At 37.7% G+C, this 144,179-nt stretch overlaps 13 protein-coding genes and 2 pseudogenes across 20 annotated transcripts in view; 5 read left to right on the forward strand and 10 right to left on the reverse strand.

Annotated features, from left to right (window-relative positions):
- Positions 1-1,786: 1,786 nt before the first annotated feature.
- Positions 1,787-2,767, reverse strand: LOC306863792 (olfactory receptor 1468-like; the record flags this gene model as incomplete). The annotated part of the gene is made up of 1 exon (XM_079407344.1): positions 1,787-2,767. One exon carries the CDS (start codon positions 2,765-2,767, stop codon positions 1,787-1,789), a length of 981 nt encoding a protein of 326 aa, XP_079263470.1.
- A 4,121-nt stretch (positions 2,768-6,888) lies between these two features.
- Positions 6,889-7,887, reverse strand: LOC306863940 (olfactory receptor-like protein DTMT; the record flags this gene model as incomplete). Its single annotated transcript, XM_079407550.1, has 1 exon — positions 6,889-7,887. The coding sequence occupies one exon, from the start codon at positions 7,885-7,887 to the stop codon at positions 6,889-6,891; it is 999 nt and encodes a 332-aa protein (XP_079263676.1).
- Positions 7,888-19,359: 11,472 nt separating this feature from the next.
- Positions 19,360-20,358, reverse strand: LOC306863793 (olfactory receptor 6N1-like; the record flags this gene model as incomplete). The annotated part of the gene is made up of 1 exon (XM_079407345.1): positions 19,360-20,358. The coding sequence occupies one exon, from the start codon at positions 20,356-20,358 to the stop codon at positions 19,360-19,362; it is 999 nt and encodes a 332-aa protein (XP_079263471.1).
- Positions 20,359-30,419: 10,061 nt separating this feature from the next.
- Positions 30,420-31,033, reverse strand: LOC306863794 (olfactory receptor 5K1-like; annotated as a pseudogene). The gene is made up of 2 exons: positions 31,010-31,033; positions 30,420-30,922 (listed from the first exon to the last, which is right to left on the reverse strand). The product of its transcript is annotated as an olfactory receptor 5K1-like (transcript).
- Positions 31,034-31,329: 296 nt separating this feature from the next.
- LOC306863939 (olfactory receptor 1M1-like) lies at positions 31,330-32,328 on the reverse strand (the record flags this gene model as incomplete). Its single annotated transcript, XM_079407549.1, has 1 exon — positions 31,330-32,328. The coding sequence occupies one exon, from the start codon at positions 32,326-32,328 to the stop codon at positions 31,330-31,332; it is 999 nt and encodes a 332-aa protein (XP_079263675.1).
- A 6,401-nt stretch (positions 32,329-38,729) lies between these two features.
- Positions 38,730-39,689, reverse strand: LOC306863941 (olfactory receptor 13C2-like; the record flags this gene model as incomplete). The annotated part of the gene is made up of 1 exon (XM_079407551.1): positions 38,730-39,689. The coding sequence occupies one exon, from the start codon at positions 39,687-39,689 to the stop codon at positions 38,730-38,732; it is 960 nt and encodes a 319-aa protein (XP_079263677.1).
- A 7,832-nt stretch (positions 39,690-47,521) lies between these two features.
- LOC306863795 (olfactory receptor 8B8-like) lies at positions 47,522-48,511 on the reverse strand (the record flags this gene model as incomplete). Its single annotated transcript, XM_079407346.1, has 1 exon — positions 47,522-48,511. The coding sequence occupies one exon, from the start codon at positions 48,509-48,511 to the stop codon at positions 47,522-47,524; it is 990 nt and encodes a 329-aa protein (XP_079263472.1).
- A 2,413-nt stretch (positions 48,512-50,924) lies between these two features.
- On the forward strand, positions 50,925-51,899 carry LOC306863756 (olfactory receptor 6N1-like; the record flags this gene model as incomplete). Its single annotated transcript, XM_079407297.1, has 1 exon — positions 50,925-51,899. One exon carries the CDS (start codon positions 50,925-50,927, stop codon positions 51,897-51,899), a length of 975 nt encoding a protein of 324 aa, XP_079263423.1.
- Positions 51,900-56,957: 5,058 nt separating this feature from the next.
- On the forward strand, positions 56,958-57,923 carry LOC306863796 (olfactory receptor 10G4-like; the record flags this gene model as incomplete). Its single annotated transcript, XM_079407347.1, has 1 exon — positions 56,958-57,923. The coding sequence occupies one exon, from the start codon at positions 56,958-56,960 to the stop codon at positions 57,921-57,923; it is 966 nt and encodes a 321-aa protein (XP_079263473.1).
- An 11,179-nt stretch (positions 57,924-69,102) lies between these two features.
- Positions 69,103-70,233, forward strand: LOC306864091 (olfactory receptor 1E16-like; annotated as a pseudogene). The gene is made up of 2 exons: positions 69,103-69,236; positions 69,365-70,233. The product of its transcript is annotated as an olfactory receptor 1E16-like (transcript).
- Positions 70,234-72,465: 2,232 nt separating this feature from the next.
- Positions 72,466-83,335, forward strand: LOC306863797 (olfactory receptor 2AT4-like; the record flags this gene model as incomplete). Its single annotated transcript, XM_079407348.1, has 3 exons — positions 72,466-72,653; positions 79,849-80,630; positions 83,277-83,335. 3 exons carry the CDS (start codon positions 72,466-72,468, stop codon positions 83,333-83,335), a joined length of 1,029 nt encoding a protein of 342 aa, XP_079263474.1.
- Positions 81,818-106,835, reverse strand: LOC306864144 (ubiquitin-like protein 3). Of its 4 annotated transcripts, none has more exons than XM_079407879.1 (6): positions 106,591-106,825; positions 106,132-106,497; positions 88,442-88,550; positions 86,687-86,773; positions 85,262-85,339; positions 81,818-83,894 (listed from the first exon to the last, which is right to left on the reverse strand). In XM_079407879.1, exons 2-6 carry the CDS (start codon positions 106,156-106,158, stop codon positions 83,842-83,844), a joined length of 354 nt encoding a protein of 117 aa, XP_079264005.1. In that variant the 5' UTR covers positions 106,159-106,497; positions 106,591-106,825; the 3' UTR covers positions 81,818-83,841. The 4 variants fall into 4 exon arrangements, with proteins under 4 accessions (XP_079264005.1, XP_079264007.1, XP_079264006.1 ...); XM_079407881.1 differs by having other exon boundaries at positions 106,132-106,433; positions 106,591-106,821; XM_079407880.1 differs by having other exon boundaries at positions 106,602-106,803.
- A 15,034-nt stretch (positions 106,836-121,869) lies between these two features.
- On the reverse strand, positions 121,870-134,296 carry LOC306864057 (katanin p60 ATPase-containing subunit A-like 1). Its single transcript, XM_079407759.1, has 11 exons — positions 134,229-134,296; positions 131,553-131,811; positions 131,245-131,405; positions 129,738-129,900; positions 129,454-129,581; positions 128,529-128,634; positions 128,003-128,161; positions 126,360-126,486; positions 126,137-126,271; positions 124,153-124,279; positions 121,870-122,538 (listed from the first exon to the last, which is right to left on the reverse strand). Exons 2-11 carry the CDS (start codon positions 131,712-131,714, stop codon positions 122,340-122,342), a joined length of 1,467 nt encoding a protein of 488 aa, XP_079263885.1. The 5' UTR covers positions 131,715-131,811; positions 134,229-134,296; the 3' UTR covers positions 121,870-122,339.
- A 1,161-nt stretch (positions 134,297-135,457) lies between these two features.
- Positions 135,458-138,674, reverse strand: LOC306864455 (high mobility group protein B1-like). Of its 2 annotated transcripts, none has more exons than XM_079408475.1 (5): positions 138,536-138,674; positions 136,790-136,951; positions 136,561-136,706; positions 136,297-136,471; positions 135,458-136,167 (listed from the first exon to the last, which is right to left on the reverse strand). In XM_079408475.1, exons 2-5 carry the CDS (start codon positions 136,934-136,936, stop codon positions 136,027-136,029), a joined length of 609 nt encoding a protein of 202 aa, XP_079264601.1. In that variant the 5' UTR covers positions 136,937-136,951; positions 138,536-138,674; the 3' UTR covers positions 135,458-136,026. The 2 variants fall into 2 exon arrangements, with proteins under 2 accessions (XP_079264601.1, XP_079264602.1); XM_079408476.1 differs by lacking the exon at positions 138,536-138,674 and adding an exon at positions 137,430-137,736.
- A 2,069-nt stretch (positions 138,675-140,743) lies between these two features.
- LOC306864172 (SUMO-specific isopeptidase USPL1-like) overlaps positions 140,744-144,179 on the forward strand; it is an 8,110-nt gene continuing 4,674 nt past the window's right edge. Inside the window, exons 1-4 of one of the 2 annotated variants that reach the window (XM_079407931.1) lie at positions 140,744-140,876; positions 141,576-141,721; positions 141,942-142,064; positions 143,388-144,018. In XM_079407931.1, coding sequence (XP_079264057.1) covers positions 141,608-141,721; positions 141,942-142,064; positions 143,388-144,018 — 868 coding nt within the window. In that variant the 5' untranslated portion in view covers positions 140,744-140,876; positions 141,576-141,607. Of the gene's footprint in view, positions 141,722-141,941; positions 142,065-143,387; positions 144,019-144,179 lie in introns of both variants that reach the window. The other variant, XM_079407930.1, reaches the window with a different exon arrangement.

Genomic DNA, 144,179 nt, shown 5'->3' on the forward strand with positions numbered 1-144,179 from the left:
CTGGTCCATGCTCTCCCTGTCAACCACCACTAGAGGTCACCCGTTCACCACAGTGACTTTTACACTCACAGCACATTGGACTCCATTTCCCACAATCCATTGCACAGATCACAGCTGTCACCATTCACACATCACACACACCTGATCACCATTTTCCAATCACCACCACACACCATATAAGCCTGGGACTTGCTCTTGCTCAGGGCTGAGTATTGTTAGCGTATATCACTCATCTAGAGATAGCAACTTTACAGAGCCATTCTTATAGTCTTAGTCTTGCCTTGTTTTCCTGCCGTGTTTGACCCTGCTCTTGTTTCCTGGATTTACCCTTTGCCTCTGCCGTTTGGACTCTGTTCGCTCCCTGTTTGGATTATTGCTCTCGTCTCTGGATTATCTCTCTGCCTTGCCCCTTTGGATACTGTTTGCCGATCGTTGACCCACGCTTGCTCCACGGATTGCTGTGTCTTGCCCTTGCCATACCTGTTTGCCACTGTCTGACCCTACCTGTTTCTGACCATGTTTAATAATAAAGCTTTGCATATGGATCCGCATGTCTCACGTTTCGCCAGCCCCGTAACACTTGCCTTCAGCACCCAATGAATATGCAGAAGGCAAAACGTATTGAGTGGCTTCAGAATTTACAATAAGAGTCATATGGACTTCTTTTAAGACACTCTTAGTGCTTTTCTCTCCTTTTCTCTCCTATTCTATCTTGGCAGGCCTAGTTACAATGCCTTTGTTGTTATTATGGGTTAGAAATGTCAAAAATATGACTTTATTAATTTAAAGAGTGTAACTACACCATGTACAGCCATTAAAAATGTATATCAATTTTTTTTTTTAAATGTTATATGATATGGTTGCCACATCAATCGACTGGCAAAACATATAATTGTATAATTGTCACAAACAATTAAACTCAATCGATCATCCAGCACAACACTTCCTTTTGCCACTAGAGGGCAAACTAGAATCATTTTTTCCACAAACTGCTTGTCCTTTTTTAACAGCTTCTGTGGAAGTTCCTTTATGTTTGACTTCACATACTATACTGTTGTCTGAGATCTTTGGCATTGTGGGTTATACTCTGTCACAAATGATAGTGAAATTCCTTCATCAGATACATATATGCATATTTAAATGTTGTTGTTAACAAATATACAAAATGTATGATGTTTACATCTTTTTACACAAAGATGTGAAATGAAAATAGTGCCACCATTTACTCACCTTCATGTCATTTGTACATTGAATGAATGATTTTTTTTCTATTCAACAATTAATTGTGTGGCTAATTGTGAGCTTTTTTGTGTTCTACAGCATGAAAAAGTCAAATTGCTCTGGCACAATATGAGGATGAGTAAATATATATATTTTTTTATATGAATTATCCTTATGTAGCCATAATCAAATCAGCACACATGGAAAGCCTTGTTGCACTTCAAACAAATATTTCAGTTATTTTAAAGAAAACAAAATGAATTTATTTATTACTTTAGTTCATTACTGCCCATTCATTACAATACAATACAACACAACATTACAATGCAAATTCTAAATTCTGTGACCTTATAAATATTTTGACTAATTTATCTTTATCACATATGAGAAGGCTGTAAGATTATTTTCTACAACATCTGCACACACAGGTCAGTCAATTCTGTTAAATTAAATATTTGTTGAATGCAGATATGAATTGGATATTCATACTCAACACACAAGTACAGATTGCTTAATATAGTTCAACAAAATCAATCTTATTTTTTTAATAACCCTTTGCATTTAATCATTTTCTCTGTAGTAGCCTAGTGTTCACCTTGTTGCATTTGTACAGTTTTTTTATGGATTGCATGACCTCCTCTGTCTTTAGAGTGTATATGATGGGATTCAGCATAGGTGGTATTGTCTGTGTCAGGGAATTGTTAACTATCCGGGCATTTGGATGGATAAATGTTGCTAAAGCTGCAATATTAATACCTAAAATTGGCACATAAAAAATTGCCACCAACATTAAATGTGAGGTGCAGGTTTTCATGGCTGTGATCCTGTCAACTCCATGAGCAATCTTAAGCAAAACTAAAGCAATGCAGAAATATGATATGATTATCAATATCAGTGGCATACATACGAGGAGACCAAAACAAATATTTGCCATGATAATATTTATGGTATTATCATTACAAGCTAGTCTATAAATAGGGCCATGATCACAAAAATAACTATTGACTTTGTTAGATCTACAAATAGAGAGTCTTGTGATCAAACTCACCATTGAAGCAATAAAAGTGACAGAAAAAATCCACATCACCCCTATGATCAGAAACATGGCTGGTTTGGTTACAATGGCATGATACCGTAGAGGAAAACAAATAGCAACCAGTCTGTCATAAGCCAAAGTGAGCAGTGTCAAAGACTGCAGATTCATGAAATGAAAAACAAAAAACATATTTGCCAAACATGCTTCATATGAAATGTCCTGGTGCTCGAATAAAAACATGTCTATGAGTTTTGGAATCAAAGCCGAGCTTCCACACAAATCAGAAAGCGCCAGATGAAAAACAGCAATGTATTTGGCTGTGTGGAGTCTGCGGGCCAAATAAATGATACACATGATAAATGAATTCCCTAAAACAGTCACAACATACACTAAAGACAAGAATACATAGTAGTATTTTGCATGTGGGACATTAAAAAAACCATTGATGAAAAAAGTTGCAGGACGAGCAAATGTCACATTTGCAGATGAGTTTGATTGCATGGTGCTCATGATGCCTGTTATGGCACCTGTCACTAAGAACTGTAGAATTAAGTAGAAATACACATAACAACAGAAAATATTCATATTACAATTTTTCATTTCCAGTCACAGTGCATTAATGTTTGGATGTTCATTAATATAGTCATATTGCACTAATAATAAGACTAATTTGCAGTAAAATCAGTAGCAAAAAAACAGAGGAAAGAGATATATATATATTTATACTCAACCTTCTCTCAAGCTGCCACCATCTCATTAATTTACCAGCAATCAGACAAATTTATAGTAGATCATTCTCCTGCGCTTTGGACTTTAGTCCATAGATCATCCCATCTCCCTACAGACTTGAGGAAAAATGGGCAGGAGGAAATTTAGCATGTGACATCATGAATTTATTGCTAAACAGGAGTACTGTACAATCTTATGAGAGCAGTAGAGACTAATCCAAAGTTTTGGTATGAAACTCTAGATGGCACAGTCAGATAGGCCAACTCAATCTGACATAACAGCATGGCTCAGCTGATTGGTTATTTTTGTATCAGCAGCCAATGAGCTTGCTGCTCAACATTCAAATGCTTGACTAGTGATGCTGTAGCAGTTGATATTGTCATTTACATTACCATGCCAATCCCTTCAAGAGTTGCTATGACAGAAATAATATTTACACTAAAGAAGTATGAAGAGAAATTATTATACCCCAAAATAATTTACTTCCCAATTGTATTCAGAGGCTGTTCAATATAAGAGAAAGTCAATATAATTTAAGAGGATTGTATATGTTCAAAAAAGTAAGGGCAAGAACTAATGCAAAAAGCAGGTGCTTATCTGTTAAAGGGGTAAATCTATGGAATAAATGTGATAAGGAACTAAAAGTATGTAATTCACTTTGCCAATTTAAGAAAATGTATAAAAATAAGGTGATAAGCAATTATATGATTCAGTATTAATAAATTGTGGTTGTATTGTTAAAAAAATGAAGTAATAGCTGGAGTGTGTATTTTTATGTTTGTTTTGAATTATGTTTGTACATTTTGGGAAATGTTTTTGTAATATTATTTATTTTGTGTTATTTAACTTCGTGAATAGTGTCGCCCATTCAGTTAATTATTATGATTGATTGATTGATGTACATATTCAAATGTACGCAGATGACACTGTGATTAATGTATATGACAAAACAAAAGAAAAGGTGGCACAAAAATGATCTATCACAATGACAAAAATTCTAAAAATTCTAGATTGGTTTACTCAGTGCTGCTTATCATTAAATGTTCGTAAAAGTGCATGTATGTATTTTAAAATTAAAAAGAAGGTCCAACCAGATATATTAGTTAATGGTGAAAAATTACAAATTGTACCAGATTTTAAGTATCTTGGAGTTATTTTAGATTCTCATCTAACATTTGAAAAGCATGTTTGAAAAATAGTGTGCAGTGACACCTCAACTTAGAAATTTTACATTTCTACGGCGTCAACTTTCAATAGAAGCTTCAAGAGTCTTTTTGAATTCTTTGATTTTTTCTAATTTCTCTTATTGTATTACTTCATGGTTGCAAGCAGGAAAATCTACTCTTAGACCTTAATATACTTTGTATATAAAGCCTGTGGACCCAGCTCATCCTCCTCCTCCTGTGAGAGCACTTCAACTGCTGCCACAACGCCAGGGCCCAAATCCTCCTCCATCTGGTGTAGATGAACCAAAAACAACTGATAGCTACTCTCAGTGATGTGTGTCGGGTCCCCGCTATGATAGCAGCATCTTTCACAATTGTTTACAGAACAAGCGGGAACCCAGTGTGCCTGTAGCTTTCTCTATCTCTGTTCTATCACGTGATAGAAAGTCTAAGGCCTTCTCAAGCCGTACGGCTGACCCATCTAATCTGCGGCCTATTATGGATCAAACTAAGATTGCTGAGACACAAAATAATGCCATCAAGTTAGCATTTTTAAACATTCGCTCACTAAAAATAAATAATTTCTGATCAATGACTTAATAACCACAAACAACCTGGATTTTATGTTTCTAACCGAAACATGGCTAGAAGACAGCTGCAGTGCAACAGTCCTAAATGAAACAGCCCCTCCTAACTTTCATTTTATAAGTGTCTGCAAGACTATTAGGAGAGGTGGAGGTGTAGCTGCTCTTTTTAAACATGTCTATCAATGCAAGCAAGTGTCATTTGGTCAGTACTTGTCTTTTGAATATCTAGGTATTGTACTGAAAGGTGCTCCGTGTATTCTGTTTATGATTATTTACAGACCTCCAAAATACTTGCCAGCCTTTGTTGAAGAGTTCACAATTCAGCTTTTAATGTGGTGTCTTCTTTTCTAAAATCTTTGTAAAAATTATTTTATTGTTATTTGTTTATCTATTAATATTAATTAATATTTTTTTTTTTTTTTTTTTTTTTTTTTAAGTCTGCCAAGGGGTGGGTTCTAAATTTGTACAGCTGCTTTTTGTTTTATACTACTGTTCCACAGAATAAAATTCAATATACAGTTGTTAACAAACAAAAAAAAAGTTAAGAATGCTATTGATGATATTGCTCCTGTGAAAGTCTGCAAGAAGAATGGCAGACAAAAATCAATATTTATTGTTGAGTCCTCAGTCTGTTTCTCTCTCTCTGCTACGTTCTGTCTCTCTGTGGCTTTTATGGTCTCTCCACGCCAATCACTGAAATGAGAAGCAGGTGAATGTCATCTTGCACTTGACTCCAGCCTCTCTCTCCTGCTGCAGACTCCGCTAACCACGCCCCCCTTACCACAATTATTTTTAATTCCTTGTTTTTCTTGCTGTGATTATTATTTTTAATGACTATTTCACTTCCTTTTATGTAAAGCACTTTGAATTACCACTGTGTATGAAATGTGCTATATAAATAAACTTGCCTTGCCTTGCCTTGTATAAACGTGCTCTAAAAGTATTTGACGAGAAACCTTACAGGTGTCATCATTGTTTGATTATTATTATTAAGTACATTTTTTTTTTACTTTTGACAATTTTATTGGGTTTTACAATTGTTGTTTAATGTACAAAATTGTTAAAAATCTTGCACCTTCACCCTTGAAGGAATTTGTTTTCTCTTGTACTGAAACTAGACAAACTAGAGCTTTGTCTAGAGGTGATTGTGCAGTGAATTTTAGACTTACTGATTTTGGTCATTCAGCTTTCTCTGTAAGGGATGTTAATAACTGGAATAATTTACCAATTAATATAAGACAGTGTTCTACCTTAGCACAATTTAAGCTAAATTTGAAAATATGGTTAAAGACGAGTCAGGTGTGTGACCTGTATTTCTGTATTTTGAATGAAACTTTGGTGAGTTGTAAAATTTTTATAATTGTTTGTAGGATGATGCTTTGTCGTATTTATAGGGGATATTTTGTAGAAATTTGGATTGTAGTTTCTATGTGGGGGGTTATATTTTTTATCTGTTACATTTTGGGGGGATTTTACTGTACATGGTATTATACTGATGTTTTTGTCACATAATTTGTTTTGTATTTTCCTGCCCAGGGACAGCAGATGAAATTTAGCTCTGTAGCTAATTCTGGGGCAGTTTTTTGACTGTCTATTGTACCTGTCAAATAATGAATTAAATAGATAAAATAAAATAAAACGAGAGAGCAGTGTGATGTAAATGTTCTTTGTTCTTTTACAAAAGCAAGTAGGAAAAGTTGAATGTTTTTTATGTAAAATATGTTTATTGTGTAGATTAAACATAAATTTGTTGTCTGACATATTGAGCACTTGTGTACTAGTGTTGTTTAATTTTTTGTCACTTTGACTGCATTAATTTTATTGAATCAACACTTTAAATTTTAAATTTAGATCATCATACAATACATCACAATGTGTCAAATAGCACAGAATAGTGGGGATAAGTCACTGCATAGTCATAATTAAAGAAACAGTAAACATTAGACAAACAAAATCCATAGAGGATCAACCTGGTAAAAGAAATTGTTTAATTTTAAGTCAGAGATCTTCTTTTACAAGATTTGCAGATCAAGTAAAAATATCATTTAAATGTTTGTTAAATGTTCATAACAGAAACAGTTTCATTCAAGCAAATGATGAAGGTCAGCAAACAGTAATATTGATAAGAACCAAATCTTTTTAAATCATTTTAAATTCTCCCACTGCATTTTACATTTATTTCTATAGTAGCACACACCCTACTGCGTTTGTACAGTTCTTTTATGGATTGCATGACCTCCTCTGTCTTTAGAGTGTATATGATGGGATTCAGCATAGGTGGTATTGTCTGCGTCAATGAATTGTTAATTAACCGGATGTCTGGATGGATAGGTGTTGTGGCAGCAGCAATGTTATTACTTAACACTGGGAGATACAAAACTGCTACCAACATGAGATGTGAGGTGCAGGTTTTTATGGCTTTGATCCGGTCAGCACCATGAGCAATCTTAAGCAGAGCCAGAGAAATGCAGAAGTATGTGATGATGATCAGTATAAGTGGTGTGCACATGAGGAGACCAAAGCTAATTTTTCCCATTAATACATTTAAAGAATTTCCATTACAAGCTAGTCTATAGATCAGTCCTTGATCACAAAAGTAACTATTAATCACAACAGATCTACAAAAAGAGAGCGTATTCACGAAACCTACAAGTACAGAAAAATATGTTACAGAAAAAATCCACATCAGCCCTATGATCAGAAACATAGCTGGTTTGGTTACAATGGCATGATAATGTAGAGGAAAACAAATAGCAACCAGTCTGTCATAAGCCAAAACAAGTAGTGTCAAAGACTGCAGATTCATGAAATTATATACCAAAAACATATTTGCCAAACATGCTTCATATGAAACAACATGGTGGTCAAATAAAAATGTGTCAATGACTTTTGGAATCAAAGCTGAGCTTCCACACAGATCAGAAAGTGCCAGATGAAAAACAGCAATGTATTTGGCTGTGTGGAGTCTGCGGGCCAAATAAATGATACACATGATAAATGAATTCCCTAAAACAGTCACAACATACACTAAAGACAAGAATACATAGTAGTATTTTGCATATGACATATTAAAAAAACCATTGATGAAAAATGCTGCAGGACGAACAAAGGTCACATTTGCAGAGGAGTCTGCCTGCATGGAGCTCATGATACCTGTTGTCTGGCTTTTGCTTCACCTGTGATGAGGAACTGTTATAAAAATACAGAATATTAAAACAATAATTTCATTTCTAGCCACAGTGCATTAATTAACAAAAATGTTTAGATGTTCTAGAGAGAAACAGAGGAAACTCCTGATTTATAATCTACCTTGTTCAGAGCTGCGACAATATCATTGTTCTACCAGCCATCGACATGTTTATATTAGATCATTCTTGAGCTTGGGACTTTCGCTGATGGATCAGCTCTTCTCCCTGTAGACTTGATGAAGCAGGGGCAGGATTAAATATGTTAAAAGTAAGCAAACACTTACCTTAAAGCTAGAGAAAATGACTTATGAGCATGAGGCCTACTCTATTTAATAATATCAATCATACCAGTTAAGTTTTCAAAGTTTTTGATAGTGTAACAATATTATGGTAACATCAATAGTCATTTTCAGTACAATCATTAAATGTGAGGTATAACGCTGTGTTTACTACTTTTTCACTACATTTCCATGGAAAACGAGCTTCACACTCACATGGTGGTTTGTGGAATTGACAGCAACCTAGAACATCAGAAACCTGACAGATTCTCTGGCTGGGTTTGCAAAAATTAAATTGATGCTATATCCAAGTTTGCATCTTTCCAATTGTTATCGTGTGTATAATATGATGATAGTATTGGGCTTGTAGTGGAGAAAACAGAGGCTTTGCAAGATTGTCGCTGCAGTGTAAGCATACCATAGTGGCACCTTGATGCTAGACACTTCGGTCTTTAGAGCTTCAACTCTGGGTTATTGTTGTTCTAAACCCTGTTTTTTTTTAACGCTTTTGAGGTGTGTAATGCATGAAACACTACGGTGTGAAATGATTCTGTGTTAGAATTTTACTCCTAGATGCTTGACAACAGACACCCAAAAGCGTACCTTGTATTCACGTGTTTTAGACAGTCACAGAAACACTTGATGTTGAAATAGTAGTTTCAGAATTTGAGGAGAAAGTTCTGATTGACATGTTTAGTCCAAAAAGAACATTTATGAAAAACTTGGTTGTACAGTCGGCATATATGCACAATTGTAGATAGTAGAACACAGTATCTACAAACATTAACATAAGACATGAAACTGAGGAAACAGAGGTTTTAAATACACTGGGAGTGCTAATCAATAGAACAAACCGGTGTGTAACTCAGTTGGGAGTCATGGAGACAAACTAGTGGCAGGAAAAAAGGGAACAAAAGAAGCTAGTGCATATTAAACACAGGAACTAACCCAAAACAGAAGAAAAAAATGATATTAGTCCCCCTTCACAGAAAGCTGTACAGTAGTGCTAAGTAAGCACTGGGGATGTAACAATATCAGAATCTCACAATACAATAATATCTCGATATGAAATCCATGATGCAATATTTATTGTGATATATAAAAAAGGACAAATGAAGACTTGGAAAAAAGTTTTTACATTTTGTACAATTTAAAGTTAAATTATTCTATCTAATGCACTTTGAGAGTTCAAAATTAAGAGCTCCAACCCCTGTTCTTAACTAAGAAAACTCAGAAAAGAAAGTCAGAAAAAAGTCAGTGAATTGACTTGTACCTGAACTTTAAAGGGTACTCAACCCTCTTTTTATTGTGGTCTAAATTACATTCACACTGGTGTTTTAGGAAGTCAAACAAATGAGAATATAATAATAATAACAACAAGTTTATATTATTGTTATTCCTATGACAGTAATAGCCATATACTGTAAAAAAATAAAAATAAAAAAATAATAATAATAATAATAAATAAATTGCACTGTAAAATAAATTCAAATCAATATTTCTGCAGTAGTAAAATTATAATATTTCTTTCCTAAATTCTGCACTTGAAAGAGATATTTTGAATTTGGAGTGCAGTAACGTTACCCATTTAAACCGCTAGCTGTCAGCAATTCATACTGCACTTTTAAGCTTTTATTTTGATGGAAACGGCAGTATAGCTTTTATTTTGAAGGAAAACTCCAGCTTCAGCTTCGTACATTGCAAGTCACCATTGGATTATTAGTGGAGTACGAGTGCACGTCTCTGAAATATCAATATACTGATCCCCTATTTCACCTGTCTCTGTTGACTCCTCCTAGCCCTTTGTCTCTAAAACCTCTGCTGATTCCACCCAGTCCTGAATCCCCTGAGTCTCCTCTGGTTCTGCCCAGCCCTGAATCTTCAGCCTAACCTCCACCATGGCTCCTCCTCCATCAGCTCCGTCCCCGTCAGTTGGCCCCCTGGTGTTGTCAGCATTACCTCAAACATGGCCAAAAGCACGTGATCTATGTCGTCCGAAGCTTCATCCGCCTGAAAATCACGTGATTGCGTCAGTATCTGGTTCGAACAAAGCGAACATCAGTGCTGTTTCCTTTACATTATATTACATTATAATGAGTTAGCATTGCTTTCTTTTTATCCTAATTTATATGTTAAGGTCAAATGAACTTTGCCCATGAAATAACAGTCTAAGGAGTTAACATTGACTACGTTTACGTGCGCACGAATAATGCAATTATTTCCAATCATCAGAGTAAGGACTTAATCGCAATACTGTGATTAAGGTGTATACATGCCTGTATATTTCAATTAAAATCGGCGTATATATTAATATCAGAATCATAATCAGAATGAGCTTTATTGGCCAAGTATGTTTACACATACAAGGAATTTGTTGTAGTGACGGAAGCTCCACAGTGCAACAGAAAGACAGTAACAGGACAGGACACAGGTAATAAAAACAAAATAACAAGAAATAGCCAATAACCAATGTACAAAGCAGCAAAAAAACAAAAACAAAAAAAAAACACAATATATAATATATGATATAGACAACTATGTATGTACAGGTCAAGTATGTGCAAATTAGAAATTATAAAAATAAAATAAGTGAGTGTGGTGAATGGATAATATATTAGTTGTGTGTTTCACGTTTATTATTGAGTGTTCATGAGATGTATTGACTGAGGGAAGAAACTGTTCCTGTGTCGTTCTGGTGCACAGAGCTCTGTAGCGTCGACCAGACGGTAACAGTTCAAAGAGGTTGTGTGCTGGATGTGAGGGGTCTAGAGCGATTTTGCCAGCCCTTTTGCTCACTCTGGATAAGTACAGTTCTTGGAGAGTGGGGAGGGTTGTATCAATCATTCGCTCAGCAGTCCGGACTACCCTCCGTAGTCTTCTGAGGTCAGATTTGGTAGCTGAGCTGAACCAGACAGTTATTGAGGTGCAGAGGATGGATTCGATGATGGCGGAGTAGAACTGTTTCAGTAAGTCCTGTGGCAGGTTGAACTTCCTCAGCTGGCGAAGAAAGTACAGCCTCTGCTGGGCCTTCCTGACAATAGAGTCAGTGTGAATGTCCCACTTCAGGTCCTGAGAGATGGTGGTGCCCAGGAACCTGAATGACTCCACTGCAGTCACATTGCTGTTCATGATGGTGAGAGGGGGGAGTGCAGGGGGGTTTCTCCTGAAGTCCACAATCATCTCCACAGTTTTGAGCGTGTTAAGCTCCAGGTTGTTGAGACTGCACCATACAGCCAGCTCCTTAACCTCCTGTCTGTAAGCAGACTCGTCACCATCCTGAATGAGGCCGATCAGTGTGGTGTCGTCTGTAAACTTCAGGAGCTTAACAGAGTGGTCTTTAGATGTGCAGTTGTTGATGTAGAAGGAGAAGAGCAGTGGGGAGAGAACGCAGCCCTGAGGAGCTCCAGTGCTGATGGTTCGAGTGCTGTATGTGAATTTACCAAGCTTTACTAGCTGCTGTCTGTCTGTCAGGAAGCTGTTGATCCACTGGCAGACGGAGGTGGGGACGGAGAGCTGAGTTAGTTTATTTTGAAGGGTTTCCGTGATAATGGTGTTAAAAGTGGAGCTGAAGTCCACAAACAGGATCCTCACATAAGTCCCTGGTCTGTCCAGATGCTGCAGGATGAAGTGCAGTCCCATGTTGACTGCATCATCCACAGACCTGTTTGCTCTGTAGGCAAACTGCAGGGGGTCCAGTAAGGGTCCAGTGATTTCCTTCAGATAAGCCAAAACCAGTCTTTCAAATGATTTCATGGCTACAGACGTTAGGGCCACAGGTCTGTAGTCATTAAGTCCAGTAATTTTGGGTTTCTTTGGGACGGGGATGATGGTGGAGCGTTTGAAGCATGAGGGGACTTTGCACAGCTCCAGTGATCTATTGAAGATCTGTGTGAAGATAGGGGCCAGCTGAATAGCACAGATTTTTAGGCAGGCTGGTGACACACCGTCTGGACCAGGTGCTTTCCTTCTTTTGTTCTTCCTGAAGACCTGGCACACATCATCTTCACTGATTTGAATTGTAGGTGTGGGGGAGAGAGGGGTTGCTGGAGGTGTGAAAGGTTGTGTGAAGAGGTGATCTGGACGGGTGTGGGGTGATTGTTCAAAACGACAAAAGAACTCGTTTAAGTCGTCTGCCAGGTGTTGATTCTCCAGAGTGCTGGGGGATGGTGTCTTGTAGCTGGTGATGTCCTTCATTCCTGTCCACACTGAAGCAGGATCACTGGAAGAGAATTTGTACCTGAGCTTGTCAGAATAATTCCTCTTTGCCACTCTGATCTCCTTTTCCAGTGTCTATTTGGCCTGTTTGTACAAGACTTTATCCCCCTTTCTGTGAGCATCTTCTTTGGCCTGACGGAGCTGTCTGAGTTTGGCAGTGAACCATGGTTTGTCAATATTGTAGAATAGATGAGTCCTGGTAGGAATGCACATATCCTCAAAGAAACTTTTTGTTTTTTTTCGGCACGGAGTGATCACACTATTCAAATGAACCGGGCTTTGGGGGTCAAACGCATTCAGGCCACTGGCAGATCTAGGGGTGGGGCCAGAGGGGCACTGGGTTAGGGTAGGTGTCGGGAGGGCTTTATTTTCCCAATAGGGTGGCATCCATTTAATAATTTGAATTAAAATTATTCAAATTATTAAATGGATGCCACCCTATTGGGACAATAAAGCCCTCCCGACACCTACCCTAACCCTACCCGATACTTTATTTTCAACTTTTTGGTTATTTCTTTAATTTTTATTGAGTGTTTCAATTGAAGTGTTTCAAAAACCTTTGGATAAAGGGAAAAAGTAAAGGATTTTTCATACTAGCATGACTATTTTACACGAGATTTAATATTTTTTTAGTTTCTTATACAGAATTTTATATTTCTTTCTCTTGTTGTAGTCACCTTGCGGCGTTTGTACAGTTATTTTATGGATTGCATGACCTCTTCTGTCTTTAGATTGTATATGATGGGATTCAGCATAGGTGGTATTAGCTGAGTCAAAGAATTGTTAATTATCCGGGCGTTTGGATGGATCGGTGTTGTGGCAGCTGCAATATTATTGCTTAAAAGTGGAAGATAAAAAACTGCCACCAACAAGAGATGTGGGGTGCAGGTTTTTAGAGCTTTGATCCGATCAACACCAAGAGCAATTTTAAGCAGAGCCAGAGAAATACAGAAATATGAGATGATGATCAGTACTGGAGGCAAGCAAATCAGGAAACCAAAGCAAATTTTTTCCATCAGTAAATTTAGGGAATTATCATTACAAGCTAATCTACAGACAGCACCATAATCACAAAAATAACTATTAACCACATTAGAACTACAAATAGAGAGTCTATTCAGCAAACCTACATGTACAGAAAAATATATCGCAGATGCAATCCACATCAGCCCTATGATTGTTGTGGCCCGCCGCGGTTGTTGCTGGTCTGGATCGCAGTCAGTGCAGTCAGAAAGGCTCAAACAGCAGAGTTTCAGGTGTCAAAGGAAGACTTTATTACAAAGTAACAAAGCCGAGAGAGAAGCCGCCACATCCACTGTCTCTCTGGTCTTTGTTTGTTCAGATGCTCCATTTTATACACTCTGACAATGTATTGACAATGTATTGACCTTGGTTTTTTCTATTTTTACTTGCCATATCTTTTTTGGCTCGCCACCGTTATTTTGCCACCTCCTCCATCTTTTACCTAATGGTGGAATGTTGCGGAAACTCCCTTTTTATATATAGGGCCTCCCCTTGTCTGGAGACCATTTTATCCTCTTTGATGTCTGGTGGCCTTCCCTGCACCTGGCATCATGTAAACTCACAATGAACTACCATGTGAACTCACAATGACCCACAGTCTATGCTACTTTAACATATTATTCAATACTTTGATATTACATTCTCTTTTCAGTAATATTAATAAGATAATAACATTTCTGTATTTTACTACTGAATTACACAATATGATCAGAAACATGGCTGATTTGGTTACAATGGCATGTTACTGTAGAGGAAAACAAATAGCAACCAGTCTGTCATAAGCCAAGACAAGTATTGTTAAGGACTGCAGATTCATGAAATGATATACAAAAACCATACTTACAAAGCACAATTCATATGAAATGTCATAGTGCCCGAACAAAAATGTGCCAATTATATTTGGAATCAAAATCGAGCTTCCACACAGATCAGAAAGGGCCAGATTAAAGACTGCAATGTATTTGGCTGTGTGAAGTCTGTGGGCCAAATATATGATACACATGATAAATGAATTTCCTAAAACAGTTACAACATAAACTAAAGACAAGAACGTATAGTAATATTTCACATTTGCAGAGGAGTTTGACTGCATGGAGCTCATGATACCTGTTGTCTGGCTTTTTATCTCACCTATTAAAAAAAAAGGCCCATATATTACCCTCAAAGCTCACAATCAGGGGGTGCAGTTGAGATGAGGGAAAATAAATTAAAACCAACTGCATCTTTAGTGGGACATTTTAAAAATAAAAGCCATGTTCGACATGATTAAATCATTTGGGTGCTAAAATAGGTCAAATAAAACAAAATCAATGATGAAATAAATTCATAAATAAAACCAGTGATTTGAAGCATGCCTTTATCATTCGTCATTCGACTGTTCCTTCAAAATTCAGCAATATTCATAAGAGCTTTATTATGAATATTGATATTTTGAAAAGCAACACTAATATATGATGTTACATCAAAAAGGTTTGGGAGGAGCACAATCAGATAATCAGTCTGGCCCAGGTGGAGCTCGTCAGCTAATCACCTTAACAAGCACAACACAGCCAACTCACCTCTGTTCTATGACAGTTTTCTAGCATTACTCGTCTGCTACTAGGTCCGAAGTAGTATCGTCTCCTTCCGACCATGAGCTAGCCGCTCCAACTCGAGCCACCAGCTCGAAGACGCCATCTTCTCAAGCCATTGGCTCTAAGGCACTTGGCTCACAAGCCACCGAAAAAAAAAACGCCTCCTTCTCGGCCAAGTGACGCCGCCGCGCCTCGGCGCACGGACACCGGCCTGCAAGATCAACAGCTCACACACAGAGCCATCGAATACTTCATTTACCTCCACCATCAAGACAACCAGCACCATTCTCAGCTTCATCTTACGCCTCCGCTTCACCGTCCATTCCTCCCATAGCAAAATGGACCATAGCAGGTTTGAGACAAGTTCTGACTAATTCAGACATCCAGTTTCCCTGACGGAGGAGTAAAGCCGAGCTCTACAGTCTTTACGTCTCGTTGGAACTCACTAACACTCTTTCAAAGACAAATAGAGCCCGTAAGAATAAAACCTCTCATGTTACTGGCACTTCATCTTCATCCAGCTCCAGCTCCAGCTCCAGCTCCCCACGATCGAAGAGAAACAGCAAGCCAACAGCAAGCCGGGGCCGCACCCCAGACTCCGCCCTTCCAGATCCTGTTCCGCCTCACTCCTCGGCTCAACCAGATGCAGCTCCTTCAGGCACCACGCTGCACGCTGCATCGCATGCTAACATACCCCATCACCCCTTTTCTTCCTTTCCTGCTTTTACTGCTTTTTCTGGCCGCAGACGCTAGCGTGAGAATGCCTCCACTAGCCGCTCAAGCCCAGCCACCCCACCACTTCTCTTCTACAACCTCTGTCCCCTTTTTCTCTCCAGACGCCGGCTCAGGACAATACCAGCCAGCGATGCAAACTAACTGGCCTCCTTCCTCTTTTCCTTTGACTTCTTCTTACTCCCTACCTCAAGCTCCAGGGGCTAGTCAGTCACAGCCCCCATTTCCCTCCCTTCCAGCTCTGCTCTCCATTCTAAAACTCAGTTCACTTTACTATCTTCTATATCGCTTCCCTCCCCACCGAATGTCGTTGCTTCAGAACCACCCCCGGTGACCCACAACATCGGGTCTCAGATCCTCGCAGGTGCAGATATTGATGTCTCATCTCTGCTTTCTATCCTCCCCGTCGCCAAATCTAATCGGCATTTCTCCGTTACTCTAAAAAACCCCGCTCCCAACTCATCTCACATTCTCTCTTTTTCCGAATTCACCATCGCTTTCAGCCGCTACACGGACGTAGTTTGCTCAGTTTTTCCCCATAGACGACGCAAACTTAACGATTATCTTGGCCATAGTCACAGAACTCGCGCTGTCCTACAGAGGTGGTCATTTCTATAAATACCACAATTTATTCTCTGCCAAATGCACAGTTCACGTGGCTCAGTAGAATCAGTGCCCCTACTGGGGCGCACTGAACCCTGATCTCCACAACAGAGTGTTTTTAGGATGCCACAACATTACATGCGCACTCTGCAGGTCGTTAGCCCACATCAAAACTTCCTGCCCTCAAGTTAATCCTGCTATCCCTGCCTGCCCAGACACGGCCCAACCCAAATCCACAAGCTACGTCCCACGTTCTGCAACTACAAATGCAGATCCAGAGTCTAAGGGTAGTTCAAGGCCTCCCCTCTCGGTTGCTGGACAGGTTTGTCAGAATTTTAACGGGGGGAAATGCAGTAGACAACGTTGCAAGTTTCTTCATGCCTGTAATTATTGCGTCGTTTCGGGTCTCATTGCTGTTCAGCATCAGACAGGGCTCTCCCTTCCGGTGCAGCAGAGCCGCAGCTCCCTTCGGTCGCAGTGAGCCCTCCATCTGACGCTTTAAACCACGCCACGCATTCAGCTGCAAGAGGGACTCTACCTTCCGGTGCAGCAGAGCCGCAGCTCCCTTTGGACGCAGCGAGAGTACCTCACCTGGCCTTCCATCGTGCTCCTTATTCGGCGGCAGGTAGGGCTTGCCATCCGATGCGGAGAGCCTTCAGCTCCCGTCAAGCACCGCATGACCCCACCCACTCGCCCGGCCGCCTCCTAACCCTACTTTTTTCTTCACAGTATGCATATTTTGGGGGGTTACTAACAATTTTCTCTCCGGCTGCAGTCTCATACCATTAGCTTCTTTTGGGGAGTTCTCTGGGTTCGGGCTCTATCCCGAGCTCAGAACCCTCCCTCTGGACAGCATGCCAAATATGCTTACTAATTGCTCAATCATTTTATATGTTAGTGCGAACTCGGGAAATTATGTTTCATTAACAAAGTTCGGGAGGAGCACGATCAGATAATCAGTCTGGCCCAGGTCGTCAGCTAATCACCTTAACAAGCACAACACGTGTATATATATACAGCCAACTCACCTCTGTTCTATGACAGTTTTCCAGCATCCCGCCTCCACCCCAACTCCTCACTCTTAATCTAATTTCATCCCATTCTTGGGATGGGGGGGGGGGGGGGGGGGTTATCTGGGTTCGGGCTCTATCCCGAGCTCAGAGCCCTCCCTCTGGACAGCACGCCAAATATGCTTACTAATTTCTCAATCATATTATATGTTAGTGCAAACTCGTGAAATATTATTAGAGTATGAGAAATATATGAGGCTGGGGCTCGCTGGTTAATCTGAATCCATAAACTGGTAATCAGTGAGCAGAACAAAATACATAGATTTCTGTGAGGCCTAATCAATGGCCGCTAACGATGCTATCCCTCATGTACATGAAGCCATATTCATATGTTGGTTTTGTGTATCTGTTGTGTCTCATTTCAAAGGCTGTACCCTTCGGAGGTCATATTTGTCAGTTGCATACAGTACGTCATTGAGGATGTCTTATTTAATAAAAGTCAACATTATAAAAATGACTGTAATTCCTCGTAAAGCCGAATTACTGTAATTTCTTTCTAACTTTTGAATGTAATGGATGCTTTTCTGAAAATAGACAACCTCTACGACATATGCATATGGGGTGGTGATGGCGCAGTGGATAAGACACATGCCTTTGGTGTGAGAGACCCGGGTTCGAATCCACTGTGAGACACCAATGTGTCCCTGAGCAAGACACTTAACCCCTAGTTGCTCCAGAGGCGTGCGACCTCTGACATATATAGCAATTGTAAGTCGCTTTGGATAAAAGCGTCAGCTAAATGAATAAATGTAAATGTATATGCAGCCATCGCAGCCTTCAAAATCAGACACAGGCCATGTGTGGAACTGTTTAAAATTGCAGCCCTACCTAACCAAATAGTGTTGCTAATACGACTGACTAGTTCTAGTTTCAGGTTCTAGTTTCAGAACCATTTGGACTAGAAATGGAAAAACACTTAATTCACATGAGAAGATGAGTTTGAGATTTATTTTTTTTATATTATCTTGAACAGTTACTGCTCTTCTTGGCTTAAATCCTATGTTACAAGGCATGATGTAACCAGGTACAACATTTACAATGTTTAAGAGACATTTTCGTCAAGAGAAAACACTCGTACCAAAGCTAAAAACTACATGCACATGCACATTCACATTGGATGCAGTAGGTTGAAAAAGTAAAAGTGTACGTTACGCAGCATTTTTGTTTAAAAATATACACTCAAAATACATTAGATTATGCATAGAAGTTGTAACATATAGGCCTGTGTGCTGTGTCCTGCATTTTTGACATAATGTCTGGTATGTCATTGTGTTATTTAACAGAATATGTAAAAGCTTTTGTAAGACACTGTATTGAGTACTGTGTGCAGGGTTTACACAGCTGTTTATTATATTTGTATATTGCATTAATTTTGATAAATGAACAAGGTATAATTTAATCATTACTTTTAATTAATTTAGTTCACTGAGGCACATGCTTATGTGGTCGGTGATCATCATAAAACACCTATGTGACCTTTAGCACAGAATGGTGAGAATTAGTGACTGCACAAAATAATAAAGATATTACACATACAGTATATATAAGAACAGAAAACAGTGTCCACTATCCAATAGCTGTGCAGTTCTCTCACAAATACAGCTAATCATTATTCAGAAAAGCATTTATAAATGATGTTATATTGAAAGCAAATATAATTCAAATGTTGTTGTTTTTTTCTTTTCTTTTGATTTACTGTTAACCTAAAATAATGAAATGGAAAGGTGAACGCTGAATTCAAAATGTCTATTTAGAATCTTTACTGAAATTGTTATTCTTAAAAGGGTAAGGAATCACAAATCAGCTCTACTAGGTTTCGGCCCAAAGGTTTTAAACGTATTTGGCCTGTTTTTCAATTCAATTTCTCGTACAAGTACAGACAAAATCAGACTTGCTCACAGCTTATACAGTGAGAATAAAGCTATACTTTTTATTTTTTAAATTCTCCTGCTACATTTCACTCTTCTTTCTGTGGTTGTGTTCACCTTGCTGCGTTTGTACAGTTCTTTTATTGATTGCATGATCTCCTCTGTCTTTAGAGTGTATATGATGGGATTCAGCATAGGTGGTATTGTCTGCGTCAGGGAATTGTTAATTATCCGGGTGTTTGGATGCAAAGGTGTTATTATCGATGCAATATTATTACTCAAAATCGGGATATAAAAAATTGCCACCAACATGAGATGTGAGGTACAGGTTTTTATGGCCTTGATACGGTCAACACCATGGGGAATCTTAAACAAAACCAGAGCAATGCAGAAATATGAAATGAAGATCAATATCAGTGGTGTAAAAATCAGAAGACTATAGCAAATTTTACCCAACAAAATATTTAGAGAATTATCATTACAAGCTATTCTGTAGATAGGGCCATAATCACAAAAAAAACTATCGAGGACATTAGATCCACAAAAAGAAAGTCTATTCACAGAACCTACAAGTACAGAAAAAAATGTCACAGAAAAAATCCATATCACCCCTATGATCAGAAACATGGCTGGTTTGGTCACAATGGCATGATACCGTAGAGGAAAACAAATAGCAACCAGTCTGTCATAAGCCAAGACAAGTAGTGTCAAAGATTGCGTGTTCATGAAATGATATACAAAAAACATATATATCAAGCATGCTTCATATGAAATGTCCTGGTGCTCAAATAAAAATGTGTCAATGACTTTTGGAATTAAAGCTGAGCTCCCACACAGATCAGAAAAGGCCAAATGAAAAACAGCAATGTATTTGGCTGTGTGAAGTTTGTGGACTAAATATATAAGACACATGATAAATGAATTCCCTAGAACAGTCACAACATACACTAAAGACAGGAATACATAGTAGTATTTCACATGTGGGATATTAAAAAAGCCATTGATGAAAAATGTTGTAGGACGAACAAAGGTCACTTTTGCAGAGGAGTTTGAGTGCATGGAGCTCATGATACCTGTTGTCTGATATTTTATGTCACCTGTGATTAAAAGACGTTACAGAAAAGCATTCAATAGCAGAGAATATTCAAGTAATTATTTCATTACCAGTCACAGTGCTTTTATGGACAAACATGTTTGAATGTTATTTGATATAATCTTATTGAACTAATAATAAAATAATCTTTCAGTAAAATCATTAGAGAGAATCAGAAGGAACACATGGTCTATACTCTACCTTCTCCAAACTGGAACCATCTCATTAATTTACCATCCATCAGACAAATTTATAGTTAGATTACTCTTGAGTTTAGGACCCTCTCTATAGACCTGAATAGATACTCCTGCCCCTTTATCCTCAAGCTTGGAAAATTCAGAGTGCTACTGTACACAGAGAATCACTGTTAGCCATCAAGCTAATGATACATGTTAATTATGGGTGAATTGAAGATAGCCCATTGTATGTTGTCAGAATTTATTATGGTAAAGAATAAATTGTCATAGGGTGCTTTGCTCAGATAAAGAGCACGACACTGAGGAGATCCAATACACAGTCTTTAGTATATCCACAGGGAAACGAACATAGAAAATCCATAAAAAGTTCAAAACAGCAAAGCAAATGTATCCAACAATAATAACCGAGAAACTCAAACGGAACGGACAGAAACTTAAATACACAGACCATACGAGGATAATTAAAAAGACACAGGTGAACTAACATAATCAAAGGGGAGACAGAAACTAGGTCAAAGAACAAAACTAGACAGGCAACCAAAGTCAAAACAGGTTGATAGTGTGACAGATCACCTCCTCTTCCGGAAGGTGCAACCTCGAGCTGCAAAGAAGAAAGGGTCAGGAGATGGTCGAGGGATGGCGAAGGGCTGGCAGAAAGACGGGCAGGCAGACAACCAGAGCGGCGATGATGGAGGTAGGAGCCAGGGCGGCGAAAATGGTGTGAGGAGTCAGGATGGAACAGATGGAGGGAGGAACCAAGGAGAAGCCCGGAGCAGGAAGAGACGAGAGATGCTCCAGAGCCCATCCAGGAGGACGACCCACGGTGGAGCCGACGGAGGGAGGAGACATGGTGGAGGAAGGGCTGACAACACCAGGGGGCCAAATGACGGCGGCGGAGCAGGTGGGAGAGGAGCCCATGGTGAGGACGGTGAGCCGCAGAGCCAGGGAGACGGGGAGGATCCGGAGCACCAAGGCAGAGCAGATGGCTCAGGAGACCGAGGCGCAGGCGGGGTTCTGGAAGGCCGCAGTGGAGCCAGAGCGACAGAGGACCAAGGTGGAGCTGGAGGGAGGGAGGAGCCCAACGGAGCCAGAGGGATGGAGGGATGAGGTGAAGCTGGAGGAGTGTAGTCCTAAGGTGAGGGCAGGTTGATGACCGAACAAGGCGGAGCCGGAAGCATGAGGGAGTCCGGCAGAGCTGGTGGACTGATGGGCCACGGTTGAGTCGATGGGTCGACAGGCCAAGGCGGAGTCCGGGTCTTGGAGGTTGGATGCGGAGACAGGGGATCCTCCGACCTTGATGGAGCTGGAGACTGACAGGCCCACAGCGACTCCAATCCACAGATGGAAGGCTGAGGATAAGCTGAGGGTCTGGCAGGATGCAGAGGGACAGAGGATGACAGAGGACACAGGAGAGGTAGTGGGAGAGAGAGGCTGGGTGGGAGGTCATGACAGACGGAGTCCTCCAGGAAGGTGTATGTCGTCTGCACACACCAAATCATAACTCCCAACACCGGGAGCACGGCAGACAGTGGAATAACCTCTGTGTTCATGGCAGGGTTGACAGACAGTGCGACAGTTCAGGGTGGACAAACAGTCCAACACCAAACTCCATGGTCGTGATGGGATAGACAGGTAATCCAAGACACACAGACAGTTCTGGACAGACTGACAGTTCGGGGCAGACAGACAGTTCAGACGGGAGGAAAACAGGCATGTCTGCATCTAAATCCTCTGAGGTCAACCTCAGCTCACCCTCAGCGGTGGAATAGTGGGTGGGGCTTTCCTCCACGCCCTAGCTCTCCACTGTGTCATCCTCAATAGCATGCTTCGTGCTGGCTCACGCACCTGGTCAGACATTTAATGAGGCTCTGGCTCCGGGGCGATCCTCAGCTCTGTCTCTCCTTTTAGCGATGGCTCGTCGACTGCGGCAGGCTCTGACTCTTTGACTGTGGTGGGCTCTGGATGATGCTGATGCGGGATGATGCTTGGCTGGGCTTTGGAGCAGGGCCGGTGTCATCGGTCAGGGGTCAGGGGTCAGGGGTGATCCACAGGACACCAGCATCCACTCCACGTAGTCCACGAAGCTCCCTCAATGGCCCTTCCAAGACAACTGCTCTCGTGTAGCGGTGTTGAGGCCAGTGTGCAGGAATGTGCATAAGCAGATGTCCGGGAAGGTGGTACAGTGTGCGAGACTCAGGAGCTCCTCCAAATGTCCCTCGAGGGAGCGGTTCACCTGCTCCATGTTGATGGCGGCAAGGTGATCCATAACAACAAAACAAAAGACTGGCATAAACGGAAATAAAAAATCGGGTAAAACTCGACAGATCATTTTTCTTTGTTTGGTCAGGTATTCTGTTACGATACTGCATTGGAGAACAGGCACGAAGATGGAGGTTTACAGTCTTTAATATATCCACATATCGGTAAATCTGTATACAGGAAGGCTGGTTAAACATGTAAGATGTGTAAAAGCATACTTTGGCCTGTAGACTGGGCTTGAAATAACACATTTCCCAACCAGGACACAGCACAATGTGTTCAGCAGGTGAGCCATGCTGGCTACTGCTGCTTGCTATTGCTAACTCCCTCTACCACATGGCTTTATTTAAGGAAACCTAAAACACCCTAGTACCCCTAGTGGTAAGGAAGAAAGCTGCCTACAAAATTCTTATTAACAGGCTCATGTCTGTTACACCTCAAATATGGCTCATGAGATCCACTTTCCTGCTGAATTTAGCTGCAACTTTGATCAAACTAACCCACCTGTGATTTTGTTATGATCCTGAAGACAAGCTCAGGTGTGTTTGATTAAGAATAGAACTAAACTCGAAAGTTAATCTCGTGAGCCAGATTTGAGGATCCCTGGCCTATATAAAACAAGAGGTTCTGAAAAGGTCTCTTTTGGTTTGAGCCATTCCAGTTCAATTGAGTGGCTAAAGAATAGCGAGTCAATGTTGTTTGTATTTTCCTAGTTGCATTACAGGGCTTCCTACATAAAACCTGCATGGGCCCAAAGGATACAAAAGTTGCTCTGGGCCCGAATGAGCTGGCCCACAATGGGCCATCATGTGATTAATGTAGTCCTCTAATGTGGCCGTTTAGTTAATGTAGGCTCATGTCACAGACTGATAGGTCTTATGGTAGCAGCGTTCTTCGACTTGATCAGTCTGTTGATCAAGACTGTCAGTCAGTCTTGATCAGTCAGCCCTCCTTGGGAGGTTCCCCTCAGGCCCAACCTATTAACTCAGGCCGAGGGTATGATTTGGAACCCTCGCCCAGACTTATGGAGGCTGTGGGTGTGTCCCCTGAGCAGAGTGCATTGATGTGTTCTGGTCTCTCAGCTGAGATTACTGAAACTAGCTTGAGCTCCAGAGGCCCTACTACGAGGTGCCTATACACCCTTAATTGAAAGGTTTTCACTTCTTGGTGCATGCTGTGCAACTTAGACCCAAATCATTGGCCTGTATCTCCAATATTGGAGTTCTCTTTCAAACAATCGCTCTGTATCTCACTATGGGAAACGCCCCAGGCATGATAGACTATGGAAACACCAATTACACCACATCTGTCCGAAGGATGGACCAATTACAGCTCTTGACAAGGAGCCCACCCCCTCCCAATATATACAGCTGTGATCCCCGAAACATTCTTGTTCTCTTTCCCGTAAAGACTTTCCTTCAGCACCTAGGCTGCGCTGCGTCAAGGTTGACGTTGCCGAACGCAGTACATTCAAAAGAAATAATCTGTTGTGGATTCCCTGCTCGTCGCTGAGCTTCTTTGCTTCACTCTTAATAGCGGTGTGTCACTAGCTAATGCGTTAAGGCGAGCAAATTGAGTTTATCTGACTTACCATGTTGGTGTCCAAGGTTGCTGCGGAGAAAGGGAAGGAGGCCCCGTCGCGTTCATGTCTGGCAGCGTGTGAATTCATGATCTCGGGCCAGGATTCGTATTCGATGTGTATCGCATGCATGGGTGTCATGCATGCCCAGGCCGTGCTGGTGGATGCAGAAAGTTGCACGCACTGTTGTATAATGCCGGCCAGAAACGAAGGCTTCAGGTGGCTGCATCTTCCAAAGATGACCCGGTTCTCTCTCCCTTCTTCGGCTAAGGGGGCCCATCCCTCTCCTCCGCAGGATCTTCCTTCGTGGGGGGATATTATGGATTCGGAGTCCCATGAGTTTATACCGTTTTTCGACCAGAAGCTGCTGGTGGAGGGCGATGAGGTTGAGGGAGATGAAGAAGAAGATGAGATGTTAGATCGCCTCCTCCGAGATGATCTGGAAATTTATAAGTCTTCGGCACTAGCGGTGAGGGCACCAAAAATATAATAAAATACCTAACTACATAATACTATTATTGTTAGAAATCGCAACAATATTAAACAGAAATAAATACATTTATACATTTAAAATTTTAATTAAAACAATAAGTAAACAATAAATAAACAATTATCTCCAGGCCAGAGGAGAACTGGCCCCCCAACTGAGCCTGGTTTCTCACAAGGTTTTTTTTTTCTCCATTCTGTCACAGAGGGAGTTTTGGTTCCTTACCGCTGTCGCCTCTGACTTGCTCAGTTGGGGACACTTAATTTCTAGTGATTATCGTCAATTTGATTCAGCAGATACTATTTAAACTAAACTGATCTAGACAATGACATCTCTGAACTCAATAATGAAATGCCTCAACTGAAAATTGAGTGTTTAATCTTATTTTAATGCATTACTGACACTCTATCCTCCAATTTGATACTGTTAAGTGCTTTGACACAATCTGTATTGTTAAAAGCGCTATATAAATAAAGGTGACTTCACTCAACGTCACCTCAATGTTGATGGCGTACCAAGCCTGATTACTTGAGGAGCTGGGTATGTAGCTGGATGCCGGTAATCCAAACCCGGTGGTCTGGGAGGAGATCTGCAACATAACAGATCTCAATCTATACAACTCATGTGGTGCGATGCAAAGCTGCGGCTGTACCATGGCCCTCGCCGTCGCGGGCAAGAGATCGCTGTGGCTAAATCTCTCGAGCACTGGAGACAGGGATACATTTTCTTGACACTCCTGTAGATTCGCGTAGGCTGTTCGGCCCAGCAGTTGCGGCATTGAGACAGAGGTGCAACCTCCAGAAGAAGGAAGGCGAGGTGTTTCACATCTGTCTGCCCCGTAAAAGAGCATCCCGTCCTCCTGTTCTCCTCTGGTTTTTGAATGTGTCCAGAACTGCTAAACATTAGAGCACAGAGCAGGCGGCTCATTCCCCCGCTGCTCCGAACGTTAAGCCATGGGGAAAGCAGTCATTCACGGCAGCGGCTGCAAAGTCCAGGTCCGCTAACCCTTCCAACAAAAACAAGAGGGATACCTAGGACACAATCTACTCATGGGAGAGACGGGCAGCACCAAGGGTTTTCTGCGATGTCCTCTCCCGAGTCCACCATGTTTATTCCCCCACCCTCAAAAAAGCAGAGGATGTTGATTTTGTGCGGAGAAATGGTTCTAAGTTGTGTTCAGGCCAGTTCAGTTCGGCTCTGTCTTCTCTTAAAAGAATCGGCTCCCAGCTCTCAGGTTTTATCTGCATGAGCAGTCTCTTTCCCTACTCTCCAGCTATCTTCAGGTATGTTAAGGTGTAATTGTATATTGTTCCCATAGCAATGGCTACACAGATTCTCATTTCCCTATTCAGAGAAAAAAGGTTACAAATGTAACCAAGATGTTTCTACTATCACCTCTTTGCAGCATTGAGCAATGAAGCCAATCACAGACATATCTGTTGATTTCATCAACGCAATGGCCAATCAGAGATGTTCAAGTTAGTTAGAATCCAGAATCCACATTCTGCTCTCTTGCTAATCCTCTCATTATAACAAAGTATAGACGCGTTGTTAGAGATTAATTGTGCAGTGTAGAGCTTCAGTGATTATAACGGGAACTTTGTGAGATCGCGATGAAGATGAGTGACAGCTGCTCCTCGAGGGCCAACATCCTTCACACTGCCAGGAAAGGTGTGTTTAATTGGGGTTGGAGCTAAACTCTGCAGGACAGTGGCCCTCCAGAAGCAGGACTGGATACCCCTGATGATATTTCAAAAGACCACTAACAACATATGTCATACTGTATTATTAGACTAAGGGAAATCAGACTGGGGTCGCTCCTTTGAACCAGATATCCAAGCAGTCCCACGCAGTGGTGGAGGTAATGAATTACAACTACTCATGTTACTGTAAGTAAGTAGTTTTTTCAGATACTTGTACTTTTTTGAGTATATTTTTAAAGCTGTACTTTTACTTGTACTTAAGTACAAATTAAGCAAAATAATCTACTTTGTTACATTTAAATCATAGTTCGTTACTGAGTACGCCCAATTTGAATTGATATTCAAACCTTTGACGGCATTTCAGTAGCTAATAAAGATATCCGGTCATAAACGCAGTAGCCCCTCACTGCAGAACAAAGATCCAGGGGGCGGGATTGGATCCACATCTAGTGGGTGGAGATGGGTAGGTTTAGGGGTGGAGATGGGTTGGTTTAGGGATCAGGGGGTGCAGATGGGTAGGTTTAGGCATATGTAAGGTGGGAGGAGTTGGCTCTGGATCCTTGCCCCCTGGATCTTGTGTTCTGCAGTGAGGACCATCTCCGTAAACGCACCAATAAAAACCCTGATATCTGAACCGGGAAAAGCAGCTGCAGCAGGTGAAGAGCTGATCGGACAGTGAGGGAGTCAGCGTAACAATGGAGTCAAAGTTCGGAGAAGCAAACTACATGGTAGTGTTATCATAAATATCTATATACCCATACTGAAATATCTGACACAGTTCCATTACTCATTTTCCACAGTATCCACCATTTATAGCCTGCCCTACACCAATACAAGCTGCGTCTTGCTCTCTCCTCTCCGAAAATGAGTTTGACACGCATCCGCCTCCTGTCAGTTACAGAGTCTGAATCTGAATATCCGCCCTGGATTGCAGGTATTCTGTATAATTTTAATCATTCCCGCGCAAATGTGGCGAGCGCTTTATTGTAACATGAGAACACAGTCATGTAATCGCAGAAAACTGGATGCGAGCTCTCAAATAGGCTTTAATTTATACAAATTAACTGCATGTCCCTTTACTCCGATATTGCTTGTGCGCACTCAGAATGTGTGCGCACAAAATGAACAACACATTTTCGTACACGATAAAAACTCCTTGCGTTTTCTCCATTTGACTGATTTGAGCATTCATAAACAACACAAAACACAGGCATCTTGAGTTTCTGCTACTGATTCCTATGGAGAAAAAATTACTTCCTGCCCTCCAGCAGCATTTCGCACATCATCAGAATCACGTGTTTGCAAACAACATATTAATTAAATATTTCCTCTAAAAAGTAACTAGTAACTTGTACTCTGAGTAGTTTTTGAGACGAGTAATTTGTACTTTTACTTAAGTACCGTTTTGACACCAGTACTTTTACTTGTAATTGAGTATTATTTCAGCAATGTAACAGTACTTGTACTTAAGTACAAATTTTCAGTACTCTTTCCACCACTGGTCGCACGAAGCTGTGGACATCATAGATTACATGCTTGTGCCAAAAACAAATCAAGCTCCTGTACATAACAAATATTCTTACAGTAGAATCTTGGTAAACTTTGTAGTGCTTTTCTACCATCAGTTCAAACAGCTACTGTTGCTGAAAACATACAAATGAAGCCATACAAATTTATACGAATCAACCACCAAATTTGCCAAATATAACTGTAACATATCTAACAGTGCTCTAATAGAACTGCTACTGATACTGACACACCACGATCAGAGCCATTCGGACTAAATATGGAAAACATTTACATGTGTGACATTTGTTTTTTAATATTATCTTTAATAGTTAATTTTCGTGTCGGCTTAAACCTCTGTTAAAACATTGCTGAGGTAACCACGCACACTTTTGACAGAAGTTAAAATTATTTTCATGAAGACAAAAATCTGGCCAAAGCTAAAACTACATATAAATCCACACTGCATGTAATTGGTTAAAGCTAGGTGTATTATATTTTTAACAGTGTAAACATCATGATTGCTGTATCCTGCATTTTTGTCATGTAAATAATGTCTGGTATATCATTGTGTTATTAATATGGTCAATATGCAGAAGCAGTTGTATGGGATTATACTGAGTACAATGTGTGTAACGGGACCAACGAGACATGAGACAATATCCAGAGGGCTTGAGAAGAGGGGTAGTCCAATAACATGAGCAATAATCCAAACGAGGTACAAACAGATTCCGAACGGCGAGACAAGGGTAAATTCAAGATACACAGGGAGGAATAAGGAAACCGGAAACAAGGCAACATGGAATGACAAGACTTACAACTGAACACTAGACTCAGTAAAGCAGCTATCACTAGGTGAGTGATAAACGCAGAACAGTACATGAGACTAAACAGAAACACAGAATGGCTCGGTAAGCTTTCCTGTAGCTCAAATAGTAGAGCATGGCGCTAGCAACGGCAAGATAATGGGGTCGATTCCCAGGGAAAGCAAGAGCTGATAAAATGTAAAACTGTAACTTGAATACAATGTAAGTCGCTCTGGATAAAAGCGTCTGCTAAATGCGTAAATGTAACACTAGGGGAGTGCTATACGAAGAACAATACTCGGCAATCTGTGAAAGGAAGTCCATGGTTTATGTAGGGTGTGTGATTGTGTGATAGTTCTCAGGTGTGAGCGTGTGATTGAGACAGCTGTGTGTACTTAGTGCAATGAATGATGGGAAATGCAGTCCAGGGTAATATGTAACATCCTGTGTAATGTGAGAGTCAATGTGATGGAGGAGTGACCTCTGGTGGCGAGCGAATGGAAGTCCATGGACCTGATTCATGACAATGTGGCTTTATGTCACTGTTTATCATAGATGTAAATTGAATTTGTTTTGTTTAAAAAACAAGGTAAATTTTAAGGATTACTTTAATGAGTTTAGTTCACAGAAGCCCATGCCTGCATTACATTGCCTAAAATCATGATATGATGTAGTCTGTGGTAAACAAATACCTTCTAATATAGCACAGAATGGTGAGAATTAGTAACTGCATGAAACAATAAACATATTACAAACACAGTAACCCATACAGTAACAAAAAAAAGTGTCAACTGTCCAAGAGCACTGCAGTACTGACAAATACAACAAAAATATTCAGAAACATTTACATTTGTTAGCTTTAAAGCAAGTGTAATGCAAAAGGTTTTTTTAACTTACTGTTAATCTACAGTGCTTACATGCAAAGATGAGTACTGCAATCAAAAAAAGTTTTAGAATCTTTGCAAATTTGTTCACAAAATAAATAAATAAATTACAGGAAGGAAGGAATCACAAAGAAGCTTTACTAGGTTTCAGCCAAGAGGTTTTAAATATGTTTGGCCTGTTTACAACACAGTATCTATTACAACTACAAACAAACCTGTAATTATATTTTTTATTACTCCTCCTGTATTTCATCCTTCTTTCTATTATAGCGTTCACCTTGCTGCATTTGTACAGTTCTTTTATGGATTGCATGACCTCCTCTGTCTTTAGAGTGTAAATGACGGGATTCAGCATAGGAGGTATTGTCTGTGTCAGGGAAGTGTTAATTATCCTGGTGTTCGGATCAGAATATGTTATTATAGATGCAATATTATTGCTTATAAGTTGGAGATAACTGACTACCACTATCATGAGATGTGAGGTGCAGGTTTTCATGGCTTTGATTTGGTTAGCGCCAGCTTAAGCAGAACCAGTGAAATGCAGAAATATGTGATGATGATGATGATCCTTATGAGTGGTATGCAAATTAGGAGACCAAAGCTAATTTTCCCCATCTAAATATTCATAGAATTTTCATTACATGCTAGTCAATAGACAGGGCGATGATCACAAAAATAACTATTAAGCACATTAGATCCACAAAAGGAGAGTCTATTCACCAAACCTACAAATACAGAAAAATGTGTCACAGAAAAAATCCACATCACCCCTATGATCAGAAACATGGCTGGTTTGGTTACAATGGCATGATATTGTAGAGGAAAACAAATAGCAACCAGTCTGTCATAAGCCAAGACAAGTAGTGTCAAAGATTGCAGATTCATGGAATGAAATACAAAAAAAAAAACCTATTTGCTAAACATGCTTCATATGAAACAACCTGGTGCTCAAATAAAAATGTGTCCATGACTTTTGGAATCAAAGCTGAGCTTCCACACAGATCAGAAAGAGCCAGATGAAAAACAGCAATGTATTTGGCTGTGTGGAGTCTGCGCACTGAATAAATGACATGATAACACATGATAAATTAATTTCCCAAAACACTCACAAAACAACACTAAAGACAAGAGCACATAGTGGTATTTCACATGTGGGATATTAGAAAAGCCAATGAGGAAAATGTAGCAGAAAGAACAAAGGTCACATTTGCAGAGGAGTCTGCCTGCATGGAGCTATGATACCTGTTGTCTGGTTTTTTGTCACCTGTGATGAGGAACTGTTATAGAAATACTTTCAAAAATACAGATTTAAAAAAAAAATATATATTTGAGAAAAAGAATCATTAGAATCTATTTTTTGTTTTGAAGGAAAGAAAGGAATCACAAAAAAGCTTGTCTAGGTTTCAAGCACAAAGGTTTTAAATATATTTGACCTGTTTACAACACAATATATGTTACAAATACAAACAAAACCAAACTTGCTCACAGCTGATAAACAGTAAGATTAAACCTGTAATTATTATTTTTAATTTGTCCTGCTGCATTTCACTCTTCCTTCTGTCGTTGTGTTCACTTTGCTGCGTTTATACAGTTCTTTTATGGATTGCATGATCTCCTCTGTCTTTAGAGTGTATATGATTGGATTCAGCATAGGTGATATTGTCTGTGTCAGGGAATTGTTAATTATCTGGGTGTTTGGATGCAAAGGTGCTATTGTAGATGCAATATTATTGCTTAAAATTGGGATATAAAAAATTGCCACCAACATAAGGTGTGAGGTGCAGGTTTTTATAGCTTTGATCCGGTCAACACCATGGGGAATCTTGAACAAAACCAGAGCAATGCAGATATATGAAATGAAGATCAATATCATTGGCATAAAAATCAGGAGACTAAAGCAAATTTTACCCAACAAAATATTTAGAGAAGTATCATTACAGGCTAGTCTATAGATAGGGCCGTGAACACAAAAATATGTATCAAGCACATTGGATCCACAAAAAGAAAGTCTATTCACAGAACCTACAAATACAGAAAAAAATGTTACAGAAAAAATCCACATCACCCCTATGATCAGAAACATGGCTGGTTTGGTCACAATGGCATGATACCGTAGAGGAAAACAAATAGCAACCAGTCTGTCATAAGCCAAGACAATTAGTGTCAAAGACTGCATATTCATGAAATGATATAAAATAAACATATACGCCAAACATGCTTCATATGAAATGTCCTGGTGCCCGAATAAAAATGTATCAATGACTTTTGGAATCAAAACTGAGCTTCCACACAGATCAGAAAGGGCCAGATGAAAAACAACAATGTATTTGGCTGTGTGAAGCCTACGGACTGAATAAATGATACACATGATAAATGAATTCCCTAGAACAGTCACAACATACACTAAGGACAAGAATACATAGTAGTATTTTGCATGTGGGATATTAGAAAAGCCACTGAGGAAAAATGTAGCAGGACGAACAAAGGTCACATTTGCAGAGGAGTTTGAGTGCATGGAGCTCATGATGCCTGTTGTTTGTTTTTTTGTCACCTGTGATGAAGAACTGTTGTAGATACACTCAAAATTACAGAATATTCAAATACTTATTAAATTTCAGGGTCACAGTGCTTTTATGAACAAAATTATTTGGATATTCTTTTATATAATCTTATTGAACTAATAATAAAATAATATTTTCAGTAAAATCATTAGAGAAACCCAAAGTTTATACTCTACCTTCTCCAAACTGGAATCATCTCATTATCCTACTAGCCATCAGACAAATTTATATGAAATAATTCTCTTGAGTTTGGGACTGTTGTTCATGGATCAGCTCTTCTCCCTATAGACTTGAGGATGATAGGGCAGGAGTAAATCTACACAACTGTCCACAGATCATGACTGTTAGCATCCATCAATGGTAAGATGCTAAATATGGGTGGATTGAAGCAAGCCCATTGTACCATGCCTCAAAACATCCACAATGTGGGTGAAAGCTATTTTCAATGAATGTGCAAGACTTCTGCTGCTATAGTAAATAACTTAAAGAATAACAAGTGTTGTAAATGGTAAAACTATTTGTGCTACAAACCGATGTGTTTATGATTACTACAATAAATTAAAATAATACGAATATGACCACTTTGTAATATCAAGCAGCATAACTTGCATAATTTGTATGGCTAAAGTAACTCGAAGCAGATGACACCAGAAGCCTCGCTCATTCAAGTTTACAAATGCCTGCACCTGATCTTATGTTAAAAATAAGGCATATGAGGTGTTTTGCTATTCAATGAATCAGTGTTATTGAACGAATAGGTTGAGTGCAGGGGGACTCACTCATTAATCACTTGCATAATCACTCACATAAATGACATTGGCATAGGAAATATGTAAATGAGAACATGGTAACACTTTAGAATACTCTTCCTTCGTTAACGAATAACTACACAGGAACAAGTGACTAATGCTCTATTAACATTGTAGTAACTCCTATTACCTAACAAGAAACTCTGATTAATGATTTAGTAAGTTATAACGCTCAGTTGAAACTGGTAGTTCACTATTAGCTAATCAATAACTCCTAAATATATATATATACATATATATATATATATATATATATATATATATATTCTGGAGAACTACTAAGAACTACTGTATACAGGTTCATAATTAATGTGAATTATGCAAAATGTATAATTAATTCTAAAGTGAAGATCATGGTAACCCATTAGTTATGACTCAAGAATTACCAAATCCTTTTAAAGGAACTACTAATTAATTGGATCAATATTCTAAAGTGAAAAGCATCATAACTCCCTAATATTTACTGACATCATTGTAAGATTTTGAAAATATGTAAGGTTTTGGATAGTAATGACTCATGTGTTACCACATCCTTCTGAAGAAATTACTAATCAGTATTCTAAAGTGAAGATCGCGGTAACCCACTAGTAATGATTTAAGTGTTACCAACTGTAGCAAAATTAATTACTAACCAAAACCTTACAAAAACCTCAAACGTTTACAATGACTTCAGTAATTACTAAGGAGTTATCACTATCTTCACTTTAGAACACTGATCCAAAAATTTTTTAATTCCTTTAGAAGGATGTAGTACCACCTGAATAGTTACTATCCAATACTTTTCAAAACTCTCAAAAGCTTACAATGATTTCAGTCATTACTAGGGAGTTATCATGATCTTCACTTTAGAATACCTATCCAAATGATTAGTAATTCCTTCTGAAGAATTTGGTAATACTTGAGTCATTACTAGTGGGTTACCATGACCTTCACTTTAAAATTAATTATACATTATGTATTATTCATATTAATTATGAATCTGTATACAGTAGTTCTTAGTAGTTTTTAGGGAGGTATGAAAAAATAATAGTTACTGATTAGCTAATGGTGAACTATATATAGTGAACACATTCAACTAAGCACTATCACTTACTAATTCATTAATCAGAGTTTCTTGTTAGTTATTAGTAGTTACTAGAGTGCTAATATTGCGTTACTCATGTGTTCTTGTGTAGTTATTCATTAATGATGGAACAGTATTCTAAAGTGTTACAGAGAACATTAAACCAGGGTTGATAAATTGTTAATCCCTAATCAATTTTGAGCAGTGTGAAACGTGAAGCAAGACAACCCAGGATTCTGTTTTCCTGGGATTTAGAATGACCCAGGATTAACTATTTCAAGATTGGGAAGGCCCTAATTTACTAATGCTGCTCGGCCAAACAAGTACTGTAAGAATGCATGTATAATGCGTTCACTCTCAAGGATCTGGGATCACTATCAAGAAAAAAAAAGATGATTTCCTGAAAGTAGCGGAGCATTGCATGCATTGTGGCGGCTGAGGGAGCGCTTTCTTCTATGGGCAGACCAGAAATTTCTCTCCATCCAAGCAGGTCATGTGCATGATCAGTTGAACCGTAGGGCAGACATGCTGTCCAGAGGGGGCCTAGTTCATAGATAGAGGCTGCATCTTGATCAGACGTCGATCTGCCTCCGGTCCTCAGTCCTGCAGCTCTGCCTTTTTCCCTCCAGGCCTTCAATGTCACCCCAGTTCTTTGTCTCCTCAGCTCCGCCTGGGTCTCCACCTCCTTTGGCACCGTCTCAGTCTGGCATCTCCCTGGTTGGGTTCCAACATGGCATCTGCCTCCTCTAGTCTGTACTACTGTATACAGTTGCTGCGGCACCCGGGGGGCAGTTGGGGGTTCGGTGCCTTGCTCAAGGGTCTCACCTCAGTCGTGGTATTGAGGGTGGAGAGAGTGTTGGTTATTCACTCCCCCACCTACAATCCCTGCTGGACCTGAGACTCTTATGTCTTATGTAGCATGATGCTAATGTTAGATCTAATGCACCTGCAGAACAGGTCCAATTCTTCTTCATAATGCATTTTGTCATAATACTTCACGTAAGGTTGCAAGAAAATATTTTGTTGTATTTATTTAGAAATACTTTTGATAATAGTTGGGTAAATGTATACTGGGATTGAAGCGATATGGCTTGGTAAACGTTTTATTGCCAGTATAAAGGCTGATAAAGGCTGAATAAAAACAAAAGAATAATGATAAAAGAATAATAAGGATGTAATTATGTCTCATTCTGTCAGTCCTCTGTCGTGTGTGTCATGTGTTCCTGGCTCATGTGCCCATATTTGGTTTGTTTCCTGTCCTTGTTAAATGTAAATTCGTTCATTCTTGTCCACCCATGTTCGTCTCGTTATCTATGATTTACCTGTGTATTTATAGTCCTGTCTGTTGAGTTAGATGTCGTCTGGTCTACTCGTTACTCCCCGGTGTTTGTTGTCTGCCTTGCCTTGTCCTGCCCTGTCTCCAGTAAAGTCTGTTATCATTTGAGTTACATCGACGTCTGCGTGTTCCTTGTTCCTCCCTCGTGTGTGCACCGTGAGAGAAGACCATACCTAACAGTAAGCGGCGCCCCTTCACACCGTTTTGTTTTTTCGTTTTGGAAAGTCTTTTGTTTGGTTCCTTTGTGTCTGTCCTGCGGCAAAGAAGTCGCCGCTCCTTGAGTCCGCCGCCGCCCGCGGCGAAAGCCAACCCACCGTCGGCGGCTCCCCCAAGTCACGCCGCCGTTCGCGGGAGATGACCCTGCCGTTCGCAGCTCACCGAGCCCACCGTTCGCAGATGATGACGCTGCCGTTCGCGGGACTCAAGCCCGCCGGATCGCCGCTGAGTCAAGCCGGATCGCCTTTGACTCATGCCGGCCGCCGCCGTTTCCTAGTTCCGGCCGGGAGTGCCGGTTTTGTGTTGTGTCCACAGGAGCAGTTTTAATCATGTCATGTCGGTCGGTCTTGTCTACGGAGACTCGTCTGGAGCAGGCGGCCCCCTTGTCGTGGAAGTGGAGGCGGTTGCTGAGGGACCCTGTGAGGGCCCCTGACTCCTTGTCATGCCCAGGAGAAGCCTCAGCTTCCGAGCTAGCCCAGGAGGGCTTCCTGTTCCTGTGGGTTGTCCTGTTCCTGTCCTGTCATGTACTGTTCTGTATGTCTAGCCCCGGAGGTCTCCTGATACCCCCTAACTTCCCCAGGGAATTTTTTTTGGGGGGGGGTAAAAGGGATCCGGCTGTAGGGGCCGGGCCGAGGGGTCCGAGGCCAAGGTCCCAAAGACCATCTGCGATGGCCTCCTGAGCTCCCAACTCCACCTTGGCCTCCATCTGTCTGTTCCACTCTGGAGGTCCCCGTCCTGTGTTCCTGTCCGTGTTTGTCCTGAGGGGCCTCCAGAGCGCCCCCCCCCCCCCCCCCGATGGAACTGTTAAGGCTCGGGACGAGCCTTTCGGGAGGGGGGAGTTATGTCAGTCCTCTGTCGTGTGTGTCATGTGTTCCTGCCTCATGTGCCCATATTTGGTTTGTTTCCTGTCCTTGTTAAATGTAAATTAGTTCATTCTTGTCCAGCCGGGTTCGTCTCGTTATCTATGATTTACCTGTGTATTTATAGTCCTGTCTGTTGAGTTAGATGTCGTCTGGTCTACTCGTTACTCCCCGGTGTTTGTTGTCTGCCTTGCCTTGTCCTGCCCTGTCTGTTTCCTTAAACTAGTTTGTCATGCATTTCTTTTTCAACACATTTACAGGTAAATCCTAGTATTTTAAATTTGGATTAATCGTGATCAATCACAGTCCATGACTGTGATTAACGCGATAAAAAAAATTAATCGATTGACAGTACTAATAATAATAATAAATACTTTAACAGAACAAATGTGAAGGAAAAGAGCTCAAGGAGTGCTGCATATTTAATCTTGACCAGTGTCTTTATGAACATACGTTTTGCATCAAGAACTACGCACACACATTGTCAAAACATCCATGTGTTTTTAAATTTACATTAAAAAGATGAACTAATAATGAAATAACACACCTAAACATGGAATGTTGACAATGTAAAGTATAATAAACTAAAAGACAAACTGCATTTGTTCTGTGATCAACCAATTTTACTTAACAGTTTTAACTTCTGTTTGCACCTCATAACAGAGATAGGTACATACAAGGACTTGCTTTGGCCACATTTTCCAGTAACAATGTAGTTGTTGAACATGCTTTACAAGAGAAGTTATAAACATTTGTTAGGCCTACATTACATTGCTATGTGTTTCCCAAAAGCACAACTACACAAACGTTTGAGTGTGCATGAACTGTCAGTATTTCAGTCATCACTGAAACTTCATTAAGGCCTATTCACCTTATTTTTAACGTAAGAGTGTGTTTGAAACCTGAATGTGCAAGGCTTCCGGTGTTATGTGCTTACAGCTTATTTTAGCTGCACAAAACATTACCTTATGCTGCTTGATATTGCAAAGTGTTATTTGTTATCATTTAAATTTATTAAGGTAATCATAAACACTGGTTTGTAGAGCAATTTGTTTTACCGTTTACTGCTGGTTCAACAGCTAATGAACTGAAAGACTTTGAAACAGTTTACTTCTGAGTTGCAAAATAAAGTGGATAACTTTTTGCACATTGTTAAAAACTTGGCACGCACCTGACAACAAAAGGCTTTCTTGAATATTCAATGTAATATATATATTTAGATAATTAAATAGATATATTTTTATTATTATTTTGTGTACAACTATTACGTTGAGGCAGTCTGTGTTTTTAATGCTTTTTATTCACAAATTTATTTCACAGATCAGTGTAGGCCATTCATTATTTACTTATCAATTACTTTTTATCTATCCTATGCATTTACTTAAAATTATTGCAATTACTGATTAAAAGTAAATAAATCAATTTAATAACTATGACTATAGCTGAACAAAAGTAAACACTGTAATTCTCTCTTGTTTTGGCCCTTTTTTGATAGGTAGCCCAAAGAGGCACTTTTATTACTTCCCTGAAGAGGTCAGATGGAAAGAAGCAGGGATACATTTTAAGTAAGGAACAAAATAATTACAAACTAAAAGTAGAATGCTATTACTTTCCCACTCTTTGTTTTATTATTTTTAATTACGTGTTTTTTTATTATTATTTAATACATTACAGTAGTGGCTTTAGCATTTGTTGTAGGTTTATGAAGTCATGATACCTGCTGTCTGGCTTGTCATATTAAATTATATTCAGAAAGGCAGAACATTAAAGCATAAATTATTCAACAACAACGATAAAACAATACAAATGACAACAGTGTCTGACAATGTTTTTAAAATGGGAGGGGGGTATTTTGGAGATGGGAGTATGATTCTCCGTTTAAAACGCCTTTTCAAAGAGATTATGAACTTCTCTGTCTTGAATCTGTAGATTATAGGGTCCTAAACCATATTTATTCTGTGATCAACCAATTTTACTTAGCAGTTTAAACTTCAGTTTGCACTTCATAACAGAATATTGAAACATTACTTATGAAGATAAAACAACTCTTAAAAATAATGTTAAGTTGGAGAAAAGAGGTTTATTTCCAAGACAGAAATGTGATTCGTCTTTTAATAATTCTTTTCACAGACGTCATGAACTCCTCGGTCATGAATGTGTAGATTATAGGGTTAAGCATTGGAGGAAGTGCAGAGGTCAGAGAGAGATTAATGATCCTTGTGTTCGTGTTTATAATGGAAGAAAGAGCATATGTAAAAGTGATGGGCACATAAAATATAGCCACTACTATTAAATGAGCAGTACATGTCTTTGTAGCTCTTTGACGGTCTTGTGGAGTTGTGATTCTGAACAGTGTCACAGCTATGCATGTATATGAACAGATGATAAAAAATACTGGAAAGCCAAGAATTAATATCGGGTTAAAACTGCCTATCACAGAGCTTGGGAAATTGCTGCTACAAGCAGAACGATATAGAGGGCCATGATCACAGTAGAAACTATTTATGATGACAATAACTCTGCAGAAAGAAAGCCTACTGATGAAAACTGTAGCGGTGACTACCATAAGCAGTGCCACTGCCCACGTGACTCCAATTATAACAAGCATTGATCTGTGGGTCACAATCATATGATACTTCAGTGGTAAGCAAATTGCTACTAATCTGTCAAAAGACAGAACAGCAAGAGTTAAGGACTGTGTTGAAATAGATAGAAAGACAAAGAACATATTACACAAGCACAATCCATACGGGATCAACTGATTCCCAAACAAAAATGTATCCAGTAGCTGAGGGATCACAGCAGTACTCTCAAAAATATCTGTCAGTGATAAATTAAAGACAGCGATATATTTAGGAGTGTGAAGATTTCGGTCTATAATAATAACAAGCATGAGGCAGGAGTTTCCAAGCAAAGAAATAATGTAGACAAAAAACAAGAATATATAATAGTACCTCATGTGAGGTATTCCAGAAAAACCACTGATATAGAAATAAGACGGGATGGAAATATTCCTGTTTTCAGTGAAATCAAGATTCATGGTGAGTTAATTCACTGATCCTCTATTCATCCTGTATGGGTTAAAGAGCAGTATGTTATTACACATGTTAAGAAAAGATTTCATTACACACACACACACACACACATATATATATATGTAATCACTCCAGAACAAAGCCAAACATATAAACATATTAGGCATTTCAAGCTCTAAAATCACAATTATATTTTAACATGCATCTTAAAAACATCCACTGCCCTATTAAACTAAAATTTTGTATACAATATGCAAGATTTTGTTTAATACACGCTGCAAATAAGGAGATAAGGTGTACTCACAGAAATTAAGATATGACTATAGGAAGTCTTGCTCAAGCTAGTACAGAATCGGCACTGTAAAAAGACTTCCCCAGACCTGATACATACTGAACTATATATCCTTCAGATAGGAATGCCAGGCCTCTCCAGACTTGTCAGCGGACCAATCATAGCACAGATCTGGCATGATCAGGTACGTCAGAATCAAATACACTAACTAATCTACAGTGAAGGGAGCCCTTAAACACAAAATATGCTATAAATTGGGGTTACTGGTTGCATATCTAAAGCTTTAAATTAGAGGTCTGCATTCCCGCGGCTGTTCCGCGGGACCCGACCAGATTTCTTGCGAAGCGTGATTAAATTCCCAAATAAACCGCGAACGGGAAGCGGGCGGTCTAACAATATCCAGTTCCCGACGTCCTTTCAGAACAGCATATCTGCTCTTTATTACCGGTACAGCCTGCACTGGACTGTTATGCACGGGCTGCACTCATGAACCAGTGCTTCGTTTTATTTGCGGGGTCTGTGCGCAGCATGTGAATAAACGATGCTCAGAGCAGGCTAGTGTACCAGTGGTGACTATACGGCCCACATACAGAACAGGCAGGTTGTCGATGAGTGACAGAGCAGAATAAAGATGGCGCAAAGTCTGGATGCTCTTTCCTTGAAGAACATTCAACTCGGTTTTGTTTATATTTTGCTTAGCCTATAATTTTAAATGACAGATGTCGAATTTATTTATTTAGTTTTCTTCTGCAACACTTTTTTCCTAGGCTATTGTGCTTACAGCAAGATGTTAAACGAATTTAGTATTTTGACAAGACGAATAAAATCATAGCTAATAGGCCATTTTTGTACAACCTCCATTTTTTCCCTGTGCGACATTTATTCCTATTGTGTTGTAAAAGCTAAACAAACTGTATCCTGACAAGACGAATAAAAATAAGGAATAGAATTTTTGTACATTTATTTTCTCTGTGACACTTTTTTTCCTACTGTGTTGGCAGCAAAATGTTAAACAAATTTTGTGTCTTAAAAGACTCTTGACAAGACGAATAAAATAACAAATACATAAATTTTGTGCAGACTACACTTTTATTTGTTAGCCTATCTCTCTTTCTGTGTTAGCCACAGCCATATCACCCTGTAGCCCAAGACCGGTTGCCCACTGAAGCTAAGCAGGGCTGAGCCTGGTCAGTACCTGGATGGGAGACCTCTGGTGAAAACTAGGTTGCTGTTGGAAGAGGTGTTAGTGAGGCCAGCAAGGGGGTGCTCACCCTGCGGTCTGTGTGGGTCCTAACGCCCCGGTATAGTGACGGGGACACTATACTGTCAAAAAGCACCGTCTTTCGGATGAGACGTTAAACCGAGGTCCTGACTCTCTGTGGTCATTAAAAAAAATCCCATGGCACTTCTCGTAAAGAGTAGGGGTGTAACCCCGGTGTCCTGGCCAAATTCCCTCTACTGGCCCTTGTCTATCATGGCCTCCTAATAATCCCTGTACACTTGATTGGCTCTATCACTCTCTCTCCTCTCCACCTGTAGCTGGTGTGTGGTGAGCGCACTGGCGCCGTTGTCCTGTGGCTGCCGTCGCATCATCCAAGTGGATGCTGCACACTGGTGGTGGTTGAGGAGAGACCCCCCACATGATTGTAAAGCGCTTTGGGTGTACAGCAACACACAATAAAGCGCTATATAAATGCATCATTCATTCATTCATTCTTTCAGTAGAGAAATTTGAATTTGTGATTCTGGAAACGAGATCTAAATTTAGCGGGAACGGTCGGGTCGGGAAGAAAATTATTCAAAGCGGACAGCGGGTGAACAAAGAGTGAATATATCTATAGTATATATATATATATATAGTGTTTTTGTGCATCTTTGGGATGGTACAATAATGCGTCGGTCACTTGAAGAACGCAGGCTTCTAGAGGGCATATACGTCTGAAGTAATGAATTTAGGTAAAGGGGTGCATAGCCAGTGGTGGTTCTGTAGGCAAACATTAATGCCTTGAATTTAATGCGAGCAGCTATTGGTAGCCAGTGCAAATTGATGAACAGAGGCGTGACGTTCTTTTCGGCTCATTAAAGATTAATCTTGCAGCGGCATTTTGGATTAATTGTAGAGGTTTAATAGAATTGGCTGGAAGACCTGCCAAGAGAGCATTGCAATAGTCAAGTCTGGACAGAACAAGAGCCTGAACAAGGAGTTGTGTTGCATGTTCTGAGAGAAAGGGCCTGATATTCTTAATATTGTATAATGCAAATCTGCAGGACCGGGCAGTTTTAGCAATGTGGTCTAAGAAATTCAGCTTATCATCAATCACAACTCCAAGGTTTCTGGCTGTTTTTGAAGGAGTTATGGTAGATGAGCCTAACTGGAACCTTTCCAGACTGATAGATCTCAATTGCTTTCTTTCTCATTTGTTCCTGAATTTCTTTAGATCTCAACATGATGTGTAGCTTTTGAGGATCTTTTGGTCTACTTCACTTTGTCAGGCAAGTCCTATTTAAGCGATTTCTTGACTGCGAACAGGTGTGGCAGTAATCAGGCCTGGGTGTGGCTAGAGAAACTGAACTCAGGTGTGATAAACCACATTTATGTTTTAACGGGGGGTGCACTTTTTCACACAGGGCCATGTGGGTTTGGATTTTGTTTTCCCTTCATAAAAGAAACCCTTCATTTAAAAACTGCATGTTGTATTTACTTGTGTTATCCTTGATTAATATTTAAATTTGTTTGATGATCTGAATCATTAAAGTGTGACAAACATGCAATAAAATAAAAAATCTGGAAGGGGGCCAACACTTTTTCACACCACTGTATATATACTAGTGCTGTTAAACTATTAAGCGTGATTAATCGCATCCAAAATAAGAGTTTTGTTTACATAATATATGTGCACATAATATACATACAGTATATATTTTGAAAATATTTACATGTATTTACATTTATATATTTATATTACAGATAAATATATTTAATATATAAACATAACATATTTTTCTTAAATATATATATGTATGTGTGTGTATTTATATAAACATAATAAATATACACAGTACACACACATATATTATGTAAACAAAAACTTTTATTTTGGATGCGATTCGCATCGTTTGACAGCACTAATATATATATATATATATATATATATATATATATATATATATATGGGTAGTTAACAATTGTGACCCTGGACCACAAAATCAGTCTTAAGTCGCTAGGGTATATTTGTAGCAATAGCCAAAAATACATTGTATCAAAATGATTGATTTTCATTTTCTTTTATGCCAAAAATAATAAGGACATTAAGTAAAGATCATGTTCCATGAATATATTTTGTAAATTCCCTACTGTAAATATTTCGAAACCTGTTCTTTTATTTGTAATATGCATTGCTAAGAACTTCATTTGGACAACTTTAAATGCTATTTTCTCAATATTTAGATTTTTCAGATTCCAGATTTTCAAATAGTTGTATCTCTGCCTTGATACATATAAACTTGACTGGTGACTTATGACTGGTTTTGTGTTCCAGGGTCACAAATAGGCAGTGAAAAAATGAAAAAGAAATGCATATATTTATGTAGTGTGAAGTCTGACCTTTGAGAAAATATAAAGGGTCACTAACTTCATCAGTTCTTTCACTGCTTTTTTTTTTTACATTTTAATGAACTGTACCATAAATTTGTCCTATGGTGTGACATAGTAAAAATCAAGAAAAAAAAAGCCTCTTAAAGGATTAGTTCACTTTTAAAAAAACTTTTGCTGATAATTTACTCACCCCCATGTCATCCAAGATGCCCATGTCTTTCTTTCTTCAGTCGAAAAGAAATGAAGGTTTTTGATGATTGGACCCAAATGGTTCAAGGTCCAAATGACAGTTTCAGTGCAGCTTCAAAGGGCTTTAAACGATACCAGACGATGAATAAGGGTGTTATCTAGCGAAACGATCGGCCATTTAAAAAATAAATAAAAAAGTTTACGTTTTATAAGCACAAATGCTCGCCTTGCTCTGTTCTGTGATGCGCGTTCGTGACGTCACGTAATACGCAATTGCGTTGAAAAGGTCACGCTTGACGTAAAATCCAAAATGTTCTTTTAGGCTTTTTAATATTAAAACACCCAGGATACGCACACGAAATGGGCATTTTAAACCATAAACTGACACAAAGACATTTGAATATGTGTATATGGTCCTCCTTCCGCACATTTGTAAACACTGACTCGGTACTTCCGCCTACATCAAGCGTGACCTTTTGTAATGTATGTTTTTGTAACATGTATTACATGTTACACTTACACAGTAACTACACGTAACAAGAGGGTAACAAGGCATCACTTTAGATTACAGCCCGCGGATGTTACACTTACACAGTAACTACACGTAATAAGAGGGTAAGCCCAAGGTGCACCAACAGCACTACAGCTATCAAAAAACATCAATTATACAGTAATTATACGTGTTGTGTATTATGCTGTCATTTATCCTGGGAGGAGCTGGAAACAGGTAATCTACATTTCCACTGTATCGCACCTCGACAGTTCAATGCTGGTAACCTGACTCGCTGCTGAGATGACCATAAGCAATACTCTTTCATCAGGTAAATTTTTCTGCTTAAAATTGTTAAATAATAAAAATATGTATTTGTTACAGCCCGCGGATGTTACACTTACACAGTAACTACACGTAACAAGAGGGTAACAAGGCATCGCTTTAGATTACAGCCCGCGGATGCTACACTTACACAGTAACTACACGTAACAAGAGGGTAACAAGGATTCACTTTAGATTAAAGCCCGCGGATGTTACACTTACACAGTAACTACATGTAACAAGGCATCGCTTTAGATTACAGCCCGCGGATGTTACACTTACACAGTAACTACACGTAACAAGAGGGTAACAAGGCTTCACTTTAGATTACAGCCCGCGGATGTTACACTTACACAGTAACTACACGTAACAAGGCATCACTTTAGATTACACCCCGCGGATGTTACACTTACACAGTAACTACACGTAACAAGAGGGTAACAAGGCTTCACTTTAGATTACAGCCCGCGGATGTTACACTTACACAGTAACTACAGGTAACAAGGCATTGCTTTAGATTACAGCCCGCGGATGTTACACTTACACAGTAACTACACGTAACAAGAGGGTAACAAGGCATCGCTTTAGATTACAGCCCGCGGATGTTACACTTACACAGTAACTACACGTAACAAGAGGGTAACAGGCTTCACTTTAGATTACAGCCCGCGGATGTTACACTTACACAGTAACTACAGGTAACAAGAGGGTAACAAGGCATCGCTTTAGATTACAGCCCGCGGATGTTACACTTACACAGTAACTACACGTAACAAGAGGGTAACAAGGCATTGCTTTAGATTACAGCCCGCGGATGTTACACTTACACAGTAACTACACGTAACAAGAGGGTAACAAGTCATCACTTTAGATTACAGCCCGCGGATGTTACACTTACACAGTAACTACACGTAACAAGAGGGTAACAAGGCTTCACTTTAGATTAAAGCCCGCGGATGTTACATTTACACAGTAACTACATGTAACAAGGCATTGCTTTAGATTACAGCCCGCGGATGTTACACTTACACAGTAACTACACGTAACAAGAGGGTAACAAGGCTTCACTTTAGATTACAGCCCGCGGATGTTACACTTACACAGTAACTACACGTAACAAGGCATCACTTTAGATTACACCCCGCGGATGTTACACTTACACAGTAACTACACGTAACAAGAGGGTAACAAGGCTTCACTTTAGATTACAGCCCGCGGATGTTACACTTACACAGTAACTACAGGTAACAAGGCATTGCTTTAGATTACAGCCCGCGGATGTTACACTTACACAGTAACTACACGTAACAAGAGGGTAACAAGGCATCGCTTTAGATTACAGCCCGCGGATGTTACACTTACACAGTAACTACACGTAACAAGAGGGTAACAGGCTTCACTTTAGATTACAGCCCGCGGATGTTACACTTACACAGTAACTACAGGTAACAAGAGGGTAACAAGGCATCGCTTTATATTACAGCCCGCGGATGTTACACTTACACAGTAACTACACGTAACAAGAGGGTAACAAGGCATCGCTTTAGATTACAGCCCGCGGATGTTACACTTACACAGTAACTACACGTAACAAGAGGGTAACAAGGCATCACTTTAGATTACAGCCCGCGGATGTTACACTTACACAGTAACTACACGTAATAAGAGGGTAAGCCCAAGGTGCACCAACAGCACTACAGCTATCAAAAAACATCAATTATACAGTAATTATACGTGTTGTGTATTATGCTGTCATTTATCCTGGGAGGAGCTGGAAACAGGTAATCTACATTTCCACTGTATCGCACCTCGACAGTTCAATGCTGGTAACCTGACTCGCTGCTGAGATGACCATAAGCAATACTCTTTCATCAGGTAAATTTTCATATGGGAATTTCTAAACCAAATCATATCAGAAGCTCATCACATAATTACCCCATACTTTCAGCTGAGTTGTTCAGTAATCTCCATGACCCCACATAAATAACACTAGTAAATAATATAGCTTATATTCTTTAGTAGACTGTGGTCAAATTTATAAAGGCTATGGTGGTTTTTAACTTCACTATTACTAAATTATACTATAGTATACTACAGTTTACTATTTGTATCAATATCATGTAAGATATATATGTTGTAATAATACAATAAGTAGGCTACCCAGTACGTAGTATAAAAATATGTTGCATCATATATTTTGTGTTATTACAATAAGGCAAATTGTTCTAAATCATAATATTGCTGCCAAACAGTAGGATATAAATACCACGTAATCCTAGAATAGTTACACTTTGCTAATGAAATACTAACAGTGTAAATACTTTAATTTTCCAAGTCATTACCCCCTTATTCCCCAATTGTTTCCATTTCAGCTTTAAGTTATGCTCACACGAAAAATCGCGGAATCTACATACATGTAATTTCAGAATAGGTACCCTTTAGTTATAAAATACTTACAGTATAAATGCTTTATAATTCTGCAGGTTATTACCCCCTTATTCCCCAAGCGTTGCATATTGTTCCCTTATACCTACAAGTACTGTGGAGGTACTCTATAGTTACAAATAGGTACGCTGTAAATTCTGTTTAATTACGCGGTACATTGCGGGCTGTAATCTAAAGCGTTACCCGTTTGTGTAATGGAAAGGTTCTGTGGATGTTCCAAGGTTCCAAAGGTTCTTCATGGACCCATAGATGCCAATAAAGAACCTTTATTTTTAGTTTATGAAATTATCAGCATTATTGCAGTACAAATAAAGAGGAACCAGATGAACAAAGTTAATGTGCAGATGAAGCTGATATCATGATACCTTTTGTCTGCCTTTTTTTATATAAAACTTGTAATACTGAATTTTAAAAGAATAAAAGGATATATTTAAACATTAATTATTATAAACATTATACATCAATAACACAGGAAAAAATATAATGAAATACCATAAGAGGTTTATTTATGAGATGGGAATATGAATCTTCGTTTAAGAAGTCTTTTAACAGACACCATGAACTCCTCAGTCATGAATGTGTAGATTATAGGGTTAAGCATTGGAGGAAGTGCAGAAGTCAGAGAAAGATTAATGATCCTTGTGTTCGTGTTAATAAAGGGCCAAAATGCATATGTAAAAGTGATAGGTACATAAAATATAGCCACTAATATTAAATGAGCAGAACATGTCTTTGTGGCTCTTTGACGGTCTTGTGGGGTTGTGATTCTGAACAATGTCACAGCTATGCATGCATATGAGAAGATAATAAAAGCTACTGGAAACCCAAGGATGATTGCTGGGAACAAACTGGCTATCACGGAGCTTGGGAAATTATTGTTACAAGCTGAACGATATATAGGCCCATGATCACAGTAGAAACTGTTAACAGTGACAATAAATTTGCAGAAAGAAAGTCTGCTCATGAAATTTACTCCAATGATTGTTAGTAACAGTACTAGTGTCCATGAAGCACTAATTATAACAAGCATTGATTTGTGGGTCACAATCATATGATACCTCAGTGGTAACGAAATAGCTACTAATCTATCAAAAGACAAAATAGTGAGAGTTAGTGACTGCATTGCGATAAATAACAAAACAGAGAACATATTGGACATGCACAATCCATACGGGATCAACTGATTCCCAAACAAAAACGTATCCAGTAGCTGAGGGATCACAGCAGTACTCTCACTCATGTCAGTCAAAGACAAATTAAAGACAGCTAAATATTTAGGAGTGTGAAGATTTCGGTCCATAATGATAACAAACATGAGGCAAGAATTTCCAAGCACAGTAATAATGTAGACAAAAAACAGAAATATATAATAGTATCTCATGTGAGGTATTCCAGAAAAACCACTGATATAGAAATAAGACGGGATGGAAACATTTCTGTTTTCAGTGGCATCTTGATTCACAACCATTTCACTCAGTGATCCTGTATTCATGCTGTCTGGATAGAAAAGCACAAATTGAGTTATATTAAACATAGCAACAACTACTACATTATAGTTAAGACTCTCAGTTAGATCCCAACCAAAAAGCCCAAACTTACAAGCATATTAGACATTCCATATTCTAGAAACACATTTTATCAGGTATGCAATGGTTTAAAAAAAAAAAGAATCTCACATTGCTAAATTAAACTCAAATTTTGTATATAACACACAAGATTTGAAGAGAATGCTACAATGCAATTAATATACAATATGATATACCCATAGAATCGTCAGGAGTGACTTAATGGGGCCCCGGAAAGCTCAGGCTTATACAAGCACACCGTCCTGTAAAAAGACCCTTACCTGTTACATACTGAACTATATATGCCACTGATTATGATACAGTATGAATGTCAGGCCTCTCTGGACTTGTCAACTGACCAATCGTGTTACTGATGGCGTGATTAGCTACATCACATTCATCGAATAATCCACAGAGAGGAGAAACTGCTGTGTTGCTGCTTCATGATGGCCTATCCTCTAAATATTTTAGATAATCTCAGTATCTAAAAAGATACTCCATTTTTAGGAGAAAACATTGAGCGGTTGTTTGCTATCTAGAACCTAGACACTGTGAAGGATGGCCTTCACTCTCAAAAAAGTATGGAAATTACAGTTACATGTTTTACTTGAACTCAGGTTTTCTGCCTTTTTAGTAAATTATAGCTATTGTAGTAAATTATACTGTGTTCTGTGGCTAGTGTATGTGTAAAATGTCATTGCATAATTGATTACCTATGACTATTATTACCTATTATTATTAAGCTAACAGCTTGTTTATTCATAATATACTGTATCTGTTATGTTATTTTAGGTTTCTGTCATACAGAGTATGATGATTTATTTAGCTAAAGCATAGTCGGGCCTAAAATGTGTGTGTTGAGGATGTGTAGTAATCAACAAGTGTTGCATCATCTTATTTTGAGGCATCTGTTCCAAAGGATAATGAGTAACATGTTAATTACCCTGCTAATAGCACTGTGTTTGCACAGGTAAACCTGTGGAGAGGTTCATATGGAGCCTGAGAGATTTCAGTCTGGTATCTCAAAGCTCATTAGTGTGAGGCAACAGAGAAAAAAAACAAGTGGAGCGTGACTTGCAATGTACCCACAAGAAAACAGACTCAGAGGTGACAGAGGTCACATGGAACTTAGCATAAAAAAAATAACAGAAAACAAAAATAATTCCTGATCTTGGTTTCTGTCCTGCTGTCATGAATCAGGTCCATGGACTTTTTTTCGCTCGCCACCAGAGGTCACTACCCTAATTAAATCATTTCCTCAAGCTAAAAAGTGCCCAAGTCCATCTACAGTTGATGAATTATAATGGGGATACTAAAACAGTGTCATTTTACAGAAACATGTACTATATTTAAAACATTAATTTTCCTTGTAAACTAATATCACCAGCATGTTGTCAGTCTATATGGGGTAAGTTGTCAATGAAACCTGCCTTTAAATAACCTATCTTATGTTTTTCAGCTAAATTAAAATATGATATAAAATTATATCATAATTATTATAAAAAATATATAAAATATAAAAATTTGAAATCGTTTGAAAACATGATTGGTTGAAATGGTTTACATTTCACAAAACAGGTAACATATAAACAAATTCACAAATTTAATTTTACATAAAATAAAGGTAACAACATCCTCCCTACCCAGACACTTTTTGAAAAAAAATATCACTTTTGTACAAAAACATGCATTATATTAAAAAATTACTCTTTTTTTAACTACCCTGTAGTTACTTAGATATAGCCCCTTGTGTGACAAACTATTCATGTATATTTAAATAATAGATTAATGCATTATGGTATTGTTGTATATATTTTTTCGTGTGTGTGTGTGTGTGTGTGTGTGTGTGTGTGTGTGTCTGTGTTTAACCATCAACAAAAAAAATTCTGCGTTGTTGAAATCCTAAGTTTACTTAATCACGGCTGCTAGGAGACCATGACGCATCTATCATATATTAAAATATAAAAGGCAGGTTTTCAGTCATGTTTTTGATGAGAGGAACATCTCAGACAGATTATTTTATGCTATTTTAAAGTACTCTGATTGGAATTTAAAAACTAAGGAAGAAAAGGACAAGAAATTATATTACATAATATCTTCTTTTTATTCTGAAGAATGCATGATACTCTTTTTGTATTTCTGTTAAAACTATATTTCAACTTTCAGACTTTTCATGACCTTGCAGTTACAGACGCTGTCTGCATCTTTCTGCCATTTTCCTTCATAGGAGCTTTTTTTCTGTGCATGTATGAGTACATTGAGGCTCTAATTGACTTCATCTTTTTATCTGTACTAACTGTATTTTAGAATATTTTTATATTGTGAAGTGGCTGAATGAAAATGGCTAATGAAAATTACACTTTACACAGCTTTATAATCACTGGATTTGATCACCTGCAGAACCAAAAGCTCCTCGGATTCCTCATCTTAATAACCTACATGCTCATATTGCTTGGGAACGGCATCAATTTGTTTATAATCTTGACTGACAGACATTTACATAAACCAATGTACATATTAATCTGTAATCTAGCTGTTATTGACATAATGTTCTCTTCTAGCTGCAGCACAACCATGATCTCAGTGCTGCTGGCTGAGATTAAAACTATTTCATACTATTCGTGTATCTCAGGTATGTACTTCTATCATCTTGGGGATGTCACAATATGCATGGCTCTGACATTAATGGCAATGGACCGACTTATTGCAATAATGCTTCCATTAAGATACCACAGCATTGTAACAAATTCACGAACATGTCTGCTTATTTTTCTGTCCTGGCTCTTTGGTTTTGCTGCTACTGGTTATATGGCATCATTGGTAGACAGTGTTCCATACTGTCGTCAGCCTGTCATCAGATATGTGTTCTGTGATCATCCTTCCCTCATCAGAGCTGCTTGTGTTGATCCTGAACCATATTTTTTTATACCTGTAATGATAAGTCTGTGGCTACTGTGTGGACAGTTTCCTTTTATTCTGTGTACCTATGCTGTCCTGGCTTACAGTGTGACTAAACTCTCCAACAACTCAAGCAAAAAGCTAATGATCAGCACCTGCTCCAGTCACCTCATTGTCTTGTTTAGTTATTACGCACCAAAGCTGGTCTCTATTTTACTAACTCGAATAGGAGTTGTGCTTAATTTAACAGAGCGAAATGCAATTTTGATTGTAGCCTCTCTAATTCCTCCCTTAATAAACCCCACTGTTTATTGCACCAGAACTAAAGAGATCAGAAAACGATTAGCAGATGTATTTCTGCGCAAGAAAATAGTACCAAATAATTTAAAGTTAATTTCAATAGCTTTATTGTCTTAATTCTGATTGTGAGGATATTGCTTGTTTTGATCATGTTTGTGATGCTCCTGCTTATATTAGAAACTACAAGCCAAAGCATAGACATGCTGATGTTGAATTGTTTTTTTGTTTTGTTTTTTCAAATTAAGCAAAAGAAAATAGTGAAAATATTTGGAGCTCTGCTTATTTTTATATTGACAGAATTGGCAGACATTTGAAATGTTAAACAAAAAGACTTTCTATGCATTAACATAGTCTACCTGTGAAATAAAACTGTTTGTAGATGTATTGTGCATTTAATCTTTGTATGTGAAGCTTGAATCATACTGTGTATGTTACGAATACATAACATTAATCATAATAAACATAAAATTAAGTCTGTTGTCCCTCAGGCTCAACAATAATATCAGTTACTGATTCTATTAAAACATTTGTGCACTGGGATGTAAAGCACGTCTCTGCTCTGCTAATTTAAGAGGACCCTCTGTCCCAGTCAGTTATGGGAAGCAACTGAAAAAAAAAATGTAGCTAAGCTACAATATATTCTAAAGAACTATATTGGAACTTAAATGTTCAAAGCTTCTGGTGACGTTTGCTTGGAGGATATATAGGGATATATGTGAGAAATATCACACAAGTAGCCATGCGATATAGCTTTATGTCAGCACAACTGTGATTTGGCTGCAGGCACAAGGCCATAATGCCATAGGTAATCACAGCCATACTGATATAAAGCTTTATTTGATTCCCAGTCAGGGAACACATACTTGGGACAGACCAGCTCTGATTGGTCTATCGGAATGCGCTTGCAACTTCTGCAGCATCTTGCGCATAAAAATATAAAGCGTCTCATACGTACAGTGTTCAAAAAGCACAGCACTCAAGTTAAAAGAACTTCAACTTTTCAAAAACATGTTTAGAGTTTGATTTTTATTCCTCATTCCAGAGTCTGCATCTTGCGTTTTTTAAGGCAAAAGCAATCGACTTTATTGTGATCAGTCTTCCAATGAGGTACCAAAGCATTGTAACAAATTCACTAACATTTTTGCTTATTTTTCTAACTTGGCTTGGTGGTCTTGCTGCATTAGGCAAAAAAATTACCTAATCATTAAAAGCCAGGTTCAATAGATTGAACATGATAGATTTATGATATGAATTCTTAGATTGTGATGTTGTTGCTGAATGTGTTTTATTATGCTCTTGCTCATGTTAGAGACAACACAAAAGCAGACATTTTGTTTTTAAAACAAAGAATACTCATATTGTTTTTTTTAATCATAGGATTAGTATAATTTTTTAATAAAAGGGGAAACAGATAATATTTGTAGATGCAATGTGCATTTCTGCTGTGTATGAATAATATTAATAAAGCAAATCAACATAAAATACCATCTGTTGGCCCCCATTCCCAGCAGTTACTGATTCTATTAAAACATTTGTGTAATGAGATCTCAAACACTACAGGGAACATTATCAGCTCAGCTATTAACTGAACATTAAGAAGGCCCTTGTGTATATTAATAAGCTGGTCTATACATTATTGTTTACAATGAAGTCTCTTTAATTAGCAATCTCATTGACTAGAATATAATGGTTTCGGGTCCAATATTACTGTAACGGGGCGAACGAGACGTGAGACATGCGGATCCATGTGCAAGCTTTTATTAATAAACAGTCAATAACAGGCAGGATTATCAAACAACAGCAAACAGGTATGGCACGGGCAAGACACAAGAGTATTCCTAGAACAAGCGTGGGTCTTTGATCGGCGAACAATATCCAACAGGATGAGGCAGAGAGATAATCCAGGTAAAAGAGCAGTGGTTCAAGAGAGGTGCAAACAGAGTCCGAACGGCAAGGCAAAGAGTTAATCCAGGAAACACGGGCAAGAATCGAAACACTAGAAAACACACAAGGCAAGGTAAGACTAAGACAACAAAGAGGGTTCCGTATCGCAGCTAGAACTAGGAGAGTTATAAATGCAGAACAATACTGGAACTAAACAGAAAAACACAGAATGGCTTGGTAAGGCAGCTAACACTAGGGGAGTGATAAACGCAATACAATACTCGGCAGAGAGGAAGAGGATCAGGATCTGAGTGTGTGTTTTATAGTGGGTGTAATAGCTTTCAGGTGAGCGTGTGATTTGTGACAGCTGTGTGATCAGTGCAATGGATGATGGGAAATGCAGTCCAGTATGATGTGTGGTGTGAGAGTCAATATGATGGAGAGGCAAACTCTTGTGGCAGTTGGACGGAAGGCCACAAGCCACATTCGTGACAGAGCCCCCCCCCAAGGAGCGGCTTCCAGACACTCCCCAGATTACAATACAGGAGGGTGGTGGAGCGGAGGCAGAACAGGGGGAGGGACGGAGGGCCAGGTCCGTGAGGAAGTGAAGAAACTGGGAACCGAGGGCGGAGCAGATGACCACCACAGCGGAGTAGACGGAGCAGGAGCCCACCAGTGCGGAGCAGACAGGGCAAAAGACCTCCACGGCAGAGCAGACAGAGCCCACCAGTGCGGAGTAGACAGGGCAGAAGACCTCCACGGCAGAACAGACAGAGCCCACCAGTGCAGAGTAGACAGGGCAGAAGACCTCCACGGCAGAGCAGACAGAGCAGGAGCCCACCAGTGCGGAGCAGACAGGGCAGAAGACCTCCACGGCGGAGCAGACAGAGCAGGAGCCCACCAGTGCGGAGCAGACAGGGCAGAAGACCTCCAGTGCGGAGCAGACAGGGCAGAAGACCTCCACGGCAGAGCAGACAGAGCAGGAGCCCACCAGTACGGAGCAGACAGGGCAGAAGACCTCCACGGCAGAGCAGACAGAGCAGGAGCCCACCAGTGCGGAGCAGACAGGGCAGAAGACCTCCACGGCGGAGCAGACAGAGCAGGAGCCCACCAGTGCGGAGCAGACAGGGCAGAAGACCTCCACGGCAGAGCAGACAGAGCAGGAGCCCACCAGTACGGAGCAGACAGGGCAGAAGACCTCCACGGCAGAGCAGACAGAGCAGGAGCCCACCAGTGCGGAGCAGACAGGGCAGAAGACCTCCACGGCGGAGCAGACAGAGCAGGAGCCCACCAGTGCGGAGCAGACAGGGCAGAAGACCTCCAGTGCGGAGCAGACAGGGCAGAAGACCTCCACGGCAGAGCAGACAGAGCAGGAGCCCACCAGTGCGGAGCAGACAGGGCAGAAGACCTCCACGGCAGAGCAGACGGAGCAGGACCCCACCAGTGCAGAGCAGACAGGGCAGAAGGTCTCCACAGCAGAGCAGACAGAGCAGGAGCCCACCAGTGCGGAGCAGACAGGGCAGAAGACCTCCATGGCGGAGCAGACAGAACAGGAGCCCACCAGGACCGAGGCAGGGAACACAGGAAGTCCATCAATATTATCCCTAGTGGCAACTGAGCGGGTAGACAGTCCACAAGCAAACTCCCTGATCAAAACTGGACAGGCAGACAATTCATAATTTAACTCATTGACTGGAACTGGACAGGAAGACAGTTCAAAATCTGGCTCATTGACTGAAACTGGACAGGAAAACAATTCACCCTCAGACTCATTAGTTGAGACTGGACAGACACAAAGTTCAAATTCAGGTTTGTTAATTAACATGGGACAGACAGATGGTTCGAAATTAGACTTGGCATTGACAGAACCCGGATCAGCAGACAGTTCAAAGTCAGATTCAAAAGCTACATTCGTACAGAAAGAGTGTTCATAACCAAGTGCATCGACTGAAACTGGACTGGTAGATTTTTCAGTGAGGAAAACAATGGTAGACAATTCACAGTCAGGCTCATTCATTGAAACAGGAAAGACAGATAATTCAAAATCAAGAGCATTAGTGACAACTAAACAGGCAAACTCAGATTCATAGGTTGCAACCGGACAGACAGATAGCTCAGGATTAAACTCATTGACTGGAAGCGGACAGACAGACTGTTCACTAATGGTCTCTTTGGCAATGACAGGGTTAACAGGGCATACAGAAGGTTCATTTAAGGCTTCCATGGCAGTGATAGGGTTAACGGGACATATATGGGATGCATTTATAGTTTCTGAGCTCAAGACAGACAGTTCAGGTTTAGATTCCTTGACAGAGACAGGCAAGACAGAGAGTTCAAAATCAGACACATTAGTTGAGACAAGACGGAAAAACAGTTCACAATAGTCACCTTTCAGGTGAGCATGTGATTTGTGACAGCTGTGTGATCAGTGCAATGGATGATGGGAAATGCAGTCCAGTGTGATGTGTGGTGTGAGAGTCAATATGATGGAGAGGCAAACTCTTGTGGCAGTCAGACGGAAGGCCACGAACCAGATTTGTGACATTCTTATTCTTCTTATTATTATTATTAGCATTATTATTATCATATTTTAAATCATATTATGATTTGTATGTCTGTAAAGTACATGAGTAAATGCTTCTGTTTTTAGATGCTGTCTTAATAATGAGCACTTCAGTGTCCACGCAAACGTACAGAAATATCCTATATGTGCTTGAACAACATTTTACAAACAGGCTACTGATGATTAATAATGACATCAAGTTGTAATAGTTGTAATTCTCAAACTGGTTATATTTGCAAAATAAATTAAAAAATTTTTTATAGACATTCTATGGCATTCTGAACCAACTCTCTTTAGTTTCACGCTGCTAGGTAACCACAAGGTACAAGCTGTCATGCAATAAAATATAAAAGGCAGAACATCAGTCATGCATGTGTTTAACTAAATGAAAGGGAACATCTCAGAATCTCTTGCATGCTATTTTTCTAGCATTTCCATAGATTTAAGGTAGAAAACCAGAAGAATAATGTTTTACATATTATTTATATTTATTCTTTATAATGACTGAAATGCTTTTTGTATTCCTTTTGAAACTATACTTCAATTTTCAGAGTTTTCATCACCTTGCCATAACAGACACTGTCTGCATCTTTCTTCCATCTTCCTTCACAGGAGCTTTTTTTCTGTGTATATATGAGTACATCAAGGCTATGATTGATTTTGACTTTTTACCTGTATATAGTGTATTTTAATGTACTTTTGTCTGTTTGTTTAGCAGTGGACTGAAAATGGCAGTTGAAAATTATACTGTGAAAAATGTAGACAGCTTTATAATCACTGGATTTGATCACTTGCCGAACCAAAAGCTCCTTGGATTCCTCATCTTAATAACCTACATGCTCATATTGCTTGGGAATGGCATCAATCTGTGTATCATTTTGACTGACAGACATTTACACAAACCAATGTACATATTAATCTGTAATCTAGCTGTTGTTGACATAATGTTCTCCTCTACCTGCTGCACAACCATGATCTCAGTTCTGCTGACTGAGATTAAAAATGTTTCATACTACTCTTGTATCTCAAGGATGTTCTTCTATCATCTTGGTGATTTCACAGTATGCATGGCTCTGACATTAATGGCAATAGACCGACTTATTGCAATCAGACTTCCTTTGAGATACCACAGCATTGTAACAAATTCACGAACATTTATGATCATTTTTCTAACTTGGCTCATTACTATCGCTTTGATGGTTGTTTTGACATCTGTGGTAAACAATGTTCCGTACTGTCAGCCTGTCATCAAATATGTGTTCTGTGATTATCCTTCTATGATCAGAGCTGCTTGTGTTAATCCTGAACCATATTTTTTCTTGCCTACAATGATTAATCTGTGGTGGTTCTGTGGACTCTTTCCCTTTGTTATGTGCACATATGGTGTCCTGGCCTATAGTGTAACTAAACTCTCCAATAACTCAAGCAAAAAGCAAATGATCAACACTTGCTTGAGTCACCTCATTGTCCTGCTCAGTTTTTATGTACCAAAGCTGGTCTCTAGCATGCTAACTCGAATAGGAGTTGTTTTAACTTTAACAGAGAGAAATGCAATATTGATTATTGCTTCTCTAATTCCTCCCTTAATAAATCCCACTGTTTATTGCACCAGGACTAAAGAGATCAGAAAACGATTAGCAGATGTATTTTTGCACAAAAAAGTTTCACCAAATCATTTAAATGTTTTATCATAGTGGATTGTGTTCATTCTTCTCTCGGCAAATTGTGATAATATTGTTTGTTTTGATAATGTTTTATGATGCTCTTGATCTTATTAGAGACTGTTCATTTTGTTTTTAAAATGAAGAAAAATAATGTAGTAAAACAATGTCAATATTGGAAGAAATTATTACTACAATGTACAAAGCCTACCAAACACAGTTTGTACAGTGATGTTCACAAGTGGTGAAGTCAAATTACCCAATATTTCCAAATGCTGAATCATTTATTTATTTCAGTTAAAGGAACACTCCACTTTTTTTGGAAATAGGCTCATTTTCCAACTCCCCAAGAGTTAAACAGTTCGATATTATTCCTATTTAAATCTTGACTCTTCTGTAGTTAAATCATGTACTAAGGCTGACGGAAAATGAAAAGTTGCAATTTTCTAGGCCGATATGTCTAAGAACTATACTCTCATTCCGGCGTAATAATCAAAGAACTTTGCTGCCGTACCACGCAATGATATTACGCAGCGCCTGAAAGTAGTCCCCAGTAACTAGTTATGACATAGCTGGGGACTACTTTCAGGAGCTGCGTAATATCATTGCTATCCGTCTTAGTACACGATGCAACTACAGAAGAGTCAAGTTTTAAATAGGAAAAATATCGAAACTCTTTGGTCATTTTTGAGCGAGATGCTAATGGTCTAATAAAAGATTCAATTATCCATTCTAAGCTATGCTAAAAGTGCTACCGCCAGACCCGGAGATCGGCTGAATGGGTTCGAAAACGGTAAAACTCAACTGTTTAACTCTTGGGGAGTTGGAAAATGAGCCTATTTCCAAAAAAAAGTGGAGTGTTCCTTTAGTATTTATTTTGTTTGGGCCTTTATTGATCTTTATAATTAATGGTGAAGGTTAAAGGTTACAGACAACCTGGTTTGATTGATTTTGATTGTCACTGTGAACATTAATGAATAATGACACTTATTTGCATCACTCATGTTTGATAATTCTCTGAGGGTTGGTTCCCATCTGTACAATCGTCAGGGTCTGTCTTGTCTTCAGAGAGCAAATTAAGAGCATGTAGCAAATATGTTGACACTCTTCAGACAAGCAAGAGTGACGGTGTTACATGAAAACCCTTGACATCAGATCTTTAATGTCTTCCTCAGTGAGAATCCCTTCTCACAAAAGACTTAATAATCAAATTGTATCAAAAAAAAGATACGATTTCTAAAGAAAAATTAGATCTCATTTACAAATGGACTCAAATACATCAGCTTTTGCTTATGGTTTAATGATTTGCCATGTTTTTGTGTTTGACATACCACTTATATGTGAAAATTATGTTAAAATAAACTAACTTGGGGTATATTAAAATTGCTGAATGTTAAGTAATTTGTAATACTGAAACTAAATAAGTAGCTCCTGCTCTTGTGATTGCTTCACTATCTTAATAAAATAGGCCATGATGCTTCAGCCTCATTAATAGGGCCCTCATAATGATCCATTAACAGTAGAGTCGATAATGTTCCCTCTTTGAGATCCCATTAAACAAATGTTTTAAGAGAATCAGTGTCTAATGTCACTTTTGGGACTGAGGACCAGCAGTCTCTATTTTTACACTTAAAGGGATAGTTCACCCAAAAATGAAAATTCTGTCATCATTTACTCACCCTCAAGTAGTTCCAAACCTGTATGAATTTCTTTGTTCTGCCGAACACAAAGGAAGATATTTTGAAGAAAGTTTGTAACTAGGCTATTTTGGGGCACCATTGACTTCCTAGTAGGAATAAAAAAATACTATGGAAGTCAATGGTGCCCCAGAACTGCTCTGTTTCCCATGTTCTTCAGGATATCTTTCTTTGTGTTCAGCAGAACAAAGACATTCATACAGGTTTGGAACTACTTGAGGGTGAGTAAATGCAAAATTGAATTTTTGGGTGAACTATCCCTTTAATAATTGAAATGCAATCAGCAGCGGAAGATAACTCATTTCGCTATATGCACACACTACATCGTTCTGACAGGACTCTCAGAACTGCCTGATTTGAGAAAGGGGATTTTAAAATAGGGATTTTAACAAAAACACTGGGTGGATTTTAATCATTATAGGATGGATGTGTACACAAACAACTTGAAAAGTGAATTTTACATCCGGTGACCCCTTTAAGGTTATCTGTATGCCAGTGTGCTCCAAAACAGTGACAAAATTTGCATTTAGAAGATATAAGCATTCAAAGCTTGCAGTTCGTCACTTCCGCCAAAACGGCTCAACGATTTTTTTTTTGACGTCACATCGTACTTCATCTTCTCATCAAACTTTCTGTCCAATCAAATGCTCTCTAGAATTCGAAGCGCCTGCCCCCTACACTATAAATAGTGCTGAAGCCGCGGCAGAAATAGGTCACTTGTTCACAGAATTAGTATTTCTGTACGATGAATGGCAAGTAATGCACTATATAGGGGACAGGGAATGATTCAGACAGTGTAAATGTGCTTTCCATTGAGGAAAAAAAGAAGTCTGGTTTCATGCTATGTCACGCTAACCACCGCACTCACTCTGCTCCGGTCCAGAGATACGATAGCACGGAGCGCATCACATGAGCGAGTCGGCGCAGACCACAAAACGTATCGGACATATTTGAATTCTACACAGAATGATATATTTTATAGCAATATGGATGAGATTGTGGTTGTCATACCCTGTCAAATGCGGCTTTACGGAGCTCAATGGCTCTGTCTGAACCGCTTTAGCCCAAGCTGTGATATAAACGTGGTGACAAGAATTGTGACATTTCTAAGGTATCAAAAATGTTTGATATCATAAAGATGCAAAAATAACTATTTTGTGATATACATTGTTACCGTGAAATAAAAGTACTCATATCGTGATATAAGATTTTGAAAAAGGATGCCTACGGGTTTACCATTCACAGAAACACAGCGTGAATTCCAGCATGGAGTGTCAGTTTTAATGTTGAATGAGTGCGAGGTAAGATGGAAGTAGCAAAACATTTCATATTTGATAACTGTTATACAATGTTAAACGACCGACAGTAATATCCAGTAATGCAAACTACTTGATTTTTCCTGAAATTTCACCATTTTAAATTGAATATTGTATCATATATGTGATTCATGTAATTTTTCACCAAATAATTTAAAGGTGTTATCATAATAGTTTATTTTGTTAATTCTCATAGCTGATTGTGATGATGTTGTTGCATTTATTAATGTCTCTTGTGACACTTTTGCTCATGATAGAAATTAAGCTAATGCAAAGATGTGTTAATATTTTGTGGTGTAGTTGGACAGTATTTATTAATAATGTTATGTACAGTAGAAAGTCTAGAGCACTCTGTAACTGCCACAGAATAAAATTGACAAACAGGTTCAAAATATTTTTGTGTCATGTATTATAATAATTGTTAGTTTGTAACATTAGTACAAATATCTAAAGACAGAGAGTACATACAATAACGTAAGGGATATATAAAATAATCAAATAAAAATACATTTGAAATGTTTTAATAATTTTAATAAAGTCAATTAACCCTTGTGCGACCTTATGGACATTTTTGTCCATTTCAGTTTTGTTTTTTGTTATAAGTGTGCCTGTGTTAATGCCAACTGCATAAATTTTGGCTCAGGTGTTTATTTTTATTGGAATTTTAATATTTCACCCTCGTTTCCTTCAAAAAAATAAATTTTACCCTCCATACAAAAAACACTCACACTCAGGACCTTAAGGACAAAAATGTCCCCATTGAAACCCATTAAAACTGCTATTTTTAATCGCAGTGCCGTTTAACTGTAAAATGATGCAATTTTTGTTAATAGGCTTTCATTCTGTTGGCAAGGCTTCAAAATTAAAAATTTTTACTATTTTTTACCAGGTGGTGCCATTTTTTCAGGTTTGGTCTATAAAGGGTCTATAAAGCAAATACTCGCTTTATTCCTGTTTTCTGCTTCTGCGTATTATAGAGCCAATTGGATAAATAATGTAGCTATAATTGTGTAGGTGTGTGTTGGTATGGATGTCAGAGTGTGGTTTGTATGTGTGTCATAAAAAAAATTGAGTGTGTGTGCTTGTAATATTTGAGAAAGAAAAACTAGGGCTGGGCGATAAAACGATAACGATATGTATCGCGATAGACACGTGAACGATATCAATAAAAAATGTGTTCGATAAAGCGTTCGATATTTTTTATTCTTCGTCGGAAGAAAACAAAGGCTGCGAAGCAAGTTTGGTTGCATTAACAAAGGCACTCGCTCTCTGGTAACCTAGCAACGTAGGGAGTGACACGCTAACAGCCAATCATGTAACAGTATCATGTTTGGTTGCGCCATATCGTTGTCTCGTGTCTAAGTGCGCACGCGCGGCTGAGAGTGCACGTCTGCAGCCAGACCTGGCTGGTCTGCTGGATTCCTCTTCATAAGCAGAAAATGAGTGCCGCAGCGAGCGAGGAAATTGTAAATAAAAGAGAAAGTCAGCTCGCCAGTATGGCAGTTTTTTGGATATTATAAGTCTGACCGTAGTCAGACCAAATGTCGTCTGCAAATTATGCAAGACCGTCGTCCCCGCCAAGACTGGTAATACCACGAACTTGATGTACCACCTTAAAAAAATATCAATAATTATCGATATCGACCGATATGAAACACTGATATCGTGATACAGTTTTCAGCCATATCGCCCAGCCCTAAGAAAAACTCTACAGTAAATCACAAATCCAAGCACTGTGTGCACCAGCAGAGTTTTGCTGGCATCTAATGGGGAACATTTCGTACTGCGCCCAAACAAAATTTTACTGAAAGCTCATTTTTTGAGATATCAACCTCAACTTTGGAACACAACTTGTTTAGATTTATGGCTTTGATTTTCTAGCAGGTTTAGAGTTCAACATGTTTCATATATAAAATATTCATAAAATAACAAAATATTGTTCATAAATCATTTTCATAAACTTAAACCTGTATAACTTTTTTTTTGTTTCACTTTTTAAACTTTTTTTTACTTCAACAATAATCTTCCATGGGTCTTCTTTAAAATGACACCACACTTAAGTCTCTGCTCCCAAGCTTCCAATTTTTATGACCGTTTTTTTTACATGGACATTTTTGTCCACTATGGACCTAAGTGTAACTTTTTTTTATTGATGCACAAGGGTTAAAAGTCTATAATTAAATTTTTTATACTGCAAAATAACCTACATGTGGGCCATTCATGTTTGTTTATTATTTGAAGTGCTTAATGGAACTTTTTATGCTTTTTCTTAATGGCAACTGACAGGTGCTAAAGAGTTCTTCTGGTGCTATTCATTTATTTCAAATTTCTGACTGGAGATTTTTTGCAGAATCATTGGTAATGTACTTTTTTGCCAAAAATTCAGTAAACAAAAAATAAGTTAAAATAACGCAGGTTGATGACTTCAGCAAAATCATATACATAAATACATTTTTAATTTTGGAACCCCACTGTTGCAAACCACTGCTCATTAGGTTTTTTTTTTGTTTGCTTGTTTGTGAGAAGCCGTTTCACTTGGCTATACATACAATAGGGCAGAAAATATGATCACTGTATTATTAAACCAATTAAACAAATTAAATTAACTATTTTCCTTCAGTCATTTCCCAACAGAGATATTAATGTCAATCTATTATTCACTTAGATCATCAGTGTGTTAAATCTTTGGCAGCATTGCGCACCTGAACAAGCAATGTCATCCAAAAGGGATTTAAAGACTCCTTCTGATAATATTATATTGATAATACTTATTACTTATAACACTTCCACACGTGGTCAGAATTGTTGGTACCCTTGATAAATATGATCAAAGAAGGCTGTAAAAAATAAACTTGCATTATTAATCCTTCACGAAAATCTAAAATAAAATGTACGAAATAAAATTCACTAAAATCTAACCTTTCATTGAACTAAAACAATTGAAAATTGCGGAAAATCTCATTATTAAATAAATGTTTTTCAAATACAGTTTCTTAAATACACATTGGACACAATTATTGGTACCCCTAGAAATTCTTATGAGTGAAATATCTGTGAAGTATATTCCCATTCATAATCACAATTTTGAGCACTCCATGGTGATTATGAACATGAAATTATCCAGCCATGGCTTCCTGTTTCACAGAAATATGAATAGGAGGGAAAACAAAGCTCAAATTCCCTTAATCATCCATCACAATGAGAAAAATCAAAGAATATATTTCTGATGTGCAGCAAAAGATAATTGAGCTTCACAAATTAGTGAAGTGGCTTTAAGAAAAGAGCTAGAGCAGTGAAAATTCCCATTTCCACCATCAGGGCAATAATTAACAATTTCCAATCAACATAAAATGTTATGAATCTGCCTGGAAGAGGACATGTGTCTATATCTTCCTAATGCACGGTGAGGAGGAGAGTTTGAGTGACTAAAGACTCTCCAAGGACCACAGCAGAAAATCTGAGTTTTTACGCATTGAGTCTCAGGGTCAGAAAACCTGAAAAAACAAAAAACAAACAGCACCAACACCACATGCTGTTTGGGAGGGTTTCGAGGAAAAAAAATCTAGAAAAGAAAATGCTCACATCCAAAAACAATACCCAACTGGAACTTCAAACGGGACTGGCTTCTATGATCAGATGTAACTAAAAAATTTGCTTTTTAGCAGCAAACACTCAAGATGGGTTTGGTGAACACAGGGATAAAAAGTACCCCATGTGTACAATGAAATATACTGCCGTATTTTTAATGTCGTGGGCCTATGTTTCTGCTGAAGGTCCTTGACATCTTGTTTAGACACATGGCATCATGGATTCTATCAAATACCAACAGATAAAAAATAAAATAAAAAAATGTCTGACTCTGTCAGAATTCCTATAATGGGCCATGTTTGGATCTTCCAACCAGACAATAATCTAAACACAAACCTTAAAAACAACACAAAAATGGGTCACTGAGCACAAAACTGCACCTAGAGGTTTCAAAAAGTTTTTAATATAAGGGTACCGTTAATTGCGGCCAATGTGTAGAGAAAAAACATTTATTTCATAATGATGTTTCCCCCCATTTTAAATTCTTATTATCCAATGAAAGGCTAGATTTTTGTGATTTTTTAAAAATAAAAGATCAAAAGGATTAACAATGCAGATTTATTTTCACAGCCTTCTTTGATCATATTTATCATGGGTACCAACAATTCTGACCACGTGTGTATTACAAATGTACTTTTTATAAAAATCTCTACATACAAACACTATTTATCCATCCACCCATCTATCCATCTATCTATCTACCACTTAGTGCAGTCTCCATAAGGTACCATTTGAAAACTCATTTCTAACAAAAAGGTAGCAATACTGTGGCCCAGTTTGGCCTAAAAACCTTGTTACAAATGTCATGGTAAGGCCAAAAGCTAGCATATCACTAAAGCATAAGCAAAAGCTGATGTATTTGGATATATTTCTAAATGCCTGATTAGGTTTATGAAAACTGCAGCTTATAGTTTTACATTATTTACACCATCTACATGTTATTTTCTTGCTTAACGGACATTGATGTTTGCGTTTTGACAGAAAGGGTGCTCATCAAGAAACTCATTAGAGGTTTGATGTCATGGGTTTTCATGTAATCATGTGTGATAATCTCTGTCACTGTTGTTTGTCAGAAGAGTGTCAACATATTTGCTACATGCCCTTAATTTGCTCTCTGGAGACACTAGACACCCTGAAGATTGTACAGATGGGAACCAACCCTGAGAGAATTACCAATGAGTGATGCAGTAAATAAGTGACAACACCCATTTATGTAGATAATGGCACTCAAACCAAGTTCTCTTCATGAATTATTAAGATCAAAATAAAAACAAAAGTCAAAATATAACTATGGCTTAAATCTGGATTTAAAATGTAATTTAACACTGAAGTAGAGACATGGTACAAAGAATACAACTGAATGGAACTTTTTTTGGGGTGAAATTAAAATATTTTTGTGCCACCCAGTGGACATTTTACATTAAAACTGCAGTCAAACAATAATATGATATGATTTAAAGTTGTGCAAAAACGTATACATAGTCATATACAATGCAATCAGACTCTTTATACAAAAAAGTGTTTTCACATTAAAAGTTTTCACATTAAAAGTGACCCCCCCAAATAAAATAAAATAAAAGGCATTGCTTAAATATATGTATAACATTTCATTAACTTAGGGATTTCATTTTCTTCTTAATAAACAACATTATTATTATTATTATTATTATTATTATTGGTTAAATATAAATTTAATAGCTAATTCACTCAAAAAAAGGAAACTACTATGATCAACGTGCCTCTATGAGACAATCTATATATATTTTGCCATGGGTCAAGACATTTTTTAATACTAAAAAAAAAAAAACAACAACACGCATACATCTATTGACACAAGAAGTTGCAGGTGTGTTCCTTAGACTTATAACAAAGCTTATCGGCCAAAAGAAAAAGAAAAAAGAAAATGTAATGTCCATTAAGTACTAAAGTATCAGTCAGGACCATGAAATGTAAATACATTTGCTGCTGTATGTAGCATATAGCAGAGCAAATCAATGAGCAGTGATGCTGTAGAAATACTATCAATTTGCTGTGTTATCTCATGTGACTATATTAGGGCTGTTAATAAACAGGACACAAATAATGTTTTGTTTTCCCAACAGAGCCAATAATCTATTATTCAATTATATCATCAGTGTATAAGTGGCTTGGCACCACTGAGCATTTGAGGCTGAAGGGGGATTATAATTCAATAAATACAGTATATGATATGATGCTTATTTGGACTACTGATTTCATCTATACAGAACTTACATGGTAAATATTGGTTTCATATTATTTTTATTGTCCTTTAACACATTATGCTGGCTGTAGGTAATGTTGCACCTACATATATACTAACACCAGTCTCACTAGAGTATTAGTAGAGTATTAGTAGAATAAGTTGACATGTACTTGCAAAGTGACTTATAGTCAGTAGAATGTCTATTGGGAGACCATCACAACAAAGTGTTAGTAGATGCTAAGCAGACAGTTTACTAAAATTTTAATGAGAGTTAGTTGGCAGGTAGGGGCAACTTTAATCATTGTCAACAGAATGTTCAAAGGGACCATCAAAATAAAGTGCTACCTAAATATTGTAACTAGATATCATATACTGTCCCAGTAGATTGATCACAGTATATTAAGACAATTGATTAGTATCACAAGATTTGTTAAATGTTTAAATATGCAAATGGGGCATTGTCTAATTAAATATTCAGTCATTTACATTCATTTCCAGAACAGAAATCTGAACAATGGATTCCAGGTTCATAATTTTCATTTTTGTTGACATATTAAAGGATTTAATTTTGTATCTCTTTTCATCACTCCATGATGAATCATTCCATTTTTCACTCCATTTCATCATTCCATTTTTTTGGAATTAAATGTTATATAAATCAGGTGAATGATATGAACAAATGCTTCTCTAAAAAAAACCTTCAGAACATATACCATAAATACATAAACTGTAAAGTTTGGTGCATGTAAGTGTTGCCGAAGTGGAGATTTCTATCTCAGTACATGAGGGGAAAAAATCATTTTGAGAAAACAGACAAAGAAATGCATTGTATTTGAATTCTACAGATGCAAATAAATTACTAGTCTGAAAGAATACATGTTACAGAAGCAAAATAACTTGAAAGTGAAATTTTCAATTGAAACTGAAATCGACTAGTTATTTGCCTAAATTGTCTTATATGTCAGAATACTATATCCCATTCGCATGAGCTGATATATTTGGGCCCATTTTTGTTTTACTGTTTTACTAAAATATAGTACTATTACATGCTTGGCATGCATAAATGTTAGTGGAGACAGCAGGTTATAGTCTAACATTATTCACGTGTATCTAGCTATTATTTATTTTAATATTTGATACAGTTGGATGTTTTGATGTTTTTGAGAGAAAGGGTGCTCAGAGAGACATTAGACATCTCAGGTCAAGGGTTTCCATGTAACATCACATAAACATTGTCACTGTTGTTTACCAGAAGGGTGTCAACATATTTGCTACATGCCCTTAATTTGCTTTCTAGAGACACTAGAAGGACCCTGAAGATTATGGACTGATGGGAAAACAAACATGAGAGAATTTACACTGAGGAATCCAGTTGATGAAAGACAACACCAATTAATGTAGATACTGACACTCAAAAACAATAAAAACCCCAGGAGATCTGATGACAGGCAGGAAAAGTTTGATGACACAAACTTTAAGAGAGAATATTTACTGGCATTTACTAATTACGAATATACTTCATATCATATTATATTTCATAAGCAGCTTAAAAAACGTGTGTTAAAGCAATGACATTTCAGTTGGTTTAGTCTCTATTGATAATTCACTACGCTCAGTACTGTTTAACTGAACTACAAAGCTACGGTGATTAAAATATGTATTTATTTCTTTATTCTGCCAAGCCTACATACAGTCCTAATGTCAGAGACAAGTGAAAATTATTATTAAGGTTATTAGCAAGTAAAAATAATACTACTGAAAAAATATCTTGCCATTTTTAGCTATTCGAAGCACAGCATTTGACATGTCATTGTTATGCTTCAATGGCAGCAGAACTTGAAATGGTATGAGGCCTGATTTGAGGCCTTTTTTCCACCTTGTTTGACTAAGGCAAGTTCATGAGCTATGAGTGACATCCAGTCCCTAAAGCCACCCTGACCCTGTCATCATCTGGAAAAAAAAAAAAAAAGAAGTCCCAACCACACATAACAGCATAGTAACCTAACCCTAACCCTAAGTGATACACAATAATGCATTTTTCTTAATTTAGAGCGCATAGTCAACATAACAGGTGTCTTAATGTTGAATTTCTTTGTTTATTGATAATGAATTGACTGACATACTGTACTTTTTTTTTTTATGGCATTTACTTTCTTTAAAGATTCTTTAAAAGCTTATTTTTTTTTTAATATTTCTTTGGAATACCAAATTTTTTACAATGAATTTTAAATTGGCATTTAATAATATTTAATATCATATATAACATTTTAAATGTAATGTTGTATTGTATTATTTTAAAAAATAAAACATTTTGTTCAGATTATATAAAAATTAATATTAGGCTAATTTAATCACTTGTGTCCTATAATCTCTGCAGATCTGGCAACATGTTACAGAAGAACTGGACTACTATCACTGAGTTTATCATTGTGGGCTTCCCTGGACTCCATCCAGACTACTATGGCCTGGTTTTTGCCATTTTCTTCATCGTCTACATGACCACAGTGGCCGTTTTCACCTTGTTTGACTAAGGCAAGTTCATGAGCTATGAGTGACATCCAGTCCCTAAAGCCACCCTGACCCTGTCATCATCTGGAAAAAAAAAAAAAAAGAAGTCCCAACCACACATAACATCGTTTTCACCACGAGTAACACCGTTTTCCTGGTGCTGTTTATCACTTCGCAGAGCCTCAGGAAGCCCATGTACATCATCCTAGTGACCCTGGCAATGTCTGATATTGTCTGATATGTGTTTTTCCACTGTTGCCTTGCCTAAAATCATAGCTAGGTACTGGTTTAATGCGGGAGCAACCCCTTTCCACGCCTGCTTCTTCCAAATGGAGTTAATTCACTATTTTGGGACATTAAACTCACTGATAATGATGATCATGGCCCTCGATCGCTATGTGGCTATTTGTTATTCTCTGCGATACCAGACTGTTATGACTAACCGCATCACAATCACATACATCTTAAACGCAACGGCTTGGGTAACTGCCTTCATCGCTCCCACAATAGCCACCCTACACACTCAACAGCTTCCTTACTGCGGCCCTAAACTGATCATTCAATGCTACTGTGACCTCATCACTATTACCAGCCTAGCCTGTGCTGACAACAGCAAGCAGGCATTGGTGGCCCTGTGCGTGGCCCTACTTGTGCTCCTTCTCCCTCTGGCCTTCATCATTTACTCATACTGCCACATCATAACGTCTTTGATGAGGCTATCGAGCTCTCAGAGTCTCTGGAAAAGTTTTGCCACCTGCAGCACGCAGCTGTCCATCATTGCTCTGTTTTATGTGCCTCGCTGTGTCGTGTATATCGCCAATTTCCTGCAAATCCAAATCAGTAGAGATTTCAGGATTCTTCTCATACTGATTTACAGCCTCATTCCACCACTGATAAACCCCTTCATCTACTGTTTACGTACTCAGGAGATCAGAATGATTGTGAACCGGTGGGCAAGCAAGCAAAAGGCCTTTAGAAAGATGTCTAGAATTAATGTGATCACTCTGTAAAATATCATGTTGTGTGGAGTTTTAATAGAAACAAACATACAATGATTTACTGTATGTGAAGCAACTGAATAAATTCTTGTGATTTGCAACTGTTTTGTTTAAATATGTATTGTGAAGTATTCCAGTGAATTCTGGTGTTCCAATACAAGAAAAAACAACCAAAACATCTGATTTGTTATGAACGACAGCATTTATAAGATTAACTCCTTTTGGATGTACGGTAAAAAAATATGTTAATAGAAAAGATGTTATTGATTAAGTTATCTATTTGTCTTTACACACTCAAAAAATATTTAGGTCAAATTTAGGATTTATGTATTTGAAGTGCATATAAATACAGTACAGTATGTCCACCCATTTAGATTTTAGACTTAATGTGGTGTATATTTATCAGTCATACATAAATGAAACAGCTAGGTAAGAATCAGGTAAGATTTCTGCACTCTAAAAAAATCATGTATTAATAATTATTTTAATGTATTTTATTTTATTTAAACAATATTATTTTCAATGCATTCACACATTCATTTCATGCATTTATTGCACAAATTGCTTAAAATCAGCATAAATCTGTTAATTGTGAAAATAACTGAATTTAATAAATTAAAATATATGAACATGGTTAAAATATGGCTAACTGTGAAATATATTAAATTTAAAACACAGTCATATGCATTACATTTGAAACTGTCTAATCCATATGGATGGAAATTTTGTGCACCATTCAAATAGATAAATCTTAGATTTAGGCCTAAATATTTTTTGAGTGCAGAAGTGCCATAATATATTGCATTACAATTGAAAACAGCTGCTTTCTGTGGATACTTGTCTGTGCATTAAATTAAAGACAATTAAACTAAACTTTTGAAATTTTCTTGTAACTTTTTAACAGTGAGGACAAGAGGGACAGGGTAAATATTTTGCCTTAGTTCAGTAAATCACTGCATATGTCAAGGATTGCCCCTCCCCCCCAAAAAAAAGATAAAATATAAAGATATTTGCTGAAAGCACCCCCTGAGAATTTAAATTAATATTTTAATAATTAAACAATGCATAACTGGTCACAAGACATCCAGTTAAACAAAGAAAATATTTAATATTAATATTTAAATATATGGTAAAACTTAGTACAGGGACCAATTCTCTATAATAACTAGTTGCTTATTAGCATGCCTATTAATAACATTTTGGCTATTTATTAGTAAGGAGATCAGAATGATTGTGAGCCGGTGGGAAAGCAGGCAAAAGGCCTTTAGAAAGATGTCTAGAATTAATGTGAAACTATTAATTGGGAGGCATATATATTCTACATGACCTTATTCTACATCCCTAATCATACCCAATACCTAAAATTAACAACTACCTTACTAACTATTAATTAGCAGTTTATTGTGGCAAAAGTGTTTGTTAATAGCGAGAATTGGACCTTAAAATAAAGTGACCAAATATTTTATTTAATATTAAATATATTTAAAAATTTCAAGTAGTAGGCTTTTCTGCCATGCAGAAGGTAACAAACAAACAGATGCCACAGTTGTCATGAATCTGCATTCATTTACTTTCACTCGTTTTTGCACCACCTGCTGGTGACCTTTGCAGATGCTGATGAAATTAGTAAAAAAAAAAATTTTATAAATAAATACAACTTTAAAAAATATGATCATTTAAAAAATTATACATTTTAGGGAAAAGGAAATCCCGTCTGTGTGAATGTGTGTCATACATACAAACACATAAGTCACCTCAACCCGTAAACCCCAAAGGTCAACCCAGTTTCACGACACCAAATAATTTTAAATATGATCCTCTATGACTTGTTGGACCCTACAGGCTTTAACACTGATTCTACAGCTATAAAATAATGAAACTACAAACTAAACACTGACATCAGCACTGAACACTGAGCCAGGAATACATTTTAGCAGATGTCACATATAACAGAGGAATAATCAAGGTAATTTGCTGAAATACAAGCCAAAATAACATCTAGATTTTTGCAATGACAAATATTTTTGGTAACAAAGCCTCATTAATTTAAAGAAAAAAATATTTATTTACATTATTATTATCCCTTTATGAAATTACATGTTGAATAATTTATGTGAATTCATATTTTCGCAATTAAATGTAATTTAAAACATTTAATAATAATTCAATAATTTATAATTCAACAATTTATCTAAAGCCAGATATTGTTTCTTTTGTAAACAGGTGTTAACTGCATGGTTCAGTATGTCACAGGTAAACGAAACCACTGCTTCTGTTGTAACTGAGTTTTTCATTGTGGGTGTCCCTGGACTCCAGCCCAAATACTACAGCCTGATAGGAGCGCTTTTATTCATCATCTACATCACTGTAATCACTGGAAACTCTCTCATTGTGATCCTGTTTGTGATTGAACGCAGCCTCCATAAACCCATGTACACTCACCTAAAGGATTATTAGGAACACCATACTAATACTGTGGTTGACCCCCTTTCGCCTTCAGAACTGCCTTAATTCTACGTGGCATTGATTCAACAAGGTGCTGAAAGCATTCTTTAGAAATGTTGGCCCATATTGATAGGATAGCATCTTGCAGTTGATGGAGATTTGTGGGATGCACATCCAGGGCACGAAGCTCCCGTTCCACCACATCCCAAAGATGCTCTATTGGGTTGAGATCTGGTGACTGTGGGGGCCATTTTAGTACAGTGAACTCATTGTCATGTTCAAGAAACCAATTTGAAATTATTCGAGCTTTGTGACATGGTGCATTATCCTGCTGGAAGTAGCCATCAGAGGATGGGTACATGGTGGTCATAAAGGGATGGACATGGTCAGAAACAATGCTCAGGTAGGCCGTGGCATTTAAACGATGCCCAATTGGCACTAAGGGGCCTAAAGTGTGCCAAGAAAACATCCCCCACACCATTACACCACCACCACCAGCCTGCACAGTGGTAACAAGGCATGATGGATCCATGTTCTCATTCTGTTTACGCCAAATTCTGACTCTACCATCTGAATGTCTCAACAGAAATCGAGACTCATCAGACCAGGCAACATTTTTCCAGTCTTCAACCGTCCAATTTTGGTGAGCTCGTGCAAATTGTAGCCTCTTTTTCCTATTTGTAGTGGAGATGAGTGGTATCCGGTGGGGTCTTCTGCTGTTGTAGCCCATCCGCCTCAAGGTTGTGCGTGTTGTGGCTTCACAAATGCTTTGCTGCATACCTCGGTTGTAACGAGTGGTTATTTCAGTCAAAGTTGCTCTTCTATCAGCTTGAATCAGTCGGCCCATTCTCCTCTGACCTCTAGCATCAACAAGGCATTTTCGCCCACAGGACTGCCGCATACTGGATGTTTTTCCCTTTTCACACCATTCTTTGTAAACCCTAGAAATGGTTGTGCGTGAAAATCCCAGTAACTGAGCAGATTGTGAAATACTCAGACCGGCCCGTCTGGCACCAACAACCATGCCACGCTCAAAATTGCTTAAATCACCTTTCTTTCCCATTCTGACATTCAGTTTGGAGTTCAGGAGATTGTCTTGACCAGGACCACACCTCTAAATGCATTGAAGCAACTGCCATGTGATTGGTTGATTAGATAATTGCATTAATGAGAAATTGAACAGGTGTTCCTAATAATCCTTTAGGTGAGTGTATTATCATGCTGAGTTTGTCCTTGTCCGATATTGGTTTCTGTACAGTCGCTCTGCCAAAAGTCATTTCTCACTATTGGTTTAATGACAGTTCACGAGTTCACACTTACATATATTTAGCACGAGTTACATAATGTGTATTTGGCGAGTATGGTAATACGTAGTTGCCGTGCTGTCCTGGGGAAGGGCTCCGAGCTCGGGAATGGCCCGAACCCAGAGTATCCCCCATGGTGTGGTGAGAACTTAGTGATATTGGTGGAGAAGGTGTGGTGGAGGGATGCTGATAGACCATCGAATGAGTGGAGGTGTGTCAGCTGTATTTATATCCGTGCGTTGATTGACTTGATTGCATGCCACTTGTGTTTAATTAGGCTAAGTATCTGACGTGCTCCTCCCGAACTTGGTTAATAAAACATAATTTCACGAGTTCACACTTACATATATTTAGCACAAGTTACGTAATGCGTATTTGGCGAGTATGGTAATACATAGTTGGCGTGCTGTCCTGGGGAAGGGCTCAGAGCTCGGGAATGGCCCAAACCCAGAGTATCCCCCAAAAAGCAATGAGTGTAGGACAGCCGCCAGACTGAGATCCCCCCCAAAATACGCACTAGAGATCTGGCGGGAGCTAGTTCCGAGGAGTAGCCTGTATTGCAAGGCCGGGGGAGCCTAGGAGCTCTGAGGGAGCGTTTTGGCATTTATGGGTAGGCCCCACCGGTCGCTGGTGTGAACTGCGTGGTTTAGGGCGACCGGTCGGGGAGGGCTCGAACCGAAGCTCAACGGTGAAGCCCTGCCTGCCGATGGAGGAGCAGCGTGGTTAAGGCCCTGACCAGGAGGACCCGAGTTGCCTGCAGTGGGATAGTTCACGGAGTCGGCGTACAGGCTCTACTGGCCGTCAGCCCCTGCTAATCAGAGGACAGAGGGCGGTGTCTGGCGGAGAGGGCCCATGAAGCCTCCTTTTTATCTGCCAAGCTGGGTCCTATCAGGAGTTTGGGACGTCCGGCAATCATGCTCTTGCGACATCCGACGGGAGATCAAGACTCACAACATCGAATGGATGAGCCTCACTTGCGGGCGGAAAGTATAGGAGCCCACCGGGAGACCAGCGTCGACGTCTGACACGAGATCAAGACTACGAATGATGTTGCCCAAACTCAGCTGGTCACCACACTAATGTCTGACTTGCTCCGTGAGGTGAGCTCCTCCATCGACAGCTTAGCCATGGGTAGAATTCCCCCATATCTGGTGCCCCTGAGCCTAGTACAAATGGTGTTATCCTCTGCTACTGCTCATCCACCTGACTCTCTCCAAGCCCACCTCGCCTACTCCCTGGGAGGCTCCATCCTTCTACATGTTGACCCCGAGCAGAGCGAGATAGCATTTCTTCTGACTCTACCCATCATTGAATCCGACAAAATTTACAAACTCAAAGACATTGTTAATGTTGGATTTTGGCCAGGGAACAATCACATCAAGATACACACCCCAGATGTGGTGGCCTACCACGACAGTAACCCACAGTTGTACCTAGCCCCAAACCTGCGCATGTGTACCCTGACCAAAGACCAAATCCTTCCTCCGAGACAACACTGAAGGAATCTGCGGATTACAACCCATGCAAAGAGAGACACTCTGCTCCGCTGAGGCCAAGCCTCACGCACAAGTCACAGAAACGCAAGCAGAGATTGTGGGAAATCAGTGGCTCGTCAACACACCTATCCGTGCCGCTACACCGACCTATGACCAGCATGACACTACCATCCGTGTCAGCCTACTCAACCAGAGTATGTGGATTCAAGTGCCCAAAGGTGCCATCCTCCACCTAGGGGACCTGGCGCTGTACAACCTTCCAAGTGAAGAGTACCAATCCGAGGTAGAAATTCCAGCCTTCTTCAAGGATCACAGTCTCACCCTGGAACCTGAATTGTAACTGAGTATTGAGAAAGGGGGGTCCCAGATGATTGACATCACCCCAATCAACACAGCACTCCAAGCATTGTCTCGGTTGCCTGTCCAGACCAACTTTCGCGTTGCCCGATCCTGGACTGCTGCCGACACAGCACTTTGCCTCGCCACAGCAATCGGGTACATCCTGACCCTCGGCCTTGCCTTTGTCCTGTTTAACAGAGTCAATGGGGTGCAAAGGTCCATGAACAGGTGCACTTCTTCGGACCTTCAAACGGAACCACCGAAAAAGAGGGACCCAGGCGGAGACAATGCCGAACCTGACCCTGAAGTTAACACCCAAGCTGAGGATCCAAAGGCTGAGGAAAATTAGAAAACACCTGCCATCTTGCCTTCCTGATCCACCTGCCATCTGACCATCAGGATCCACCTGCTATCCAGCCTTCATGATACACCTGCCATCTAACCATGATGATCCACCTGCCATCTTACGATATTTCCATGTGAACATCTTCAGCCAAAGGGGGGATTTTGTAGCATCTGCCTAGGATCATTGATGGTTGTTTACCCTTTATGTCTTAAGAGACCCTTTTAGCCTTTTGACATTTGCATATAAATTACAGATCTGGCCCCACCGTTTTCATTTATATGGGTGCTAAATTTAAATGGTTTTACCACTATCAAGATTAGGCTAAAAAGATCAGCTCTCTCTGGTCTCCCCATCGACTTCAAACACATTCCATTGTCCTAGGGGACAGTCATCCTCAGTACCTGGCACCAGATATCTGATGGCCAGCGAACTACCCCCATGCTCACAATACACATAACACACACACACATAAAGACATTTTCTTTATTTAGACTACAATTAATCAGTTACAACTGTACCTGGTATATGCATGTGTTGTTTGTATGTTTCTCTATTGTATTAGCCTAGCTACAACTCGTTATTTGAATTAGTTAAGCTCTAAACGGTGATATTCAGGTATATGAATGTATCTCTTATTTAATATCTTTTAGATGTTTCTTTCTTGGTATGAAAATTATCTGCTCTTTATTCTGCAAACAATGATGTAATGAATGAAATGCAATGAAATATAATGAAATGCATCATACTATTTGTACCATATTTTGGGAAAACTGCACCAATCCTCCAGACCGGCCATAAACATGCAAATGGCCCATAAAGGGAGCCAAAGGAAACTTCTCCCGCTCAAAAATTCACGCCTGGTATTGGCTATTCCACCCAAAAGGTGGGTGCAGCTATGAACTATCAAAAGTTCCAAACTCAGACTAATCGTCGCTCAAAAACTCTTCTTCTTGGGACGGACACGCTCCGAGACTCTGCAAAACTCTCCTCTTGAGTTTAACCTTCTGACAGTTTTATTTTCAAGTAACTTTGTGGACTCGCTGTGGACTTTCCTATCAATCTGCTCAGTGTAAAGAATTAAGCCATTATAGAAGTAACAGAACTTACTGTAAACTGCTTTGAAATTATGTGTATTGTGGAAGTGGCCTGGGATGAAAGAGCTGCCACATGTAATATTTCCATATATGATTTTCTTTTATTTGTAGTGTGAGGACTTACAGTTTAATGCAAATCACTGTACATATTAAATCTACAGAGATCAATTATTAAGCCATATCTTATTTGAATTACAGAGTTTCAGTTTAACTTTGTTCCGTGGTGAATGTAGACATTTTAAAGGCTATTATTTTATGTTTATGTGATTCAAATTAAGATCGCGTTGGAATGATTAACGATTACTGTATCAACACAGCGTTAATCAAAAGCAGAGGTATTTCATGCAGACATCGATAAGGGCTATTTGTGGCATCTATTAATGTCTGCAGGAAATACCTGCTTTTTCAGCTTTCTAAGCGTTCATTTTTCACACCGGCCGTGTATAGGGCAATGGCAAATGATGTAAAGTGAGCCTTAACCACTCCAACGCGATCTTAAGTAGAGTAATAGAAATATTAAATAATATCAACGTCTATATTCACTATATTATCCAGTCTCCGCTGTAGCGCCTGTGACCTAAATTCCCAGAATGCATTGCTGCTGTGACGGCACATTCCCAGACTCAATAGTTGTGTCTCATTTAGAAGGATGCATCCTCAGGAGGTCTCATTCAAAGGGTGCATACGTCATCGAGGCTGTCTCATTTCAGAAAAGCAAGTAGGACACTCCGAATGCGACCTTCGCTGCTACAGATAACCCACAATTCTTTGCATCGCCGTAAACAACCGTAGTTAATTTGAAAAATGCCGGCGCCGGCAGATGTACACACAAGCGGAGATGTGGTGTTTTCAACTTAACTTAAAGTACCTCCAGTAAAAACGGATACACTTTGTTCTTAATATCCTCCTCCTTTTTTTCTCTAACAGATGTTTGTTGTATGTATGCTGCAGTTCCTCAAACAATGAGCAAAATAAAACAAGTTAAAGCATTTTTTTTCAAATTACTTTCCAAATTTATAATTTTCCTTAATTTAAGTAGTGTGAGAGCACAACAATGCTCTAAATGTGTTGACAAATCAAAGTCATACTTCCTGTTTCCTTTTCCTCCCGTCCTACGAAGGCATCTCGTTTTTAATTCTAGGTTGAGAACACTTCCTTACACAAACTAAAACTTGTTTGATTGATATAATTTCTGTATTTTAATAAATGCTGCATTAAACGAATTTCAGGGCTCTGTAAAGGTCATTACACAAAAAAAATCTGCAACGTTTTCATTGGAAAGATAGTTTTACAGGGTTATAAAAATAACCTAAAACTAACTAAAGTTTTTTTGTTTTTGTATTTTTATTTAAAAATAACCACCCTGCAACGTTCTGGGAACGTTCTTTTATGGTTGCAAAAAAAAAATAACCTAAAACTAACCATTAGGGAACGTTCTCTATAAGTTATTTGTAGGTTATTTTAAAAGTAACCACCCTGCAACATTCTGGGAACGTTATTTTATGGTTACAAAAAAAATAAAAAAATAAAAAGAATGTTTCCTTAACATTAGTATTTGGTTCCCAAAATAATTACCAAACGGGAACCAAAAACTAACGTTAGGGGAACGTTCTGTGTTTGCTGGGAATTCATATTTAATGGTATTTTATTATTTTTTATTGCATTCAATGTATTAAAACATTTGCAAAGGGTTTTTAAAATCTGTTTTTATGCATGACTTAGCCTGAGTAAAACAAAAACACACACAGATTCATAAAAATTAAATAACTCATGTGTCTGTGTTGTAAAAGTACCAAACATGAAAGAGCCAAACTTCATTCCTTAGTTATCTTCTGGCAAAACACATTCCCCAACCCCAAAGGTCAGCCCAGTTTCACAACACCAAACGGATTGTGAACATGATCTTCTATGACGTGTTGGACCCAGTCTTTAACACTGATCCTACAGCTATAAAATAATGAAGCCACAAGCAGAACATTGACATCAGCCCAGAGGCGTGACACACTGAGACATATTTTTAGCAGATGCCACATAACTTAACAGAAGAATAATCAAGGTAATTATCTGAAATACAAGCCAAAACAAGACTTTTTGCAATAGCATAATTTAAAACACATTTTAAATTGTGTCAATAGGTTATTCACTTAAGGAATTTTTTGAATATAATGTATTCATATTATTAATATTTTGTGATATTTATTTAAATCTTTTATTGATGTTAATTGCATTTTTTTAATGTTTTTATTTAAATAATTATATATACTGAATTTTTAATGTATCTATTTTTTTTATTTCAAGTAAATACTTAAATGTTTTTGTGCAAATCAAATCAGTGAAAGAAATTTTTACAAGTGTGATTAGCAGTTTCTGTCAGTGTAACATACAGATACATTGATTCTTTTGTAAACATTTGTTCACTGCATGTTTAGTATGTTACAGATAAATGAAACCACAACTTCTGTTGTAACTGAGTTTTTCATCGTGGGTTTCCCTGGACTCCAGCCCAAATACTACAGCCTGATAGGAGCGCTTTTATTCATCATCTACATATCTGTAATCACCGGAAACTCTCTCATTGTGGTCCTGTTTGTGAGTGAACGTAGCCTCTATAAACCCATGTATATTATCATGCTGAGTTTGTCCTTGTCTGATATTGGTTTCTGTACAGTCGCTCTGCCAAAAGTCATTTCTCGCTATTGGTTTAATGACAGTTATATTGGCTTCTATGTTTGTCTGTTTCAAAGGCAGCTGATTCACTATTTTGGAACCTTGAACTCTCTTATTATGATGATCATGGCACTTGATCGGTACTTGGCGATCTGTTACCCGCTAAGATACCCTGTTTTAATGACTAACCGCACTATGAGGCTTCTAATAGGGTTTTCCTGGGTTACTGCAATGATTGCTCCAACCATTAGCGTAATGCAGACAGTAAAACTGCCATTCTGTGGACCAAACATGATCCTTCATTGTTTCTGTGATTCTCTATCTATGAACCAGCTGGCCTGTGCTGATGCCACCCTCGCAAATCTGATTGCATATACTGTAGCAATGTTTGTGCTTCTTGTGCCATTGTCTTTCATTATATTTTCCTATTTAAGTATCCTGGTGTCTGTGCTTCGAATAGCAAATGCACAGGGCCGAATGAAAGCCTTTTCTACCTGTGCCACACAGCTGACTATCATTACCATCTATTACGTGCCCCGTTTTGTGGTTTACACCACTTCTAACATCCCAAACGCCCAGATGAACAGCAGTCAGAAGATCGGCCTGGTCATGTTCTACAGTCTACTTCCACCTGTAGTGAACCCCTTCATCTACTGCATCAGGATCAAAGAAATCAGACAGCTGCTCAAATGGTGTGTCCACAGAAACAAGATCATCAGTAGGTCATTAACTATTTCTAAATAAGATGATTTGCCTGTTAAGTTGTTATTATGCACCTTATTACACAAAACTGTTATGGTTATGCAGTTATGTGCTGTTGTTATGCATTTACAATATTTGTTGATATTATAGTTATTTTATTTTGCATAATAAGAATAATAATAATATGTATTATAAAAATGTGGAAGGCCATTTATTACTCATTGAATGGATCAATAAGCAAGATATAAATGACAGTATATGATTAGCCCTCAATGTTAATTTTAAAAAAAAAGAACAAAACGTATATATGGAAAGTTGACGTCCTGTGGTCTGACATGCTGTACAGTAAAACAATTTTTTAAATACTTATTATTGATTAAGTTTGTTTATGACATCAATAATTAAAAGACTACATGAAATATTTCTAATTTTTAAAAAATGTAAAAAAAAAATACGCTGGTAGGATAATGCATAATTTATTGCCTATTATATATTTTAATTAGAAATAAATCATAAATCCCCTCATGTGTCCACCGTCGATTGAAATTTAATGGGGGGGGGGGGGGGGGGGCTATTAATATGCTGTTTTTATGTTTATTTAGATTATGGTGGTGGTTTCATCAGTGTTTCAAATGAATTAAAAGCATATATCTTTTTTTTTTTTGCTTAAAGTCAATAGAATGATCAAAATCTGCAAAAATGCTGAGCAGAGAAAAATCTGCTTCTTACCTCGTGTCGTTTGAGAAAGGCTCAGGAAGTTGCTTTGTGTCGAAGGCCGTGATGTGTGCTCTTCAGGTTTATTGTTACCCATTTAAATACATTATTAAATCCATGTTTTATATTACTAAAAATCGTGCGTATTGTATTTTTTCCCGGCATTAAATTAAAATAAAGTCCTTAAAGTGTTTTTCAAATGAGACCAAAACTTGTTTTCGACTTGTTGCTTGGTACCACTCGGCTAAACAAGTCAAATCTAAATTTAGTTATATTTTTATTTTTCTTATCTTAATTTATGCACTAAAATGAAAATTTTAACAATAATAAATATTAATAAATAAATATAATGTAAACCAATAAAACCGATGAGATTTGTGTAAATAGGAGATGTGTGTAATTATTTTACCCACAAGGTGGCGCAAAAAGATCACAATTACAGAAGTATAAGTTCATGACAAGTTTTTTTGTGTTTTTTTTTTTTTTTTTGGAAAGAACACTGATGATTAGTACCTTTTGGTAAACACCTTTTAGGAATAAATACACGATTTAAATGTATCTATTTTAAATAAGTCTCTTATGTACACCTAAGCTGCATATTATTTACATGCTGAATTAATGACAAATACAGTAAAACATTAATACTGTGAAATATAAAATATGCAGAAAGAATACACATTATATACGTGTTTTCGCAAGTGTCCTAAAAAGTAAGAACATAAATACATATAAAAATAGAATAGTGCTAAAATCAACACTTTATATAAATGTTGGCCTCTCAAACTCACTATAAACAATGTGAAGGTGAACACAGCAAGCAATAACCATTTCACTTAAATACTCTGGATTCTTTATTCAGTTTATAGATGTATTTCCATTTGTAGTTTAGAGAATGAGAAGCATTAGTTTATTTACAATTATCTTTTAAAAACTTAAGCTCTGTACAGATTTGAACCCTGACAAGGACCAATATTTTTCAGACCTAGTGCGGTGTTAAAAATCAGAAAGCAAAGACCACATAAAAAGAAAAAGGAAGTCAAAAATAAAACATCAAATTATGAACATTTGATAAAAGAGAGAGAGAGAGAAGAAAACAGTAAATTCTTCAGCCATTAGAGAGGGATTTGCTGCTGTTAAAGACATGAAATTGTCAGCATCTCACCGCTCCAAATGCTAATGTGCTAACTGTTTTTAGACTATCATACACTAAACACCAATATATATCAACAATCTATAGTTATGTTCTCTATAAGATTCATATTAAATATACTCTACACATATATAACCTTCGAATACAATTCTCATTTGGAAAAATATTAAAAAGGGAGGAGGAGAAAGAAAAAATTACACAGATTTAGAAACGAAACAGCTCATGTTTCTGTGTTGTGCAAACAAATTTTATATCTAACAAGGAAGGGGAAATAGAAACCAAGCCAAACTTCATTCCATAGTTATCTTCTGGCTCCAAACGCTAGAATTAATTTACACCACTACACTTAGAAAATAAAGGGATAAATCTTATTACCCTTCCTCAAACAGAGCAGCTCAGATCTATCTAAAGAGGGCAGACGCAACACTGGTTGACTGTCAAAACACAGTCGCAAATGTTACTGTTACTCATTACGTGTATTTTAGACATTCCCACGAGTCAATCCAACCAACTTCTGGAGATCTACCTTCCAGCAAAGACCCGACTATGCTTGAAACACTTCCAGCGTACAGGAACTCGATAGAGCAGGATGCTGGATCTCCAGGACCTTAATGGGGCATTTAAAACGCATGGAAATGTATAAGAAACATTTCTAAAACGTTCATCAGGCACATCGATACTTGTTCTCCTGCACTGAAATCAGACTGCATGTGGCGAATAGCATTTGACAGAAACAGTCCGGGAGGGCGACTGTAGCGGAGATTAATCCTGTCTGTGAAGCGTGTGCTCTTATTTCAGATATAGGTGACGGCATGCCTTTCCACCTCAGCCCCGGATCCAAGCCATCGCATCGATAAATGTGAAAAGTTCGTCAGCCCCTGTGTAAATTAATTTCCCTCACACGTCTCCCTCCTGTGAGGAAGAATCAAGAGCCTCGACTGAGGCGAACAAGTCTCTTTTTCCTCAATGAATCATTCATGTTACTGTGTGCAATAAAAAAACAGAGAAACAAGGGCCTCCTCCATGTGCAAACTGGCAGAAGGGGAGGTGTGTGTGTGTGTGTGTGTGTGTGTTTGAATGAGTTCATGGATGCATGTGAAGATGTTAGAAAGGGTGGAAATGTGTGTGTGAAGGAGGGATGCATTTTATTATCTGATTTTTTGACATCTTTTGGCATAAATACAGACTGTGCGAAGCCGAAATGTTCTCATATCTGTGTCTTGGGTAATTTTTTCCTTTCCTGGAGAAGCCAAGCTCTTGTTGTGGTCAGGTGCTCGTGGGAGTCAGGTGTGATTAGTTGTGTTTAAGCAGCATGGGCGAAGGGTGATAGGACACACTCGTTCTGAGGGATGATGGGATGTATTTACAGGATCACACAACAGTTACTCTCTCCAGTCTTTTCCCGGTTCCTCTGACCTGTAACAAACACACAGAAACTTAATACTATTGCACAAAAACAAAACAATGGTATTGTTCCAAAACGCACTGCCTACATAGACAGCATTTTAAGGCATCACAGGAATTCTGTTCTTTAAGAGGTAGGCAACATAATTATGTTTCTTTCTAAGATGCATATTTCATTCTGCATATATTCTTTACTCAGAATTAATCCTTGAGAAGCAAATAAATCTCATTAGATATAAAACAGCATTTTTAAAGTGCTCTATTAGCAAATGATCATGTGCATGTCCTGTATTTGTATGCTTACTACATAATTAACAAAATCAGTTTTCTTTGCATTTTTGTGTAAGAAGCATGTAAAACTCTCCAAATCAATCACATATGAGGTTCTATTTCAGTGACTTAATAGGCAGCGTGGAAGCTCACTAGGGTTTCACTAGAGCCATGGTCTTCAGTACTAATAAGACAGCAGGTCCTAGCACAGATTCTGTCACAAAGTACTTCAACATACATAAATAATGATCTAAAAGACATTTTATTTAAAATAGAAATGCAAACACAACTGAGAATATTATCTCATACACAAAAGGATTAAAAATGGAAAAATATATATTTAAAGCACCTTATAAGTGACAATCCCAGATTTGTATTGTAATTGTATAGTAATTATTTTATTATTTCATTTTATGTGTAGTTTACTCTGTTATATTATGTATGTATTATTTATTTGATACTACACTGAAATATTATTATATTAACTAGGGGCTATGTAAAAGTAAGGCTTATATATGGGTAATCCTTAAATAAAATCAAATAAAAAAAAAGAATAATATTAATAGTTAATTAAAAAGTACACTATTTAAATAACATTAATTATTATCAGAGTTAAACTGAAAATTATTAGAAAGCAGAACATGTTTGTCAGTAACCATTGTGTCCCTCATACTCAGATTAATAACTACAAATAGATAGTATACATACATCATTTTTTCTATGCTAAAACCATAAATCAATTGCACATCATCCGTTTCAATTTTCATGAAAATGTGCTTCAAATGCTTCAGTTTAGCATTTGAATAAAACTGTTTTAACCTTATAAAAAGTTAAAACCTTCAACTTCTGCTAATATATCAGAATAAGCTCGAGCATTAAATTTATCTTCCTATAGTTTCCCCCTAAACTGTCATGTGACCAGGTCTTTTATATTTTTGTTAAACGCTACTTTAAAAATTCCTAAAACTGAAATAAATAGTGCCAGAGGGTGAGAATGATCCACATATAAACTGAAAAATTTTGAACAAAGTGAAGGCTGCAGCGAGACAGGGAGCGTGTGAAACAGAGAAGGAGGAGTGTACAGAAAAGAGAGAGGGCAGAATGGTTACCTTGGGAATTTGGCTCGGGCAGCGTCTCTCTGGCAACTAAATGCATAACTGTGGTTTTTCCAAGAGGCAGTTTTAAAGCTGCAAGACATAAGAAAAAAAGAGTGTTGGACCGAATGGACACTAGAGACTAATGCAGCTGTACATCTATGACACCAAAGTCACTTTTCAAGGGGAATAAATCATAGAACGGAGGACCAGGATAACATGTAAACATAAGCCTGTGCCTTATTGAGAGCCGTCACTGACTCTGAGAGCACTGCTGCTGCCTTCTGCCCCACAGACACACTCGGTCTTCATGCCTTGGTGCTCTTGAATCAAGAAGGTGTCAGCGTGTGTTATCAAAGAGACACTTTTTTGGCAAAACCTGCCTGCGTTCCATCACCTCATCGGGCGAACAGTTCAGGAATTGGAGCTGGTTGTGAGGTTTCACTTACTCAGTTATTCAGCCATGGGAAAAGTTTGCCCAGACAAAATATACTGACAAAACCCCTGGTTATAAGTAAAATATATCATAAGCCCTATTCGCATGGGATGAGTATTATCTGGGGACCATGTCTGATTTTGAATATTATCACAGGACCTCGGTGTTCGGCGAAATATGGTAGGTCATTTGCAGGGGAATTTTTACTTTACAAATTACAGACTTGGCCAATTCGCACGGGATTAAGATCACAGACAACCTCCGCAATTATTACAAAAGACTGGAGGTCACCAGGTAATACTAATCCCGTGCGAATAGGGCTTTAGTCATATTAGGACAAATATAAAAGGCCCTGTCAAATTTATAGAGAATCTAGGACTTAACAAGGATTTATTTGTGTAATATGACAAAAAAAACATTTGATAGATAGACAGATAGACAGACTTTCTTATAAACGCATTCACAAATCCCCTCCATCTTTTATTGTTGCTTGAGGGATGGCCAAACAAATAAAAAAATGCTTCCTGTTCACACCCAAAGAATTTCCTCTCCTCCCTGTTTTCTGTCCCTGATGACAGGTCTGCCGGCCAGTGCTTTCCTACATTCATAGACTGCTCGTTGACAAACTTGCTGCCGCATTCTGGAAATATTTTAAGTCAGTGAACTCTATTCAAGACTTGAGAATAGTAACATTTAGGTGTATTGGGACTGGGAGCTGAATTTTTGGATGTCCTTATAATCAGCTGAACAATGATAGAACTGAACCGCACTGCACCCTGGCCCGAAATAAACCAAGACAAAGCCAAAATAAATATCTGTGCCGTTATGAGTCCACTGGGACACAGCGGATTTACCTGGCAGAAAAAAAAAAGCTAAGCAACTTCTTATCTGTCAGACCCATGATTCGGGACTGAGAGGAATGATTTAATAAAAAATCAAGAGAAACGGAGCATGTGTGATGTGATGTTAATAATGGTAATGAGGAGTGTGGGAGGGCGGCTCACCTCCTAGCGTCACATTGCCGTGTAGGAATCGGCCTTGGTAGATGAGGCGCAGGATGTTCGGACTACTCACTTGCTCCTCTTCCCAGTCTGTTAAAGACAGAACAAATTAGAAAAATTAATGTTTGTGTTGTATGCAAAATATACACATTTTGTGATTGCAGTTTCATCACAAAGAGAAACACAAAAGGAGAACTTTCCATAAAAATCATAAGAAAGAGACAAAAATGTAAGTCTTACACAGAAGATAGACAGTCATCCAAGTTAAGAATGACATGAGGGTGAGGAAATGATGACAGTATTTTTCTTTTTGGGTGAACTGTTCCCTAGAAAAACACTAGTCTGGCACTTTTCCATGTTACTTTAAGTAAGTTTTTCACTCTTTTCACTCTTCATTCATTTATTCATACGACCCACCCGTCTCTTTCTCATTCTTGACTCAATCAGTCACAAAACTCAATTGAGGGTCATTCTGTGTCCTCATGAGGTCGAGCTCCGCTGTGCTCGTATACTATGAATAAAACTCTGATTCAATCCCGGACCACCTCGATGGAGTTTACGAATTGTACAACAAAGAAGGCCTTTCTTTTTTCCTTGCTTTTTCATCAGTATTCTTTTTTGACATAATTAGAGGCTGATGACTTTCATAAGAGCTATTCAAAGCAAGAAATTTAAATAAAATTAAAATAAACTTCAACTTAACTAAACCCTGGATTGCTTTAGAGGACAAGAAACAGCAATAAAAAAAAAATATTTAAACAAAGATAATTTTTTTTTTTTTATTATTCAGCAATGATGCATCAAAATGACCAAAAGTGACACTAAAGAAGACTAGATGAATAACTTTCTATTCATAAAAGAATCCTGGAAAATATGCATCACAATTTCAACATTACTCAAATATTATTCCTGCCAGGTTTTCCAACATAGATTATTCTTGAGCACCACTTCAGCATGTTAGAATGATTCCTGAAGGATCATAAGACACTAAAGACTGGAGTAATGGCTGCTGAATTTTAAACACATTAAAATAGAAAAAACTGCTCTTATATATGTAATAATACTTTAGAACGTTACTGTTCTAACTCTATTTTTGATCAAATAAATGCACCCTTGGTAAGAGATTTTCAAAAACATTTGAAAAATCTTAAAACGGTAGTGTATATATCAAAACACCATGGTATTACCATCACTGCACCATAGTACCACCACAGTATGTTTAAGAGATCAATAAAATGGAAAAATGCTAAACTTGAGCTTGTGGCCACATTCCTAAAAGCACTTGTCGTTTCAGATAGGCTGCCAAGGCACAGTGAAGAAGCAGATGAAAGAGGAGTCTGGATACTATCTGCTCTTCCCTAAAAATGTATAATAAGCTACAGATTCAGCTAGAACAGTATCTGTGGAATATCTGAATAGAAAAACCACACTTCACAGGCCTCAGACATATGCGGAGAGACGGCCAGACAGATGTATAAACACACAAACTCAGACGCTCTGTTTTTATCCTTCAGTACTGTCATTGACTTTAGGTCAACGCACAGTGAGTGGAATCTAGCTCTGTGCAGGATTACCACTCGGTCAGACTCAGATTTGTCTGCGGCACAGATTATCTGAACACAGAAAAAGGTTGTAAAGAGGAATCTACTCAACACTAGGAAACAATAGCCTGAAAATCATTCACACGAGCCAATGGTTTAAGTCTATTGATGGGACGCATTTAAAAACGTGTGTTTTAAGATGTGAATCATCACGCACCCATTGGCCAGTTGTCATACACGTGCTTGGCAATGTCAGCCGCGGAGTCGTTTGGCGAGAACAGGAACTCTTTTGTTTTTCCACTCACCAAGATGAGCCTCAAGTTGATCTGAAACACAAAAACAAACAATAGAGTCATTAGAAGCTCGGTCAGTATCCACCACACACTTCCTCAACATCAACACGAAATGGCATTCGCAGCCCGTTTTAACTCTGTAGTGTGACGTATTTCCGAGTTTCATACCAGAATAGAACTAGAACTGAATGTTAGTTTATTAAAACAATGCATAAATAGCTATTATACTACTGGAAAGCTGTGCAGGCATGAAAGAGAAAGATCTGCACATTTTTACAGAATTAAAAAAAACTCTGTTACAAAGCTTCGCAATCTCATGACCCTTGCATATTCACTTATACAAATATGCTGATGAATTTATTTATGTTTTAACTACCAATAAGAATGTAGAGTTCTCAGCTTATCATGTTTAAATGAATTCCAGAAATCAAAATAAATGCAAAAGAAAACGGTAGCTTACGTTGAGGGGAAAATTAAGATTAAAATAAATAAAAAAATGAAATAATGAAAACAAACATAAATAATGTGAAACAATGAGAAATAAATGAAGTAGGTTTAACTTTAATTTCATATTGGATTTAGGATCACGTTGAAAAAAATCTGAATTATTTCACAGCATAAACTTGACAAAAACATTTTTTGTGAGCAACGCTATTGTGATTTTCTTACATACCAACCATTACCAAAGAAAGTTTCAAATCAAATTTGCACCCATAATACAATTATATAATTTAATTATTTAATAACTTAATTGTGGATCTTCCAGCAATTATTTTAAATTAAAGCCATGTTATTAAAAATAAGTTGCTATTATTGTAAAATAAATAATGTTATATAATGTTTATAATTAAAAATAATGTATATCAGTATTGTATGGATATATACATTTCTGAAACATAAATGTATGTTGGTAAAAAAAAAACTTAATTACCATGGCATATGTTAGTCTAAAACAAAAAAGGTTACGCTTTTGATGGAATTCTGATTGATTTGATATTAGAATAACACTCCATTTTCTCTGAATCTAGGCATAGCTAAGCCAAATCCATCTGTCACAGAACACATCAGCTTTCAGTATGGGGTCATTTATTGGATGGTTGAGAAATTTTTTCATAAATTGTCCTTGATGTGTCCTTCCTTTGATGATTGTGAACCACCAGTCATTCGATCAGCACAATTATCCTGTTTGTACAAGTACCCAAGCAATATAAATTGCAAAACGTCCATTATCATATTCATATCAAGAGTAAGAGGCATCAAGCTGAGAGACAGAGCCCAGGGCAATGCATGTCCAATGCACGTGTGTTACTAGAGTCTCTGACATCAGAGGATCCAGTATTAAGCTCCTCCCTCAGTCTATACACACGCACACACTGCCAGCTGCAGTGATGTAACAGAGTGAAAACCACCAGATGGAAACAAAGATCCTCCTAAGCACTTTATAGAATCAGATTAGAGCCAGAAGCAAGCCTGCTCGCTCAAACCCCTCATCATGTGATCACAACACACACACAATCTTAAGACTCCATCTAAGCAGAGTATCATTCAACAAACAGCCGCACACAAGCATGCACTTGCCCAAATAATGGTTGGATGAACACGCAGACATACACATGCAAATCTAATTTAGGCTCGGATTAGTATGTGGCTATTTTATGAAGCCACCGCACAGGAAGGACATACCAGAGAAAATCTACTTATAACAGTATTTCTGGACACATTTTTGCCAATTCACTCCTCTATTTCCAGAGATTTGAACAGATGTAGGCTGATTTATATATGTCAGAAAACAGGAAATTAATGCAAAGTGCAACAGAAGACTCATTTCCTCAAATTAATATTCATATACTCAAAATGTAAAGAAAGACATCAAACATCCTGGTGATATTCTTGGAAATAAGTCAAATATACCCAACCATTCAAAAGTTTGGGGTTCTTAAAATCAATAATTTTATTCAGCAAAGACTGACAGTTCATTTGAAGAACGACAGCAAGGAAATGTATTGTTACAAAATATTTCCACAGTAAATATTCATCTGCAGAACTGTTTTCAACATTGATAATGAGAAGAAATGTTTCTTCATCACCAAATCATCATATTATTATGATGTTTTTGAAGGGTTATGAGACTATGAATACTGGAATAAATTACAATGTAAGAAAACAGTTGTATGAAATTGTAACAATATTTCACATTATTACTGATTTTAATGCATTTTTATTAGTGCTGTCAAATGATTAATCGCATCCAAAATAAAAGTTTTTGTTTACATAATATGTGTGTGGACTGTGTATATTTATTATGTTTATATAAATACACACACATGCATGTATATATTTAACAAAAATATGTCATGTGTATATATTAAATATATTTAATTATATGAATATAAATATATGTACATGTAAATTTTTCCAAATATATACTGTATGTGTGTGTATTTATATATACATAATAAATATACACAGTACACTCATATTATGTAAAGAAAAACTTTGGATTAGGAAAATTTTGGTTGCGATTAATCATTTGACAGCACTAATTTTTAATCAAGTAAATGCAGCCTTGGTGGGCATAAGAGACTTCAACTATAATGTATGAAAGTATTATTCCTTTTTTTTTTTTTTTCCTACTAGATCTATTGGCTGTTTGAAATTATTGGCATTGATTAACAGACCAAAATTTATTAATGCATCGATTGATGAAACATTGATTATACTCAACAACAGCTTTGGCAATTAATAAATGTAAATTTTCTATTTCCAAATATTTTTCATATATTTCACCAACATACTGTATTAAATAAGTGGTCAATTACTTGCAGTAATTTAGTATATTTATAGGACTCTATGTTTTCCACAATGCAGAAAAGGCTGAATCTTGTCATAAAAATGGAATTTACAACACGGAATGTCACAGAATTTGCCAAATTTTGAATGGATACATCAAAAGAAATATGACTTAATGTAATGATAGTACTATTAGATATTATATAGATATTATTAAAACATTATTTTTAAAGGTATATTTACCAGAAAAATTATTTAGCAGAAATATAAAACATTTCATAGGGCCTTACAAATAAAATTTTTGTAATATGTTAAATGTTAATATTGTAAGTTTCATGATTTCAATTAATTTGGCATGCTTTTTGATTAATACAAATTTTATTTAACCATTAAAACGGAGTCTAGATTAAAAAAAAAAAGATAAAACGGGATAAAAAACAGAAATCATGAAAATTTTAATGGAAAAAATTGAATTTGGAAAAAAAATTAAACGGAATGTGGGAAAAAATCATGGATTTCATAAGGCCCTATATTTGATAATTACCCATTTAAATTATATTATATACTACCAATAGCAAATAAAATGAGTGAGAATTAAATGAAAACCTTTTTAATGCAAAACTGTGAACATTATGACCCTGCATTTTTTCTTTCACAAACATCTTGTTCACTTAAAATGCATCGCATTTGGAAGTAAAATGAATTGTTTTCATACTGACCTATCTCCCCACCCCTGGTTATGAAGATGCAATCTTTCCCTCAAAACTAAAAAGGCATTGTGTGTCATTCTCCTGCAAGGACTCGCTCAACGAGCTGGCAATCATAGCTAGCGGTTCATCAAAAACATCAGGATGGCAGTTCTAAGGCAATGGAACACCTCCTAGTTTCCATAGAGATGGTAACCGTGGCAGCGGCTCCTCTGTGAGAGCGCTGACCTGAATCACCTGCAGGCAGAGTCTTTCTTCATCTGTCTCTTCCTCTTTCGCCGCAGCTCATCTTTCATTATGTCACTCCATCTTTGTGTAATGATGGCATATCATCTTCACCTGGTGAATGCCGAGCAGACGCTGATTTATACGATGTTTCCAGACGTACACAGAAAGGAGGAAAAGCTCTAACAGCAGAAATATGCGTTATGCTGGGATACGTCTGCTCGAAACATTCCATCTCCTTGGTGAGCAGACGAAATCTCACTATGACTTTATACAGCATGCAGAGATGCCTCCGAGGAACTTCAACAACAACCTCAGCAGAAAACATCCGCTGGGGAATGATTACATAGGCGAGGGTGACGTTGGCACTGGTTATACCCGGTGGCAGGTGCTTCCCTCTCTGTAGTTGCTATGCCAAACATTATTACACTACTCAACAGCCATCTCTGCTACTGCATCCCTACAAAATATTTTCACCAATCCCAACCCAGGAAGCCCGGATCCCCGCAACCAACCCTTCAGGGGGAACGTTTGATGTAATCCCCCCCCAGCACTATCTTGCACACACAAACACACTTTCCTAGGGGCACGGACGACACGTAACACCTCACTCGTGAGTGATGGGATCTCTGCTGTTATGGAAAGATTTGCTTACTGGATTCATACCAGAGAAACACATAAATCACAACAAAGGTTCTGCCATTACAGTCATTCCATGTAGAAATGTGACTGAATATATCATATTCATACTTGCAACCTTATTTTTAGTGTTCAAAGCATGATTAAGAAAAAAAAAACTTTTTAACTTAATTAAAAATGTCTTCGATTGAATGAAAAAAGCCATGACTTTACAGAATTCAATTACTTTTTACCAAGGTTGCACAAACAAGTAATTTCTAAACTAGTAAATATAAAGCTTACACATAAATATATACAAAAAAATTACATTAAAAAATACAAATATTAAACTAGCACTTAACTAGCACAAAACTCTCTTTTTTATCATGTGTAGCTTTAGTAATTTCACTTTAATGGCAATGAACAGGCTCTTTTCATAGCCATTAAAGTGAAATAACTGAACATAAGCACAGAAGCCTGATTAAACCAAAAAAAAAAATCTAATTTTAGAAGAACATTTAAAATGTCATTTAGAGGCTTTTGCATCATACTAGTATATGTTGATATTACGCTCATGGACTTTATGCACTTTAGTAGATAACATATGTTCACTGCAAAATTGCGATGAATAATATTGAATTGTGACACTAGGGGTGTGCTCAAAATATCGATTCTTAGATACATACCGATATAATAAAAAAAGATACAGTATCGATATTCTAGCCCTTAGTATCGATACTCCGCCCAGCCATTAGGGGGCGCAGCGGCGCCCGCGAGTTTCAAAAAACTCATGGAAAATGTTAAAGCAAGATGTATCATTTAAGTGATTTCATAGTGAAATATGTTATGGCAGTACATGGTGTCACAAAAAAGAATTATAAGAAGATTTAATAAGAAGTTAAGAATAATAAGAAGAAGATTTTGTGCTTGTGTGAGCTCAGACTGTACCCTTGGAAAGTTAAATGTTGACTTGTGGTAATTTCCAGATTAATACAATTTGTGTACAATTAATCAGAGCACTTAAAGTTGCAAATATTTAAGCAAAATGCACTTTGTTATAATGGACTTTTGTCTTCATTAAATTTAAGAAAAATGCAGAGTTCTGATTGTTGAGTAAATGTGTTCAGCATTAACTAATTGGCTTTGGCCCATGTATTTTTATTGAATCGTATCGAATCGTGTCACATTGTATCAAATCGTATCGAGACAGCTCTGTATCGAGGTACGTATCGAATCGTGACCTGTGTATCGAGGTATGTATCGTATCGCCAGGTTCTCCAAGGTATACAGCCCTATGTGACACCTGTATTGTAAAACAGCACTGGAAGGTGCTTATCAATGCTAAATAACACCTGCAGTAGTCTTTCCATAGCTGACTTGTTGAAAACAGATATGTCACCCAGAGCAGGTGTTTCAGTTAAAGACAGAGTTGAAATACTAGAGATTTTTCTGGCCGTTGCAGTTTTTCGGTATCACTAGTTGAGCTGCAGATTCTCTGCTTGAGAGGGATAAACAACCTGGTGGTTCTGCCAAGAAACATGGAGTGTGAGAGAGAGAGAGAGAGAGAGAGAGAGAGAGATGCTGACAGTAATGAGTATATAAGACAGGACGTCTGAACTAAAAGCAGCCACAACAAATGCTGACCATAGTGGATGTGACATGTCGACCAGCTTTGCCCATCTCTGAATAGAGGTCTGCCAGATTGTTCTGAGAATGACATTTATGCAATAGGGGACAGAAACACACTCACAGCACTTACGCAACCGCACATCAATGAAAACAATATTAGATACGACGCCTCCAGCAGGGATTTGTCCGTTTTGGACGGAGAGGAAATTAGTGAGTTCTATGGTGGGATTGGCTATGTCTGCATAAGCTGGTTAAAGAACACTGACATAACATTCTAAAACAAAAAAAGTCACCTCAAACACGCCTGACTGACAGAAAGAGCCATTAGGATTGCAACCACACAAGCCTAATAATGCACGCTTGATTCCAAGTTCAACATTAGGCTCTGTCTTATCAACAAACCCAGGATTATTCTAGTTCACACTACAAAATTCTTCAAGCCACTGAATCACAACATTTCTTAAAAATGTTATTTATTTATAGCTATATGTGGGGCCATAGCAATAAGTAAAAGACTAGGGTTAGACAGGACAAAGAAAAATCTAGAGGAAAACACACAAGGAGAAAACCATGTAGCCCAGGAAATAATAACAATATTATAGTGCTGTTTATTAGCAAAAATACCAATGATGTTCCATGCTGGCTTAAAATATCATTATGGCCTTATTATAGGCCTACTGTAAAATTTGCATTTACTGTGAAGACATAAAAAACTATAGAGTATTCTAATAGCACATTTGACAAGTCAGCTAAGCTTAAAAATACAGAATTTGCTTAGCTGATATTTTTAAAGACCGCACTGTTTTACCCACTACTAGCCTATTATATTTTATGTGTTAGAAACACACACACACACACACACACATATAATATTTATATCTTAGTAGTGGGTATAATAGTAACAAAAATAATTATTATTTTAAAACATTTTACAAAATGATATGACAAATTTATTTTGAAGATTTAAGTTTTTAAACTGAAATATTAGCCATAAATTATGCAGCTATAATGATATATATAAATTCATAACACTTTTTTTGGAAAACATTCATCGGTTTTGACTAATCTCACCTTTCTTAGCCAGCTATTGTAGATTACTGTACCAAAGTGGCATATTTAAATGAGAAGAATCTGTAACAGTGTTCAACAAGTCTAAAAAAGTCTAAAAAACATGTGAATGAATGCACAATATCAGAACATCCTAATTAGGGAGTCCTGCTAATGCAACGGATAAAAATAATTAGTTTTACTCAAAGCGTCACGCAGACAAACTAATCATATAAATATCATGACATTTAGAAAAGGGCTCTGAACAAAAGCTGTAATCTTGAGAGATCTTTAGAAAAACTGATTTAAGCATGACGTAATCAGTCAGAACAACAGAATCCACACAGAATTGAGAAAATATGACCACACTGCTCAACAAAAGATGATCATTTTCTCTTTCTGTGTCCTGAAAATCCATTTCAGTCAGGCACAAAACTCATTCATTCTACTGGATGGATTCAGAGTCTGTTTCTGTGTGTGAATTCAACCTCAGACGTAAACAGAGAAGACAGAAAAAGGAAGCCATCCATCTTCCTCCTGACAGCACATTGTTAGTTCAAACGGTGTCATCTCTGTCTCCGTCTCCAGGAGTCTGTGATGTAGTTAAGACAGAGGTGGTTTTGAGGACTGTGATCACACACACTCATCTCTCCTTCATCAGTCAGGCGTGAGCGGGATTTCGCCCGCATATCTTGAGGAAGTGTGAAGCCTGAGCTTTTTAGAGGATCTCATTCCAGAAATGGAAGTGTTGTTTCTTTCCTCGGTTTGAAAATGGGGTACACCATGCCAACTGACTAAACTTGATGCTTTAAACAAACAGTCAACGAATCACAACTAACCCCATTTACTTCCTTAATGCATGTTTCCAGTGTTATTGTCAAATAATTATAAGTGCATGTCGTTCCAAAGAAAAAAATGTCTTTATAGTCTTTCTTCTACTATAATGTAATATGCAAAGGTTTGGTGTTATAGTAACATTTGGGGTCAGTACGTTTTTTAAAAGAAATGAGTATGTTTATTCAGCAAGGAAATTAAATTGATCAAAAGTGACAAAAATGTATCAAAATTAACAGACATTTATAATGATGTTCCAAAAGGTTTCTATTTCAAGTAAATACTGTTATTTTCTATTCAAGAATCCTAAAAAAGGTAGTATGGTTTCCACAAAATATGAAGTAAAATATTACTATTGATAATAAGAAGAAATATTTCTTGAGCACCAAATGATTTCTGGACATGTGACACTAAAGACTACTTAAAATTCACAGAAATAATTTACATTTTAAAATATATTATTTTACGTTTTAATAATATTTTACTTATATTACTGATTGTACTGTATCTTTAATGAAATAAATAGCAGCCTTAGTGAGGATAAGACTTTCCAAAACTTTTTTCATTGTAACTTTTGAATAGTAGTGCAGCTTGTTCCACCTCTGAAACATTTTTCTTTTCAGATGACATGAGCAAAACCTTACTTTTTAACCCAATCACAATCCAATCAATTTCCAATGAAATGAAGTCCCGCCCTACTGAATATCGTGCTTCGCTTAGAAATATGTCACACTGTAGAAGTAAAAGGGATTCTGAATGCCATTTCCTTTCTACTTTAATTACGTAATTGAGAAAGCCAGAAGTATATCCATAAAATAATTTATATCCATATATAATGTATATCCATAAAATACTTGGGTGTAACTTATACAAGTTTCTTTTACGAGCCATTTTTACAATGTTTCAAACCTTTATATTTATTTAATTTTTTCCAAGAGGACAAATACAGGAAAACAAAGCATCGATTTCAGGTTCCGTCATGCAAGGTACAGCCTGTACAATCCAGTTTTTTATTTCTCAACGTGAGACAGAACAGGTTGGTCCACTTTGCAATAGCGATCCGATCTTTCTCTGGTGAGAAAGTTGAAACCGCTGAATACGGTAAACCACCCATTGTTTGCGTGGGGGATTTGCATAAATATTCAACATCACAGGTCACCTTGACCTCTTTCTGAACAGAAGATGAAATGGTCTGGCCTGTTTGCATTAGCAGGAGTTAAAGCAATGAACATGACCAAAATGTCAGATTGAAATGCATGGGAATGGAAGGATAAATGTCTCACTTCAGCCAGAGCCAAAAGCACAATCACAATCAGCATGTTTGATAATAGCTAGCTCATTCAGCCACTAGTCTCTAGGCAGAGCTGCTAAATGAATAGATTCCAGTCCACAAAATGATTTCTGTTTCATATAAAAGTGCCTTCATGATATTGGGCAGATTGTTTCGGGAGCAAAACTCTGAGACCCGGCCATTCATTATTATGTGATATTTTTCAGATGTGTGTCAGACTCTTAAATTCTCATAATGAAGAGCAGGAGAAAGAGATAACAGCATTAAATGACATGAGATCTGAGAATTAGATGGCACATTTAGACATGGGAAATTAAACTGCGAGAGGGGCTGTAGAGGAATTGTAAAGCTCCCTGTCTATCTCCAAGACCTCTGCAGATGCCACAATTTTATGCAGGAATTTGAGACTTGCAGTCATGGGCGTGCGCACACACATAGGCAAATCTGCCATGTACAAGCAACACAAAAAGAGGCTGGATGCTCTCTGCACAAGCTGATGTGTAAAGTGATTGATTTTGCTCTCAGCTGCATTTGCTTCGTCATGCTCATAACAAAGCGAGGAATGGAGGAAAAGAGCATGGGAAGTATTTATCAGAATATGTAAGACATGGACAGACAGACAAACGGACATAATTGGATGGATGGATGGTAGACATAACTGGATGGATGGATGGATGGATGGATGGATGGATGGATGGATGGATGGATGGATGAATGAATAGATGGATGGACAGATAGATATAGACATAACTGGGTGGATAGACAGACATAACTGGGTGGAAAGATATAGACATTACTGGATGGATGGATTGGTGGATGGATACATGGATAACATAACTGGATGACCGAATGAATAGATAGATAGATAGATAGATAGATAGATAGATAGATAGATAGATAGATAGATAGATAGATAGATAGATAGATAGATAGATAGATAGATAGATAGATAGATAGATAGATAGATAGATAGATAGATAGATAGATAGATAGATAGATTGATTGTGAAAGAAAGTTCATCAGCAGAAAAGGAAAGTTGAGGTGGAAGTTCTAGGGTTGCAAAAAGTTGGAAAATTTCCAGTAAATTTCAGAAACTTTCTGGGATTTTTGGAAAGTTTCCAGAAATTTACCAGAAATTTTCCACCCTTTGCAACCCTAGGTGGAACAGATTTATTACATTTTGATAAAATACCGGACAAACATTTTCTTTGTGTAAGAATAACATGCAATGGTAAATTGCTCACAATAAGACCAGGAGCATGTATTAAAAAGATCATTTACTCACCCTATCCCCTTAAGAAGGTAAAGGGTGCTGTCATGTTGACTTTAATGTGTGATATTTTTTATATGAGATATGAGATATTTTTAATGAGGCTTGCCTTTGCTCTCCCTGCTAAAGGTTATTGTGGCTTTACTTTCTCTTAATGCTTACAATGCTTTATTGTACATGTTCCTTAATAATCGTTGCCATTTATCTGAACAGACAAGCATGAAAGCTCTGGTTACGGCTGTCAGTTATTCAAAATGTCCTATAAAAACACTTATGACGCACCACCTCAATGTGCCAAAAACTTTCCACACTTCCTTGATAGTTTTTTTTCCATGATAGACCAGTCTCAATCGCTAAGGTAAGAGTGATCATTTTGCAATCACTTCCTCAAGAAAAATGTCCTCTTGGTCTTCTCCCCAACTCACTTGAGCGCATCGGCGCATCCTAATGTGGCCATTAGCACCAGAAAGCTAGTTTTAGCTTCTGTACTTAATCACAAACACAGCACCCCAGCAGCTGCAGTCTCAGCCTGTCTGGATGCCCTATCAGCAGTCCTGAAGGACAATCACTCACACAGACATACATGCGCTCATCCGGCCCAAACGATGAATCTCACCGGATGGGAAAACAAGGGCTTGGGCGATAATATCACTGAAATCAATACAAGCCTGTCTGATGACGTGCCAATTACAATCACAGAAGTGGACATGGCTTCACACTGGTGGTAATAAATGCTGAGTCTGTGAATGATTCATCTTTGTACAAACTTTCCTGCTCTTGAGGCTAATTGCACACCTTCAATAAACACATTAGCAATGTGTGTTAAGTGGGGTTAAATAAACACAAACCTAGAACTCTGACCTTTCTAGTACTGAAACAAGATTCCTTTCAGGTGCTTTAAAGGGATACTCCACCCCAAAATGAAAATTTTGGTATTAATCAATTACCCCCATGTTGTTCCAAACCCGTAAAAGCTTTGTTCGTCCTAGGAACACAATTTAAGATATTTTGGATGAAAACCAGGAGGCTTGACTGTTTCATTGACTGCATAGTAAATTGCACTGTCAAGGTCCATAAAAGTATGAAAAGCATCGTCAGAATAGTCCATCTGCCATCAGTTGTTCAATCTGAATTTTATGAAGCGACAAGAATACTTTTTGTACGCGAAGAAAATAAAAATAAAGACATTTATTCAACCATTTGTCTCCTCTCTGTCTCTCTGTGTCAGCATCCGATGGACGCAAAGTACGTACGCTATTCTCTGTCATCAGTAATGCATGGATACACTGTTTCCATTCAAATCAACGTAAATAAACGTACAATATGTATCCATGCGTTACTGATGACAGAGAATAGCATATGTACTTTGCGTATATATATATATATATATATATATATATATACACACACACACACACACATTTTATAAAACTTTCAACAACATTATTCATTTAATATACAAAATTTGTTTTGACACAATTATATTTCATTTTCTAATGGAGCAATGGGGAAAATTAGGGAAAAAAACCACAGAAGATAAAAAGAAGAAAGACAGAGCATGAGAGAATATCTAATCTTCTGTAGCCAGATGAAGGGAAGGCAGGCAGCCTCCTGCCCTGCAGGCCCTGCCCACGTGCCTACTGCTGAAAAAGGGCAGACATCTGCAGAAAGAGAGAGAGTAGGGGGGAGGGGACCCAATCACTTACCTCCCCATCAGTGAGAAGGCCGGCTGATAGAAATGGCCTTTTGATAGTAGCCTACAGTATTACAGCCATGTATTACATACCTGCAAAACACCCTCCTCATTTCTTACTATCATGCACATGTTCTCAAACAGAACCTTACAGCACCACAGAAAAAACTCCACGCGCCAACTTCATGAATGAAAATGGATTTTTTTTATATCTTTTCTTTCAGGCGATCCCAGAGAAGATATTTCATTAAAAGTCATTACTCTGGTCTGTCCTAAGGCTTTTTCTTGTTATTTCTGTCAAACAGACTGCATAATGGTATTAAATAAGCACCAGTTCTAAGACACAGCATGCATGCTATGTGGCAATACAATCATATTTCATTAGTGTGATATTTTTTTTCTCACAAATCAGTGTTGATACTTTAAATCCTTGTGTCTTGTAGTAATATTTCCAATCCTATCATGTTCTACAGCTCAATGCACAGCAGAATAATTAAAAAGGAAAAAAAGTAGGCCAAGAATCTTTTTGGATTTGTATCGCATTCTTGCCCCTAACAATGATGAACCAAGTCATTTAAAAAAAAAAGCGCTCATAAAACTCTTTTACGGACACGCTCCTTCCCTGTGCCATATACATTCACAATGTAATGGTATTGTGACATCATGAAACTGAATATTGAAAAGAAAAAAATGTATGGGAGCGACTTAGTTCTGTCCATCAGTTGTTGATTGAATGGAAGCGAATCTATGTATCTCTATGTGAACCTGCAGTCAATTGTAAGAAAAATGTTTGGAGAAGTCCAACATTATCAATGAGAAGTCTGTTGTTTCACAGAAGATTGAGTTAAGACATTTTGATGAAAAATTCTGAAAAGGTCCAAAATAAAAAACATATGCATAGATGAATCATTCACAATAATAGCATTTAGAAGATGCTGACTTTAAAATGAAACAAAACATGCTGACAGTTCCAACTGTCCTTTTTTGGCCAATAAATGTAAAACTCTGATTCCACAATCTGGTTGGTTTATTACTCAAAATGCTGAATTTTCTTAAATGGCTCTGATGATTTGTATATTAAATATCAGCCTGTTTTTTTTTAACTATAGTTCATATCAATCACTTTAGAAGTGACCATTTAAAAAAAAAAGACAGATTGTCGATCAAATCAGAGAAAAAAACATTTGGCTAGGAGGAGAAAGAGGTATGAAGAGGCCTCTATAGGAGAAGGGAAGTCTGGCATGAGACTTCAATCTGTGACTTCACTGAACTACAAGAGAATGCTTGTGCAATGATGTCATAAAGGCGAGCGAGAGCCACTGTTTACAGTGGAACAACCCTCTACAGTCAGTCTCTACCCAACTCACACAAAACTCGAATAGAACCACCTCTGGAAACATGTAAAAACAAATATATGTCGACTCAAGTCCAGTAATGAATATGTAGAAATACCACAGAGAAGTTAAAACAACTTATAAGGCACTGAGAACTATTTACTCAAACTGACGTTGAATCACTCTAACTTTCCATGACAGTGTATGTGTGTGTGTGAGTGTGTGTGCATGAGCGGGCACCTCTCTCACAGAGCTGTTGTAAATTGTTCCTCACTCTACTGAAAGGATCCTTTATTGAGTGAGTCTGAGCTACTTCCTCCCCCTGCTTCTCTCTCGCTCCCTCTTTAGCCTTTAACCCTTACTGACCCATAAACACTCTCTGGAGTCATTCATTTTATGCAAATCCTACTCTTTATGTCATACTTGTTGCATTTATTCACACAAACACATATAGATACAACAGATACTAAATTGTTGTTTGCGTCATCTCTGTTTTTATGCTAATGCAATACTTTGCATCAATTCCATATCATTTTCATTCATTACCTTTTCCAGAATTTTACGATTCCGTTTCAAGTAGTTTGTCCAAACTAAGCTTTAACTCTGAAAATGACGTTTCTAACTGTGTGAGAGAGATTTAAACTGATACCTCACCAAAATGCTGAGTCTTTTTCTCACGCTGTTGACGCAGGTTCATTCGCAACGTTTTGAATCGTGGCGCATACTGTGTTGTGTTTCATAACATTTTCTACAACTTTTCCATCTCTTATACGCAAACACTTATCATTACCTTACCCTGTACCTTTCTCCTGTCGTTCTCTCTCACTTTGGCCACCTCTGAGTTCAAACACTGGCTGTTCGTAGCAGGTAGACTGTTTGGGGTCAGAAGAGGGTCTGTCATTAAACAGATGTTATAATGACCTAATAAACCATCAAATGGACTGATTTGTGTAGCCACGTCCTTCTGTTGTCTGGTTCTCTGATGAGATCTATTGATTTGAGCTTGGTTACATAATTTTGCAAAAGTCTCAATGACAAAGCTGGTTTGATTCTGCAAACAGAAAGCATGCTACTTTAGCACTTTGTCTTAATTACACCTTAAAAATGATTTTTCAAAGTCTTTCACTTCAACATTTCACATTTAATTCAATGTATTACTTGCCGTTTCTTTATAAACCAATTATGAAATTTACTATTTCTAAGTGAAAAATGTTTCTACACTAATTTTTGTTCAGTGTACCTTCATTCTCCATCTTAAATGAAACATAAAATCAAAACTGACTGCATTTACTTTCTTAATATATGTTCCTGGACTTATTGCTCATTCATCAGTGCATGTAATTTGAAAGAAAAACATGTTACAAAAAAATTATATTCTGTGCTAAAAGCCACTTTTCACAATCATAACAGTCCCAATAGACATAATAAAGAGCTATCCAACTTTTTTGTTTACATCGGATATCCTGTTCCACTCAAAAATGTCACATTACAGACATAGAATGGGTTTCAAAATCCATTTCATGTCTACAGGACACATCAAAACAATATAACTACCCCTGATAACAAGATTAGTGTCACGGTCGGTGGTTGTAGAAATCGGAGTGCACGACGAAGAATAACAAGAGAGATTTTATTTAGCATCAACCACTATAAACCAATATTAACTTAAGATCCGACAAACATAAAGGCAGAACTGAGGACTTATAAAGGGAGAGGAACAAACAAGGAAATTAATCGAACACAGGTGATGCATATAACTAATTAACAGAACTAGGTCAGAAACTAAAACAGGAAGAACCAAATAAGGACAAAAAGGAAACTAAACAAACAGTTCTGTTACAATTAGCTCTTGATCGCTTAATTTCATTCAACATGTAAGTTTATCAAGCACCTCAATTGTTTAAACAATTTAAACTTCTGAAAGTGCTGAGCAATGCTACTCAAGTGTGTGGACAACAGCCACTGGGGAGGTCTCTCCTTGACATTCCTCCTGTACTAATTCACCCCTTCGCATAGAGGACACGACACCACATGACACCACACAAAGTGACACAGTCCTGTCAGGGAGTATTGAGTTCTCCTTCACACCTCAGTCTCACAATTGATCAAAGCGAACTCTTTTAAAGGACTATATCTGATGTAGCACCTATGGGCGAAAGGCTTCCGCAACATTTTGTTGCTTTGAAACGGTGAGAGCTCTCCACAGAAAAAGCCCATTTATTAAAATTCCCACCCACAAGATGTATGCACACACACACACATACACAAGCACTCCCATTGTTTTACAACCCTACCCCCCAAATGAATGCCCCTCAGCTGGAGACCACACTATGATTCAAAGTTTCACCTTGTGGACATTTAATCCAAAAACTGAACATGCTGTTCCAGGAGACCAGAAATAGACACCTAAACCCAAAGTATAAAAACATCATGCAGCTTCTGCATTAATTTTAAAGCTAGTAATGGAATTGAAAGCTAGTAAATCCATATAAAATTATTTCCTGTGATGTTTGGGTGTTTAAAGTTCTTCAAGCTGACCTTAACCTTCTAATGCTATAGCTTAGATAATCAATGCCTGACTTTGGGCTATAACATAACACTTTTTTCCCTGTTTGCATAGTGTGAGAAAAAACCTTTCTTCCTGTAGAGATGTCAAGAGATGCATCGTCATCATCAGGGTCGGCTCACGTTTCTGCCCTTAAAATCAACAATATGTGGCATTGCTCTTTTAGTTGCAAAGGAAGCCTTTCTGAGAGACAGGTTTACATTTAGGTGCACCTCAATGGCAGAAACAGAAGGACAGGCCGATCACATCAGCCCTCAGCGTACATTACATCAAACGGAGTCCCTGCAATGTCAGAGCGTCGGCATCTCTTGAGTTTGACAGCCAGATCAGCTGTTAGGCATATCCAAATCATGCTTGACTAACACACTGCGACACAATGTTACAGTTTGGCACCAGTAGGAGTTCTTATTTGTTTATTTGTTCTTAATTCACAATCAGGGCTGTGGTTTATTGTTGATAAGCTGATTTCTCATGTCCTTCGATTTACACCACTGACCTTCTGGATACTGGCGAGTACTGGCAGTACTACCACCACCCACGGGGTTTAGAAGTCCCAATCTATTATAGCCTTACATCATAATGCAAAGCTTGAAATGCTATTCTAGAAGCATGAGGATTAAAAAGAATCTATGACATCATCCCTCTGGACAGCAAGATTCTAATGTTGGAGTTTTGGTTTGAGCGTTCATTTAGATTCACATTTCGAGACGATTTTAGTTGTGCAAACAGGGCAGTGACAGTTTTCGAGTCTCCCGGATCATACTTCCTCTTTATCAATCTGAACAGCACTGTGTAGGCCATCAGATAGGATATCTTTACACTACTGCCCTTCCTGATTGAGGAGGAATTTTGATGGGGTTATTGGCAGAAGAGCAAAAAGTGATCCAAGACATTTAATAACACCGTCCTTCTGGATTTTCTTGGGTTGGTCTATTTGCAAAAGCAACTATCTTTAATCTCTGACAAACACTGACATATTTGTTATATAACACATTTGTTATGAAACTAACTAGTATCTATTATTATGTTACTAGTACTTGTTTTGAAGAACTTTACTATTAAGAGACCAAAAATGACTAGTAATTCACTATTCATTAGATTTCCTTTGCTACTAGACAGGATCTCAACAGAGACAAGTAAGTTAACTATTTAATTGTTTCTAGCAACAAACAACTGTTTTTATTGAATTCTATGGGGATCTGTGGTTCATTTATTAACTATTCCCTTCAGACTAATATGTATTTCAATTGTTGCTGGTAACTATTCTATTTTACTACCAAAGAAACATTAGGTACCAGTAAGTACTCTTTTGTTTATTGTAACTATTCAAACTGCTGCTAGTATCTAGAATATTACCAGTAACAATGGAATAGTTATCTGTCAGTTTAGTGGCTAGTAACAAAGGAATAAGTAGTACTGAGTACTACTTTAAGAAACTAAAGAAAGATCATCTCAATTATAGGCCTAGTTTTTTTGTTTGTTTTTTTGGTTAAGTTTTAGTAATAGCAAAAACTACTAGTAACTTAAAAATAGATACTATTTAGTTTCAAAGAACATTACATTTTATCGTAAACACCATTAAACCTTTTGCAGAACGAGTAAATTCTTACCATGTCAACTGGGATGGTGCCCGTCATCTTCAAATATGTTCAAAATATCTATGTTCAAAAGATCAATTATGTTCTGTTGGATCTTCACTTCAGACTAAAAGTTGTTTTCTTCCTTCAGCTTGCTTAAGAAACAAAGTTTTGACAGCAGGTGGCTTGTGGTAAAGCGGTTGCTCAAGCACAGATCACTAGTCTGGTTATTCCTGTATGTTCGCTGGTAGAGGTAGGGTAGGTTAGTTAAGCGCAGGCAGGAATTGGTTGTTCTTCAGACAGGCTTCTGACTTCTTGCTTTTTCATGGCATAAACTTTAAAACAGAGAAAATAATAATTTGTGGATTTTAAATTTATGTGGGAGGACCCCCTCCCATCCTGAAATAAAAAAGGTATATATTAGGAAAAATATGCCTACGCCATAGGAAAACAAAATAATACTACAAAAGCCCTTGGTATTTGCAAATATACCGATAACTGACTTCCTCGCGAGTCCGCAATAAAAAATAGACCGGCGCCTTGTCGAAAAAATGCTGAAATTCGACGGTTTTCAGTATTATATCCGTCTTCATCTGCGCTCGCTCTCTGCTGTCATCCTGCCTCAAAAAAACATGGCGGCAGTAGACGGGAAAAGGCTGAACATGGGGAAACCGAAGCTGGTGAGGCAGATAAAAACGGCGCGGTGTCGATCAGTATGTGTGTGCGCGGAAGAATACGCCCCCCAGCAGTTAAAGGAAGAGGCGGAGAGAGAGAGAGAGAGAGCGAGAGAGGCGAGCCCACATATCCATGCGCGCCCGTATAAACGAAGGATTTGTGGGAAGGATTTGGGAACTTTTATCAAAATGTTTTACGCCTATTCTTTTTCATGTTGTTTTGTGTTCAGTTTTATTATGTTATTATTCAGTTATTTACCACATTGGCTAGTTCTCACCAATGGTTTACCTGTGGCATTTGTACTAAGACCATAGTGACAACAAGTAAAATCATGAACAGCTCTTCATTTGTTGGATCAATGTAACTGTGGTGTATACCCTGCTGGAAAGAAAAGCCTAACATGGTTTGCTGGTTTAAACTGGTCTAAGCTTGTCTCACTAGCCTTGCCAAACTGTTACTGATTTAAGATCCATCCTAACCAGCTGAAAAGGTCTCAAAATCCTTATAAAACGAGCCGACAGACCAGCAAACCATCGTAAAATGGTTTAAGCTCTCATTTTTCAGCAATTTGTTCACGAATTTGTTACAAACAGCATTGTTCCTGAATAACTTAACAAATAAATAATGTATTCGCTGATTATATCATTACTGTTATTATTATTATTATATATTTATTTGTATGGCTGCTATATTTGCTTACACTGCATGTACTCAGGTTATTATTTAAATGTTCTCCTTTCTTTTATTTTTACTTTATGTAGAATACTGTCCATGTGTAAATTGCATCAAGCGATGGATCCACTATTGTGTTTGACTTTGTTTCTTTTGTGGCATACCCCCTTTTGGTAACACTTTATTTTACGGTTACATCTATTAGTTGCTTATTAGCATGCATATTACTAGAATATTAGCCATGTTTTAGTGCTAATTAAGCACATATAAATGCCTTGTTCTGCATGACCTTATTCTACATCCCTAATCCTACCCAATACCTAAACTTAACAACTACCTTACTAACTATTAATAAGCAGCGAATTAAGAATTTATTGAGGGATAAGTCGTAGTTGTCACGGTGCACACACGAGGGAGGAACCAGGAACACGCAGACGAGGATATAAACTCAAATAACACACTTTACTGACATCAAGGCAGGGCAAGACAAGGCAGGGTAAGACACGGACATCAACAGGAACACCGGGGAGTAACGAGTAGACCAGACAGCACGAAACTCAACAGGCAGGAACTTAAATACACACGCTAATGAGACGAACACGGCTAGACAAGAATTAACTGATGATTACATATGACAAGGACAGGAAACAAACCAAATAAGGGCACAAGAGGCAGGAACACATGACACACACACGACAGTTCCCTGACAGTAGTTAATAGTTAACAAGTGTTACCTATTCTAAAGTGTTACCAACCTTTTTTCTAGTATTGATGGTGATATATACACACACACACACACACACACACACATATATATATATATATATATGTAATTTTATGATAAATCTGTTCCTGTGGAGAAAATTGAAATAAAGTGGGGGGGGGGGGGGGGGGGGGATTAATAAACAGATATAAAATTGAGATCAGAAGCACATATTCCTGAAAACTATTAGAAATAATACAAAACAGGTATTTAAATAAAACCAATGTCAGATATTTTGTTTTTGTCACTGATGCAATACAAGCATGTACATTTTTATGTTCGGTCTAATCTTAACAATATTTTAATGTAATTTGACAGGCACTTTTGTATGTGCTTATAGCTATTTCATGAATAAATTTACATAGAAAGTTAAATGCTGTGTGTGCATGTCTGCATGTGTGGCCCTGTCCTGAAAAGCATGAGATCTGTGCTGTTGACTCTACTTCTATTGTCTTGCGCAGTGTTGAGAGGAATTCATCCTGATGTGGGGTGTCAGACCTACAGATACTCAAGAGGATTAACTCTTTAATCTGTCACTGATTCTTCTGTGCTGCCTCCAAAAATCCAATCTTTTGTTCTCCTGTGTGCCATTTCAGTCTCCTGTCAGAACAAAATACAGCCATAAATGCCATCAAAACCACACAACTGTGAATAAATGCGCATTTAAGCAGAGGTGTGTGTGTGTGTGTGTGTGTGTGTAGGGCTGTCGGGTAGACCAAGATCATAATCTGTTTACGACTGTGTTGACGTTCAGACAAACATGTAACTACTTCCTTTGTTTGATTGTGAATGTTAATCTCTGTAATAGTGTGTTTACATAAAAGCCACTGAGTACAAACTGACACACACATACACACGGACACACAACACACACAAGGAAATCAATTACTGTGGAATATACGTGTCAAGGTCTAAGGATCAAATGACATAGGAAGCCTTCTCCATTGCAGACATAAGAGCGTATAGGTAGAGCTAAAGTGAGATTAGGTCCAGAATAAGCACAGATGCTCTGAGTGGCAGCTTAGTGCTGTGGGACCAGACCGGAGGGTTTTACATGACTGCCTTTGATAAACAAAGCCTTTCCAAACTACTATTAGAGTTACTAGTACTACTATCAAAGTACAAAAAGAGCGCTCTGAACGCATTATCGACAGGTTGCTTGGTCCTTCTGGTGTTTGTTGTTTTGTGTATTTGCAATCTATGACATTCTCACAGAGAAACAGAGTAGTGCTACATGCATTAGTCACAAACAGAGAACCCCATCTCAGATAGAGACGTAATCCTGAGGAAAACATTACTGCTCAGAGGTGCAAACTGTAAAGCTCAGGAGATCTCACTTATGCTTTAAATAGAAGCTCTGTCTCAGACGTTTCTCCTAATTAATTATATACAGTAAGAGAGATATAAGATTAATGCTTCTAGTGTAACAAACATAATTTGTGTTTCTTACAGGGTAACACACTCATCTTTATGCTCACATGATATTGTGATCAAAAATCATGGTTAGCGGTGATCAAAAAAAAATTTTTACTCCAGTGATGGCAAAGCTGAATTTTCAGCAGCCATTACACCTCCTTCTTCAGTGTCACATGATCCTTCAGAAACCAGAAAATATGTCAAGAGTCGAACAGGAAAAATTCCTAAACATTGTATTTGCACTCATGTTTCTGGTTGATAATTAACATTGTAAAAGTTGGCTTTTAAACTGCCTTGAACATTGATCCTTGACACAATATTTGTAATGATGAAAACATGATAATCATGTAAACAGTTTCTTCCATCAGAGATTTACAATAAGTAGTGAGGAACTAATTTAGATCTAGGTTATGTGTGTGCTTATGTGTGTGTGAAACTGTGGTTAGTCTCGCATGACATTATATCTAAACATAAACCTGTTTATGCTTCTTTCATCACGTGTCTGAACCTTTCCATGAAGCTTTTGGCTCTGCCAGTTTGGTCTGTGTCTGAATGATCATTTGAAGCACGGGTACCACAATTTTTACTGTGTGTGACTATTGTCCAAATCGCCACGGCAGCACCATTTTCTGTTTTTCTTTCCAACTCAGAGCAAAACCTTCTGGGATACTCCCTAAAACTGATAACCAAGATGGCGCCGCTGATGGCAGCTATTGTGCGTTGCTCTCCAGTGTTTGTACTGTTTTTGTTTGTTTTTCCTGTTTTTTGTTTTTCAAATACGATCAGTTTTTCCAGGGATGACCTGCTGAACATTCGGCAGAACACACCACAAAATCTTTTACCGGATTTTGACTACTCGGACGTTTTGCTGGACATTGTAGTTGGCGGAGCGGTAGCTCTGGTGAAATGCTACAGGAGGCGCAGGCGGGGGAAGAGAGCCGGAGTGCTCGTGAAGCTTCGTCAGCGCGGATTTCGCATGGCGTTGCCTAGCATCCCTCTGGCGAATCTCCGCTCTCTACCCAACAAAACGGATGAACTCCTTCTGCTCTCCCGGACAAACAAGGATTTTTCTAACTCTGCTGCCCTGTGTTCCACGGAAACCTGGCTAAATGGCGACATACCAGACAGCGCTATTCATGGCTAATTACCAGCTGATCAGAGCAGATCGCAATGCGGAATCAACGGGGAAATCGTGCGGCAGCGGGACGTGCTTTTACATCAATGAGAGGTGGTGTACAGATGTAACTGTGTTAAAGAAGATGTGCTGTTTAGATATAGAAACGCTCTTCATTAACTGCAAGCCGTTCTACTCGCCGCGGGAGTTCTGCTCATTCATTCTGGTGAGTATCTACATTCCACCGCAAGTGCACGTGAGCACAGCTTTACAGAAACTTGCTGATCTGATCACAGACACAGAACAACAACACCCGGACTCTGTTTTAATCATTCTCGGGGACTTTAATAAAGCAAATCTCTCCCATGAACTGTCGAAATACAGACAGCACATCACATGTCCCACCAGAGACAGTAATATATTGGATCACTGTTACACAACAATAAAGGACATCATATCACATATCAGAGAGAGAGCTGACGATCGGCAAACAATATCCAACAGGGCAAGGCAGAGAGATAATCCAGGTATACGAGCAGTAGTCCAAGAGAGGTACAAACAGAGTCTAAACGGCAAGGCAAAGGGTAAATCCAGGAAACACGGGCAAGAATCAAAACACTAGAAAAACACACAAGGCAAGACTATGACAAAGTGGTTTCCATATCGCAGCTAAAACTAGGAGAGTTATAAATGCAGAACAATACTGGAACTAAACAGAAAAACACAGAATGGCTCGGTAAGGCAGCTAACACTAGGGGAGTGCTATACGCAGAACAATTCTCGGCGATCTGTGAAAGGAAGTCCATGGTTTATGTATGGTGTGTGATTGTGTGATCAGTGCATACAGCTGTGTCGTCAGTGCAATGGATGATGGGAAATGCAGTCCAATGTGATGCGTGGTGTGAGAGTCAATATGATGGAGAGGCGACCTCTTGTGGCAGTTGGACAAAAGACCACGAACCAGATTCGTGACAGAGCCCCCCCCCTCAAGGAGCGGCTTCCAGACGCTCCAAACTCAGAACAAACCAGAACTGAGGCAAAGCCGGCAGAGCAGACGGGACTGGAGCCCACCAGGACGGAGCAGATGACAACCACGGCGGAGCAGACGGGGCAGAAGACCTCCCTGGCAGAGCAGACGGAGCAGGCGCCCACCAGGGCGGAGCAGACGGAGCAGGCGCCCACCAGGGCGAAGCAGACGGCCTCCATGGCTGAGCAGACGGAGCAGGAGCCCACCTGGGCGGAGCAGAAGACTACCAGACCAGAGCAGAAGACCACCAGAGCCAAACTGAAGACCACCACGACAGAGCAGAAAACCGCCACGGCGAAGCAGAGACCCTTGGCAGAGACTGGGACCTACGGGAAACTGAGACACAAGAGACAAGCAGAGCATATGTGGCCTCAAGGACCGAGGCAGGGAACACAATAAGTTCATTGATGGTCTCCCTGGTGGCAACCGAAGGGACAGATAATTCAGTGATTAAAGCTGGATGGACAAACTGTTCATAATCGGGTCCTGTGACTGTAGTGAAGTGAAGTGAAGTGAAGTGAAGTGACATTCAGCCAAGTATGGTGACCATACTCGGAATTCGTGCTCTGCATTTAACCCATCCAACGTGCACACACACAGCAGTGAACACACACACACCGTGAACATACACCCGGAGCAGTGGGCAGCCATTTTATGCTGCAGCGCCCGGGGAGCAGTTGGGGGTTCGGTGCCTTGCTCAAGGGCACCTCAGTCGTGGTATTGAGGGTGGAGAGAGCGCTGGACATTCACTCCCCCCACCTACAATTCCTGCCGGCCGGAGACTCGAACCCGCAACCTTTGGATCACGAGTCCAACTCTCTAACCATTAGGCCACGACTTCCCTGTAACTGGACAAACAGAAAGTTCATAATTAAAAGCATTGGTAGTCTCTGGGCTCATGTCAGGCAGGTTTAAGGGTTCAAAGGCGGGTTTCTGGATAGTGACAGACAGGGCAACAAATGTGGTATTGGCCTCGTTGAGAGTGGTTGGACAGACAGACAGTTCAATATTAAACTCATGGATTGGAACAGGACATACAGATAAATCAGAATTAAACCTACTTGGAGGTAGTGGTCCGGCAGACAGATCAAAACCAGGTGCATTGACTGAAACTGGGCTGGTGGTTCTTTCTATGAGAAATAAAATGGCAGATAATTCACAGTCAGGCTCATTCATAGAAACAGGACAGGACGAGAATTCAAGGACAGCACTTTTGGCTGCGACAGGACAGGCAAAGATTTCACAGACGGCCTCCTTAGCCGTGACAGGACAGGACGAGAGTTCAGGGACAGCCCTTTTGGCTGCGACAGGACAGACAAAGAGTTGGTGAGTGGATACCACTGACACCTCCGAAGGTTCTGCAGCGGTTGCCGCCACCTCTGGAGGTTCTACAGTGGTAACAGTCTCTTTGACTGCGACATGACAGGCTGAGAGTACATTGCTGCGCGCCACCACCATAAAAGAAGCTGAAGCGAGCACCGCCGTTTCGGGAGGTTCTGCAGCCTGTGCCGACACCTCTGGAGAATCTGCAGTGGGTGCCATCGCCTGGGGCAGTTCTGAAGTGGTGTACGCAGCCCAAACGCAACATAAAGCGATCCCCATCATGGAAAGCGCTTCGGACAGGGGAATTAGTGCAGGAACAGGAGGGGTAAAGTGAACTGGTTTGGGGATACCAGCTGCACGTGCAGACACCAGTGGTGCATCCCTCACATTGGACACCAGACTAGGATATCGAAGGACTGACCTTGAATATCTGGGTGTGACAGACAAGACGTGACAAGACTCTGGCTACTCAGCTGTGACGTGATGTGGTTCTGGATGGTTAGCGGTGACGTGAAGAGACTCTGGCAGATCAGCGGAGACGTGGTGAGACTCTGGCAGATCAGCGGAGATGTGGTGAGACTGACGATCAATGGTGACTTGATTGGACTCACGAAGATTATCCATAACTTGACTTGGCTCTTTAAAATCAACTATGACTTGATTTAGCTCTTGACTGGCAGCGATGGCATGACGGGGTGTTGTTGTGTCCGCCATTTTGCGATCAGGTTCCGCTATCGCTGCCATTTTGTGAGCGCACTCTGGTGCAGCCACCATCTCAGTCAAAGACGCGGTGTCGCATTCCTCCTCCGTGACACCCACAGTGAATGGAGAGTCAACACACAACAAAGCACTGACAGAGTGATGAACACGGGCCCTCGCGTCTAAGCTTAGACCGAAGGGGTTGATTTATGTCATCGCAGAAAATCTCTATCAAAATAATGTCTGGTAAATCTGAATAGTGAGCTATGGCTAAAAATTCTTGCATATGGCTTTCCAACGATCGTGTGTCTTGCTTAATAGCAAATAATATATGTGTTGTGTCCATACCTGGCCAAAGTTCCTCTAAACAGCTGCTGGATCCTTGTGCGGCCGAGTATTCTGTAACGAGGTGAACGAGACGTGAGACGTGCGGATCCATGTGCAAGCTTTTATTAATAAACATAGTCAAAAAACAGGCAGGGTCAAACAATGGCAAACAGGCATGGTACGGGCAAGACACAGAGCAATCCTAGGGCTAGAGAGAGTCGACGATCGGCGAACAATATCCAACAGGGCAAGGCAGAGAGATAATCCAGGTATACGAGCAGTAGTCCAAGAGAGGTGCAAACAGAGTCCAAACGGCAAGGCAAAGGGTAAATCCAGGAAACACGGGCAAGAATCAAAACACTAGAAAAACACACAAGGCAAGACTATGACAACAAAGTGGTTTCCGTATTGCAGCTAAAACTAGGAGTGCTATACGCAGAACAATACTCGGCGATCTGTGAAAGGAAGTCCATGGTTTATGTATGGTGTGTGATTGTGTGATCAGTGCATACAGCTGTGTGTCGTCAGTGCAATGGATGATGGGAAATGCAGTCCAATGTGATGCGTGGTGTGAGAGTCAATATGATGGAGAGGCGACCTCTTTTGGCAGTTGGACAAAAGACCACAAACCAGATTTGTGACAAGTATACTACATTGCCTTTTAAATGAGACAAGGAGTTTTTCTGCTTCGCAGAATCTTGGATTTTAACCATTCCTGAACTCATTTTAGGCTTCATATAACATGGCTTTTACTGTAAAGCCTGTGTAAAGTCCAGCCAGACCCAAGATTAGTGTATACCAGGCTGGGTGTGGCCATAATGACAGTATTACCTCAACACAACAACAGCGATAAATACACTATATTATAAAGGGTGGAGTGTATGTTTCATCTGTTTCAAGCGTAGCCTTACTTGAGGACTCATGTTTACATTTTCCCATGGAATCCTCAATGGCTTTAATACCTTGAAAACGATCTCCCCTCACAAGCGATTACAAGCGACCTTTTACCTTTAACCAGAAATATTCCTCAACTCAACAGATGTTGCTTTTTCCTTAATCTGTGACATCATCTGCTGACATCATGTGGGCAGCCCTGTCTAATACCGCTTAAACCCACCTCATTTATGGAAAAGAAAATCTCAATTCATCCTGTACAGCTGTAGGGGTTGGTATGACAGAGACATCCCATTTTGTGTTCCTTTGAGATTAGTGATGATGACAGGAAGCTGCAAATAGCCAGACCACCTCGCAGGACCTCAATTAGCATTGGCGTAATGCGAATCCTCTCATAGGTCTAGTCACGTGTGGCCACAAACAAGCGAGGAGGATTTTCTAGATTTCAACAAGGGGACAAAGTTCTTCTTGTAAATTGACCTGAGATTATGATGCAGGATGGGAAGCAGTTCCAATTGAAAGAATAACACTAAATCAAATAGCAGTTATTACTGGGAACATTATTCATGCAGATGGCAGATGGACATCATGCATTCAGCACAAAGACAGGCCTGGAGGCTTTAGGGTTATTATAGGGCTGGAACTAAAAACATTGATTAATCAAAATAAAAATATAAAAATAAAATGTTTTATTTCAGCTAGTTACCAAAGCAGCATACAACTTGATGTACTAACATGACTTAAACTGAAACTGAAAAAAAAAATAATAAACTATACAGATGTATTTTTAAAAACTAGGATAAAAATGACAAAACACATTTTTGTAATTTTGTTGTGTTTTTGTCCATTTTATTATTATTTTTTTATAAAAAAAATTTGTATAGCCTGTCTATATAGTATTTTATTCACTTTTCTTTTTTCTTTAAAATGAAAATGAAAATGGAATATACAAAAATAAAAACTAATTCAAAATTGAAAATATTATATCTCAGTGATACTAAAATAACACTGCTGTCCATGGCCTTACGAAAATTAACCATGGTTTTACTACACATAAAAACCAAAAAACCATGCTACTATAATTAAATCATGGTAACCACAAATTAACCATGGCTTTGCTACACTAACCATAGTTCAACCATGGTATTTATAGTAAAACTGTGGTTATATAAATGGTAATCAATATGGCAAAAAAAAAAAAAAAACATTATTTACTACTATAAAATCATGGTTAATTTTTGCTAGGGTGATACTGATAGAAATAAGGCCCCCAACTGCTTTTTTCAAACATATTTATGTACTTTTATTTCATTAATAGTTGCATGACTGAAAGTTTGACTCTGAACTTGGCATTTCTGGAAGCGTTTAATATTACTATGTGATTCAAGCACGTGTTCTGAGTACTCTGCAGCCATATTTAGGGGTTGAAATGTTGCCCGGGAGCTCACGGTGTACTGTTTATGTCTGTTGGGCATGGGGTGTTATATCATGGAGAAGGATGTCTGGCTAAACAATGTTGATTAGGTCTGATATTGTTTAGCTTTCTCCCCCTTCAGGGATGTCCCGTATCTCACAAACAATGTTGGAGAACAGCAGTCCAGCAGAGCTGAACATGCTGGGCTCGTCTGATGAGAGGGAGACCCTAGTGATTAGAATTTTGGCTCTGTCACTGAATATGGCCGGCAGCCCAAGACGACAGTTCCGCCCGGTGATGCAGAAAAAGAACAGCGAGAAAACCTAGTGAGCATACGAATTTGTCTAATCAATTGTAATAAATACATAATTATAATAAATATATAATTGTAACATATGAATTTTTAATATTAGCATATATTAATAATATGTGATATTTTACGTAATATTTACAGACATTAAATTAAATGTCACACATAAAATACAAATTGTACATATTCCATTATTAAATAATACTTATTAATGTTAGTAACAGTAGCACACAATGTGCATACAATTATTCTATGATTAAAATATATTTTCTTACATTTTACCTATATTCATAATTACATATCAAATCTATCATATTTAATATAGATTTATTACAGTACATTTATATAATATTACATTACAAATTATATTAAATGATTATGAATACATATTAATAATAGGAACATACATGTGTGTATATACATAAATACATAGATAAACACACACACACACACACACACACATATATATATATATTACTATTTTAGTATATACATCATTGTATATTGATTTATAAAGTAGATATAAATTATTGTTATTATTCATAAAATATTAATATTTAGTATTCATGTGCAGTAATAATTGTTGTTGTAATACATATGAATTGGACTGAATAAACAGTATGTAATTATAAATTCTACTTATATAATATTTATATATATGTTTATATACAGTGTATATATATATATATATAGGGGAAAATTAACATAACAATGTTGTATTATATATAGTTGTCATGGCAGATAGTAGAGATGATTATCATCTGAGATAGGTATAAAAAAAAGAAAAGGCTGTGCAACAGTACATTTACACAGTAATTGCCCTTAATTTCAATAAAATTCAACAAAGATTGAATATTATTACCTATGTAGGCCTTTCTGAGACCGTCCCACAGGGTTTCAAACTGGTCATGTTACTGCATGTATTCATTTCAGGAAACTCTGTTCTCTCTAAGGCACTGGGGGTCACATGTGTAAAACAGGAAATTTGGTGATGAAGAGCAACAACCAACAAAAGCATCATCTCACGGGACATATTAGAAACTGCAACACAGCTGAGGTCTGAAACCGAGAGCAGAAGCACACAATGCAAAGAAGTATCAAATGCAGCACAGTAGCCTTCTTCAAACTCTCCTTCCTCTCAAAACTACTTTCAGAAGAGCGTAAAATCTGCTGACGGTCATGTGAGTTTCTCAGAATACAGTACATAAAACTGTGAATTCTCAAACACCCATTCTACAGAAACCACAAATATTCACATAAAAGCCATTTATATCTTCAGAGTTTACATGTGTCTGTGCTACAGCAAATTTCATCAAATGCTTTCGTGTGGATATGGTGCCATTAACGAATACAAATTTATGTAGAGTTATGTAATGTACATATCATTCTATCTAAATGCAACAGATGTATCGACTGTAGCATGTTTTTTCTAACAGATAAAATCCATTAAAGCATCTACATCTGTCTGGGGCCAGATGCTGTGGAGGAGTAACTGATCAGAGTCTGTACCACTAAATCCTCAAGTTACATACTATAGAATCTACACCACTAAACTAAAGATATATTCCCAGAATGCACTTGGTGGTTAGGAAGAGGATGGGTAAAAATAGATGTATTTGACACCGTCTGGAACATCTGCCTTTAATCCAAAACCCCACACACACCAAGCATGCAATATTGTCATCAGATATTTTTATAGGTGTTTTATATATATATATATATATATATATATATATATATATATATATATATATATATATATATATATATATATATATATATGAATGAATATTGTATCTTTGCATATAAAGCAATTTTGAATTAAAAAATAAAATTGAATTTTGAATATATATATATATATATATATATATATAGTGCCGCTTGAAAGTTTGTGAACCCCTTGCAGAATCTGTGAAAATGTAATTTTAACAAAATAAGAGAAATGCATGTTATTTTTTAGTTAGTACTGTCCTGAGTAAAATATTTTAAATAAAAGATGTTTACATTTAGTCCACAAGACAAAAAAAAATAGCTGAAATTATTAAAATAACCCCATTAAAATGTTAGGGAAGCCTTGGTTCTTAATACTGTGTGTGGTTACCTGGATGATCCATGACTGTTTTTTTTGTTTTGTGATGTTTGTTCAGACCGATCAATTCAGGTGTTCAAAGGGCAACAAACTCATACTAAGAATTTCAGAAATTCATGTTACCATTTTTGTAAAAATGTGCTGAATTTTTTTTTTTTATTATAAGCATTTTCACTATAATAACCTAATAATAAATCACAGATAAAGCACATGTGTGGAATAATTTGTATAGTGTTTTTATATAAATGACACTTTTTCCTGCTTACACAAACTGTTTAGTGGAGACAAATCATCAAAAAAAAAAAAAGAGCAGCTGGTCTGTCGTAGCCATGTGTAGTGGCCTTTAAAGAGCCACGCTTCAGGACAAGTATTGACTATTATCCTCGATTTCTACCGCACAAATGCCACGTCATGCCATCACCGGTCCTCTTGTCAGCCGGTCGGACTGTTGTCCATACTTATGATTCATTCACACTCTCTTTGGATATACACTAGCTGCCACATCCATCTGTGTCCACACAAATTCAAAACCTGCATCACCAACCACTCGGTAACCAATTTAACCGGATGCTATCTATGCTGATATAATGCTACATCATGCCAGTTTACATTAAGTATTGTCAGTCTGTGACTTTTAATGCTAGCCATAACAGGGTGATGGAGAAAAAATAAAAAAGCAGGACGAATAAATAATTTCATAACAATCAGGAAACTTCGCTTGGGGCAGACAACACATCATGACGTTATCGCATTGACTCTAAAGTAGTCAGAAAACAATAAACTCCACACACAGCCTACACTCACACAGCACAGCCCACAACAACATAGTCATCCTCTTCCCCCACTGTCCTCCTTCCTGCCGACTGAGTCAGACCATTCTGCTGCTGTAAGACACAACACCTTTATCGCCCATCGTGCATCCAGATCTGGTTACTATCAAGCTGTCATACAAACTGTAAACGCTTGAGCATCAAATGTGATAATCCCTGGTTACTATTGTCAAATTGTACTTCTGTTACTAATATAATACAATAATTAATGAGTATTGATCAAGGATTTGTTTTTTAGACATTTTTGACAATGTTTGAAAATTTGTAACATAAATATACGGTCACATTTATAATCCAACAGAAATCCAAGCAATTGAGAATTTTGCATGAAGGCGGACAGATTTCATAACAGATTCACAATTATTATTGTTTGGCAACTTTTTGCAGGCAAAATCCATTCATTTCAACAGGAATCCAAGCGATTGGGAATTTTGCATTTTGCATTTCATTACAGATTCGTGTCGATTCGCCAACAGAAACCTGCTTGGTTGGAAAGTGAGTAGCGAGCTGTACTTCAGGAATCCAGAAATTTGTACAGAACTTTCTGTACAATTTCACAGACAATGGTCCTTATTTGTCTGTGAAATTGTACAGAAATTTTGCTAATGTTAAAACAAAAAGAAAAAGCAAAACATTTTACTTTGGCAATGTGATATATATTTCTAAGTGAACCAGGGGCCTGTACCATGATGGTAAATGAACAAATTCAGAGTTACAGGATTAGTTTTGAGTTGACAAAACCAAACCAATCTGGCTTTGTTGGTACCATGATGCTGATCATCAACTTTCTCTGTCAACTCAGGCTTTGATGCTGGGTTAGTGGAGCATGTGCACATGAATGTGTGACATCACTGGCGAACAGCCAATCACGAGCCTTGATTAAAGGATAAAGGTTTTGCTAAAGGTTAAAGGATCGAAGAATATGATGAATTTAAATGCATTTACAATGAAAAAAATTACTTGTTCATGAAAGAGGACAAATAAAAGAAATGATCTTGTTTTATCAGTGCAGTCACAAGTGAAACTTGTTAAGTTTATATAGTTGTAAATATACAGCGATAGAGACTCGGACATGTAAGGTCACGTAGTCATTTTTAAAGCATTATCTATTGATTCTACAACTTATTTATATTGCATACGATCTGTATATATTAACATTAATTTAAAATAAATGATTTATAATAACTGTTAAACTAAAATTGCTTGTATGTAATGGATTAATAATAATATAAATCATATAAAATAACTCTAAATAATTATAATTAAAGCCAGACATTTTTTAGTACTAGTGACCTTTAATTTGGAGCAAGACAAACTGGGGGAGTGACTTTTTTTGTGTTAGACATGTGTTACTTTGCTCACATCTGATTGGTCCAATTTCAGTTTGAGATCTCTAACTCAGAACATAGCCTGCCCCGGAGCAGGTTAGCCGTGGAGTGTAAGTTACTAGGCAAAGAACGCAGCTTTGAACCAAACCACTTTCATGTAACCTAAAACCCAGGATTGGTGCAAACTAAACTGGAACTTACCTGGCTAACCAGCTAAACCGGCTTCATGGTACAGGCCCCTGGAAATTTAAGACAGAAAAAAAATAGGGTGGGACAAAAAGTGGGCAGCGTTTGAGTTAATCGGTTGATGTTATCCAATAGCCTGCACAGTCTTGATGACATTGTCTGACATTATTTCAAAGCAAGGACAACTTATTATTTTTGGATGAAAGGTTATTAAGAGAAACAGTGTTTAGTGGACTGATAAATCAAGTACATTGTTAAAAAAAAAAAAAAAAAAGTTGTAAATAAAACAGGATTACTGGAGTTTGTAAAATATTATTTTCGTATGATCCACATCAGATGTCACTTCAACTTCCCTTAGGTTGATCTTTAAGAGTTCCGCTCGACCTTGAGCTGTGGAGTTCAGGAATCATTTGAACATTATGAAAACCATGTTTTTCCTGTTTTGATTTTTTTTTTAAATAGACAGCTGTGTGATTATCATGATGCTATTTTGACTACTGGAGTTTGTAAAATATTATTTTCGTCTCTCTATTTTTTCTCTCTAAATTTAATGTTTAATTCAATGTGTTAATTGCAGGTTCTTTGTAATTATTTGTAAAAAATTACCAGCAATATCTGACTGAAAATTGTTTCAAAGTAAATCCTACACCTGTTTTTTGTTTTTTTTAGTGTATTGAGAAAATAAGTAAATTTTGACAATAAATAGGTAGAGAACAAATGTTAATTTTATTATAACTATCAAGTAAAACAAATAAAAGAACACAGCACGTATGAATGTCTACACACTAATAAACATTAAAAAACATCCAGCACAGCACCAGGATTATGCTGGTCTCCCTTGTCAAGTATCATTTTTCACAGGCCTTTCAGTTTTGAAACTTAAGACAGGTCATTAGCAACTCAGGTGATTTCCATCTGTTAGCAGAGAATGAAGTTAGAAATACTTGAAACTGAGATGCTAGAAAAAAATGAACACAGACCGGTAGTGCATTTCTGACAATTGAAGTTGCAACTTTTCTCAGTCCAAACGTGTCCAAACGCATTTGAACACTGGTTTGACTAGTTTCAGTATCATCTTTGCATATTAAAATGTCTCGAAACATAAAACCGCGCCTTTTTTCAAGTGTTGGTCCACAATTTGTTCTCCCACTTATCTTGTGGCTGTCGTTTCTCTTTACACAGACCCAAACTCAGACATCCAGGACTCGTATTTCTCCAGGTCTGCAGCCGAGACGGATTTTGAGATCTTTTTGAGTGTAAGCTCAAAGTCCTCCATAGTGACTGGCATCTGCAGCTCATCTTTCGAAAGAGCACGGATCTCCTCTGGACTCAGACCCTGGATCCTCCTTCGCATCGCCATCATTGATGCATCTCTGAGAGCACAAAGTACAAAGTTCATCAGTCAAATCAACACCATCAATTTACATATTTGGAGCATGCGGCTTCATTTAAAGGAATAGTTCACCCACAAATGAAAATTTGCTGAAAATGTACTGACCCTCAATCCATCCAACATGTAGATGAATTTGTTTCTTCATCAGAACTAGGGATGCTCCCAATTTAACCGGTTAACTATTTTAGTTCCCCTCACTTCACAACAAATCCTTTTAATTAACAATATTTAGAAAAGAACAAGAATTAAAAATATAAGAAGCTATAGCTATATAAACGATAAGCCAAAACGAATTCATTTAGGCTAAAACGAAACTGAAACCAACGTTGGGTCTCTTGTTTGACACAAAATCAAATGTTTCCGTATTCGCGATGTATTTGAATGCCAAAATATTATTTATTATATTTCCAATATCCACGTAAAACAAAATGTTTTGTTATCCTTTCTAATTTAGAAACGCTTATCCTTTCTAATTTAATTCAATTCTAATTTTAAATAATCTTGTCGGTTAACGGTTAATAATCGGTTAACGAGCATCGGTTAGGAAGAATAACCGAAATGAACATCCCTCAGAACAGATTCTGAGAAATGTAGCATTGCTTCACTTGCTCACTAATGGATCCTCTGCAGTAAATGGGTGCCGTCAGAATCCAAACAGCTCATAAAAACATTACAATAATACACACAACTCCAGTCCATCACTTAACATCTTGTGAAGCGAAAAGCTGTGTGTTTGTAATAAAAAAAGTCCATCATTAACGTGTTTTAACTTTAAACTTTTGCTTCTGGCCAAAATACCAATCCATTCTCCATCCAAATCGATTTCCTGTTGTCCTCTCACATCAAAATCCACCAACATACCTTTTTATTATGGATGGGGGACTCTTATTTTTGCTGGAAGCAACGGTTTGAAGTTAAAATGGTCTCAATGATTGATTTAATTTGATGGACTGGAGTTGTGTGGATTACTTGTGGATTATTGTGATGTTTTTATCAGCTGTTTGGACTCTCATTCTGACGGCACCCATTCACTGCAGAGGATCCATTGTTAAGCTAGTGATGCAATGCTAAATTTCTGTTGTAAAATATGTTCTGATGAAGAAACAAACTGAATCTGAAGATCAGGGAGAGTATATTTTTGAGCAAATTTTCATTTTTGGGTAAACTATTCCTTTAGGCATTAAAGTGAAAGATATTGAATTACTTTCTCCCCTCCCTGCTTATTATGCAGAGACAAAACATATAAACCCATACTGAAATGATTTAATGATTTTCAATTATGGGCAATATGCAGCGTGCTTCTTGGGATAAATAGGACCATGAAACAGCTAGAGCTAGTTGGTTTGGTTCAAGATAACTCTTCTATTCAGGAATTTTATGCAACGCTGAAGGGTAAAATGAATGGAAAATATACTAACGAGCCCCAGGCAACCACTGTTGAGCTTGAGTCTGTTCTTATTGGCTGTGATTTTGTCACTATGCGCCACATTATGTTTTTAGCAAGAGCAGAAAAATTACTTGATGCTTGAAACCTGTCACATTAAGTCCAGTTATAGGACAAGGTGTTATCTGTAATCCTGAAAACATACTGTACCTGCAGACGTTAGTGATGTCAGCTCCTGAATAACCCTCAATTTTCTCAGCGATGAGGGTGAGATCCACATCAGATGTCACTTCAACTTCCCTTAGGTTGATCTTTAAGAGTTCCGCTCGACCTTGAGCTGTGGAGTTCAGGAATCATTTGAACATTATGAAAACCATATTTTTCCTGTTTTGATTTTTTTTTTTTAAATAGACAGCTGTGTGATTATCATGATGCTACTTTGACTACTGTATTTCTCTTTTTTTATCATTTAAAAAAATAAGTCTTTTTTTTTTCATCTAAAACATCATATTTCAGTTTTACTTTAAATAAAAAGCTTGGCTTTAAAATAAATGTTGTTCATAATGAATGCTACTTTAATTTATGTTCTTTTAGTACTGTAACGGGGGGGGTGTAGATCGCAGTCTCGAGGGTATGTAACGAGTGGGGCGGGGCTGAGAGCCGTGGGAACGGAGCGAGACCGGTGAGTGGCGCAGGTGTCGCTCATTATCATTAACTCCACCGGCCTCGCTCCGTTCCCACTCGTTACATACCCCCATCGCCCCTCGCAAGCCGGGGGTATCCTCGAGACTGCACTCTACCCCCCCCCCCCCTTCGTTACAAATACATATATTTTTCATTCCTGTTCTGTTCTTAATACCATTAAATGTAGTTGTTATTTGTTGTGGAGTGAGGGGGAACTAAAATACATGTTTAAAGTCTTAATATAGTGTTTGTTTTTTCATTTCATTTTATTTTCTGGGTATTTTACATTATTTCTGAATATAATAATAAAATAATAATAATATGAATTTTATCTGTGTTTTTTCCCCCTCTCAACAAGCTAATTTGATCTGATCGACCTATATAGTCAGGTGTGACTTATTTTCCAGGAAATATGGTAAATATATTTTTCATTTTATAAATAAAAATTTTATATTAAATTACATTAAATTAGCAATGAAAAATATATATTATCGGAGTGTCTATTTACACTAACTCCACCCACTAACGTGTGATTGGGTTAGTCAACACTAAAAAAAGACGTTCGTTCAGTGTCAGTTTCAATGGTGTAGATGGTAAGATGGTTAGATGTAGGTGCTTTTGCCTTTTGCCAAACTTTTTTTCTCCCTTTTCAAATCTCATATCGCATCGGAAAGGCATTTATTTTCAATAAAAATTAAGGAAATAATCAAAAAGTTGAAAATAAAGTATCGGGTAGGGTTAGGGTAGGTGTAGGAGGGCTTATATTGTCCCAATAAGGTGGCATCCATTTAATAATTTGAATTAAAACTATCATTTACACTCAATACGTTATTATTGCGTACTGTTTTATAATGTACTACAATACTGAGGTGCAAATAATTGCCACTATTTGCAATTAGTAGTATAAAGAGCAGAAAATCTTGCTATTTTAACAGTGTAAATAGAATCTATAGCTATTTGCACTTAGTCTAAACAGCAAATGGTTAAAAATATTGCTATTTACACTTAGTGCAAATAGCCGCTGCCTAATATTATATTTTATTACAAAGTATTTGTAAATCACTTTGATTTTGATTTATGCTGGTTTAATTTTAATTTTACTATTACTCATATTTTACTTACTCATAAATGTGCTTAGAAACTGTGCTTAATTAGAAACATCTTCATGGTTCTAAAAATAAGCTTCCTTTTATTTGTGTCAATAATTTCCCATTTTCCCCTTTTGTTTTTGGGGAGAAATATAACCTTTAAAAAAAACATTTACGTATTTTTGTCTCCCATCCAATTTGAAATTCTAAAATCCAGGCCATGTAACTATAACAAAGGAGTTGCATCAGACAATGAAAGCTCATGAGTAACTGAACTATACAGCACAGTTTGAATGGAGAGAAATTAATCAGGTTGGTTCATTTATGAGTGGGTGACATGCATGGAGAAATCAGAGGAGCCGTGACTGCCTGTAGAATGTTTTCCTGTTGATGGGCGTTTGTGAGTGAGGGTGTTAGATTACCAGTGGGTAGTGGAATGTAGATCCTCTTCTCCAGTCGTCTCCTTAGAGCCTCATCAATGTCCCAGGGGAAGTTAGTGGCAGCCAGGACCATTACCATTTTAGAGGGATCGTCACTCTCTTGAGCACCTCCTACACCTGATGCCATTATACCGGTGGGTGTTAAAATAAGGCTGCATCATTCATTGTACTATCATAACAGAGTCGCCTACTACACAAAACTCACCATCCATCTGCACGAGTATTTCTGACTTCACTCTGCGACTGGCCTCGTGTTCGTCTGATGTGCCCCGTCTCCCGCAAATAGAGTCAATCTCATCAATAAAAATTGTTGTAGGGGCGTAAAAACGAGCCTGTTACAGCAAACAATGAAACAAAAATGACCAAAACCAACAGAAGTGCAAATGTCCAGTAAAGAAATAGACTATAACATGACCAACATTTTTAGTTTATTATATATTATGTTATCATAAATGATATTACTTCATTTTAACACCATCAGAGTCAGGGCTGTTTTTCTCTTTATTTATTTAACTAACTAACTAGCCTGTTTTTTCTTATATGTGACCCTGGACCACAAAACCAGTCATAAGGGTAAATTATTATTATTATTTTTTTATTTGAAATTCAAATGAAAGCTGAATAAATAAGCTCCATTGATGTATTTGGTTTGTTAGGATAGGACAATATTTGACCAAGATACAACTATTTGTAAATCTGGAATCTGACGGTGTTCTTAGCAATGCATATTACTAATCAAAAATTAAGTTTTGATATATTTACAGTAGGAAATTTACAAAATATCTTCATGGAACATGATCTTTACTTAATATCCTAATGATTTTGGCATAAAAGAAAAATCAATAATTTTGACCCATTACCATTTTTTTTCCCCCTCACATTTTATGAGGGCATATTTTTTCTCTAACGACCTGGCTAGCTAACTAACTGATTAACTAACTAACTTTTTTTCCCCTATTTTCCCCATTTATGTAAAATCAACAGATTTTCGGGAGGTTTTTTTGCTTTTATTAGGGCATAATTACCTAACTAATTAACTGACTATCTACATAACTAACTAATATTTTCCCTATAAAAACATAGAATTTTACCCATTTGTGTCCAATCAATACTAACTTTTAGGAGTACTTTTACCTTTTATGAGGGCATATGTTTTCTCTCATTTTTTTCTTCTAACTAACCAACTATCAAAATAACTAATTTTTGTCCCTAAAAACACTGTTAATGTAAAATCATCATTTATTTTCATTGTTTTTTTGTTGTTGTTGGGCATATTGTTGTCTAACTGACTAAACAACTAACTAAATAAATAATATCTCCCCTATATAAACACTCAGTGTCATCCAGCTGTCAAATTAACATTGCTTATCAAAGGTATTTTTACCTTTTATGATTTTTTTCTCTAATTAAATAACTACCTTGCTAACTAACTAATTAACTGACTAACTACTTAACCTTCCCTATAAAAACACAAGTTATTGCCCATTTGTCAAATCAACACTGATTTTCAGTATTTTTACCTGATTTTACGGAGCATTTTTTGCCAATTAATGTTAAATCAACATTTATTTTGAGGGGTATTTTTACTTTTATGTTGTCTATCTAACTACTTAACTCTACTCGCTGTTTTCTATGCTGATTTTTATCATCCAGAAATGGTCAAGAAATGAGCTTTACTATGGGGTCTTTAATTGAGGCATTGTAAATATCTAGGACATTTTTATCACTTTTGATCATTTGTGCCCTGATGTCTACTTAACTCCTGATCCTAATCACTATCAAATTACACCTTCAGCAAAAAAACTAAACAAATCAATGGCCACGCAATCCCAGTTTCAAAATCCTCACCATTTCAAAAAGGAGCCGCACGAGTTTCTCAGACTCTCCCCTGTACTTTGAGGTCAGCGTGGAGGACGAAACATTGAAAAATGTTGTGCCACATTCGGTTGCAACCGCTTTAGCCAACATGGTCTTCCCTGTGCCTGGAGGGCCCACCATCAGCACCCCCTGCGAGTTTAAAAACAACACGACTTCGCATGGGCATATATTTGAAACACACAGGTGCAGCTGATGGTTTGAGGAAAAAACACTTCAGTAAAACAGACGGCATGTGGAAAACAAACTGAAGGCGAAATATCAGCCATACTCAATCTGTGACGAATGATACAGCACTAATGAGAGCCTGTTTTGGAGAATGTGAATTCTGTCCTATATTAACTAATATAACAGTGCACCCTGCAGTGCTAAAAAATTATGAACACGAGAAATAGAAACATAACTGTTGGCAACAACATAGTATTGACAGACTATGTATCCATATGTGTGTATGTTCAGATGTCAAACTCTGGCATCAGATGTCATCTAACATATTAACCTTCCACGGGCGGCGGATCCCCTTGAAGAAGTCTGGCATCCACATAGGCAGGACCACTGCCTCTCTCAGCAGCTTTTTGGCATCTTCCAGATCTGCTATGTCATCCCTGCAGGAACAGTAACACATGACAGCTTGCTTGAGTCACCGTCCAGCACTGAATCACTAACTGCTACTGTGACTGACAGCTGTCGCTGACTCAACACGTTACTTATTTGTCTCTGGTCAAGTATGAAAACTAAACTTACTGCATTGCTATTTATACAGCCAATGCCTAAGCCCAGAGGGACTTTTTTGTTCACATTTTCTTGGCTCATTTTCATAAATTGTTTTTGGGGGATTTGAACTTAAAGTTATAACTCTTACTGAATGCTGAAAGCATGATGAAACTAGTCAATCGATTTATGAATAAACATTTAAGAGTGAGCAAAGTGCCTTGGCACATTTTGTACTTTAGTATGTAGTGTTTTACAGTAGTTATTATTTGATATAATCATGAATTTGAGAGAATCATGATAATAATAACTTTACATTTTAATTGTATTTTACCATTAAACAAAGCACATTTTTAAAAAAATATATTTTCACAGCATTAAAAAAAAACGTATTTAATTATAAGTTAAAAATTATTATTTATTTTTGTATAATGTATTAGGCCTATATTTTAAGCGACATGAGCAGAACAGACAATTATACCGTTAATCGCAATTATTTGTTTGACAAGTAATCATCAGCACAAAATTCATTCAGGTTCAATCCAGGTTTTTCAATAGTCGATAACAACATCTACAGTCTTGCAATATCACAATATAATTATATTCAGATTAATTATGAGCAGTACAATTGTGTGTAATGTATACATTTATTTTGTATACTATATACTCGTAAGTATTTGAACAGTAAAACTAGTGCTAAAATGGCACAATACCAGTGGACATTGGGATTCCGGGACACAATGTCCCTCTCCAGTGCATCCACCAGATCGCTGTCACAGCCTGTGCCATCAAACTTCCTCTGTTCCACATCAGCAGCACCCTCCTGGGCATTCTTCTTACTCTGAAAACACAGACAGGCAGGACACATTGCTACAACACATGATAATAGGTACTTACAAATCCTAAATTGTCTAAACTGAAATTAAATCAACCATAATTCCAATTTGCACTAAGTTTGGCAGATTGTACATTCAGCCTAATAGTTTAAATAACTAACTTTTTCATCCTTAGCTTTATTTCCACGGCCGTCACGGGTGTTCGGTCTCTCTGATTTGACGTTCGGCTGACCTCTGCCCACAGGGCCACGATGCTGCATTCCAGGTGACTCCTTTCTCTGGGGCTTTGATACATTGATTGGCTTCTTCACCTGGACAGGTCCCCTATGACCAGACAGAGTGGTATCATGGGGCATCTGAATCATGTGACCACAAATGCACATATTCTGACTGGCTTTTTTGAACTGATTAGTGAATGCAATTCATAGTATCTATATAATACATAGGATGCAAGGATCCATTAAACTGGTCAAAAGTAACAGCACAGATATTTATAACTTTACAGAAGATTTCAATTTTAAATCTCATAATATGTTAAAAACGTGTATACTATTTTCACATTTATAGAATCGTTATTTATAAAAACAGTCTTAGCTTAATATTTTTCAACTAAAACCACATTATATTAGATCAGCAACTTCTCATTAAAAAGTGAAAGTGGGAAATAAAATTAAAAAGCTAATGTTATTCCTACTTTTGTTTTAGTATGTTATTACATATCACCAGTCTTAACCCCACTGGAATGAATGTAATTTAATTCAATACCTTTAATTAAACATCTGAAACTCATGATTGCTTGAAACTAATTTATGAACCCTACATTTATAACAAAACAACATAAATAATATTCTGAAAGGTTTTCAAACAAAATAAATTCATTTTACTAGCATAAACCTTCACTTTCAGATGAAAAAGGAATCTGTTATCATGCTGCAATGGTTCATCGATTGGTGTACTTATTGATGTTTATCAACAAAATTCAGAAAAAAAAACATTTCACACTAATATAACTTCATAGATCATTTTGTCAAGTGTACCTACTCAATACATACCAAGGTCAAATATGACACGAATTATAAAAAAAATCTAAAAATCTAAAAATAAATAAATAATGTGTATTATGAGAGTCTTAAAGCATTTGTAAAGTTTCATTCACTAACTAAAAACTATGCTTTTTTTTTTTTTTTTTACAAATTTTTATGTATCTCTTCCAGGTCAAAACAGACCTGAATGCGTTATTCGGGTTAAATAAATGCTGCTCTTTAGAACTTTAATCAATATTTTTTTCAACTAAAATATTAAGCAGCACAACTGTTTTCAGCATTGATAATAATACGAAACGTGGTGCGCATACAGAACTTCTTTAAAAAAAAATAAAAAATTGTTTTTGCTGCTCAATATATTTGTGGGAAACAGACCAGTAGTGTATATGTAAGTTAATAAAATAACATTTCAATAGCAGACATTTTTTTTATATAAAATAAAAATATAAAGCACAGTAAAATGTGTGAATGTGAATATGTTTTCACTGAGCTAATTCCATTTTGTGCTGTATGACATGACGCATGAGTGAACACAGCAGTGACAGCATGAAGACAGGAGACGTGTGACATGCTCTGCAGCTGACAGAACTCCTCAGGGCTTTATGTAATCAGCTGCTTATTCTACCTGTGCTCCGCTGGGATTGGGGGAGGCCAGACATCAGGGTCCCTTGGGCTCTCTTCAGGCAGAGGGTTGGGGAAATCAGCGGGTTTGTCCACCTTGAAACTCTCCAGGGTGTTTACGAGGCTTTTCACCTGCTCATATTCCTCTGTCAGTTCCTGCCGAACCTGGGCTCAGAGAAGGAGGGGGGGCACTGGTTTGAGATTACATATACTGTACCAACACCACTATACTCTTTGGCTAATACCATATAATTCACAGCACTATAAATAAGTACATATCAGATTGAATCATACAGTATATGAGCGCCTTACTTGTTGCCATTTGACTTTCAGAGCAGGATCTCTGAGGGACTGACAGTGCTTATGGATCTGTTGTATAACACCTTGATAATACACCATAGATGAGTCATAATTCCCCAGTAGTGCATATTCTCTTCCTTTCTTAGCGTTGTCGCAAATCTCAGTCAGATTCATGATGAGAAAGAAATCAAACCAAACGTTGCTTCAGTGCTTCAGTGTGACCTGAGTTCACAGCTTCATCAGAGATGCTGGTGATTGAAGGCCATGAGTCCTAAACATGTCAAAGAACAAAGAGGCTGATAAGATGATGCCCAGCTAAATCAAACATTTATAGAGATAGTAACAGAAGAGGGGTGAAGTCGGGTACAGCGAATAACTTTCTGACAAATCATCCAGAGCTGCATTAAAATGTCTCTGCGCATTTCCAGATCTCTTAAACAGTTTTGTTTAAAATATGTAACAAAATAAAACCCAGGAGCTGTTTAAAAAGCTATTCTTTCAGAAGTCCCCCTCTGTGTCAGAACCAAGTAAAATGCTCCAGGGAACCTGCACAGCGAAACCTTCAGAAAGAATGAGTTGTGTTTGTGAGTGTTAGAAAGAGAAATATTTATAACATTTTAAAAAAACTCCCTTTACTAAAGCTCATTCAATTCATTGTTAGTATTCTGTGTGAACCATGTATGTAGAATATGTGAAGATTTCTATTTACAATTTATTCAGAGGTTTAATTATTCATTTTATTTTTTTTTTTTTTAAATAGAAGTTTTGTGTGTGACTGTATTTCTTTTTTACTGATAATAGTTAACAATAAAGTTGGCATGAGTGTATGGAAGTTGAAAGTGTGTGTATGGGCATTCAAACAACATAAATATCCTCCTGAGACCCATCTATGGAGCTTTTTCTCTGTAGTGGACATTATATTTTAGTGAATTTCTCTACGATCTTACATGTCACATGTTTGGACGTTTGACCATGACCACTCCCTCTCCTTGGTCTTTAAAGTCGGCTGACATTAATTTAGTGATACAATTGTACATCCTTATGGAAATATGATCATATTTTGTAATTAGCATTTAAATTTGATCAATTTTCTAATTGTTTGTCATAAATCAACAGCTCAGGAAAATGTTATGGGGTTTCAAATCAAAATATGAGTTTTTGTTATGAAACAGGACATGATTTCATACATGTCCACTGTGGAGGACAACAGGACTAAAAGCATGTTTATTACACATTTTGGGAGGCACAACAATTGAATAGGAAAATAAATTATATAGTCAACATTTTTATAAAATATTAGAAATTATTATTAAAATCTGGCCAATTATTACACTTCTTTTTTCAACATGCTGTTTTTTTCCAGTTTATGGAAATTTTACACACATATTGCATAAAGCACACTGGTATATAAAATCATTATGTTATATCTTTTATAACAGTTGAGAATCATCCTGATACAAAGTTTGCCAAAAAAAATCCTGAAACCTAAAAATTGATTGATGATTATTTTTCTTTTTTTTTCAAATCCCATTGTTTTTGCCTTTTCATGTCATGTATGTCCTGGTTGTCCTCTACAGAGGGCATTGCATAACATATTAATAAAAAAAAAAAAAATTCTTATGCTCTAAACAATGTAATAACCACTATTATGTATAGATCAGTGGTAATAACATGAGAATATACTAAATCCACAAAGCTTTTTTTTTCTGGGTCTCAGGAGGATATGACGTATTAAAACTGATGGAAGTAGATAAAATGGGCCAAGACGAAATAGGCCTTTTCTTACAATTATGTTATTTTAAATAAATAAATATGTTTTATTATAGAGACCATAAAGATGTAAATGATGTTGTGCTCACTTTAGATGTCCAATATTTTCTTATTATACAAATTTTACATTAAAGGTTACGATGTTCATAAGTTAAATTAAAGGTAGCATTCATAAGTTTTTTCCCCCTATCAGGCCCCTATTGAATGTTTCTCTCTTTCTCTCTCCTGCCCTAATTATCCGAATTGTTTCAAATTCAGTGACTGTATATTAAATAACTAAAACACTCCAGGCTTATCAGGTCTATTTGAACTGATTTAATCACACTGTGTGTGGATTCACTGATAACAAACACAATGAGAGGATTTTTCTACGGGTTTGGATGCAAAGCTGTAGTTTCTGTTACTGCAATACTAAACTTTGGTTTATTAACCTTTACCCTGACCACAGAGTGGCTGTCAAAAATAAGACCATTTCGTTTGTCGGACACTTGACGTGAAGCATATAATAAAAACCGTTCAAGATGCCTCAAATTGTTTGCATCCCATGTCTTTTCTTTGAACAAAAAACTAACCTACCTGAAAATCCACCATTCAAATAGCATAAAATAATTTATATCTACAAAATCAAATCGCGTTTGTATGTAAAAACAGCCCAAACGTCACAGCTCTTGATTTTTCCTTTATACACGATTTGTAGTTTTCCCCCGTTTGCTTTTAAGTACAGACAAATAGTGAACGTTGCACTAAGAAACTACATTACCCATAAGGCAACAGTGCAAGATTTAGGCCAGCGATAACAAAAAGGATTTGAAAGGAAAGTTCGCATGTTAGTTTATGAATCTAATTAAGAACATGTGATATGATATATGTGTTCTGCATTTAATTCTACGTTTTCATGGGAATAGGTAAATGTCTTACCTTTATGCGAGGCACTTTTACGTTCGACTGGCCCACGGTCCGTTACCCACTGATGTTGCCATGGCCGCGAAAAGACGCTGAATGGATGAATGAATGAATGCATGTGTTGTGGGCGGGGTCTGGACAAATACAGCTCCGCCTGCTTTATTATAACTTTATAAACTCACACGGGTTACATCTATCTGTAAGGATAAGGTTTTCATTGTAATTCACTGTATTTTAATAGTTAATTCCATATATGTTTAATTATTATGTTATTGTCTTTGTAGCCACGACTATACAGAAAAATATTGATAAATATTCACTGCAGTAAAAATGTGACAACTAGCCCCGGTTTCTTCTATGAAGTACCAGTTCAAAGAATGAATAATTCATGAGGATGAAAGGGGCTGTTGGAAAGTGGTCTGCATATTTGGCCTTTATCATTAGATCAAATTTATTTTATTATTATTATTATTATTGTATTTAATTTGTAATTAAAACATCTTTCTTTACTTAAGAATACAGTTAAAAACTAAATAAAGTCCAATCCGTCCGCAGTAGCAGAAGGATGGTAGTGAACATGTTCAAAGCTCAAAAATAAGGGCATGAATGCTTTGGATGGAGAGTTGCTGATCTGTATAAATGTATGACAGTACCACACAATGACCACACGGTGGCGCTGTATACCGCTTAATATATGCTGTTGAAGCAGCTGAACAGCAGGAGGCTCGGATTAATGGAGATTTTCATCTGATGATACATTCATGTGTTCTTTTTAAGCCTGTGTTTGCCACGAAAAAGACGAAGGCCTGGTTGGTGAACTGAAACCATACATTCAAATCAATCAAAAACATATATATATCAATATAATAAAATGGTGCTGATGATTTTGAAAAGAAAATCAATATAGCCATAAAGATAATTGAGCTTGAAATCACTTCGTCTTGGGTAATAAAAATAGCTTTAAATTAGTAATTAAAATATTCAAGTTGGTACATGAAGCTCTTCTGTTAATGTGTTTAACCAAATCATTTATAAAGTGATATTTGACATGACAAGCCCATAAATCCTTCCATTCACCCTCAGTATTAGAAGAGCTGAAATAAATACAATATCTATTTTGTAATAGGTAATAAAAATCATTTCAGATAAATTCACTTACATTTCAATTTTAATCCTATTAGTTCCTTTCAGTTTTCACAATTAAACTCAATGCTATGAAAAAGTGAAGCAACTTCCTTATTTAAAAAAAAAAAGTTTATTGATGTCAGAAGCATACCAGAACAAAACAATTACATTTTTTTAATCATTTCTGCAATTACAGTGGTATTCAAAATACAGTAAAATAACTTTGATACGGCGATGTACTAATGATGATAATATTTGATCTGGAAAAAGAGTACAAAATAAAAGTACATTAACTACAACCTCACATGAAACTAGGTTGTGTGCTGCACACGTCTAAAACTCCACTGACCCCAAGACAATTTTACAACCCCCATTTTTTTTAACTGTACCAGGCAAGGATAGTGGTGTTGGAACCATTTTTAAGAAATTAAACTAAGAACTAAATTAAGGGTTGGGGCATTCAGACAAACACAGATGACAGTTCTGTAGTGTTAACTATACAAAAAAGGAAAAAAAAGAAACTGTACAGCTTAAAAACATATCATATACACAGCCTTATTTCATTTTTTTTCTTTCAGGTTTTTTTTTTTGTTTGTTTATTTCTTTTACCCATTTTATGGCCTCAGTAAAGTGTACAGGCGGGTTAAATGCTTTATAGACAACAAGCTAAGCTCTAAATGTTATTCATCTACTCGTCATCCTCTTCTTCATCATCGTCATCATCGTCATCATCATCTTCGTCATCATCATCGTTAGCCTTGTCTGGCTTGGAAGGGGCTTTGGCTGCACCTCCTCCCACTTTGCCTTTAGAGCGATAGGCGGCGACATCCTAAAAGGAAAATTATTATTTTATTTCTTTAGACAAGAAACTTCTTCAATATATCGAATGCTATTATGGTTGTTTTTCAGTATATTCATAATCAGCATGATGCTAATTAGTCGTGGCATCCTCTCTCACCTTCTCATACTTCTCCTTCAGCTTGGCTGCCTTCTTCTCATATGGCTGCTTCTCCTCGGCTGATGTTTTGTTCCACAGCTCACCCAGTTTCTTGGCCACATCTCCAATAGTCAGACCCGGGGTCTCTTCCTTCACCTTGGGTCGGAAGTCGGAGCAGAAAATGAAGAAGGCAGACCTTTGGTGGAACAGAGTATTAAAAATAAATATAAACTTTACATCCTTCACAAATGCTAATGCATCTTCATGAACAAGCGAGATGCTTACGGGGGTCTCTTAGGAGCATTGGGGTCCTTAAACCTCTTTTTCTTCTCGCCTTTGGGTGGAATGTAGTTTTTCATCTCCCTTTCGTAACGGACCTTGTCTTGTTTGGCCATATCTTCAAACTTCCCTTTTTCCTTGGCTGACATAGTCTGAGGAAGGCAAGAAAAAAAAATCATTGTTGGGAAAAGAGGGAAAGGACTTTAACACAATGTAAACGAAAGGTGTGACTGACCTTCCATCGCTCGGAGCACTTTTTGGAAAACTCAGAGAAGTTGACCGACGCCTCAGGGTGTTTCTTCTTATGCTCTTCTCGGCAGGTCTGGACAAAGTATGCATAAGAGGACATTTTGCCCCTTGGTTTTGTTGGATCCTTCCCCATCTTTGCCTAAATATCCTGAAATGTAATTAGAAATTCCATCATTAAATTCTACTTCCCAAATATAATATTTAAATGTGTTGCTCAATACTATTTAGAATGAACTCGACTAACAAAACTTTTATTTTGGCATGATAAACACCAACGCTATCTTTTAACAATTTAATTTTTCTAATATTTAACGTTAACATTTTTATCTTCGCGAAGAAAATTACGTTTTATTATGTAAACATAACACAAATGACTTTCCATAATAATGCTTTTAAAAATAAAAAGTCTTGTGTGCACTTTTGAAACCTTAAAAAGTTGTTGTAAATTTTCAAAGTTTCCAAAACCGTGTTAAAAAGGGTTAAAAATGCTGAAAATAAGCTGGTTGATTAAAGTTATTTTATGTGCAGAAGTACGCGCGATATCATAAAACGTGTAAAATTTCTTAATAAACGAGTTCACTTTCGCCGTATTCTGCGTTGAAAAGAGCCCGTTTCTCTCTATGTACCGTTCAATAGCAATGGCGCACACTCTTGTCTAACTGAAGGAAAGGAGGTCAACAACGACGGCAATATTTCTTCTTCCATTTTGTGAGAAAGCCTTCCTCATGAAAGAAAGTCCCCCTAAAATGTCTCCACCCGCCTTCCTGCTCGCTTTTGGACACGACAAACAAACGGCACGGGTCGGTTTTCCTGACCGAAAATTGTTTCCTTCGCAAAAAGCCTAGTGCATTCGCCTGGTGTATGGCAATACATTGGGTCTGTGCTGTGCAGAGTTTGCTGTGGGCTCGCAATGGCCGCTTGTCTTCATGCACTAACACTGAGAATATGGCTCCTTCTCTTTGTGTCAGCGCTCAGCCATTACACTGCTTTGCAATAAGGGGGAGCATTACCTACCTCACTTCAACTCTCAATTTAACACCCTTCTCACGCACGGAAAAATGGCAAAATACGCGGGTTGGAACGACGAAAGATGGAACTTTTATTTTCCGCCTCGAAAAACGCGTACTTTGAGCTCGGCGGGGTAGAAAACACGATTTGAAAAAGTTGAAGCGAACTGCGCCTGTCTATGGCTCTGTGGATTTGCCTTGTTTCCTATGCGAGTACAGTCAGCCATTACAGTAAAGCGCAGCTCCTGAGGTGATTTTCTTTCGCCCGTATCTCTGTCATTTCAATATCACCGAGCGTATAAATCCACACACATAACAATGGCGCTGTGCTTTAATTTTTTCGTTAGTCAGTTTTTTTTCTTTCTTATCATTTCTCATAGTTCTTCTGACAGACATCCCTTGTAAAGCGCTGCAATGGCTGCACGCAAGACCGTGTTTGTACGCAATTCTGTCACCTAGTTGTCCGCTTAACGTTACATTTCGAATAGACCGAATATTTTTTTTTTCACGTTTTCAGCTTTTCAATCCCTCGAATAAAACAGGCAATGTTAAGACGTCCATCAAGACAAATGAATTAAAAAGCTAAGGTTATTCTCATTTTTATTCTGAGGGGATATCATTTTTAACGTTTCACAAAAATCCCCCGCCATTAAAATAGCTCTTTTACAAGCTATATTTCTATTCCGTATGGTTTCCTGTCCTTTTCTCGCAATTTTTGTACTTACCCCAGACTTTGAAATGTCTACAAGCTGACACTGTGTTGTCTGGATAGTGAATGTACTGCAATGGCTGTATGTGGATGTAACAGCTCTACGCAGTAGTCTGCTCTCTCAACCCTCTAGCATTACTCTCAATAGGGCTTCCATGCCATTGGCTGGCGCCACGGCGAACACTCCTGCGATTGGCTGAGCGCTTTCCATTGTCCTAATAACAGCCGGCTTGTGATTGGCTGCCTTTTGTGAAACGTCACGAGTGTTTTAAATGGCGGGTTAATACAAAATACGGAGTGTATGTGTGTGTTTCTTGTCTCAGTTTAAAGCAAAGGCTGTGTGTACTGTGTTGGCTGTAGTAGTACTGTGTTGTATGTGATCCACGCGGAGTGCTGAATGAATGAGTGAGTGTCGGCGTTTCTGTGAGATGCGAAACACTGAATGAATGAGTGCTGGGTCCCACTGACGCCCCGCTTACATCAAACACTATATGAACATCCAAGTCAGATTTTAACCAAAATATGCAATTATGAGCCATATTTATTAAAGTAGCTTAATCGGTGGGATTCGTTTTGGAGTATTAAATGTTGATTAATGACAAAGTTTCGAGATGATTCTATGTGACACAGCGTCAAAGGAGCTTTTTAGTGAGTCCTTGATTTGAATAATTAAATGGAAGGACCCCCGGACAAATACAAGTTTTTGTATTCTTGGTGTTAAATTAACACTCAAAACATTAATCTCGATATCATAGCATTTAGATTAGTCCGAGCACTGCTATATTTACTTAAATTTGATAATTACAGTAGTAATTTTAGCAGATAAAATATAGATAGTGTGGACTGGAATTAAAGAAAAGCAATGATGGTGCACAACAATGCTTAATTTACTCGATATTTTTTTCTAAATCTATCTATCTATCTCTTATAAATAAAAAAGTGCCACAACATTGGTAGTTATTGTTGCTCTGAAAATAAAGAAAATATCTTAACATATGCATTACTATTTAGACTATAATTAGAAACCAAATTATATTCATACATAAACACACGCAAGAACCGGAGCCTATATGCATGTTAATGATTAAATCTTGGATCAAATATGCAAATTCGTATTGTGTCGGACGAGGGAGCCTGATTGGAAATTGATGGCCATATAGTCTTCTATTGTTTCATAAGAGAGCAGCTGTAGCTCCCTACGACTCCTCATACAGGCATATGCTGCTCTGAACTCACACTTGAGAGGTTTTATCGATTAGATATGCTTTATACGGCCATGTTTTAGTGTTGATCTAATCTATTTACATTTTTGGGTGCAGTCTTTTATTTTTCATATCGGTATTTATGTGGCATTTATTGGCTATGTTAATAGGTTTGTTCAAATATCACAATTTAAAAAAAAAGTGTAACCGAGAAAAAAAAAAAAAAAAAAGTGTTCAGTGTAATTTTGATTAGGACATTAAACATACTGTGGTTAAATAGAATTAAAAATTATATTTAACCACAGTAAATAGAAATCTAATGGCTCCTGGTCGGTTTAATTGATGTGAGAATAACTATTACCATACATATAGTAGCATATTTTAAATAAAATAATAATAATACAAAAATGTATAGGTATTATCAAGGAAATGGAAGATACTTATATGCTATTTATGATAAAAGTGGATTTTGTAACACCCCAGTTTAGGACAGAAAACTTTATTGACTTTAAATTGAGCAGAACAACACATGCTATATGATCAGATATTTGTTTTGAAACTCCATCTTTATTTCAAATATGAAACCTGAACTGCTAAAGCTTATGAAAATTAATTTACACATTTTCCTATCTAGGCTATTTTCATATCTATTTTTCTATACTAGACTACTGTGTTATGCATTTACTCTCTCCGTGCGTTTGCATACTCGTGCAAATATACAGAGTTAGAGAGAGATTGTGGGTAGTAGCAATATATTAAATTATTAAATGAGTTTTAAAATCTAAATCGCGTTATTTAGACCATGTAGGCTATACAGGATTCAATCTCATTTAACACGTGTCTGCCTGTCTGTGTGTGTATCTACTGTTAATTCTAGTTTAGATTTGAGTGTTTTGATGGTGTCGATTCAATCCCTGATGCTGCCTAATTTAATTTCTGACAGTATGTTCAATACACGCCGGATGATGGCGCTCTTGTGCTGTAAATTAATCTTTGTAAAAACTTTATTGCTTGCGCCATTGAAACCGGAAGTAGTACGTTAAGGGTACGACGGAGAGCATGCACATGGAAATGTCTCCTACCGGCGTGCTGGAACTACCTAACGCGTGTATAAAATCCAGTTTGGGGTTTCTCCACATTCGATCCGGTTTCGAGGTATGTGTTGGTGCAGATGATGCGCACCTGGGAAATCGGTTGTGAAGGCAATTTAAGGTTTTGGGCGCTGGTCTTCTGGTCCGCTCACTGTTGCTGCTCGCGCTGATCGTGCTCAACAAAGAAATATATCTAAATATCTAACAGCTTTATATGTATTTTTTACATAACGGGTCACTTTCAGCGTCTTGTGCATTTAACATTACAGTTAACGTCACGTTTATACAAAACTCAGTTGTCAGTAAGAAAATAGTAACATTATATTAATAGCAAACAAATTAATTCGCATGTCAGTAGTTATTGAGAAGCAGAAAATGATATTCCTTTAGCATTCAGGTTAAGGTATGCTTTACTTATGCCATTGGAGGCTGTGTTAAACTCTTCAAAACATGCAGTTTTATTTTCTATATTTCTGATTTTTATGTGTATTCAACTTAAGAAATTCTAGATAATGTTTAGTATTATGGGATGTTTAGTATTCAAGACCTAAGCGTAATCAATGGTGCATTTGCATACTAAGTTGGTCATACTAAGTTGGTCTCATGTATATTTGCATACTGAAACGAAACTAAGCCAAAACTGTTCTCTTACTGACTCCCAAGCACTAGTATGGGAATGCAAATCTAGTTTGAGATGTGTGCTTTGTGTATCAGCCTAGAATGGGCCAGTTGATGTCTCAGAAATTCTTCTTTCTCACTGCAGCGCGTTCAGGTGGTGAGCCAGGTGTCAAGGTTATGTCAAGGTTATGGCAGCAGGACTCAACAAAGAACCTCAGTGGCATGAGAATGAACGGCGAAGGCACTGGTATAGGGGCACCGACCCCAGCGGTGGTGGGGTATTTGGGAAAAGTCAGTTATGCTCAGTTCTCTCCCTCTGTCACTCGTGCAAAGCTCCACTCAAATTTAGTTTGTATCGAATTGATCCCCCACCTCAAACGAGAAAAAACACGGAAATCTGTGTAAAAGGCGAAAGAATAGTCATAAAAGCACTTTAGCTGTGTACTGTACACTAATTGTTTATTGTATTTTCTGTATTGAGTAATTGTGACTTCATATTGTTTGTTTACAGTGTGAAGACAGAAATGCCTCACCAGGGAACTGTCCTTGGTGCTTGGCAAAAGGTCAGAAAAATGCCCTCCGCTTTTATGCTGTCAACCTGGAGGAGACTGTTATGCTCTGCACAAATCCAGCGGTGAGGATGTTGTTTTTATCCTTGTTTGTCAGGAAATGCTGACACTTCAATGAATAGCCGAAAGAATCTCACAACCTGTCAATAATATATTACTCAAGCAAAAATAACAAATATTTGAATTGCATAAAAGAAAGTATGGCCTTGTTTTGGGCCCATTAATAATTTTTGAAATGCACAAAAAAAATTATGCATTCAAAAAAACTAAATAAATTGTATTTTCACAGTAAGGTAGTGTTTTTGTATGTATTTTAATTTATGCTGACTGATATTGGTTCAGAAAGGGGGAAAAAAAAAGTGAAATCTTTTAAGAATTACTATTGGAGATTGTGTGAATTACACACATTATTAAAGAATTTGTTTAAAAAGGTCAAAATAAAAAAATTATACTTTCTCAGTTTTTTTGTATCTATTTATTAATGCTGATTTTAGTTTTGAAAGAAAAAGTTGCAATATTATAGTGAGTATCTAATAAGAATGACCATTGAAAATAATGAATTAAAAAAAAATAGAAGTTTGTAAAAGAAGCTTGCGTTCTGCAGGTAAACGACGCATTATTGTGCCATCCCAAAGAGGCACAAAATCACTTTCACAGACTTTTTCATTAACCGTTCCCATCTGGTGGAATGACCCGCCCAACTCAGAGCAGCTGAATGATTAGCCATCTTCAAGAAACGGCTAAAAACTCATCTGTTCCATCTTTATTTGACCCTCTAACTCTAGCACTCTCTATTCTAATTCTATTTATCTGTCTTTTTATTAAAAAAAACACACATTTGACCTATCAATTGCATAGTTATTCTCTAACTGCTAGCTTTTCTTGTAAAACTAACATTAGCTTTATTTTTTCTATTCTATCTACTTGTTTCTTATAAAAAAAAAAATAGAAAAAACTTTGTGTACTGCGTTAGGCTAACCAAGACTTGTAATAGTTTTGATTGCTTCTGATGTCCTCATTTGTAAGTCACTTTGGATAAAAGCGTCTGCTAAATGACTAAATTTATACATTTAAAAAAAAAAGTTAAATGCCTGTGCACATTCCAGGTAATGTAATTTATAAAAAATAAAAATTTAGTGAGAAATTTGAGGGCAAATGTATTTAATTTGTCATGAATACAAGTTGAATATTACATTTTTTTTAGGAGGAAGTTGCAAATGTTTGCAAATAAATATCCATCCTAAAATTGGGCTTTATTTTCTTACTGCAAAACATAGTTCGTCCTTTTGATTTTGGGGTGAGATACAATATGAACATGTTTGTGGCATGTTTTGTGAGAAGATTGATTGGCCATTGAGATTTTCATGTGTTTTTCTGTTGCTTTGCAGTGCCTTTACCCATTGGTTAGTAGATCTCTGGAAGATGTGCGTGCTAGCTTGTCTAAAGATGGATGTAAGAGGAACATTTCTTCCCTATCCGATGTGGATGAAGCATCCTCCCCTTCAAAGCGATCAAGAGAGGAGAAACTGGGCATTTTGTCTGCTGTGCCTGAGCTATGTGGTGCTGATGTCAATGACGGCACTCTTCCAGATGACACTGTTGAAACACAAATGTTTACTGCTGAACAATCAATACTTGCAAACACTGACTCTATTAATGGCACTGAGGAACAACATTCTGAAGATCTACCTGCTGCTGTCACCCATGAGGATGATTGTGTTTCTAGTACTCAAGCTGAGGTCGAGGAGATCGTTGGAATGGATGTAGATGTGGAATCATCAGAGCTGGTTCCTGTGCAACCTCATCTCTTCTGGAAAAATGAGGACAACCTGTGTTGGTTGGATTCGTTGTTGGCAATGCTCGTGAACTGCAGGACTATCAGAGAGACTCCGTATCAGAACGTAAAGCTGACTGACAAGTTGACATCAGTGCCTTCCTGCAGCTCTGCTGTCTGGAACCTTTGCTCCACATATGATAAGACATGTTCCTATCTGAAATCCAGGGAGCAACAGTGTGAAGGTAAGAGAAAGCAAACCCTTCCAGGGCTCTACATTTTTTTTTTTTTTTTTTTTTTTTTTTTTTTTTATCAGTGTTTATTTTATTAGTATTTTTATTAGTCATTTACAAAGTAAATTTATATTATTATTTGCTGACATTAAACACCATAATTATACATTTAG

Source organism: Barbus barbus, assembly GCF_936440315.1.
Source record: "Barbus barbus genome assembly, chromosome: 45".
NCBI classification, from domain to species: Eukaryota; Metazoa; Chordata; class Actinopteri; order Cypriniformes; family Cyprinidae; genus Barbus; species Barbus barbus.

Bases quoted from the DNA above. Each gene is read 5' to 3' on its own strand.
- LOC306864144 (XM_079407878.1), bottom strand. From the start codon at position 106,158: ATGACGGGCACCATCCCAGTTGACATG. The intron at 88,551-106,131 runs GTAAGAATTTAC...TTTGTGTTTCAG, and splicing joins GCACCATCCCAGTTGACATG to ATCAACTTGAGGCTCATCTT. The intron at 85,340-86,686 runs GTGAGCCGCCCT...TATGTCTTGCAG, and splicing joins CGGCAATGTGACGCTAGGAG to CTTTAAAACTGCCTCTTGGA.
- LOC306864057 (XM_079407759.1), bottom strand. From the start codon at position 131,714: ATGAATCTGACTGAGATTTGCGACAACGCTAAGAAAGGAAGAGAATAT. The intron at 129,582-129,737 runs GTTAGTTATTTA...CTGTGTTTTCAG, and splicing joins ATAAAGCTAAGGATGAAAAA to AGTAAGAAGAATGCCCAGGA. The intron at 126,487-128,002 runs GTGAGGATTTTG...TTGCTGTAACAG, and splicing joins TGCGGCTCCTTTTTGAAATG to GCTCGTTTTTACGCCCCTAC.
- LOC306864455 (XM_079408475.1), bottom strand. From the start codon at position 136,936: ATGGGGAAGGATCCAACAAAACCAAGGGGCAAAATGTCCTCTTATGCA. The intron at 136,707-136,789 runs GTCAGTCACACC...TGCCTTCCTCAG, and splicing joins AGTGCTCCGAGCGATGGAAG to ACTATGTCAGCCAAGGAAAA. The intron at 136,168-136,296 runs GTGAGAGAGGAT...TTTTCCTTTTAG, and splicing joins TGAAGGAGAAGTATGAGAAG to GATGTCGCCGCCTATCGCTC.